Source organism: Pituophis catenifer, unplaced genomic scaffold (assembly GCF_029215685.1).
Source record: "Pituophis catenifer annectens isolate HBS135680 unplaced genomic scaffold, rPitCat1.0.hap2 SCAF_3, whole genome shotgun sequence".
Classification (NCBI taxonomy): domain Eukaryota; kingdom Metazoa; phylum Chordata; class Lepidosauria; order Squamata; family Colubridae; genus Pituophis; species Pituophis catenifer.
This window is the reverse complement of record NW_027256883.1, coordinates 146,134,433-146,256,328: the sequence shown is the minus strand read 5'-3', so window position 1 is coordinate 146,256,328 and position 121,896 is coordinate 146,134,433. Positions and strand designations below refer to the sequence as shown.

The window sequence follows — 121,896 nt, the reverse complement described above, 5'->3', positions numbered from 1 at the left end:
TTGAGTCGCTGTTTTGTACAAGGTGCTCATTTTTTTTAATAATAATAATAAAAAAAAAAATTGGGCGGCCCCGCGTTACGTTGTGGAGACTCGTCGTCCGCCCAGAGAAGTCGGGACCTCGGCCCTGGGTGTGGACTGCGCGTGCGTAGTTCGTTTAAAACACCTTCCCCCCCCCTTCCAAACGGCCCCAGTCCCCGAAGAGACCGTTTCTCTTCTCGTGTTCGGGGGGGGGGAAGGAAGGGGCGGGGGGGGGGGCGTGAATGCGCCTTCCGCGAGCGCGACGCCGGGAAACGGACGCCGCCGTCTCGTGACTGAAGCGCTCGCGCTGGCAGAGAAAGAGAAGGGCAGGCAAAGCGAGGAAGCGGGCGGGGGGAGCGGAGAGGCGGTGTCGCGGGCGCGCCCACCTCCTTTGCGCGGTGACGTTGGGCCTCTTCCTCCCCCTGGTGGCTTCCCGCTCCCTCCTCCCTGCATCCACTGCTGCCGCTTCCCAGAGCCTGTGACCCATCGCCGCCGCTGCTCCCGCAACCTTTCCGTGCCATTTCCTCCTCTCCGCCGCGGCGGCGATGTGATTCCCCTTCTCCAGGCTCGGCCCGCCTCAGCTGAGCGGCGAACATGGCGGAGGTAAGTGAGGGAGAGTCGCGAGTGGCGGCGAGGGGATGGAAGGGAAAGGAGGGGAAGGAAGGAAGGAGGGAGGGAAACGAGGAAGAGGAGAGGAGGAGGAAGAAGAAGAAGAGGAAGAAGAAGCGGCGGCCGGTGAGGGAAAAGACATAGGAGTCGAGTCTCTAGGGCCAACCGGGAACTTGTTGCGCGGCCGCTGCCCTCCTTTTCCTTTCGCTTCCCCCACAAGTTAGTTACGGAGATGGGAGGAAGGTCCCGAGATGGGCCTGGGTGGCGTCTTGCGCCTAGAACTCGCGGGGCCCCCGAGTCGGGGAGAACGACCCGGCCCTGCGAGACCCCGGCGTGGCGGGAATGTTTTTGGGCGAAGGGGACGAGAAACGTTGACATGACCCTTTCGTTTCCTTCTGGGATATGAGAGGAGCCTTCCTGTGAATAGGAGAAGAGAAAAAGGCTGCTGCTTTTCTTCCTGTTCGGAACAGTCTGGATTCACCCAAGTTGTCCCTTTATTTGTTTCCCTCCCTCTCCCCCCCCCACACCTTCAGCAGAAGAATGGGAGATGTGGGGAGACCCAAAAGCTTCGTAGGGCGAGTTGGGGAGTCAAGAGAGGCTTATTTTGCTGAAACGCCTTCTCTCTCTCTCCCCCCCCCCCACCCGCTTCCGATGGTTGGGTGTTTTAGCACAGTCTTTGAAAGTCTTTGAAGTGGGGAGAGCTCTGTGCTGCTCCCGCATTTGGCAGGATACTTTCTAACAGGTTAAGTTCTTGGCTTGTGGACACTGGAAAAGGGCATTCTCGGGTTGGGCTGGGCTGGGCTAGGCTGGGGTTTGTAATTTGCCAAAACTGTTAACATTTGTCGCTCCCCCCCCACCCCCACCCCCGAAATTCAGAAGCTCAAAATGGTGTTTTAGACTCTCACGGTAAGGTTGAGCAACTTATAAGACTTGCTTAAGGTGGTTGGGTGCTGGAGGTGGCAGCACCTGTCCAGCTTTTGGTGGGCATGTAAGCTAGGCAGGGACTGGCCTTGTGAAGAGTCGGATGGAAGGCCACCAAGGGATACCAAATCTACAGGGTAGAAAGGAAAGTTAAACAAACAAAAAAAAAAAAATCCAGGAAAAAAAGCAATAGCAAACCATTTCTGTTTTGTTGCCAAGAGAAAAACATATGGATGTAGTTGAGCTTGTATAGGAAAACTTACTTTAATCCTTTACACTACCATATTAGCCTTTGATTCCCACAAGTAATGGGTATTTTCAAAATTGATAGTAGTATAGTTTATTGACATTTAAATATTTTTTAAAACATTGATGTGTTTGGGGATTTTTTGGTACAAGGAAAACCTCTTAAAATCTCTTAACCCAGCTTGGATGAATTACTTATCTCAAAAATTGATAACCTGTTTTAGCACATGTCTTTCACCACTCTTCTGCTTAAAAAGTGTTATAATTATTCCGTGTGGAGCCAAACAACTACAGTGCTTTGATGCCTGTGCTGCCCTCACCTTTGCTCACTTAAATAAGATTGTGTCGGTATGACATTTTTGTTTAAAATGATACCAAAAATGAAAAGATGTAAAAAAATTGGTCTATATTTGCAATTATATTAATATGTGAAAAAAATAGGGAAGCTCATCTCAGGACAGGCGAGATAGCAGTTTTCAGATATCCATCGAAATGATAGAAAACAAGGAGAAAATCAGAGAATATTAGTTGAATATCATTTTAGTTGAGATTCAGAAAATGAAACTGATTAGTTCCATGAACATGTGGCTCATGTTCAAACTTGCCTCTTCGCAGTTTCCTTTTTGAAAACTTAATGGTTTTTACATCTGTTTGATACAATTGAGTTAAAATGGGTATACTTAATTTTTCTTTGTTTCATTACAATGTTGAAAGTTGCTTCTGTTTTAGTAGTAGCTTTTGCTTGCTTTTCTTTTCTAAATACATAAAACAGTACTACCTTAAAGTTTATCATTATAATTCAATTTTTAATAGTAGGGCTGACAACTTACAGTGAATATGCCCTATTGTTTTCTGGAGTTTTGTATCTACTTGTATATCTGTGTTAGTTTTATACTTATTTAGTCAGTTTTATGCTGACTAAATAAAGTTTCTATTTTATTCTAACAGAATGGTGAAAGTAAATTCAATCCAAAATTGGAGCTCTTAATTATATGCTAGAGGAAGAAATATATGCATACACATGGACCATATTCTACATTGCTTCTGAAGCAAGACTGCATTTTGTAGTAATGATTACTGCTAGATGATCAGGCTATCTAATGATTTTTCTTTTCCTCAGTTTACTCTCTTGTTATCAGAGGGATTCCTAAAGTAATTTACAAAGGAGTATATTTTTAAACAAAATCTTTATAATCAAAACCCAAAAAATAGTATATTAAAAATAGAAACAAATTGTAATGATTTCATTAAAACAAGATAAAATATTGAAGCTTTTTTTCCTTTAGGGACACACATGTTTACTGAACTCATCAAAAATTCTCCAAATCATTACCTGATCCAAATAAAGAGGCACTAAATAAGGCAAGCATTTCTGGGGAAAATATTTTTGAGCAGTATTACCATAACAAAAAAAATCCTCAAATATGCATGAATGAGAGTATTAATAATATTGCTAGCTATTAATTTTGTTTCAGTAGTTTTAAAATTATTCAAATAGCCTTTATCAAAATATTTTAAAGACCAAATAATCTGATCATGTAGTGGTTTTTATATATAAAATTAAACTATTGATTTTTAACTGAGAAAAGGTGTTGCATTGAATGCAAAGTCATACATTGTTTGGACCTTTCTTGTGGTACAAATTTTATACATTGTATTGGCTTTGCAAAGCTAGTTGCTTATGTTGTAAGAAAAAAAGCAGGCTTTTCTATTTTTCTATAGTTTTCATTTTCCCAGATTAATCAATAAACAATAAACTAAACTAATTTTTTCCCATTTGAGTAAACTAACAGGAAAACTACATTTGTAAAAGTTTTCAAATTTCTAAAAGCTAGTAAAAGTTTTTACATTTTGTAATAAGTTTAGATCAGGGGTGAAATGCTACTGGTTCACACTGGTTCGAGTGAACCGGTAGCGGCAGCGGCGCATGGTTTGGTGAACTGGTAGTGGCGGCAGCGCAAAGCTCTGCCCACCCCCCCAGACGTCATTACTTCCTGGTTTTAACAGGAAGTAAAAACAGGAAGTAACCTGTTTTTGACCTTCTGAAAAATTGCACGTGACGTACGCGCACAAGCACTTCCAAACCAGTAGGGAAGGTAAATAGATTTCACCCCTGGTTTAGATTAACTGCAGAGTTTTGATATGCATTCCTTATATGGTTGAATCAATAGTGTATGGGAAGTTAAAGCTGTAGAAAAAATGTTTATGGTAAATTAGTATCAGACTGATTGACAACTGCTTAAATAGAAAGTTCCTCTTAGAGGTATGAGTGTTACAGAATTCTTTTTAGCAAAATTAATTGAGATAGATGGGATGTGCTTACTTGAATTTCAGCAATTATTTATTTTCAATTTAGAATCAATATATAAATTAAAATTCTCAACAACATTGAGACAAATTGATAAGGAAGTGGATTTCTGACCTGATAACAAGGAAGCTTACATAGGTTTATATGTTTTTATCAGTTGGGGAACTAATTCTGACTACTTTTATCTGCTTATCATTATGCCAATGGTTATCATTGGTTCAAAGTTATGGCGGCCTCTGAAAAAGTGACTTATGATCATAATGCTTCTTGAAATTACAACTATTGCACCACCCTAAGGTCACATTATCATAATTTGGGTGCTTGGCAACTGGCTCACATTTATGATGGTTGTAGCATCTTGCAGTCATGGTCATGATTTGTTACATTCTGATCCGGTTTCCAACTAGGAAAGTCAAGGGAGGAAGCTGGATTCATTTAACGAATGCTGTTATTCACTTAACCACCACAGTAAAAATGGTAGTACACTCCAGTTCAGTCACCTGATGACTCACTTAGTGACCACATCACTTAATGACCAAAATTGCCATCCATTTGTGATCATAAGTTGAGGATTACTTGTTGCAATACAAATATCAATATTTACCATGCAATCAAGCAATACAATTCCAACTTTGAGAGAGGTGTTTAATTTAAATAATAACATAGCATCACAGAGTTAAAAGCAGGGGCATCCAAATAGCAAAGGCAAGACTTTTTCCCAGTTAAAAATTAATAGCTTAATTCTACAGAGCTCAGAAATACAGGATACACCAGATTCTCCTTTGCTCCATACCTTCAGTCTTTCAAAGAAATAAGCCTGGTCTCACAAGTGCTCCAACAAGAGAAGAATGGCATGTGAGGGTAGAGTTACTGCTACTTCATCATTCTCCACTGTTGTTCCCAAGTAAGCTGTTGCCTCAACAACAGTAGTAGTGCCATTACTGACAGTTACCTTCTAGTCGTCAGCCAGGAATGGGATGCTTTGTAATGACTAAGAGTGTAAGAGGAGATTGTTGTGAGGCTTAAGCATGTTGTAACAGCAGCAGAGAAGATAAAGTTATTATTATTATTATAGTACTATAGTAGCTCATGATGTCTCTCTTCTCTTTCTCAGAACCAATCTCAATTGGGAGAGAGTCAACAACTTAACTCTCAAATTGCACAGCTCCTTGTGAGAGTTTTGCTTTGAGGCCCAGAGAGCTCTACATACACTGTATGTTCTGAAAATGTAGAGTATTTATTCGTTGAAAGCAGAATGAGAAGGGAGGCAATTTTTTTCTTCTTTGGTAGTAAATTCTGTAATTATGCTACAGAATCTGGTTTCCAGTTATAATAATAAATTACCAACATTCATATTCTACCACAATTCAGATAGACTCTTGGCATTAACATTAATTTGGAAATAAATGATACTTTAAATTTCCTGGTCTCACATAGTTTAGAACTTTGTAGATCAACACGAGTACATTGAATTGGACTTGGAAGCACAATAAAAAGCAATGAAATGTTTGAAGAGCAAAGTAATGTGATGTGTGGAGCATATGCTTTGCAAAAGTCTCCCTGCTGTCTTTTACACTAGCTCCATTTCCTGATATACAGCTTGTTATATAAATCAGGTTTGCCTAGGATGGTAAAGTTAAAGAGATCTTGAAAATCACCTGGCCTAGCTCACTCTTCATTTTACTTTTTTTTTGTGTGTGTGTGAAAGGATGCTGTTTTAGTATGCTTTACAGAAGGCTGCCTACCTTCTGCTTCAATACCTCCAAAAAAGAAGAAACATATAACTACTTGAGGCAATCTGTTTGATTGCCAAACAGCCCTCAAATTTTGGAATATTTCCTTATTCTATTTATACATTTATAAACTATTTCAGTCAAAGTGACTCTAAATGATGATAAAGCAATTGCCAATGCATTGGCAATAAAATACAACAATAATAAAAGAAAAGAAAACATATCTTATTATGTTTTAAAATTATAACATAGCATTCCTATACTAGGTACTCTATAGTAGTCAGAAACAATAGGTGTTCCAGAAAGCCGGGTTTTTTAAATCTTTTGGAGCATCATAACAGTGGGAGCTACTCTTGCCTTGGAGGGCGGACGACAAACTTTTCCACAGGAGAGAAGCCCACTTCAGGGCACTCTTCCTTTGTACCTCTTGATTGGCTGAGCCTACAACTTTCCCCCCATATTTTTTATCTCTTGGTGTAGGAAACTGGTTACCTTTGAGGGTAACATGCTTCAAACTGCCATTTGCTGGGTGACTGATATGAAGAGATGAAACTCCACCTTCTATTTGCCAATGCCAAACTAACATAGATTTTATCCTAATCCAGCTGGGTATTCTTTTTTGAAATTATATTGTTTATATTTCTGTAAAATTTAGTGTCAGCCCTGGCATGCCTGGCGGGGCTGACATTAAATTTTAGTGTCAGCGGGGATAGGCAACACCCAGGACGTTGCACCGGGGCATTCCAGCACAACGGACCAACTGGGTGGCCAAGCTACGCCCACCACGCCCTATACCTGTGGGCCTCGGATCCGTTGCTGCTTCCATTCGGATTCCGGCCGGGCCCGGTGCTGCTTTCGTGGATGTTGGGCAGCATGTTCAGCTGAGAGCTGGGAGCCGGAAACAGCTCTCAGTTGGAACAGGCGCCTGTGCACTGGGTAGGCTTCGGCATCTGGCCAGCATCTAACAAGGAATCAGTTGAGGGGAGTGGAATGCACATGTGGCTGGGGGTGGGGCTGTGGGAATGTTTAAATGGTGATGGGGAGCACTGGGCGGCTAGCCCCGATTTCATCTCACTGTATAGCACTTGGTGATGGTCAGATTGTGCCGGAGCAAGGAAGATAAAAGTACTACAAACCAGGAACTGAGTTTCAGATTATTCTAAAAATGGTGAAATCTCTCTCTCTCATATCTTAGTATAGGTCTGTGTGAGCAGGGGGTTGGACTAGATGACCTCCAAGATCCCTTCCAACTCTGTTACTGTTACTGGTTAGGCTTCAAGCCTTTCTAAGTTCACATTTTAAGTTTGTTCTCTGACATCATGCTGGTTGGAAATTCTTAAAACTTTCATCTTAAAATATGCAAAGGGCACTAGGATCATGAAGAATATTACAGGGATGAGGTCACACTCAACGCAACCCACTTCATAGGGGGATTGTTGTGGAGAAAATAGACCTTTATATACACTTATCTTGATTGTACAAAATAAAGATAGAATATACAACTGATAGTAAATAAATAAATACCGTTGTCTTTGGAAAAGCTTTTTCTGTTATAAACAAAGCAGTAGAAATTCCTAATTATAGCGCATGAACTTTGTAGTTTGAATAATTACAGGTAAGGATCAACTTGTTACCTAGATTTTTCCATACAGTTGATGCTATTTATCCTTGGCCAGTCTAGTAGTCTAGTAGTGTCTGGCTGGGGCTGATCTTGAGCCTTAGAAAAAAGGTGGACTATCAATATAATAATCCTAAAAGTATGCTACTATAAATCATTGGAGACCTAGGTAATAACTTCCTTTCATGACTTACTGTGAACTCAGTATTCTTTTTCAATCAGTTAAAATAATAGTCTGATTTTCAATTTTATATCATTATTTTAAAAATGTAATCGTCAAAAGCTATATCCAATACTTTTTGTTGTGTTTATTGGACATATATTTGAAAGATAGTAGGAAATCATGGCATTTCAAAAACTTATGGTTATTTTTGTATATTAGGCTTTTAAAAACCATAGTTGCTTTCTTCTAGATAACAGGAACAGCATAATATTGACTTTGAATAGTTTATTGATAGCTGTACAAGTGGTATTCTTTTTATTTGTAATTTCTAGGGCTTCTGACTTTGTGGTACACTGGAGTTATGGAACTGACAACTGGACCATACTCAGCTATTTCTTACTCTGTTGTGATAAAAGAGACTTGGGACTCTGTCCATCAGCATATAATACTGAACAGGATGAGACAAAACTTGTTGTTAGGATAGAAGCTGTCAAAAGAAAGATCAAGTTTGAAAATAGGCTGAATAGGCCGGGGTTGCAGAGGAAAAAAAAAACCAAGAAAATTTTACCACTATTCCCCTCTGGAGTACCATGTAATGTGAGCTTTCCTTTTTTTAAAAAAAACCTTTGAACTCCATTCTTCCTCTCTGGCAGTCATATGACTTAAAGTGGAGCTATTATTAGAGGGTTGGAATGAATTCTGAATGCCATGCTCTGCATCCCTAGCTTTTAAAAATATGTTTTTGGTAAATTTGTATCCAACTCATTGTCTCTCATACCATAATCAGAACTGATTCTTATCTGATCTGATTTGGAACTTTTGGGATATGAGCAAGATGAAATGGAAAATATCTATTTATGCAATAGTGGCAAATATGTAGTATTAGAAATACTTCATATATTTTACAAGTTCTTCATCTATTTTGCTTGATTTTTTTCCCCTTCATTAAGGACCAAATATTCTATTGTTTGAATAAAAACTAAACCTGGGAATAAAGAAAAAGTAAAGTAAAAACTAAGCCTCTAAAGGTTATGATTCCTAATTTTGCAAAACTATTGAGAACATGCTTTTCATTTGTTAAAAAAATTTGTGCTTCCTGAAAGGTAGAGGTGGAAACAGATATATTTTAAAGTGACTGACTAACTGTTGAAGCAGCTCTCTATTATTGTACATGGCAGCTTCGGTGGGTAGAACATCAACATTTATGTGTAGTTGATGAGCAGTGTCTAAGTACCGATATTAAGATAATATCTTAATGTCTTTAGTATAGCTTCCTAGGCACTTTAGTCTTTGAGGAAGATCCCACTTCAATAACAAAACATTTAAATTCTGTTTTGATATTACATGTACCATATAGTATTATAAATTACTATATCTACTGTTGCTGAATGCCAGATCCATCTGTAATAATACTACCTTTATTCATAAGTTGGTGGTAAATGAACGAATAGATCAGGTATATATTATTGAGCAGATTAGGGCTGTGGTCCTCCTGAAGATTTCTCCTCCCGAGTTTTGTGTCTGATATCAACTGCAGTGCCAGGGTTCAAGAAATGCTCTTAAGAAATAATTTATCTGTGACCAGGCGTCCTACTTTTGAGATGGTGTGGTGTAAGTGTCTGTGCATTCAGCTGAACTATAAGAACAAGATAAGGATCCCACGTGGCTGCCCCAACAAGATACATCCCTCTTGGATTTCCTCACTGGTCTGATACTGGTATTTCTAAAACTATTTGTCTTATAAGCTTTCAGTCTCCATGCCTTGGAAGAGTGTCTAGGAAGGCTCAGTAACTCACAAATACCTGTAGAGTAAGTCAAGTGAACTTGATAGAGATCTGCAGCTTTGTGGCTACAAGTATATGGGATTAAAATACATTGTCCACAACATCCAGGTAACATTTGCAAATAGCTCAGACAAACACCTCCCTAATTCATTGGACAGAAAGGAGGAGGTATCACATAATCAGATGTGCCAGATTTTGTTATAGCCAATTTCAATAAAAGTAGTTTTAGCCGCTTTGTGGAGTTGATTTCTTCGCTTGATTATCTGCCTTGGTTGATATTATCATAACTTGTCTCAATATAATTTCAGGCTCAAAATATATATGCAGGCATATACCGGATCTCTCTTTTTTTTCAGATAAATTGTGTGAGGATATAGGATACAAATATAGTCCTTTGCCATTTTAAATAACTTTCTGGTCAGATGAGTTTAATCACTCTGCATAATTTCTGTAGGGTGGCATGACTGACTATCTGCCTCAGGCACCTTATGTATCTGGAGGAATTCCACTAAGCACTTAGGGATTTTCCTAGCAACTCGAGAAACAGTTTTATTGATGTTGGTTGGAATTTGGAGGTGACCAGAGGGTTGAATTGTCCCTGTGCAGCAGCTTCCTGTCTGCTAATCCCATGTGCTGCTAAACTTTCTCAGGTGGTACAGGAGTTAAAATAGCAGAAGCTAATAGAGTGCCATAGAATAAGACAAAAGTGGACTTGGCCAAATAAGAGCTCATGTTCAAGCCTACATGGTAATTAAGGAGGCAAAGCTTCAAGACCTCTCTCCTATTGCATTTGTGGGATATTGTCCCATGGCATTGTTTAAGGTCAGTTGCTCTCTATTGGAAAAGAAGAGGCCTGAAGATTTGCCTGTATCTTCCTCTCCAAAGGCAGGATCTAAAGCAGTATCGGGGGAAATACCTATGATGTGAACTAGGATCTGTCAATAATTTTGGAGGAAGGTTTTTGAGAATATTGTGGGGACTACACGAAACTGGTGGAAAAGTTTATTGATAAGTTTGTGATAAACTATAGTTAGTATCCTAATGATACTCCTTTGTGTATCTCCCAGTTACTATTGGATTCTGGAAGAGAATTCACTGAAACAGAGAGAGAAACATACGTATTGTATTTCAAAACATTTATGAGGAGCATGTAGATGTTTCAATATCTTTCTTATCTGAAAGGGTGGTTCTTCAGTTTTGCAATCTGGGAAAAGTGGCTGAAACTCTACCTCAGTGGAGGATGCTAGGATGCAGAAACCTGGAAGCAAAATAAATGAGGGTGAGATTTTGCTTATTTTGCTTTTAGGTTTCTGATTCATGGCCCCTTATTTTTTATATAGTAATATAGTAATGTTATTGAAAATTATGTTATACAGATAAAATGAATACAATTTATTGTGTGTGTGTGTGTATCTAATGCAGATAAGAAAAAGAGAAAAGAGAAAAAGGAACCTCCCTCTTCATCCCCTGCAAATATGATCAACATCTTCACTGTCTCTTAAAATAGCACCAAGCAACTCTTCATCCCATACCTCACCCCATTCTCTATAAACAGTTCTAAAAACTCATCTCTCCATATTAATCAGCAAAAGTCCATTAAGAGTTATCAAAAATAACAGCCCTATCGCAGACTATATCTGCTTAAACTCAGTTTGAATTGTTCCTTTTATATTTAAATTTCCATCTCTATTTAAACATATTCCCCCATTTCCTCTCTTCAAACAAACAAAACTTTTAAAACATCATAATCCAGTCTGTCAACAAACCATTTAAACATTACCAAAAATAGTAACCCATTTATTTTAATGTCAATCAAATAAACCGATTTTATATTCTTCTTTCTCCCAACAATCTTTAGATCTCTCAAAGTTCTAACATCCCCTTTTGATACTTTGTCTCTTCTCTCAGAATCCCTCATATCCTTTCAAGTCCCTTTGTAATTCTAGTAGAAAGATGTTATTCACCACTGTTCATATTCTTACTGTCTCTTTTTAGAAAATCCTTGGCAACTTCAACAAGTCCCTTTTGTAAATCCAATGTAGAGGAATAATCCATAGCATTCTTCTGATTTAATATGTGTATGTCTTTTTCACTTATTAAATCATAATTTAGTTTCATTTGTAAATTTACTATTTCCATCTCTTTCTTATAGGCTATCATTTTTAATCCACCTTCAAATCAATTACAATTTTATTAAGTGGCCTTGTTCCTCTTCAATACCATCTTCTAATTCTTCAGTAATAGTAAATAACTTCCTGAAAACCATTCATTGTAGATCTCCCTTAAAGTGTCCACTAGTGTTCAACCTTCAAAGTTATCAGTTTTATCCAAATACCATATTTTTTCAGAATATAAAATGCACTTTTTCCCCCCAAAAAAGAGAGTGAAAATCTGGGTGCGTCTTATATTCCAAATGTAGCCCTGCCCAGGTTCTCAAACGGAGGTTTCAGAGGCTGAAAAAAGCATCAGAAACGAAGCTTCAGAAAAGAACCCCCCAAACAGAGCTTCAGAGGCTTTTTTTCTGAAGCTCTGTTTCAGGGGCTTTCAGAGGCAGGAAAAACGTTTTTTCTGAAATGGAGTTTCAGAAGTTTCAGAGGCAGGAAAAAAAGCAAGGCACAGAGCTCACAACCAAGGAACCTGTTGCTAAACTTCATCTCTGGGAACAGCTGATTGGGGGTATTCCGGGAGGCCAATCCACCTGCCAATCAGCCTTTTTCTTATTTTCCTGCCCAAAAACTAAGGTGCGTCTTATACTCTGGTGCGTCTTATACTCCGAAAAATACATTATATAGACATTTTCCCATGGGAAAGATCCTTTTAATTAACTTCAAAGTCTTAAGTCCATTTGTATTTTGTTTGTATGTTTGCTAAAAACTTTCTAAAGTCAATACTAAACATCCTTTTGCTGTAGTCTCCCTCCAATTTTTTTTTTTTACAAATCTTTGAACTTGTAGTTAAAACTTATTTTTTGAAGGATTGAACAAAACTCACTCAGTGATTTTACTAAGACCTGCCTATCTAAAGGTTCTCAATCTTTAAGCAAACAATAAAATAAATTTAAAATTATTAAGAGTGAACCTCAATTGAACCTAAAGTAGTTATATATAGACTGCATTAGCAGCTATAAGTTCTATGAACTCCTTAGTCAGTCATACGTTGATCACAAAAACGCAGTTCCTGCCATCTGCTCACCAAAAATGAGCTGTGGGGAGTAAATATGGGTAATCTTGAGATCTCTACTTTCTCCAGAGAGATTTTGGCAACTTACATCCAGCAGCATTTCACCATGGTGCTCACCAGAAGAGTCTCCTTGTTTTCTAACAGTAGGTCTAATTAAAGAAACTTAGTGTGATTCATGCTTTCTGATTGTGCTCTGCTGTTAAGGATTTGATATTAATTACTGATCTTGGAAACTATAAACTCCTTAATATATACTTACTCAAGGACAGGTTGCTTAGGGTTGTCCACATATAAGAGAGAAAGGGAATTTGGGAGGGGGGCAGAAAAAACTTTTCTTTGGCAGTCTCCAATTATGGAATATTCTTGTACCTATGTTCTAGTCAGCATACAATCCAATCTTTCATAGATCTGTGAAGACAGCTTTTCTGGAGGGCCTCTGAAGTCTATTTTTTTGCACTTATTAAGTGGTGTTGGTATCAAGTGTATCTTTGTGTCATTTTATTGCTATATTACACTGATATATTTGTTACAATTTTATTTCTAGGTTTTCCAGAACGCTGCTACTACACTCCAGCATTGGGAAAATCCTCATATCTGACAGCAACTGAGAGAACTTTTTTATTATTAAACTCCTCCTCTGTGCTCTCTCCATGCCCCTTTTGCACACCAAACCCCAGTCTTTCTCTCAGTTGCTGACGGACTGAGAGGGTTTTCTCTGTGCTCTGTAGTGTGGCGTTAGGCCTTTGGTTATTTTTGATTAGCCCCTTTTTTTCTTCTGTTTTTGATTTCGGTTAGGATTAAGTTTTCAAAAAAAAAAATTTTTTTCTTTTTGTTTCTGTGAGCCTGTCAGCTGTTAGCCGGTTTCGTGCCCGGGGATCCGGGTCGTGCCGGCTTTCGCGCCTTCTGCCGCCGGCTTCTGTCCCTGCGGGGTGGATCCGGCCGGTTCCTTTACTGCTGGTGGGATCGGGGCTGACTGATTTGTGCCCCGACCGCCGTGCCTTCGAACAGAGATAAGCGGCGGCGCCTCAAAGGAGCAGGTAACGGCGCTCGCCCCACCGCTTCGCGGCTATTCCAGCGGCCATCCCGTCAGGTTTCTGTGGGCCCGCCGTGTGGCAACCGGCCTGACTACCTCCCCTGAGTGGCGACCCCGAAAACGGCGCCAAGGGAAGCGCCTAGTCATCTCGTTGAGCGCGGGCGGGCCGCCATTTTGTCCCTATGCCACCACTGTGCGGCTGCCAATTCGAGCATTGGGGCGGCCGCCATTTTGGATCCCTTTGTGAAGCGCGGGCCCTGATATAAAGGGCCACGGCTCATTTCCCAGGAGGCCTCCTTTACAGTGCCTTGGTCCCAGTCTGGGCCCAGACACCGTAGGTCGAGAAAGGGGGGGCGTTCACAATCTAGCGCTTAACCCCTTATCACCCCATAGGGCAAAGCCTGCCCACACACCAGGGCTGAGCACTGGGCTCCATCATGTTAGGCGTGGAAGGATTGCCATCTCTGTTCGCTGGGTACAGAACGCTGCCCAGGGCTGTATCAAATAAATAAATTATTTATTTAAAAAAAAAAACCGCCTAATTAGCCGCCTGGGGGCGTTCTCAACATGGCAGACTGTTCATTCTCCTCAGATAGTGAGCGGGAGGTTAGCCCGGTCAGATCCACTAAGTCCCGCAAGAAACAGTCGGGCAAACGCTCTGCCTCTGGCGGTCACAAGTCCCGCCACTCTAAAGCCTCCACTTCGGCCGATAAAGACGCCCTCAGGCGTCATAAAGCGTTGGAGAAACAATGTGAGAAAGCCAGGCAAGCGACGGCTTCATCATCCAGCCGGGATACGGGATCCACCCCGCAGTCTGTTTCTGTTCCCGACGGTTCAGGGAGGAGAGAGGCCCGACCTGTCCCCTTGGCTTGGCAAAAGGGTGTGTCCCAGTCGATGCCTGATGTTTCTTTGGCGGGTCTGGAAGGTTTTCCACCTCGGCGCCAACCTTCGGCCACTTTCACACCCACAGCAGCGGGCCTCCGAGCAGTGGACAATCCTACGCCTCCTTCACAATTCGACTTCCAGACGATGCTGTCTACAGTGTTAGCTTCTATTATGGCGGCTGGAGCACAAACTGCAGCTCAGACATCCACAGCGGGGACTTCTTCAGGCGTGTTGGCTGCTTCAGGATCACGCAGGGCTCGTTCCCCCTCTCCTCGAGAGTCTGTTTCGTCTGAGGGTTCGGTCCAGGATGAAGAGGGCCTGGATGACCTTGAATTCTCCGAGGATGAAGGACTGGTTCCTGATTCTCCGGCCTTTACGGGCCTGTTTCGCCCTGCGCTATTCAAGTCTCTCCTTCACAAGGCTCGTCTGACAACTAATTTGGGGTCTGTGGGGGCTCAACCTCCGGCAACCCCATCTGAGACCGGTCCTCACGATGCCTTATTTAAACAAGTCAAGCAGGAGAAGGACTTTATTCCATGCCCTCAACTGTTCACGGATGTTCTACAGGCTCCTTGGGCCCAACCAGGGTCGTCTACTACGCTGAGCAATCTAGACAAGAAACTGTTCTGTGCGGCGCCTGAGCTGGAGGCAATGTTGGACTTGCCCGTAGTGGATGCACCAGTGGCGTCCCTCACTTCTCAGTCGATGGTTTCGTCTGACCCGCTTGAGGGCCTAAAATCTGAAGACAGACGCACTGAATTGGCCTTTCGTCGGTCACATCAGGCCGTGGCCTGGACTGTTCGAACTGCCACGGCCACTTCATTCTTCAATAGGGCCTCCTTGATCTGGCTGTGTCAGCTTCAGGAACGGCTCCCTCCGGAAGATACCCGTTTACGGCACGACATTAATAAGATTATTGCAGCCACAGAATACTCGGTGGACGCGTCGCTGAACTCTGTCAAGTTCGCATCTCGGGCGCTAGTGACTTCTGTCACATCGCGACGCCTTTTCTGGCTGCGGCCGTGGAAGGCTGATGTTAAAGCCAAATGGAAGTTGGCGGCGGCCCCGTATAAAGCCCCGAACCTCTTCGGTGCTGCTTTGGAGCCGGTCCTTGTCGAGGACAAAGACAAACGTAAAATTATGCTATCGTCCTTCCGCAGACAGGATAGGCGTTATGCTCCATACACGCAGCGTCAGCCCTTTCGTCCGTATTCGGGGCAGGGAGGCCCCTCTTCTTACCGGCAGTCGTTCCAACCTCCTGACCGCTTCACAGACAGACACCGTTTCAGGGAACGTGGCAGACCTCAGACCGCTTCAAAGCGCCCCTATTGCGGGTCCAATTCTAGGTCTTTTAGAAGAGGCAAATGACTCACCGACTCCGGGACCCGTAGGTGGACGTCTCCAAGCCTTTCGTCATCAGTGGTCCCGGTCAACTCCGGACGAGTGGGTGCGTCGCACGATTTCGGAGGGCCTCGCGATCAAGTTCACAGATCGGCCTCCACGACGTTTCATCCGATGCCCAGTTCCCATGTCGATAGAATCTCGCAGATTGATGGAGGAGGAGATATCACACCTACTGGAGATCAAAACGATCGAACCGGTTCCGTTGGACCAGTTGGGGACCGTTTTTTACTCGATCCTGTTTTTGGTGCCCAAGAACTCTGGCGGGCTCAGGGGTATTCTCAACCTCAAGTATTTGAACCGAGCGGTACGTTACCGTTGTTTCAAGATGCACTCTCTTCGGTCCATTCTGGCATCAATTCGCCAGGGGGACCTGATGCAGTCGGTGGACTTGCGAGAGGCCTACCTACATGTTCCAGTGCTTCCTTCGCATCGGCATTTTCTTCGATTCGAGTATGCGGGCATGCATTACCAGTATTGTGCAATGCCGTTCCTTGGCTCCCTTGGCTCCCAGGACTTTCACCAAGCTGGTAGCAGTAGTGGCCGCGTCCCTCAGTGCCGTTCCGGTGAGACTTTTATCTTACTTGGACAACATTTTAGTCCTTTCCTCGTCCAGGGTACAAGCGGCGCGAGACATGGACAGAGTGCTCTTGGCCTTCCGGGAACATGGCTTCACCGTCAACTTGGACAAGAGCCAGCTCGTCCCCTCGACTGCAATATTACACCTTGGGACCCTCATAGATTCCGAGAAAGGTCAAGTTTTCCTCTCTACGGAAAGGATGAAGAGCATCAGGTCGCTTCTAAACCAAGTCCTGTCCCGGAGGAAGGTACCTCTATTGACACTATCGTGATTGTTGGGAAAGATGGTCTCGTGTTTCCGCATTGTACTGTGGGCTCGCAAACACTCCCGCACGCTACAATGGCTTCTTCTCCCGTTTCAGAGGAAAGGCAGTTCCAGCTCGGCGAAAAAGGTGCTCATGCCTCCACAAGTCAGACTGTTGCTGCGTTGGTGGAGATCGCCGGCCATTCTGAAGGACTGCAACTTTCTGGAACTGGACCGGGTCGTGATCACCACCAATGCCAGTCTCCATGGTTGGGGAGCCCACCTGGGTACTCAGGTGGCCCAGGGACGATGGTCTCAAGAGGAACGTGTCCAGAGTATCAACCTGCTAGAGCTTCGAGCCATTCGTCTTGCCCTTCTCCGCTTCCTGCCGACTGTTCGAGGTCGTCATGTCCTGATCCTCACGGACAATATGTCCGCCAAGGCACACGTAAACCGGGAAGGGGGGACGAGATCACAGGCTTTAATGTTCGAGTCGGTAAGAGACATCTAGAGTCAATTCTCGCAGACCACATTTCTGGGAAGGCCAACACCCAGGCGGATTGGCTCAGCAGGGAAGTGATAGACCAGGCAGAGTGGCAACTACTTCCCAGTCTGTTTCGGGAGGCGTCTCTTCACTTCGGGCGGCCGGTGGTGGACCTGTTTGCCAGTCCTGCCAACGCCCAACTTCCCCGGTTCATCACTCGGTATCCGGCTCCATCGGCGGAGAACACAAATGCTCTGCGGTGTCGTTGGCCAACCGGTCTACTATACGCCTTCCCTCCCGTCACGTTGATTCAGCAGGTGGTCCGGAAGATGATAGCGGAGAGGGCGGAGATGTTACTGGTGGTGCCACATTGGCCTCGCAGACCGTGGTTCGCGGATCTTGTGGAGTTATTGGTAACAGACCCGTGGGTGATCCCTCCACATCGGATCGTGTTGTGTCAAGGGGCCATTCGCCATCCCGAGCCCCAGTGGCTACAGTTGGCCGTTTGGCATTTGAGCGCGTCATCCTGAAGAAAGGCCGCTTGCCGGACACGGTGATTGGGATGATTCAATCGGCCCGTAGGCCATCCACGACGAGGATCTACGAAGCCTTTTGGAGAGCATTTTGCCGTTGGTGTGCGACTGCCAATGTGGATCCAACGACTGCGATGATACAGGATGTACTCATCTTTCTGCAAGCGGGATTGGACAAAGGACTGTTTCCTGCCACTCTCCGTCGTCAGGTGGCGGCTCTGGCCACTGTGCTGTCCTTTCCTCCGTACACTTCATTGTCTCATCAGCCATGGGTGAAGGGGTTCCTGCATGGAGCTACGAACCTGAGACCGCCTACTGTTCATCGTTATCCTTCTTGGGATTTACTTTTGGTTTTACAGGCCCTCACGGTGTCACCGTTTGAACCACTTGGTTCTGTTTCTCTTAAGTTCCTGTCGTTCAGAGTTGCTTTCCTGCTGGCGATCACATCGGCAAGGCGCATTTCGGAGCTCGCAGCATTATCTGTCAGGAAGGACTTGTGCATTTTTCATGCTAATACCGTGGTCTTGCGGCTGGATCCTGCGTTTATGCCCAAAGTTAATTCATGGTTTCACCGTGCGCAGGAATTAGTTCTTCCAGACTTCTGTCCATCTCCGAGACATCACCGTGAGGTTCTTTGGCACACTCTGGATGTGCGCAGGGCGTTGAGGCGTTACATGCATAGGACGGAGTCGTTTCGGAAGACAGAGGCTCTTTTTGTCTCGTTCCATCCTGCTTCGATGGGTCAGAAAGTGTCGTCGGCCACGATCGGTCGTTGGATTAAGGCCTGTATTGCGTCTGCATATGAGAAACAGCGCCATCCTGTTCCAGGGAATATTTTGCCTCATTTGACTCGGAGTGCTGCTACTTCGGCCGCCTGGGCTACCCAGGCTTCGGTGTTGGACATCTGTAGGGCGGCTACTTGGACTTCTTTGTCACCGTTTATAAGACATTACCGAATTGATGCTTACGCCTCGGCTGAGGCGTCCTTTGGGAGGAGAGTTTTGCAGGCAGTTGTTTCTGGTTCTGCTGGAGGGACTAGTGTTGTGCCCGACCCTGGGAGTTAGGCTTGGGTATGTCCCAATGCTGGAGTGTAGTAGCAGCGTTCTGGAAAATGGACGTTGACTTACCTGAACGTCCGTTTTCGGAACGCTGCGTATACACTCCATTTCCCTCCTTTTGTTGTGTTGTTTGTGGTTGAGTGTTTTTTTTAATAAAGTTTTTTTGTGGTTCACCTATTGTGTCTTCGTTCAAGACTGGGGTTTGGTGTGCAAAAGGGGCGTGGAGAGAGCACAGAGGAGGAGTTTAATAATAAAAAAAGTTCTCTCAGTTGCTGTCAGATATGAGGATTTTCCCAATGCTGGAGTGTATACGCAGCGTTCCGAAAACGGACGTTCAGGTAAGTCAACATCCATTTTATTATATGTTTATAGTTAATAGTTTGTACACTGGGAATCACTTAAATTATATGGTTTAAAATACAGTAAATAAATATTGATAATTATCAGAAAACAAATTAAAATCATCCATGGATATATCATATATTCTAAATTAAACCATAGGAAATTACCAGGCTGAGCCCAAAGCAGGAATCAAATGCGTCATCAGGCTCTAGTCCCTTCGCACCCACAAGAGTCCAGCCCACTTTGAATTCCATTGACTGTTATCTACCACCAATTTGCTTTGACTGTTAGTAACTCAGATTCTTGAAGAGAGCTTAAGCTTTCAATAAACCTTTATTTTGAACTGCCTGGGCCCCTGTTTTCCCATTCTTGATGTAAACAATATTATTCAGAAACTTTGAAATATTATATACATATATTCTATCTATCTATCTATCTACCCACCCACCTAATATATGCATATGTGTGTGTGTATTATTTCTATCTATCTATCTATCTATCTATCTATCTATCTATCTATCTATCTATCTATCTATCTATCTAATCTATCTATTTATCTATATTTATTTTCGTAGATTTTCACGGGTAGAGGTATGCAAGTATTGGTGTATTCGGGTCCTTTCCCATGTAAGATTGAGAGTACCTTGGCGACATTTCGACGAGGTGTCACTCGTCATCTTCAGGCTGGTGTCCTTGGCTTCATGCCTGTGCGAGGAAAGCGTGATCGGAGCTGCCGTCTCTCTATAAATACTGGTGGGGAGGTGTGGGGTGCTGGCTCTGTTGCCGTGAGTGGGTTGGCTGCCAGTGCTGTTACATCTTGATTAGTTGATGTTTGCAGTTTAGTCAGATGTTTTGTAACATCCTGTGTGGATGAGGCCCTTGATGTGTGCCCATTAGTCTTTTGTGTTTTAACGACCTGGGTAATGGGCTATGTGTTAATATCCTGAGTTCTAGTATTGTGATATCCTGAGTTTTTTGATGTAATGTCCTGAGCAGATGGCTGTGATGCCACATCCTGGGCTTTGGTTTGGCTCCGAGTTTGAGGTCTTGCCATGTGTTCATGACGTGTGTCAGTTTGCTTTGTGTGGGGATCGGAGGGGGGGTGCAGCAGCTGGTGATGCCACCGTGGTCTGGCTTCTGGATGGTGGTTGTATTTCGTCTATGGGATGGGTTTGGGTTTGAATCTGGTGAGGATGATTGGTGGTGGTGTCATGTGTTATCTTGGGTCTGGTGTTAATCTTCGTGGCTGGGACTCTTCTGTTGACTAGGGCTAGTTTCCAGATGTCCAGTAGGCGGGACAATGTCATTTGATAGGTGAATTTTTGTGTTTGTGACAGATATAGGTTTGTTAGATTCAGAGCTGTGGAGTCGGGAGATAAATGTTCCGACTCCGACTCCGACTCCTCAGTTTTTTGTACTTCCGACTCCGACTCCGACTCCCCGACTCCGACTCCTCTGTATTAATATGCGAATGTATTTTATACATTCCTTGAAGGAAAGAAAGGCAACATACATGTCATTACCACAGGACTACTGGCTGGGAAGCCAACAGTCTACTGTATTGAACAGTTTAAGCAAAAGACAAACACAATGAAAACAACAAAGTTTTATTAATTTTTTTTTATTAATTTAATTAATCAAGTTGCTGGATAGTAGCAGCAGGCATAAACATCAGGAACAGGAACTTTACCAGTTCAAAAATACAAACCACATTATTTGGTTGTTTTAGAACAAAAACAAAGCTTATCTATATGAACCAAAAACAAAATCTGTAAAACCTAGAAATGGTTTATATTAATCTTGAAATGTAGTTATAGGCTTAGCAAATGCAAATCAATTCAATGTAGAGTTCTAAGGAAGAGAATTGCCTCTGCCAGATCCTCTTTCATAGAGGCTCTTAAGTCAGACTTTATTATTTTTAGGGCTGAAAATAATCTTTCGACACTGACTTGGGTGGGTGGCATTGCAGTAACTATTCTGGCCACATCACTAACGATCTCTGGATAAACAAGGATGGCTTCTTCAACAGTAAGTTTTGATGAGCGATCATACTTTTCAACTTCTTTTAGTGCTTTATAAAACTCCTGTTGGAATTTTTTTATTTGGACATTTACTGGTTCTGTAACGCTTATGCGACGTCGCTTTCCTTTAGCAACTTCCATTTTGTCTAAGAAGGAATCAAAGTCTAATTCTTCGTTTGAAGAAGATGATTCTGAGTTACCACTATTGCTTAAAAGAACTCCATCCTCCTGTGGAGGTATTTCAGGTCGTAATCCCTTCATGCGAACTGCTACATCATAGAGGGCCTTTTTCCCAGTAGCAATCTGTTTACTGTTCAATAAAAGTCGGCTCATTGGGTCGACATAAATAGCCGCTAACAAGATTTCATTTTCCAGCAAAAGACTCTCTCTTTTCATCATTGAAGATGCAATGCCCTCAGCTATTAACCCTCCATTTTTGTTCAGGCAATATAACAGGCTCTTCCATTCCAAGAGGAATTTACCCGGGGTTAGATCATCACATTGCAACCTCTTGGTGACAGTGAAGGGGTGAGAAAGAAGGTTCTCCAGCTCTTTTGTTTGTGTCCACTGGCTTGCAGTTAATGCAAGATTTTCATTGTCCATTTCTTCTATGAAGTCTTTAAGTTCAAGCAAACGCTTCACCATTAAATAAGTGCTTCCCCAGCGAGTTGTTTGATCCAAAATGGCTCCTTTTCCTGCACGTCTTTTCAAAATTGCATCTGTTTTTGGGGCCCTGGCTGCAACAGTTACTTGCCGTAATTTGCCAATTAATGTAGCTGCATGGCGATCTTTTAATCCATCTCTTATGGCAAGTTGCAGTGTATGAACAGCACATCGCATATGATGAATAGTAGCAAGCTTCAATGCTTCTTCAACAAAGTTGTCTAAAAAAATGTCAGCATTCTCTTCAGTTTCTAAACTTTCTCTAATACTTGCAGAGCTGTCTTCCTCTAAGTCTAATATCTGTTTGATACCTTCTTCATCTGCCTTCATCTTCTCAATTGTGCTCAACATGTTAGAAGCGTTATCTGTCACAACACATAAAATCTGTTCCTTTTTAATTTCAAAATCTTCTAGAACACCCTCCACTAACTTCTGAAGGTAATCACTGGTGTGATGTGCCTGAGTGTCCTTTACTCCGAGGGTCCGTGTTATTGTTTTGTTATTTTCATCCACAAATCTAACATTAATAGCGAAATAATTGACTCTGTGACGTGTGCATGCATCCATTTTAAGGAAGACGTCCTTTCATAACTTTCTGTAGTTCTTCCTTTTTACATTTGGCCTCCTCAATTATAAGTTTCCTTATACTTTCTCTTTCCAGAGAAACACCAAGTTTTTTTGCCATTTCTCCATTTAGGCCTAAAAAGGCTGTCTGTGAAAAGAAGGATAGTGGTACACTATTCTTTACTACCATTTCAATAATGTGGTGTTTGAATTTTTCTGGTGTCATCCTTATGGTAACTTTGTCAGATATATAGAATTTTCTTATTTGTGATTGTTCTCCAGTAGATTTCTGAACGTTTTTTGTCACAGAAGTAGATGCAATGTTTTCATTGCTATCTTTCTCATTCACGGCTTCTAACACTTTGGGATGAAAACGCTGTAAGTGTCTTTTCAAATTTGATGCTCTTGTAGGTGCATTTTTATCAGGCCCACTGAAACTGCTAATTTTTGCATCACATTGTTTTTCACCATCATCATCTTTTCTAATACATTGGCACACGTAATGTTTTCCATCACTTGATAATGCAAAGTGCTCATAAACAGTAGACTTTGTTGTGTTTGTTGTTAGCAGTCTTTTTGCCATTGTTTAGGATGCCTCTTTCCCTAAAATATAAAATATGTTATACTAACTGGCATATAATTAGATTTTTAATATCAACATACACAGTCTTGTAAGTTGTACGTACATGGCTTTATACAAACAAATAAGCTATATATCCCAGCACTAAACCTAGACATGATTTGTCCTATACAATATAAACACTTACAGTTGAATCCAAGAAGCTGTTCCACCAAGTTCTTCTAAGCCAGTGGTTCTCAACCTTCCTAATGCCGCGACCCTTTAATACAGTTCCTCATGTTGTGGTGACCCCCAACCAGGGGTGGGTTCTAAATTTTTTTACTACCGGTTCTGTGGGCGTGGCTTATTTTGTGGGCATGGCTTGGAGGTTATGTGACTGGGTGGGTGTGGCTAGCTGGTCATGTGACCGGGTGGCCATGGCTATGTGTATAGAGGGCTGAAAAAAGTCATTTCTGACAGGTCCTCGCACTTTTGACTGGTCCTCACACTTATGACCATCCTCACATTTATGCCCGTGCAGCATTTTTAACAACCATGTCACTCATTTCACAACTGCTTCTCTTCACCATGGTGACAAGATAGGGCAAAAACGTAAAATGTGAGGACAGTCGTAAGTTCGAGGACTGGTCAAAAGGGAGAGGACCAGTCAGAAATAACTTTTTCAGCCCTCTGAGTAGTCCATATACATAAAAGGATACAGCAATAGAGAGGGATGAAGGAAGGGAAGGGAAATTAGAGTAGGAGTGAGGGTAAGAGAGGGAGGAAGAGAGGAGGAGAAGGAGAAAGGAAGAGGAAGTAGGGAGCAGAAGAAGAGGGTGAGGAAGAGAAAGTAAGAAGGAAAGAAAAGAGAGAGGTGGTAGGTTTGAGGAGAAAGATTGCTGTACAATAAAAAAGATGAAAGGGAAGAAAGCCAACCCCAAACAAATATAAAGATATTAAGATAAAGAATGAATTGTTAAACTTTAAAGAATAAAAGAGAACAAATATGAATAAATAACAATAATTAGAAACACACATACAAACATACAATGTATTTTCTTTGAACAGAGTATTTGGCCGGTTCATAAATTTAAACAGTGTTTAGTCATGTTTAAAGTTTAAGCTAACAATCAGAGTTACAAGTTTTTATAGCCTTAGCTGAATGACAGCAGTTTTTCCAATGGTTTACAGCTTCAGTCTTGAACTATTGACCCTCCATTCCCTTCACTTATGCAAGTGTCTCTAGTCCTGCAAAAAACATATTTACTTAATCCCTTATCAGTGAGAGGCTAGGTTACCCATGGGCGCTGCGTTCCCTGTAACAGCAGAACACAACACTATGGAAAGTATAAGTATTGCCACTCCTAATTGTGCGTTGCGTGCCTTATAGTGAAGCACATGAAAAGCATGCTTCTTCACGGTCACTTAACGTGTTCATTTTGCGGTTACGTGAGGCACTGCATGCATTGGGTCTTTATTCTTACAGTAGAGAAGTCATTAATTATAACTTTTTGTGAATTGGGACATTTAAACTTGCTTTTTTTAAAATTCCAATCTAAATTTAGTAGGAGTCGGAGTCGGAGTCGGTGCATTGTTTGCCGACTCCGACTCCGACTCCAGGTACCCAAAATTTCCTCCGACTCCTCGACTCCGACTCCGACTCCGACTCCACAGCACTGGTTAGATTTTTCATCATGAAAAATGGATAAGGTAAAGGATATCTTCACGAGTAATACCGAAATAAAATATGGCAGACCAGACATAAACACAATATTAAATATCATTAACATGCCAAGTGATAATGTTTCAGTTAGACAAGTTTGAGTTACCGATGAGTACTCGAGTATTAGAAACCTGAAATATCCGTTAGTTTTCTTTAGGCTAATAATATTTTAAGAGCTTTGCTGCTAGTTTTCCTGTAAGATTTTTTTTCCCCTTTAATTATATGTAGTCCTTGACTTATGACCATAACGGAGCCTGCCCATTAAATTATAAATTGTGAAAGTTGTAAAGCAAGTCATCACATGCCCAACTCAAATTTATGACCTTTTGCAGCAGTTATTAAGCGAATCACCATGGTCATTAAGTGAATTTTTGGTTGTTAAGCAAATGTATTCACTATGAGGCATTTTGCCAAAACCGAAAGTAACATTGGTTTTCAGCAAAACCATCATAAATTGCGGTCACATAATGGTTGTAAATGTGGGTGAGTTAGTGGTGCCCAGAATGCAACCATTTGACCATGTGGGGGAGGGGAACAAGTATCTTTTTGGGGGGGGAGTCCTAAAACAACTACCTGTATTTTACCTATGGCTAAAAATAATGATTGCAAATATTTCCATGATGTATTTATTTTTCTCTTTGTAACAAATCAGACATTTTCTAGACAATTATATGCTTGATTTAAATACAAAGTTTAACATTATAATTGGTGTTTTTACTAATAATATTTTCTTTTTCTCTTTTGGACAGCCATCAGTTGAATCAGCAAGCCCAGGTAATGTTTTATTTTAATATTTACTAAACTGGAGAAGATATAAGTTCTTTATTCAAGTTCATTTTGATTATATTAATATTTATATTAATATTCTTTGATTAGAGAATGCACAATTGTTGCTATAATTAACTACACTGAACTTTATTTAAAAGAGTGTGTTCCATGCTAAAAGGCAGTTTGATCTCAAGGGACCACTGCTAATGATCATTACATGCTCGGCAAATATTAGGGCTGTGCAAAGCTTTTGAATGAAGTGCTTCACAATGTGCTTTCTCTTCAGCAAAGCAGCTAGCTGTGCCTGCAGATAGCTACAAACAGCTTCGGCATCAGCTATACTACATTTGTAGAAGATTGTTGCTTTAATAATTTTAGGAGAGATGTTTCATTTGAATGTTTTGCATAGCCCTAACAAATATGCCTGTGTCAGGTTGCTCTTATATATTTCTAAAAATGTGCCTTTGAACTATCACAAGAATTTGGAAAATATGCATGTAACTATGACATTATCTAACAAATTTCAGATTAATGCAAGAAAGCAACTTTTAAAAAATGAAGATTTATTATACCATAACTAAGGTCAAATGCCAGCATGAATAATGTTATCCACTTGTAATAGAATTGTATTGCAGATTTATTTATTCTTCTTGGGTAATACACACATTTTTGGTAGAAGGTTAACCCTTTCAAGACCTGGTTAATTAGCAAAAGAAATCTCACTTGTATTTTGTATCTTTGTATATAAATTAGGAGTCTTAAACAGAGGCAGCAACTAGCCTACTCTGACTGAACTCAAAAAGCTAAACAGGTTGAGATCTGGTTAATATTTGGATGGGAGACTACTAGGAAATCATTATGTCGGGAAGTTAAAATAAGTCAGGAAATATTTTCTCATAACTTTCTGTATTTAATAAACACAAATCACAAGATTCTGTGTTACAATCAGAAATGTAACTTTCATAAATAAGTATCCAGTAGAAGAGAATATATGTAGCTCAAGGTTGAACTGTGGGGTACTTAATGATGTCCACAATGAAATGAAATGTCTTCAAGCAAACAACTGACCTCAGAGAGCACCAAGGACACTATAAAGAAGGATATATTTAAATTCTGTCCATAGCAATAATGTATTTGAAAACTGATGTGTTAAGGAATCATAAATTAACAATTTGGTGAAATCATAATAAAATATTTTTGTTGTAATGTAACTTAATTATAAGATCTTGATTAGGTTATTTTTTCTGATATTTGGGGATTAGTTGAGTTGATACTGAAAGCAAAGCCATTAACCTGAAATGATTTTAAGTCTTATAAAGAATGATTTTAAGTCACTTGGATTGTATAGCTTTAATAAAACTGGGGTTGATAGGATTGGATGGGGTAACATTCTTCAAATATGTAAAAAGAAGTGACACAGACACCCAAAATACATTCTGTATTATTCTCAGGTTCAGAACAAAAATAATGGATTCAGAATAAAATAAGACAAATTCTGTTTCACTATTAGAGAAATTCTAATTATCCAAACTTTGTTGGGATCACCTTTGCTGGTTGTGTTTAAAGAAGACTCAACAATCAAGACTTAGCCACTATAATCTGACATTTAGTACAGAATTTAAATGCTCCTTTCAACTCATAATTAATACTTCTTACATTTCTTCTACATAATCTGAGAAACCTTGAAATAAGGCTGTTAGTCAGTTCTTACGTTAATATCATAGATTATGATATGGAATATGAGGTTAATTAGAATAAGTAATTGCGGCAAATTTTTCATGTAATTGTCATTATTGTCTACTTTGTGTAATGTCACATAAGAGTTTAGGAAGCTGCTATGCTAGCCAAAATAATACCACATTTACTCTCCATACGCATATTGGAGGCTTTTGACTTTCTACTGAGCTTTTTTAGATGATCAAAATGAGAATATTAGTACATAGTTTTGATAAAAGAAAAGAGCATAATACAAATGTATTGATACAGTTGCAGAAATGTTAAAACTTTGATATGGTATTTTTATGGAGTAACTATATACGGTAGTTATTGTGTGCAAAGATTTTTATTAATTCTTAATAATTGAAATATTTTTATTTTTCCCCTATTCAATGGAAACGTTAGTTTGTTATATGTGTCTGGAAAGGGGCTTGCAGAACTCTGGTAAAAGGGTATGAGAGATGACAGCAAAATTTTGGAAATGAAATTTCAGCTTTATGCCAGGTATGGGTTGTGCAGCCCAGATTTTTGCACTTCAGATAATACAGAAATCTGTAATGAGCAGGTTTTTTATATGACTTGATGCAGAGAAAATGTAGAATAAAGTGGATAGGTTTTAAATTTCAAAATGATTTGAGGAAATGAGGAATTAAAGGTTGTTTTCTGAATGTGTAGTGTAGAATGAAAGCAAAGCAAGCATGAGAATAAAGAGAATGTAAATGTAAAATTAAAATTTTAAGGTAAGATTAGAAAATGTGAAATCCTATTCGTTATTTAATGTATTGGTGGAGATATAAGAAACACTTATGATAATAGAGGTGTTTTGGCTACAGCAGTAAATGTTAAGTGCTGCTTGTATGTGGATGATGCCATGTTTTTCAAGTACGCTGCTCCTCCAATCCATTGATTGGGAAGCTCTCCTCCAGTTGCTGTGGAACTGAGTGTAGATTTTCTTGGCTGACCACGCCCCCTCTGTGTCATTCCCGCCAGTCTTTCTCACTCAGTGACTGAGGGAACTCGTGTTTTCGCTTAGCTGTAATTGGATTCCTAAAAGTTCTTGGCTGATTCTTTAATTAGTTTTTATTTTAGTTTGTTATTTTTTTCTGCCTTCTCTGTGTGAGTGGAGCTGCAACGTGGGATTAGTGAGGCTGCGGGGGGAGCGATAACGTGCCTGGGGCTCCAGGGCGTTCCGTTCCTCCGTGTTTTCAAGCAGCTATTCGGATCCGACCCGGCTGGGCGGATCCGTAATCACCTTTAGCCGCCGGCGCTTCGTGGGTCTCCTGGTGAGCTGGGACGACCACCTGCGCCTCAGCTCCGAAATTTTTGGGCGGCTCCGGAGCGCTGTCTATGCTCTTGACAGGCTCTGAAGTCCAGGCTTCCCCAAGCCGTTAATTGCATTCGGCAACGGATCGAACTGCCGCCCGCCATTTTGGACGCCGATCAACGGGCAGTTTCAGCGCCATCCGCCTCGTTTTTTCGTCGGACGCTTTCAGGGGCAATCCTACGTGGCCGGAGCCTCCGACAACAGCAGGAGTAGGCGCCCACCCCCTCTTCAAGCCGGGAAGGCCAAGATCAGGCCCCTTCTCGTTACGGCCGCCATTTTGGACGGGCGCGCCTTCACGACCGCCATTTTGAAGCTGTCAAACGGGCGTGAGTAACGGTTTTTTGGGAGACAGACTGTTCTGGCCTTACAGAGCCAAACTGTTAAGACCTGGAATTGCAGGGACGTAGGGCTTGAGGATATTTCCCACTTAGTGGAATTTTCTGCTGGCTGGCCCGAGGGTCCCTTTGCGGCAGTTTATTCTATCTGCCTGACCACCACTGAGGAACAATTCCTTCAGCTGGTTTTTTTGATAATGGCGGATTTGGAGCTGTCATCTGACGGGGAGCAGGATGTGGCTCCGCCTCCTGTAACAAACCAGAAAACAGGGGGGAAGAAACGCTCCAAAACTAAACATATTTTATCATCCAAAACATCTCAGGCCTCACAGCTTGAAAGTCGGCACAAATCTGAGTTGCAGCGTCACAAGGCGCTTGAGAAGCAGTTCGCCAGAGCAAAGAAAGCTAGGGATCAGGCCTCCGGTCTCTCGGCTTCACCAAAGTCAGCTGTGTATCGAGACCATTCCAGTGCCTCGTCAGTTTGCTCTGAGGCTTCTGGGGCCACTGACCATCCCCCCACTGCTTCTTCCAATTTGGACACTCTACGTGGGGTTTCGATGTCTTTGCCTAACGTATCCTTGCTGGATCAGTCAGCTCAACCGGATGTTTCCAGACCAGGTCCGTCGGCTGCCCTTACCTCGGCTGCTGCTGGATTGAGACCAGAGGAACAATCTGGCCAGGTGGATTTACAGTCAGTGTTGTCGGACGCATTGGCCAAAATCTTAGCGGCCGGATTACAACAGGGCATGAGCGTTCTTCAAACAGCTTCCAGTTCATCGAAACCACCGACTCATTCTAAAGTGAAGGGCTTGTCCCAAGTTGTAGATGTCTCTTCGGAGGCGTCTGACCAGGAGGAGGAGTGCCCAGAGGACGTGGAATTCTCTGAAGACGAAGGGCTACCGCCGGAGAAACCGGCGTTTACGGGACTATTTCGTCCTTCTGTTTTCAAATCACTTTTGCACAAAGCTAAAGTGACCACTCAATTCGGACTGTTGACTGCTCCTCCTTCTGACACAGCTGCCAAGTCTTCATCCACACATGAGGCCTTGTTCCAGGTGGCTAAGCAGGAGAAAGATGCTATCCCTTGTCCACCACTTTTTGCGGATGTCATTCAAGGTGCCTTCGGTCAGCCAGGTTCTTTGACGGCTCCTAGTAACCTGGACAAACGACTATATTGCGCAGCGACGGAGTTAGAGGACATTTTGGCGTTACCAACGGTGGATACGCCAGTGGCCAACCTTTCTTCGTCCTCAGTGGTGTCAGCGGATGCTATGGACGGTTTAAAGACTGACGAGAGAAGAACTGAGATGGGATTTCGTAAAGCCCATCAGGCGGCCGCTTGGGCGATAAAGGCTGCTACAGCGACATCTTTTTTCAATAGAGTGACATTGATTTGGCTCAAGCAGCTTCAGGAGCGTCTTCCTACCGCCGAGAAACGCATACATCAGGATATTAACAAGATAGTCGCTGCTACGGAATACTCGGCTGATGCATCCTTAAACGCCGCTAAATTCGCAGCCCGTTCTCTTGCTTCCACTGTGTCCAATAGACGTATGTTTTGGCTCCGCAATTGGAAAGCCGATTCGAAGTCAAAGTGGAGGCTAGTGTCGTCAACCTTTAAAGCCCCAGCCTTGTTTGGCGCCGCATTAGATCCTCTTTTGGTGGAAGATAAAGAAAAACGTAAAATTCTTCCTTCTTCCTTTCGCAGACCAGAACGCAGGTATACACCTTACACGAATCGGCAGACATTTCGGTCCTATTCCGGATCAGGTGGCGCCTATGCTCAACGACCACTTACTCACGGAAGTGACCGTTTCCAAGAGCGTCAGCCCTTTCGAGATAGGCAACGCTCGCATTCATCATCCAAGCGTCCCTTCCGGGGTGGCGGGCCCCGTCCCGCCAAACGTGGCAAATGACTCGCAACATCCAGATGCCATTGGTGGTCGTCTCCAGCAGTTTCATCATCAGTGGCAACTTTCGACGACCGAAGAGTGGATTCGGCGCACCATTCGTCATGGGCTTTGTCTCGAATTCGTCGGGATCCTGCCCAGCCGTTTTCTTCGCTGTCCGGTGTCTCCTATCTTACTCCAAAGACAACTTATGGAGGCGGAAATTGCTCATCTCTTATCCATCAGAGCCATAGAGCCGGTACCCGAGCCCCAAAAGACGAAAGGGTTCTATTCCATCTTGTTCCTGGTCCCCAAGTCCTCGGGAGGCTACAGAGGTGTTTTGAACCTGAAGCACTTGAACAATTACATTCTGTATCGCAGGTTCAAGATGCAGACCCTTTCGTTGATTCTGACAAGTATCCGAGCAAACGACCTGCTGCAGTCGGTGGATTTGCGAGAGGCCTATTTACACGTTCCGATCCATCAGTCGCATCGGAGGTTCCTGCGATTCGAATACAATTCTCACAATTATCAATACTGTGCGATGCCCTTCGGTCTCTCTTCCGCTCCCAGGACCTTTACGAAACTTGTCTCCGTGGTAGCCGCATCCCTGAGATCTCTATCAATTCGTCTTCTATGTTATCTGGACGACATACTTGTCCTGTCATCTTCTCCGCGTCAAGCGTCGAGCGACATAAAGACAGTGCTAAGAGTTTTTCAGAGTCATGGCTTCACCATAAACCAACAGAAAAGTCATCTGGTTCCTACGACAAGGATTCTACACCTGGGGGCGGTGATAGATACAACCAAAGGCCAAGTGTTTCTGTCTCCGGATCGCATCAAGGACATCAAATCATCGATCTCTCAAATTCACGCAAGCAGGAAGATTCCACTTATTCGCCTGTCCCAAGTCTTAGGGAAAATGGTGTCCTGCATCAAGATCGTCCCCTGGGCACGCAGGCATACGAGACCGTTGCAGTGGTTCCTGCTCCCATTTCAAAAAACCAATCGCAGCAATTCCAAGTCGTCGGTTCGGATTCCACCTCAACTGCGGTCATCACTAAGGTGGTGGACCTCTCCCGCACTTCTCAAGGGCTGTGTCTTCCTCGAGGTCGACCGACTGATCCTGACATCGGATGCCAGTCTGGCGGGCTGGGGGGCTCACCTTCTAGAACACGTAGTCCAAGGTCGTTGGTCCCCGTCGGAGAGGGCGAACAGCATCAATTGGCTGGAGTTGAGAGCTGTTCGCCTTGCTCTCCGACATTTCCGTCCCATCTTGGAGGGCCGTCACGTGTTAATCCGGACGGACAACATGACAACCAAGGCTCATATAAACCGGGAAGGGGGCACTCGATCCCGGAGGCTCATGATGGAATCGGAATTACTGTTGACTTGGGCAGAACGTCACACAGCTTCTCTAAGAGCAGACCATATTTCCGGTATTTCCAACATACAAGCGGACTGGCTAAGCCGGGAACGCATCGATCCGGCCGAGTGGCAGCTCCATCCGGACGTGTTTCGAGACATAGTTCGTCGTTTTGGAAAGCCGCTCGTAGATTTGTTCGCCACTCCCAGCAACGCACAACTACCAAGATATTTCACCCGCTATCAGTGCCAGGGGGCGGAGGGTTGCAACGCGTTAAGGTGCCAGTGGCCAGAAGGGCTTCTATACGCGTTTCCTCCGCTTCCCTTGATCCCTCATGTGATCCGGAAACTGTTGGCAGAACGGGCGGAAATTTTGTTGGTGGCTCCTTGTTGGCCGCGCAGGCCGTGGTACGCGGACCTGTTGAACCTTTCAGTGTCACCTCCATGGACAATACCTCAGCATGTCGTCTCTCTCCGCCAGGGGGTTGTCGCCCATCCAGAGCCTCAGTGGCTCCGATTGACCGTCTGGCACTTGAGAGGCGGCTGCTGAGGAAGGACCATCTCTCTGACTCGGCCATTGAAATTATCCAATCTGCCAGAAGACCTTCGACGTCTCGTATATACCAAGCTTCTTGGAAAGCCTTTGCGACTTGGTGTTCGGGACACCATGTGGACCCGACTTCGGCCGACATTCCAGACGTGTTGGACTTCCTCGTAGATGGTCTGAACAAAGGGTTGAAGCCTGCCACACTGAGACGCCAGGTGGCGGCACTTGCGACTGTGCTAGTATGTGAACCTCATCGTTCATTAACGCAGAATCCTCGTATCAGGAGTTTTTTGCAAGGTGCCTCTAATATTTCACCGCCGGTGGTCCATCGTTTCCCGACTTGGGACTTACCCATAGTTCTCCAAGCGCTCACCTTGCCTCCCTTTGAGCCGCTGGCTTCTGTTCATCTGAAATTTCTAACCTTCAAACTAACGTTTCTGATTGCTATAACTTCAGCAAGGAGGATTTCCGAACTGACCGCATTGTCAGTTCGAAGCGACCTTTGCCGGTTTTTTCCGGATAGAGTAGTGTTGAGGTTGGACCCTTCCTTCTCACCGAAAGTGAACACCTGGTTCCACCGGGCCCAGGAGCTCATTCTGCCCAATTTTTGCCCGGATCCTCGGAACCCTAGGGAGAAAAACTGGCATACTCTAGATGTGCGAAGGGTCCTTCGCAGATACATCAGGAGAACGGAGTCCTTTCGTCGAACTGAGGCCTTACTAGTTTCGTTTCACCCTTCCACTATGGGAAAGAAAGTGACACCAACCACTGTAGGTCGCTGGGTCAAAGCCTGCATCTCGACAGCATATACCAGCACCGGCAGGACCGTTCCAAGAGGCATTTATGCACATTCCACCCGAAGTGCAGCGACCTCAGCGGCCTGGGCTACTCAGGCATCAGTTCTCGACATTTGTCGAGCTGCATCTTGGACTTCCGTTTCCACATTTATTCGACATTTCAGAATTGATTCGTTTGCTGCGGCGGAGGCATCATTTGGCCGTAGGGTTTTGCAACAAGTAGCAGAACCTAGGGGTTCAGGGAACAGTCAGCCTCCCGCCCAGGTTTCATAAGCTTGGGTATATCCCAATCAATGGATTGGAGGAGCAGCGTACTTGAAAACGGACGTTGACTTACCTCTGAACGTCCCTTTTGAGTACGCTGCGACTCCAATCCATACCCGCCCGTGGTTTGGGCTTACTGTTCCGAAATTACCTTTCCTGTTTTTTTGTGTTGGTCGAGTTATAGTTGACATTGGAGATCCTGTATCTTCGTGAGAAAAGACTGACGGGAATGACACAGAGGGGGCGTGGTCAGCCAAGAAAATCTACACTCAGTTCCACAGCAACTGGAGGAGAGCTTCCCAATCAATGGATTGGAGTCGCAGCGTACTCAAAAGGGACGTTCAGAGGTAAGTCAACGTCCGTTTTGGCTGAGAATAGGAATGACTTTCAGTGAATGTTAAATAGACTGTTTAATGCAGATTTGAAAATTATATGAGACTGAAATAATGGTGTCTAAGAAGTAAAATTGTGTGCATGCTTGAAAATTATAAATAAATGACAAAAATTAGAGCAAATACAGTTTGTGAACTATTTAGAACTCTTTGTAATCCTGCAGTACTGTGAGGAGTACATTGTGCTCAGAGCATCATCTAAATTCTGTTAATATACTCTGGTTAAACAAACAAAGCATAAAACAGTACATTGTGTCATGTCTTTATCAAACACATTGAGTCAATAATCATTACCTTTTTAAAAAAACAAACTATGTGACTCCCTGGGTCTGTGACCATACACTGTTAAATTTAACCCTAGGATAATCAGATGTCAGATGTTTCAAGTCTTGAAAAGTCAATTATGTGTGAGTTTGAGGGGAACTTTCATGTGAAAAAAACACATTGATTACCACCACTGGAGTTCACTTACCATGTAACAGAGCTGCGGAAATGAATCACACTTTGATCAAAAAAGCTCTCTGTGGCCTCAAGAAAGAGTTAATGGCAATAAGGCAAGGAGTGATGACTATTGGAACAATGTTCGGTGGATAGCTATAACAAAAAAAGAACTTTGAATAATTTCCCTATTAGTGAGAAAAGAAATGTTTCAACAGAAAAACTGAATCATGATTTTGAAACATGGCACATAGTTCAGAGTTGGTTTGCAGTCTCACAACTCACATTGAGTCTCACAACTCACACAGTTGCAATTACTGAACAATGGATTCTGGGTTGTACTAGAAAATTCTACTGCAGATTGTCAGGGTATCCATCCATGAACTGAAGCTTAAACAAATATGGGTCATACAGCACAACAATAACCCTAAACACACAAATAAAGCTACAACAGAATGGCTGAAGCAGAAGAAATTTTGCAATTTGGAATTGCTAAGTCAAAACTCTGAACTTGACTCAATTGAAATGTTGCAGCAGGACACGAAATGAACAGTTCAAGCAAGACAACCATAAATATCACTGTTAAAGCAGGAATGATCTGTAATAATTTAAGCTGATAAAACAGGAAGGATCAACATGTGCAGGAAATGTTTAGTTGATGTCATTGCTAACGAGGTACTACCAGCTATTACATTTAAAGGCCAAAAAAGAGTTTACTTTCTAAAGAAAAATCAGTTATATTTCTACCGAAAGTTACTAAGTGTTAAAATTCACATGCTTTTTCCAATAAAGACCATGAAGATTGGTGTACTGTATTCAGCAAAAACATGACAGAGTACTTTATTTTGGGGCATTGTTCTATCAAAATCACTTTCTTATTAGGAGTTAGATGAAGTTCTGATCACAATTTAAGTCACAGAATCATAGGATTACAAATACTTTTAGAGGACTCACAATATTTTGCTCACTATTGTAGTTGAATTTATATAAATACTTAACAATGAAAAAAATAGAGAAATGTTAGTATGTGCAAATACTGATGAAAAAGTGTCGTACTGTGTTTGTTGAGAGGAATGAGTGTTAAAAGAAGTTGTTTAACTGTTTGTCTATAAGAACATATTTTGGACAATATGGAAATTAAAACTGAGGAAAAACCTAAAAGCAAGTTAGTACAGTAAGAATGGTTATTTAAACATTATGCAGAATAAAAAAGGGATGGGGTCAGGAATGAAATGATGTGGAGATGACTAATCAGTAGAACAGTAATATTTTAAGCTGGTTTAATCATATATACAGAGTGAATGCAGATTGAAGTATGTTCTACCTAGTCAGTTCTTTAAGACCACACTTGGACTGTTGTATCCAGTTTTGGTCAACTACAATATTAAAAAGATGTTGAGACTCTGGGAAGAATGCAGAGAAGAACAACAAGGATTATTAGGGGTCTGGAGGCTAAAACATGAAGAATGGTTGCAGGATTTGGATATGTCTTGTCTAGTGAAAAGAAGGACTAGGGGTGACATGATAGCAGTGTTCCAATATTTGAGGGGCTGCTACAAAGAAGAGAGCGTCAATCTATTTTTCAAAGCATCAGAAGGCAGGACAAGTAGCAGTGGATGGAAACTAATGAAGGAGATAACCAACCTAGAACTAAGGAGAAATTTCTTGACCGTGAGAATAATTAACCAGAACAGCTTGCCTTCAGAAGTTGTGGGTACTCCATCACTGGAGGTTTTAAAGAAGAGATTGGACCACCATTAATTCCAGAATGGTATAGGGTCTCCTGTTTGTGAGAAGGGTTTAACTAGAAAACCTCCAAGGTACCTCCCAACTCTATTATTCTGTTAATTAATCCATTATAGGTTGGTTAATGTTTAAATGAAGGGGTTTGTTTTTTTATAATTCTTTCCCAGTTTAGTCCCAAAGGTGCTTTTTTTCCCAAAAGGCAACTGGATTTTTTGTTTGTTTTGTTTTTTAGTTCCTGAAGAACTGAAGAAGCTTCTTGGATGAGAAGCGAAAGGTTTTCAAAGGAAAAAATATCTAAGAAAGTTCAGTTGCCTTTTGAAAAAAACACCTTTGGGACAATCATGACCTAGATGATTGAAAATCTCCATAGATTTTCCCAGTTTAGAAAAAATCTATTAATACAGAATTCAGAGTAAACTTAGAATTTCCAGACTGAACAGCAGGATTTTGTGATCTAACCATATATGGGGACCACTGAATGTCAGGAAATAGACACATGAAATCTGACTCTGATATCATTTTGTAGTTGCTGGGAGAAATGAGTCGGGTTGTTCATCATTCACCCAAGCAATCAGAGGGAAGCAGAGCTGATGTCGCGGCAATACAGTGTACTTTCCATAGGGCTCTATGGAAGTTCGCCAAATTCCTCCTGCTAGCAGTTAGAGGGTCTCTTGGGGCCTAAGCCACCCTGGAGGGGTGGTGAAGAAGAGAGGGCACTCCGTAGATCACAAGGAGGCCGCAGATTCCTTGTTTCATCCAGACAAAAGCTCTCAAAGTGGCAGGAAGCAAAAGATGGCCATTGTGTGCCTGACTGAGGCTGTGACAGCCCGATCAGAGAAGAATGAAGATTGAGAAGGAACAGTGTGGCTGAACTGGGTGAGAATTTTCCAACTTCTGTTGAGAAATTTGCCCGTTTAAAAATTGGCTTGAGTGACAGTGGAACTGTAAAAAAAAGGGTGGGTGGATTTGTTTACTTTCCACCCCCTGAAAATAGCGGTGAATATGCACAAAAGCTGAAATAGATCCAGACAAGAAAGTGAACTATTTGAGTGAAATAAATTTTAAAAGAGGAAAATTGGACTGACTATCTTAATGATAATATTAATTGATTTTATTGAACTACCATGTTTCTCCAAAAAGAAGTCCGGGTCTTATTTTCTTTTGACCCCCGAAAAAACGGCTAGGCCTTCTTTTTGGAGGGTTCTTATTGACTCACCTTGTGGCGGTGACGCCGACAGCCCCACCCAGCAGGAGCCCACTGCTGGCCCACTTATTCTTTGGCCGCTTGCTGCCACTCGCACACATCGCCCCAGCCTCTGTTTTGCCTTCAGATGCCTGCCGGAAGGCATCTGCAGCCGCTAACAGAGCTCCAGATTGATCCGGAGCTCTGTTATCAGCTGCAGATGCCTTCTGGAAAGCCCTCTGCAGCCGATAATAGAGCTCCGGATTGATTGATAATAGAGCTACAGCAGGCATCTGAAGGTGAGATGGAGGCCAGGGCGATGCATGTGAGTGGCGGCAAGTGGCTGCAGAAGAAGGCGAGGCAGGTGTTGGGGTGTGTGAGGCCTGGTACGTAGGGTAGCTCCACCCCACCATCCTCACCCTAGCTTATTATTTTTATCTGTGTGCCTCACCCCACCCCCTGCACCCCGGGGTGGGCAGGATCTTAATTAGGGTTAATTTTGTGGGTGGGGCTTAATTTGATCGCATGCACTCAAAAACATAATAGGGCTTCTTTTCAAGGTGGGTCGTCTTTTTGGAGAAACACAGTACTAACTTTTTGGAATACTAAATTTGGAACCTGGAACCCCTAAAAGAAAAAGATTTGGTTTATGTTTAACTTTGTTTAACATAAACCAAATCTTTTTCTTTTAGGGGCTCCAAGGAGAGGAGTAGAAGAGAAATAGAGCAACAGTGACACCTACTGGCAGGAAAAACTCTTAGAGTGAAAGTAAAAGAAGAAAGTGAGCTAAACAATTGACCTTGGTGGTTTATTGAAAGAACATTGTTACAAGATTCAGATAAACTGTCTATACCTGGGAAATGTTTATAGAGGGAACTGCAAAGAAAGAGTGAAAACTGTGAGTTTTAAACATTGTAGCTCTCTGAATGGATATGGATTTTATAAACTGAGCAACTGAAACTGGAAAATAGCAGAAGTTGTTTATAAAGAAAGTGAAGACTTCCTTCTTTTAGCTCTCCTATTTGGTGATTTATAATCTGTTTGACACAATTTTGGAGTTTGGCGGGCTTTTGTGGATTACAATATATCAAGAAGAAAACAACCTTTTGGAAGAGAACTTTGGACTATGGATATTTTGGCTTTGTGAAATATAACAGCTAAAATGGTTAAAGTTGACCTAAGGTCTGAAAATAAGAACTGGGAATAAGAAAGGAAATTGTTGGACTTTTTCAGGTGTATTTTTTAAATTGGGTATTATGGAGTATTGTTTGATTTATTATTGATTGTTTGATTATTGATTTATTGTCTCTGTTAAATAATCATTACTTAAAATATTTTATTATTTAAAATATTTTATTTATTATTTAAAATGACAAGCAATACAAATTTAAGTAAAATAGGGAGAAAAAAATGCATCTGCATCACCACCACCAGCAGCAGCAGCACATCAAGCCCAGCGTGCCAATGCTCTATAGATAGTATGCTGCAGAATGAACGATTGAACACCTTTCAGATGGAAATGAAAATGATGTTTCAACTATTACAAGAAGCCATGGCTAAGAACCATGATGACCTGGCAGATAGGATACAAAAGATGGAGGATAAAATAGATAACATCCAGCAAATAATCACTTAAAATGAACAACGAATTCAGAAAATAGAATAGAAGATAGAACAAACAGATAAAGTAGAAGAGATGGATTACAGATTAACTAAAGTGGATAATGAACTGGAGCAATCCATAATTATGCTGGAGATGGACAGAACAGAATATTTCCTGAGATTTCAGAATATTGAGACAAAAATGGCAGAATTGTTGGCGGATGTGTTGGAGGAGAGCAAGCAGGAAGTCCTCTCTGGGATATATGATATATTTAGAATACACACAAACTCCCCAGAGAGGTGCATGTGAGATTTTCAAAGACAATAAGAGCGGAAATACTTCAAAGAGGAAGAGATGCCCCATTGAAATATAAAGGGAGAGAAATAGCAGTCTTGAAACAAATACCCAGAAGAGTAAGAGATACAAGGAAACAGTATCAATTCTTGAAAAGACAACTAATAAAGCATGAAGTAAACTTTAGATGGCTGATACCTGAGGGAATATTGATGACTTGGATGGAAAAAAGATATAGATTAGATACAATAGATCAACAAAACCTATCTATAAGTAAACAATGGAAGAAGAAACAAAACTACTACCCTATTTCCCCCCAAATAAGACATCCCCTGATAATAAGCCCAATCGGGCTTTTGAGCGCATCGCAATAAGGCCAAGCACTTATTTCAGGGTTCAAAAAAATATAAAACAGGGTCTTATTTTTGGGGAAACACAGTATAAGTGGATTGAACTCACCTACGAAAAGAAAAAGGATTTTTAATAAATTAGAAAAAAATAGATTTGATTTGTCTTCAAGAGGTTCACATCAAAAAACAATATAGTAAATTATTAGAGTCTCCCAGAATTGGGAAACTCTTATTCTTTGTTAGCGCAGCAAAAGAAAAGGGGGTGGTTCTATATATTAAAGAAACAATAAAGGCTAGACAAATTTTTGCAGATGAAGATGGGAAAATATTGATGGTGGAGGTAACAATGAATCATAAATAGATGAATCATAAATAGCGATATATGCACCTAATAATAATAAATAAATAATAATAAACAAAGTTCTATGGAAAACTACATAAGAAAATTATAGAATTGGAATATGCAAATATCTGTGAGGTAGGAGATTTCAATGCAATTGTAGATACAGAACTTGATTATAAGAGTAGTAAAACAGGTAAAAAAGCTAGAAAACCACTCCCTAAAATCTTTTTAAAAATGATGGAAGAATCAGGAACCCTAGATGTATGGAGAGAAACACACCACAAGAAAAATCAGTACACATTCTATTCCAATAGACATAAATATTGGTCTAGAATATATATAGTATGGATGTCATCAGAATTGAAAATATGTACAAGAGATAGAAATAGAACCCAATGTCTGGGCAGATCATAATCCTGTAAAAGTTGTATGGAAAGGACAAAAAAGAAAATTGAGATGGACTTTGAACTGCATGATAAGGAATTAATACAAAGTATGGGGAAAGAACTGGAGTTTTTTAAAAAGAGACCTGGAAAGAAGATACTTCCTTGCAAATACTGCTAAAGCGTATACTCAGGAATTAGTCATAACTTACATGGGGAAGAAAAACAAGAAACAACAAAATAAGAAAACATTAGAAGAAGAACATAAAAGATTAGAATCAGAACTGCAGAAAGAACTGCAAAAAAAGAAATTGAAAAATCAAATAGACCTAATAAAGCACAAAATGAATCTATTGGAAAAAGATGAACTGACACAAAAAATCAAAAGTGTAAAACAAAACTTTTTTGAAAATGTGAATAAACCAGGAAATGGTTGGCATATAAACTGAAAAAAGAGGGGGGGGGAATTGATACATCGACTAATAGATGAGAAAGGGACCCCTTATTATCAGTATGAGGATAAAAAAAATAATACAAGAGCATTATGGAAAATTATATGATCAGAAGAAAATTCCTGAAAATAGAATACAACAATATTTGGAACAATCTGAACTTCCTAAAGTACCTGAAACAGTTAAAGCCATGTTGAATGGACGAAGCGATTAAGAGATAAAAGAATAATGAAATGCCAGGGCCCGATGAGCTACCAGCAGAATTTTATAAACAATTACAAGATATATTAGTCCCAGTTATATTGGAAGTTTATAATGAAGTTCTGCTAGAAGCAAAAGTACCAAATTCATGGTTGGAAGCAAATATTACTCTTATACCGAAAGATGATTCAGATTTAACACAGATAAAGAATTATAGGCCAATCAATACCTTTATTGAATGCAGATTATAAAATATATGCTTTGATAATAGTAGAGAGATTTAAAAGGGTTTTGAATGAATTTATACATGTAGATCAGAATGGATTTTTGCCAAAGGGGCAGGTTAAAAATATTTATTTATTTATTTATTTATTTATTTATTTATTTATTTATTTATTTATTTATTTATTTATTTATTTATTTATTGAATTTCTATAGCGCCCTTCTCCCGAAGGACTCAGGGCGGTGAACAGATTAAGATTTCATATACATGTAATTTTTTTTTTTTAATAAACAGTAAATAATAAATTGAGTCAACTTGGTGTATCTGCTAAGACCTTGGCATAGAATTTAGATGTTTATGCTAGCCCTGCTTGTTGAAACAGAAAGGTCTTCAGGGCACATCGGAAAGTGTGAAGATCTGGGATTATTCGTATTCCAGGGGGTATTTTGTTCCAAAGAGTAGATGCCCCCACAGAGAAGGCTCTCTCCCTTGGCACTACTAGACAACATTGTTTTAATGATGGTACTATGAGTAAGCCTACTCTGTGAGAGCGTATTGGTTGGTGGGAGGTTACCGGTTGCAGCAGGTGGTCTCGTAAGTACTCAGGTACTAAGCCATGGAGCACTTTAAAGGTAAGAACCAACACCTTGAAGCGCACTCGGAAGGCCACCGGAAGCCAGTGCAGCTCGCGTAGAAGAGGTGTTACATGTGAGCACCATGTTGCTCCCATAATTACTCGTGCGGCCGCATTCTGGACCAGTTGGAGCTTCCAGATGCACTTCAAGGGGAGCCCCATGTAGAGAGCATTGCAGTAGTCAAGTCGGGAAATGACGAGGGCTTGAGTGACTGTGCGTAATGAGTCCCGGTCTAGAAAGTGACGCAATTGGTGAATCAGGCGAACCTGATAGAAAGCTCCTCTGGCCACGGCTGTTATATGATCTTCTAAAGACAGTCGTGCATCCAGGAGGATGCCTAAATTGCGAGCTTTCTCTGCGGGGGTCAATGACTCGTCCCCAATAGTTAGTGATGGGACTAACTGGCTGTACCGGGACGCCGGCAGCCACAGCCACTCAGTCTTGGAAGGGTTGAGTCGAAGCCTGTTTCTCCCCATCCAGACCCGTACGGCCTCAAGGGACCGGGACATCACTTCAAGGGCATCATTGGGGTGGTTTGTGGTGGAGATGTACAGCTGAGTGTCATCAGTGTACAGATGACATCGCACCCCAAAACCATGGATGATCTCCCCCAACGGCTTCACATAAATGTTGAACAGGAGAGGCGAGAGGACCGACCCCTGTGGCACCCCGCAAGTAAGGGGCCTCGAGGTCGATCTCTGTCCACCTGTCAACACTGACTGCAACCTGTCAGAGAGGTAGGACGAGAACCACCGTAATACAGTGCCTCCCACTCCCAGCCCCTCCAACCGGTGCAGCATGATACCATGATCAATGGTATCAAAAGCCGCTGAGAGATCTAATAGGACCAGGATAGAGGAACATCCCCTATCCCGAGCCCTCCAGAGATCATTAACCAACGCGACCAATGCTGTTTCTGTGCTGTATCCAGGCCTGAAGCTGGACTGGAACGAGTCTAGATAGACAGCTTCATCCAGGTACTGTGGGAGCTGTTGTGCCACCACACTTTCGACAACCTTCGCTAAAAAGCGAAGATTGGAGACTGGACGGTAGTTTGCTAAAACAGCCGGATGCAGAGAGGGCTTCTTAAGGAGGGGTCTCACCACCGCCTCTTTCAAGGCGGGAGGTAAGAATCCCTCGCTCAAAGATGCGTTAATAATTCTCTGGAACCAGCTACGTGTAACCTCCCGGGTAGCCAGCACTAGCCAGGAAGGGCACAGGTCCAATAAACATGTGGTCGCATTCAGCTTCCCCAGTAACCTGTCCATGTCCTCAGGAGTCACAGTATCAAACTCATCCCAGATAATGTCCTCAAGATCTGCCCTCGTCATTTCATCCGAATTAACCCAGTTAGAGTCTAAGCCTTCCCGAATCTGAGCGATTTTATTGTGCAGCTATTGTGCAAAATCCTCAGCTCGTCCTTGCAGAGGGTCTTCCCGGGCTCTCAGCTGGAGTAGAAAGCGGGTAACCCTAAACAAGGCAGCTGGGCGATTATCTGCTGATGCAATAAGAGCGGAAAAATAGTTATATTTTGCCGCTTTTATCGCCACTAAGTAGGTCTTAATATAAGATCTCACTAGTGTTTGGTCGGATTCAGAACGGCTGGTCCTCCAACTGCTCTCTAGGCGTCTTTTCCGGCATTTCATCCCCCTCAGCTCATTAGAGAACCAAAGAGGTGGGTAGGTTCGACGCCGGGTCAGAGGCCGCAAAGGCACGACCCGGTCTAAAGCACTAGCGGCCATCCTATCCCAGGATGCCACTAGGTCTTCAGCTGAGTCATGAGCCAAGGTCTCAGGAAATGGCCCAAGCTCCATCCGGAACCTATCAGGATCCATCAGGCGCCTGGGGCAGAACCATTTAATTGATTCCGCCTCCCTGCGGTGGGTTGTAGTGGTCAGAAGGTCAAATTTAAGGAGAGAATGGTCTGACCATGACAAGGGTTCGATGACTATATCCCCTATATCTAGACCATTCAGCCACTGGTCAGAGATAAAGATCAAATCCAGAGTGTGTCCCCCCGTGTGAGTAGGGCCATGAACTAATTGGGTCAGGTCCATGGCCGTCATGGAAGCCATAAACTCCCGAGCCCCTTCAGACGTTTCACCAATGGATGGCAGGTTGAAATCTCCCATAACCAGTAGTTTAGGAGTCTCAACTGCCAACTCGGCTATTACGTTGAGGAGCTCAGGCAGGGCTGCTGATACGTGGCAGGGAGCCAGGTATGTAATCAACAGGCCCATCTGTAATCCATAATTCCACTTCACGAGAAGGGACTCACATCCGGTTGTCTGAGGAACAGTGACTTCCCTAGGGTCAAGACCTTCTTTTATAATGACTGTCACACCTCCACCCCTGCCCCGAGTCCTTGGCTGATGGAATGCGCGGAAACCTGGTGGGCACATTTCTATGAGGGGGACCCCCCCTTCATTGCCCAATCAGGTCTCTGTAATACCTGCCAGGTCCGCTTTCCCCTCCTGAATTAGGTCACAAATGAGGGGGGCTTTGTTAATATGAGAATGATTTTAAACACATTGGAGTATTATGAAACACATCCTGGAAAACAAATGACGTTAATTTTCTTAGATGCACAGAAAGCTTTTGACAATGTTAATTGGCAATTTATGTTATTACAATTAAAATACGTGGACTTTCGGGAGAGATTTATTAATATGATTAAGGCAATATACCACAAACAATCAGCTAACGTGATCGTAAATGGGGATTTGACAGAGAACTTTGATATAAAAAAAGGCAGTAGACAGGGATGTCCACTATCCCCTTTGCTATTTATACTGACTTTGGAAGTGTTAGCCAGAAATATTAGAAAAGATGAAAAAATAAAAGGAATGCAAATAAAAAAGAGAAATACAAGCTACAGGTATTTGCAGATACTTGGTCTTTATACTAGAAGACCACTAGAAACTGGACCAAAGTTAATTAGAAAGATAGAAGAATACGGGAAAGTTGCAGGATTGAAAACAAAGATAAGACAAAAAAATTAATTCAAAACCTCATAGATACACAAAAAAAATGTTGATGGAAAGAATTGATATACAGATAGTCAAAAAAGTGAAGTACTTAGGAATACAACTAACAGCAAAATGTGCAACGATCAAAGAGGATAATTATATGAAACTGATGCAACAAATTAAACTAGATTTGGAGAAATGGAAAGATCTGCAATTGTCATTAAGAGGAAGAATAGCTACTATAAAAATGAACATTTTTCCAAGATTACTTTATTTATTCCAAACAATTCCAATAAAATTGGGGGAAAATATTTTGAAGAACTAAATAAAATAGTATTAAGATATATTTGATTAGGGAAAAAAGCAAGAATAGGTTTGAAAATGTTGCAAGACTCCAAAAAAGAGGGGGCTTTGGGTTGCCAGATTGGGAATTGTATCATCAGTCCTCGGTACTTACCTGGGTGAAAGAATGGATTAACTTGAGGTACAAAAAACTATTAACTTTAGAAGGACAAAATTTTCAATTAGGTTGGCACGCTTTTTTATGGTATGGGAAGAATAAAATACATAGCTACTTTCAAAGACATATTAGAAATGCATTGCTATCAGTATAGGTTAAAATTAAAGAACAACTAACTTCTCCAATTGCTTAATTTGAATTTGAATTTTAAAAGGCGTATTTTAATTGTTGGGCCAAAATTGTTTAATATGTTTTTTAAACTGTTCTTAAATTTTTGTATTCGGTGTGTTTACCTTTGGCTGTTCACCGCCCTGAGTCCTTGGGAGAAGGGCGGTATATAAATTTAAATAAATAATAATAAAAAAATAAAAATAAAATAACAACATTACTTGAAAATACCAGTCTGGTTTTCCACAATGAAAGCATTGATTCATCCTAATGTTATTAATATGGAAAAATTGTAAGATATATAGATATTTTGAATGAAAAAAGGGAATTAAAAACCAAGCAGGAACTTAGTAGTCAAGGGATGGACTGTCATGGTGGCCACAAATGCAGATACAATCTCTATATGAGAAAAATGCTAAAATGTATGGTTTTAATAAAGAATTAACAGAACTGGACCAGATATTAACTCGAATGGATGAAAAACTGATAAAGAAAATAAATTGTTATTAAATTCAAAGATATGGGACCTATTTTTTATATAGGACCTATTTTACCAATGGTTAGACAATAGAAACAGAAGTTAGAAATGTGGGGCTATAAAAAGGATAAATGCTAAAACAGATATTTGTTAAAATAGATAAATTAAATATTATTGTTATTATAGTACTAATATTATTATTGGAAACATTTTGATTATGATTGCCTAAAAACCCAGACAACACACTGTTTGATGGGGATTGAATTTTTTATATGTTATATGAATAAAATAAATAAAACATGAAAATAAAAAATCATTTACCCAAGCAGTCAAAGATATTCCTTCCCCATAAACAAGCTGGCCATTTGGGGGGTGGGGTGGGCGTTTGGAGGGGTGGATAAATGTTTTAGACTAAAAAGGGAGCTATTTTAAAAAAAATAAGGCAATGGATATGAGAATCTCTTTTGAGCTAACAAATCATCACACTATACTGAATTAAATTGAAACTTTAAAAAATTAAAATAGGACTACAGCTGAGGAGGCAGTCAGCCAGGTACTTTACCAGTATTATCACCAGCAGAAGCAACAATTCTGCACTGAATGAGTGTGGATTATAGTGATCTCTCAATATATCTTGCTATCTAGGTTGTCTTCTCCAATAGCAGATAGATCCACAATGTGCTACATGTTCTTTATAGGACTACATATTCCTCCTATAATACTCATTCTGACCGGAGAATTCAAAAGATCAAGATGATAAACATTCCAATAGCAAAACAAAATAGGGCATTCAATCAGACAAACATATAAGGAATGGCAGACACAAACATATATGTATACATATTTCCATCTAAAGCATTTGAAGCAGATTGTCCCAGATTCCAGATAGAGCAAACTGTAAGATGCTCATATATTTCTCTCCATAGATTGTCCAAATTCTTTGTTCTTTGCATGGATCAGTTTGTACATCCCTAACTTGGAATATCTAACTGTTGTAATTCAAGTAATTAAAAACCATTAATGATTAAGCAGGGCTTCCTGTGTAACAACTTTGACTTTAAAACTCCTATGTTTTAATTTATGTTTTATTAATTATAATTTATTAAATTATATTTTATAATATAAATAGAATGTTGCCTCTTTATGTTGCAGGTCATTGTTTATCTTCACTTCAGATTGAGGGGAACTTTTCAAATAATTTCATTCAGATAGATAGATAGATAGATAGATAGATAGATAGATAGATAGATAGATAGATAGATAGATAGTTTTTAGTGGAACAGTGAAAATTGGAATTATTCTTATGCTGTAAATAAAAATGAAAGTATTTCTTCTTACATAAAGGACTTTTCAACTGCAGCTAGAACTTTGGCTAGTACAAAGCATAACTAAATATTATAAATAACCTCCCAAGATTATAAAGATTTGAAATCTGTTTGTACACAATGTCTTTATTATCCTCCCAATCTGGAAATTTACATTGTTCTAAGAGAAAGTAACATTTTATGAGCATGGGCACTAGAATGTTTATAATTAGTTTTGCCCATTAATTAGTTTTGTCTCTCCTATATATTATTTTTCTATAGAAAATAAAAGTCCTTAGGATTTACACCAGAATTTTGAATCCATGTATATGTGGGTAAAATTAAAATATTATCCTCATCTAAAACGTGTTTCTGAGATTGTCCACCACAAAACTACACTTGCAGCATTTCTTCTGTGAATATCCCCATGATATTTCCTTCATCTCATCCTTAGCCGAAGTGAGACATAAGTGATCTTTAGCTATGTTGTTCTGGCACTGTCCAGGAACAGCCTCACAATGTGTAAAATCCATTAGTTTCACAACCTGTTATCTTGAAGGGAGGTTAAATCCTTGCAGTGAATCAACTTGCAGTGAATAGAAGCAATAAAGACAAGATAGTGATTGACAAGGGAGAAAGCAAATTTCATGTCCAGTTGTCCATATAGTTTCCTGCTAGATCAAGGTGGAGTGCATGGTACTATAGCGGAGAAAAGCCTGAGTAGAATTACTATATGAATGAAGACAAATATATATGTCCCAGGATAATGTTGCAGGATCCAATCTGGATCAGTCACCGGGACCAGAGGTTTGTCTTCTGAACCTTTAGACTTGTGCTGGAACTCATCTTCAGGGAACTTTTTTCTAGAATGAAGTTCCCTGAAGATGGGCTCTAGCACAAGTCCGAAAGCTTGGAAGACAAAAGCTCTGATCCCAGTGACCGACCCAGATTGGATCCTGCAGAATTACTATCATTGTTCTATGATTTCCTCAAGTACTATATTATCTTGCCTTAATTGTTAAACTATTCTTGATTTTTGCTGTCATGTAGTAATACTAATACTTAAATCTATGAGATGATCAATTTTGTGTTTATTAATTAAATTCTAGGTGGGTCTGCAACATCAGATGACCATGAATTTGACCCAACAGCAGACATGCTGGTACATGATTTTGATGATGAACGAACACTAGAAGAGGAAGAAATGATGGAAGGTGAAACAAATTTCAGTTCTGAAATAGAAGATCTTACAAGGGTAAATATTTTTTTAAAAAACTGCAACTATTATATGTATTCTTCTCACTAATGCCTGAAAGCACATAGACATTTTTCAAAATTTCAGTGAAATAGTGACTTCAGAATTCTTACCCTATATATTACATTTTTTGCACATTGCCCCACTTATGGTATAATCTGTTTATATTTAGTAATGGGTTGTATCATGACTGTCCTTGTGCACTATTATGTTAATGTTCCTGAGATGAATATTATCCAAGTAAAAATAGAATCATGTAAGTATTATATATCTGAAATATCCCTGCAGTTATTTTAAATGGCACACTTAAAACGGTGTTTGAAAAATAATGGAAACAAAAATTTTATATCCCAGTAGGACATATAAAATATTATACAGCCATTGTAGCATGTTTTCCATACTCCTAACTCTTACAGTTTTTCATAGATATTAAACATTATGGAAACTTTAGTCATCTCTTTCGAATACTGCATAAAGTTTATACAGGCTTTATTTAGTATAAAGTATTTCCACCTAAACTATTGATAAAGGTGTTTTAGGTGTATTTATTTTCTAGAACCACAGTTGGAAACAAAAATTTCAATTTTAGGAAGATAAACTTTTAGACCAAAATGCAAAATCTTCAGATTACTTTATAAAATAAATCTGAAAGTAAAAAGAAAAAAAAAGGCAATCATAAAAACAGTAAACACTGGCATGCTTATGATTAAATTATATCCTAAGCAGTTCCTGGGACTGTTAGGATGAAAAAGCAAGTAAACAATTATTTACCTATTGTGGATTATAAAAATCAAGCTGCATTTAAAAATTTCTCTGTTTAAGCAAGCACAAATGTTCTTTAGTAAGTGGAATATGACATCAAAAAGAAATTGACAGTGCTTACATTACTGTTACTAATGTACATTCTATCTGCTGGCTAAGTTTTTTAAAAAGTCAATCTACATGGAAAAAGGTTCTCTCTGAAAACAGTACAGCTTATTTTAGACTTGTTCTTTATGTAAGGATGAAAGTAGTTTTATTATTGACTAATTATATCAGCAGATATGGGATTAAAATTACATTGATGGCTATGAATTCTTGGTACATGCACATTTTTGAAAATATACAATATTTTAGTTACATTACACTGAAATGAAAAATATTTAGGTTGTTTTCAGGTCAATGATTTCTGAGATAATTACTTTGTCTTCTTGAAATCAAAGAAATAGTGAATGAACATGCCTGGAGAATAGGAGTGATTGTGAAATTATGAGAACATTGCAAATTCCATGTCAGCGTTCCTAATCATTTATGTAACAAGTGTCACATGAAAATGTGTGTCCCATCAAACTGGTGCAACTTCTTAATGGAACATTGAGTCTCCACTCCAGTCAGATGTTAGTTGCTTATAAAATATCAGTGAAGGTCAGAATATTGACTTCCAGTGAAAGCCTAGTACAGATAAAGTGCTAGTACATATTAAAAATATTGCACGTATTCAGTTCTATGGATTGTTTGATCAATATTGAAAATTGCTCAGGGAGATATATTACGGCCAGTTACATCAAATTTTTGTATGATTGGATGACACACACACACATATATATCTTTAATTTATATGCCGCCCTTCTCTGGAGACTCAGGGTGGCTTACAATGCGTTAAGCAATAGCCTTCATACTTTTGTATATTTATACAAAGTCATCTTATTGCCCCCACAATCTGGGTCCTCATTTCACCTACCTTTGAAAGGATGGAAGGCTGAGTCAACCTTGAGCCTGGTGAGATTCGAACTTGCAGTAATTGCAAGCAGCAGATGTTAATAACAGTGCTTCAGTCCACTGTACTACAGGCTCTTCTATATTTAGCTTGCATATTATTTTACAGAATACAGATAACAGATTACTAGTTGGTGAAATCATAATCTAAAAGGTGTTTTTAAAAATCTTTGAGCCATATCAATATCTTTGAGTTAGAATTTCAGAGACTTGGAATTCACGAGGCTTGGAAAATGCAGTTATGTTTTGAATTCTCTTTATTTCATTTATTCAATTTTTATTACTTTATAGCTAACTCAAGATTGTGAATATACATATTATCCCTTCCAACAGCAATTCTGGGAAGTGGGTTGGGTTGGGTTGAGAGACAATGACTGGCCCAAAGTCACCCAGCCGGTTTTCATGCCTAAGGCGGGACTAGAACTCACAATCTCCTGGTTTCTTGCCTGATGCCTTAATTGTTACACCAAACTGACTTTTCTTTTTGTTTGATTTATTTGCTTTATTCCAGTTGCTCTTTCTTTAATATTTTATTTTTTTATCTCTACAGTCGTGTATGTGTGCATATGTGTGTTGTATATAATACCCATGCAAATATTTATATATAATCTATATACATAGTATATTTATGTACACATGTATTATGTGTACAACTCATTAACAATTGCTGGCCTACATAAATATTTTTCAGGATGAAAAATTACCTATTAGAATGAATACATTCTTATAGTACATTTCTGACACTATAGAACAATTTTGGCACTAATTATATGGCACTAATCAGCCATGTAATTAATGTGTAAAAAAAGAGATAAACCTAGCTTTCTGCAAAACACTTATAACTGTAGATGTAAATTTATATGAACACATTTGTTACTCCATTCAAAAGACATTTTCATTTGTGATAATTCGACATCTGTTGCCATGCCTAGCATTAATTTGTTCAAAATCAATATAACATAAACAAATCGCTTGTAGCTTTTTCTTCCTTGTTACTATTATCAAATTGAGTAGTGTGTGTATGTGCGCGCGCACTTGTGCCTGTGTGTGTTTTACTGTTTCCTGTTCACACAGAGTAGAAATTGCTCCATCCTGCTTTTACTATCCCTGATTGTTGTGTGGCTATCCTATCAGACTGCATCAGTATCTCACCCTGCCTTCTGCTATTAACAAGCACATATACACTTGAAGTCTGTCACTATAGACACATAAAGTTCAGCATATGCTCAGCAAGGAGCAATTGTTGCCATTGTTGATTAGTCATCCCATAATGGTTTATAATTGGTTAAATTCTCATGTCCTGTTTTAATTCTTTTTAGGAAGGTGATATGCCAATTCATGAGCTTCTTAGCCTTTATGGTTATGATGGTTCTGTACCACTACCAGAAGAGGAAGAAGAGGAGGAGGAGGAGGAGGAGGAGGGTGAGGGTGAAGATAATGATAACAACAGTGGGTGCAGTGGAGAAAATAAAGTGAGTTAGATTTATTAATTTAAAAACTTGGTTTATGTTTTACGTTCATGTGCCTTTGGTAAGCAAGAATTTAATTATTTGAAATCTGCAATATGTAGAGAAGCTCTTGTAGATAAAAGAATGTAAACCTGGTATGTAGTTTTGATTTTCAGATTTAATCTGGTATGCAGAGTCTTAAAGATTGGAAGGCAAGCTGGGATTGACTATTTCTATAGGATTATTTTGAAGAAGCAAAGTGTTATAATAGCTATGTACATGTTAGTGTCTTCTCTGTTTTTTGTTTAAGCAATTCCGAAGAGTTGAGACAAGGTGCATTTTGAAGGCTTTATGAGATTGAATCTGGGCTGTGAAGAAAACTGGAGCTTGTTGTTCCATTCACTTAGTTAACAGTTGAATAGGAAAGAATTTATATTTGTTTAATTAAAGGGGATTGTTCACGGTTATAATTATTAGTGACTATTAGTGACTTTCCCAGTTCAGCCTCTGTCATTATCATTACTTGTAAATAAAATAAATGAGCAAGCATGCAAACTCAAGGCCCCTGCCCACTTTAATTTCAAATACAGTCTGAGATCCAAGAAATAAGTAACTAACTTTATAGAAAATTGGAGTAGTGCTATTGAGATTGCTCATCATACTTTTAATCTTGGAGTAGACGTTTTGGGTTATATTAGAACGGTTCATCTTTTCACCCTCTTATCTAGGAGTATTTATTGTTCACTTTTGACCTGCAAATATATGGCATATTTTATAACTATTGTAGTGTATTACAATAAAGGAAATATTAATTAATTTTAGAGTAGTACCAGAAATGTTGCCATGTTGCATGATTAATCAAGAGAATAATATGGAACAGTCCAGAGCACAAAAGACATAGCAAGAAATCTAAGAGGCACCAATAAATAATAGAAAACTTACATCAAATGAAATACTACGGTATTTGTTCCTAAGAATCTTATTAATCTTTGGTCAATGCATTTAATCTACTAAAAATATTTCCTTGTTTACATTGCTCCATTTCCCATAATAAAAATGTTTTTTGCTGTATGTTATTAGAATAAAAATTGGATAAAAATCCTATTTGGTTTCTGAAAGTGCTATAATAGAGCATCTGGTAAATATATAGTGTCGTGCTAAGATTATACAACATCTGCTATTGTTCCAGGCTTTTTCTTTTGTTCTTGCTTTTGTTTTTTAAATGAAACAAAATTTCCCCAATGCAAACTATGTAAAGAATAACCATAAAACATTTAGAAATTAGTTTTAGAATTGCAATTAGTTTGAAAGCACTGCAGAAATTTGGGATCCTTCACATCCTTATTTTTTTCTCCCAAAAGTTTTCCTTTTTTCCTACCTCGGACTTTGTCCTTTTTGGAAACAACAAGCTATGGAAGCTGATGGGGAAATACAAAAAGGGAAATGGAGTTGAATTTTTCTCTTTAAAGCCACGTCCTTTCTCCAGATTTCAAGCTAAAATATGAAAATGTCAAGCCAATTTGTTAAAAATTGCCTTTGTAATATTTATTTAGGATATTTAATTTCAGGAGTTTTTTTCTTAAATTGCATTGAAAGGGCTATGTTTGCCCTCATTAATAACTTAATTTAACAGAGTCACAGGAGATGTGCAACTTTGATGCTTCTTATTGGTTTCTTGGCACCTTAAAGGTACTTGACAAAACTAGGGCCTGACAGCATGTGCATGCCTGCGCACACACAGACATAGAGAAACTTTTTTTGCTTTCCATTTGCAATGGTATATAATGAAACAGAACAATATAGGTTCAGTGGTGGGTTCCGCCTGAGCCGGTAGTGGTGACGATAAGACGTCACCAAACTGGTTCTGGGCCCCACCCCCTACCCCCCGCATTATTCTTACCTTTTATTTGGCCCCACCCCCAATCTATTGCTGCCTCCTGAGTCCCAGCTGATGGCTAGAGGGGAAAAAAACTGTTTAAACTCTTGCCGCGGGGCTTCAAAGGGCCGCCCTACAGCTGATCAGTGTTAAAAGAAAACAAATGAGTAGACCGGTGCCTGCAAAAATGCATGAGTAGACCGGTGCCTGCAAAAATACATGAGTAGGTCAGTGCCTGCAAAAATACATGAGTAGATCAGTGCCTGCAAAAATACATGAGTAGATCAGTGCCTGCAAAAATAAATGGGTAGATCGGTACAGCCTGGTAGACCAGTACCTCTGCTAAATCCTAAATATCACATGACCATCAAGCCATGCCCACAAAATAAGCCACGCCCACAGAACCGGTAGTAAAAAAATTTAGAACCCACCCCGGGAATATAGGTGCATGACCAGAACTTAATGATAATAATTGTGTGGAATGTTTACACACACATAAACACACACACTCTAAAGAAAGGTAGCTTGCCCACAATAATCATACTCTGATGACTTCTCAGATAGACTTATCATGTGCTCCAGCTTGGTTTCTCCTTGAAAAGGGTTCAGAGATAGTTGCTTGTACAAAATGCAGTCAGGATTTGGTGACATAGATAAATATTTCTCATCTTAGAAACTGTTAAGATGCGTGGACTTTAACTTCGAGAATTCCTCAGACAGCATGCTTAAAGTTATGAAGATTCAGAAATACTGACATAGGTAAAATCTTTAGGCGAACTCATCTTTTGGTAATTTTCTGGACATATGGTTATCTTTCATAACTATGAAAGTGCTCTTTCCACTTCCTTTTTCTGAAATGTTTTTGTTTCTACTTCCCTATCTAGTATTCCCTGTCCTTTTTTTGGTGGTCTCTACCTAACCAGATCTGGATTATTTTGAAATCAGTCAATGTTGGTTAGCTGCTGCCAATATTTGGGCTTACATTACATAGTAGCGATAGCACTTAGACTTGTATACCGCTTCATAGTGCTTTACAGCCCTCTTAAAGCAGTTTACAGAGTCAGCATATTGCCCCCAACTATCTGAGTCCTTATTTTACTGACCTCAGAAGGATGAAAGACTGAGACAATCTTGAGCCGGTGAGAATCGAACTGCTGGCAGTTGACAGAATTAGCCTGCAATACTGCATTCTAACCACTGAACGCAATTCTGTTTGATCACTTGATCACTAATAAATATCTAAATTCCCTAGATTGGAATTACCTGAAGAAGTATATTTCCTTACATTATTCTGCCATGGTTAGATATTTGCCAGGAAACCTTTTGGAACACACCCTGAATAAAAGATGGAGTTTCAATACTGAATTCAGTGGAATTGTCAGATGTTGAATATGTTCTCCTGAGAGAAAATGGATGTTTGTTAGTCTCCTGTGCCAATGGTAGTAAATTTTATTCATCAAGTTTTGATTGGTAGTTGGACCGATGTTTTAGAAATGGATAATTGAAAGGCAACTTTCTAATATATGAACACTTTGTATATTAAAGTGTTTGCATATGCAGTGGCTACTTTGGCATCGTTATATTTTGAACAGTATGTATGTGTGTTTGTGTATACATACATATGCGCACAAACACACACACACACACACACACAAAATGATAAATAATTATTTCTTTATATCCAGTATGAACTGAAATTTCTAGAAAATTTATTTTTATGACTGTTGCATATGCCATTTTCTTTGTCCAAGAAGGTCTTCAGATTAAAATGCTCTTCCTGTGAATTTTCTTTTTGCACTGATTAAAGAGTTGCAGAATTTTTTGACAAATTGATATATCAGTACTTCCAATTGGAAAGATGAATTAAATAAATCTTTGTTTCCAGCTGTGCTGCTAAGAACTTTATTTTTCCTATTTTGAGAGACCTCAGTTATTTTTTTATAGGTAGATAGGAAATAGCCTACATTGGCTCCACTGAAAGAGATCACACAGCAATTTTATAATTAACTTTTATTTATTCAATCAATCAATCAATCAATCAATCACAAAGGCACCTTAAGTTGCATGCATACTAAAGTTTCTTATTAATTGTGACAAAGTCATACTGTAATTAATGTGAAACAATGTCTGTGAGGCAATGGGAGTTCTGTATTTCTCTGTATTTTTAAAAATGTTTAACTCATAACACAAGATTATGGGAGTAGAGGACTTTAGAGTCATATTTTGAATGCTGTAGCTGCATTTGCAAAGTAGCTGTCATAATTGGTATTCCCAGTCACATAACACAAGTTTTCAGAAGGCAAATTAGACTCTTACAGTGCTCTTTTTGTGGAGACCAAAGGCATTTCTGCAATGAAATATATTTATTATAATTTATTACCTGCATTTGTATATTGCCTTTTTCTTCTTATTTGATGATAAAGGATGGCCTTTTGTTTTATAGCACACCAACAACATATTTTATTATTAGATCTGTTTCAGAATCTCAGGTTGGGAGGAATATTGAACACCTATAATGTTTATAAGGAGAGCTTATAAGCAATAAGTTGTTTATCTCCAGTTCATAAATTGTTAGGAAATAAAAACATTAAAATAGATGGGCCACTGGCCTTTCTTTTCCTCCACAGATTGTGGAAGATTTGAGATATATCCATTAAGCTAGAATCAAAGTTAGAAAGGAAATGGTGGTGGTGCATCTGCATAGGGAGTTGATGGAAGCAGCCCATCTGGGCACTGAGGAATTGAATAGGAATATCTGGCCTGTGGTTCAGAAATTAGTACATATATAATATCTACATTTGAGGTTGTTCTTGCTTGATGCCACAGACAGGATACAAACCAGTTTGTGGGCTACCAATTGCATGTTTCATGTTTTGTCATAGAATCTTATTAGAATACTTCAGTCAGTTATTTTTAAAACTGCAGAGTTAAGAGTACATTTTGTGATAATGAGAACGTCTTGAAAAAAATGAAACCTCCACTTGGAAACATTGAAAAGCACCCTTATCAAATCTGGACAAAGCCTGCCTGCCTGCCTGCCTGCCTGCCTTCCTTCCTTCCTTCCTTCCTTCCTTCCTTCCTTCCTTCCTTCCTTCCTTCCTTCCTTCCTTCCTTGTGAAGTTTCTTCATTGAAACTGGGATACATTACTAAAGGTATTGTCCAAAATAGATAAAGGTTTGAAAACTTTTGTTTCTAAAATCAGTTCCCAACGAGGCAGATGAAATCATATTTATATCTACATATTTTAAAATATAGTATTAGAAGGAATGTATGAATGAATGAAACTATCCCATATATAAACTGGGAGCATTAAAAAAAAACCTGATACAGATAAAAAAAATTCCTGTAGGGAGTGTTTATTGCTTTTCTTTGTTTCATGCCTTTTTTAGAAGTTTGATGGTGGCTGTGGCTAAGAGTGCTTCTGACAAGCGTCAGCTCTTTAATCATCTGCACTCTTTTAATGAAAAAGGCATATCAGACTCAGTTATCCATATAGTTATTCTAGCTTGTAATATGTTGTTAACATTTGTGTATTTTCATTTTCCTCTACATATCCTATAAAGAACTACCAGTACTCACAGTTAATCTATAAGTAGATGAAATTTCCCCCCGCCCCCACATTAAATAATTATTTGTGGATGGGGATCATACATTCCCTGTAATTCTTAAAAGATTAAAAAATGATGCTGAAAGTAAAAGTGGACAGGAAATACAAGCAATTGCAGAGTTCGCTGTTGAAAAGCATTGGTACCTTTGAAGATAAGCCATTTGGGGGAGATTGTTTTCATGCTGAAATTGAAATATATCTGAGGAAAGCTATCTTTCATTTCTTTTCCTTTTCTTTGATCTCTTTCCCTGCCTACATTTACATCTAGTTTTGTTTCCCTCTTTCTTTTTACTTCCCAGAGCTGCTACCATTGACCCAATCTCCATCCTGTGATTATTTTATCTTCTTTTCTTCTGGCATTACTTATAAAAGCTAATGCAGAATAGTGGGCTCCTGTGTTGGTCTTCTCTTCACATACATTGATTGCTCTGTCCAGTTGCTCGGAGACTACTATTATTCTATTACAGTGCCAATCTTTTAAAAAAGAAAAGAAAATCCTATTATTCTCCAGCGCGCTGCTTGGAGAATCCAAATCCATATCTTGGGGAGTTCCTCAGTTTGCTTGCCAGACTGGGTGAATATTTCTTTAAGAGATCCCCTTGGCCACTCTTCCCTTGCTTGGCTGAGCTCCAGTTCATTCACTCAGTCAAGCAAGAGACTGGGTTATCCCTTGGCTCTGGCTAATTTGGCTGAAGAACTCTTCCCATTTGGATTTTCCAAGCGAAATTTTCTTAAATTTCTTGACTTCTGAGCGGTGTGGATTTGTCGATAGGCTTCTCAGCTATTTGTCGGTCTTCCAAGCTCCGTAATTGCCGCGATGGGTGAGTTAGCCCTGGGGCTCTTCCAGGGGGCTCCCCTCTGTTTGCTTCTGCCTCGTTTTCCTCGGAGCGATACCTGTTTAGGCATCTCTGAGACGTGGAGCTCGCTGCCGGCGGTTGCGTTGGCTCCGGATCGCCGGAAAGCCACCGCCGCCTTCCACACCGCTCCAACTTCAATTGGCGGCCAGGGGTCTATGCATTCTACCTGCAAACCCCATTTGACTGAGCTCGCTGTGCCGATTCATCAGCTTTGTTCCACACGCTGTGTTTTCGGTTCCTTCCTTTGACTGCGGCGCTGGGCGGCTAATTTCGAGCCGCGTGCCATTTTTAACCACCATCTGTCATTTCCCTCACTCCGCAATGGCGCTGGGCGGCTAGATTCGAGCCGCGCGCCATTTTGAAGTGCCTTCGAGCCGCGTGCCATTTTCTTCAAGTCAGAACATCACAGGATTCTTAAATTACGGCTGGAGAGGAATATTTGAACAGTTTATATTGCGGTTGTGAGTGGTGGCAAAGCTGCTGTTGGGTGTGTTCTGACACCTTTATTGGCCATATCTGAGTTTATCACTTCTCTGTTCGATTTTGTTCCTGTTAAAAAAACAAAAACAAACAAAAAAAACAATTATTTCATTGATCAACTTTCATCAATCAATTTTGTTATTCCTCTTCGTTGACTTACCTGGATTGGCGGTCCTCATGGCTGAGTCTGATGTTTCCTCTGAAATTGATCAGGCCTATAGTCCTCCAGAGGCCAAGACACGTTCAAAGACCACTTCCAAGGTTTCTAAACAACGTGATGTCCGGGCAAGATCTGCTAGCCCTCATCCTACCATTCGTTCATCTGCTGCTGATAGGGCTGAAGAGAGGAAGCGCAAGGCCTTTGAGAGACAATACCTTCTCGCTCAGCAGAGGGCTCAATCTTCTAATCGACAGTTGTCACCTGATCGGTCTACTCAGGTGACTCAAGATCATTCTGTGGCTGCTCAGTATGCTTCTGACGTTCAACACCTTAGAGAAGCAGCTTTTCCATTTGTTGCACCCGGACCCAGCGTTCTCCCTCCCCATCCTTCTGGTAGACCAGCACCTGAGCCAACATTCACACCTACGGCCGCTGGACTCCACCCTTCGGAGGGCCTTCAACCTGCTCTGTCTAGGGACATTCAGGATCTTGTGTCTCAGACCATCTCTCGCATCCTGACTTCAGCTCCTTCTCAGGGGCCTCAACCCCCCTCCATGGTATCTTCCCATCCACCAACGGCTCAACTGTATGGTGACCCGTATCGTGGCTACTTCCATCATCCTGAATCCCTTCTGGCGGAAGACTCACTCTGGGACGAGGAGGAGCCTGATGAGATGGAGTTGTCGGAAGACGAGGACCTCGCTCCTGAACATCTCGCTTTCACGGGTCTCTTCCGTCCTTCCATGTTTAAGTCCTTGCTCCACAAGGCCAAAGTTACCACAAATATGGGACTATCTTCCGCTCAAACATCACAACAGTCAACTCTTAATCCACATGACGACTTGTTCCACTTACAAAGCCTGACCAAGACTTTATTCCATGTCCGGAGTTATTCACAGACGTAGTCCAATGATCCTGGTCCCAACCGGCCTACATTTCTGCGCCTACCGGACTGGACAAGAAATTGTATTGCTCGGATCCTTCTTTGCAGGATCTCATCCAATTGCCTTCCGTGGACACCCCCGTGGCCCAGCTGACTTCTTCTGCCGTTATTTCCAACAATGTGCTCAACGGTCTCAGGACCGAGGACAGGAAGGCTGAGCTGTCTCTTCATAAGACGCATCAATTGACTGCCTGGGCCATCAGGTCAGCTACGTCAACCTCATTCTTTGCTCGCGCATCCCTTATTTGGTTGCACCAATTGCAGGAGCGGTTACCACCAGATGACAGCAGGCTCCACCATGACATAAATAAAATTGTGGCAGCCACGGAGTACTGCGCAGATGCATCTTTGACTGCAGCCAAGTTCTCGGGCTCTTGTTTCCAACGTTACTTCTCGGTGCCTCCTCTGGCTCCGCCACTGGAGGGCCAATCTTAAGTCAAAATGGAAGCTGGCATCTGCTCCCTACAAGAGTTCCCTTCTCTTTGGGGAAGCATTAGACCCTATACTGGTGGAGGATAAGGATAAACGAAAAGTTATGCCTTCCTCTTTCAGACGTCATGATAGAAGGTTTACTCTGTATACCCAGAGGCAGCCCTTTCGGGCGGAGTCAGGGCCCAGTGGCTCCTATTTTTCCAGACATTATTCCCAGGGTGCCGATCGTACCGCTGAACATTCTGCCTTTCGAGACCGGGGCAGAGGGCAATCTAGCTCCAAGCGGCAATTCCGAGGGGCCACTTCCAGGCCATTCAGGAGGGGCAAGTGACTATCCCTCAGAGCTCCCCATTGGCGGTCGTCTTCTTCATTTCTTGCCCCAGTGGGTCTCTTCCACAACAGACGCTTGGGTTCTCCAGACTGTGAGGCTCGGCCTCACATTGGACTTCCTCTCCAGCCCTCCGAACCGCTTCCTCCGATGTACTGTACCTGGAAATCCAGAGAAGAGAGCTTTGATGGATGCAGAGATACATCATCTGCTCGACATCTGTGCCATCGAACCGTGCCGGTGGAACAACGGGGATCCAGTTTCTACTCACGCCTATTCCTCGTCCCGAAGTCTTCCGGGGACTGGAGAGGGATTTTAGACTTGAAAGCGCTGAACAAGTTCGTCAGATATCACCATTTCAAAATGCAGTCGCTCAAGTCGATTTTGCAGGGCATCCGACGGGGCAACTTTATGACTTCAATCGACCTCAAGGAGGCTTATCTGCATGTCCTGATCCGTCCTTCACATCGACATTTTCTTCGATTTGCCTACTCCAACCGGCACTTCCAATATCGGGCCATGCCGTTTGGCCTCTCGTCCGCCCCTCGGACCTTCATGAAGCTGCTAGCAGCCTTGGCGGCTTCTCTGCGACAGGTCCCGATCAGAGTTATGTGCTACCTGGACGACATCATTATCCTCTCTGCCACTCGGGATCAAGCTGTGGACGACCTCAGGACAGTCTCTCATCTTTTACAGCAGCATGGGTTCTCTCTGAAGCTCGTCAAAAGTCAGTTTCTACCCACCACTCACATTCTCCATCTCGGAGCTGTCATAGATTCGGTCAGCTGTCATGTCTTTCTGTCTCCTGACAGGGTTCGCAGCATTCGATCCTTGGTGATGCAGGTTTTGTCGCTCAGATTCGTTCGTCTGATCACCTTGTCCCAGCTACTCGGCAAATTAATTTCGTGCATCACGATTGTCCCGTGGGCTCGGCTTCACAGTTGTCCTCTTCAGTGGTTCCTCCTGCCCTATCAAAGGTTTCTCCGAGCAAGCTCCAACCTCACAGTCGTTCTCCCGACAGTGGTCCGTCTGTCTCTCAAGTGGTGGATATCCCCGTCCATAAGGAAGGGGTGTTATTTCCAGGACCCAATCGGATAACAATAACCACGGACGCGAGTCAGTTCGGCTGGGGCGCTCATCTGCAGTCATCGATCGCCCAGGGCCGTTGGTCCACTTGGGATTTACAACATGACATAAATTGGTTAGAGCTGCGAGCAGTCCACCTCGCTCTACTTCATTTCCGGACATCTGTGAAAAGGTGACATGTGCTTGTCCTCACGGACAATAAAACAACAAAAGCTCACATGAACAGGGAGGGAGGAATCCATTCCAGACAGCTAATGGAGGAGTCATCAAGGATGCTACATTGGGCGGAGAAGAACGTTCTGTCCCTGACAGCCAAGCACATCTCCGGCTTAGACAACGTAGAAGCGGATTGGCTCAGCCGCACTCAAGTAGATCAGGCGGAGTGGCACCTAGATCCGTCATTGTTCAAGGATCTGTCGAGGAGTTTCGGGATCCCAACAGTGGATCTTTTTGTGAACCAGCTGAATGCCCAGCTCCCCTGATTCTTCTCTTGGTTCCCCTGTCCCGGAGCAGAAGGTTGCGACGCACTTCGAAGCGTGTGGCCTCGGGGCCTACTCTACGCTTTTCCTCCTCTTCCGCTCATACCTCGGGTGATTCGCAAGCTGTTGGAGGAGAAGGCAGATCTCATCCTGGTCGCCCCCAATTGGCCGCGTCGCCCCTGGTACGTGGACCTCCTGAGCCTTTCGGTGGAAAGCCCCTGGCACATCCCCGATGACAGGATATCTCTCAGCGAGGGGGTCATTCTGCACCCAGATCCACAATGGTTGCAGTTGACCGTCTGGCATTTGAGAGGATCCGCCTGAGGAAGGACAACATCCCAGCTAGCGTGATCCACACTATGCAATCCGCCAGACGGGCCTCAACAAACCGTATCTACGACGCCACCTGGCGCTCATTTTGCACCTGGTGCTCTAAGACCCATCGGGACCCTATGACAGCGTCTCTCTCTGATGTTCTCGTGTTTTTGCAGGACGGGTTGGACCGTGGCCTCGCTCCTAATACATTGAGGCGTCAAGTGGCGGCTCTAAGCACAGTTTTGTCTTCTGTCGACGATCGACCCTTGACACAGCATCCACGTATAAGGACCTTTTTGAGGGGTGCTTCCAATCTCCGGCCTCCTACTCTCCATTGATATCCAACTTGGGATTTACCCTTGGTTCTTACTGCTCTTATGTCACCTCCATTCGAGCCCCTGGCATCGGTCTCCCTTCGATGTCTGACGCTCAGAGTTGCTTTTCTGGTGGCTATCACCTCGGCTAGACGAGTTTCAGAGCTGGCAGCGCTTTCAGTGCGATCCGACCTGTGTGTTTTCCATCCTAATAAAGTGGTGCTCCGTACGGATCCTTCCTTTCTGCCCAAGGTAAATTCTTTATACCACCGAGCCCAAGAATTGATTCTTCCAATGGCACACCTTGGACGTGAAGAGGGCTCTCCGTCGGTACATTAAGCGGATGGCTTCGTTCCGTAAATCTGAGGCCTTGTTCATATCTTTCCATCCTTCTACATTGGGCATGAAGGTCTCTTCATCCACGATTGGTCGGTGGCTTAAGGCCTGCATTGTGATGGCGTATCGCACCAGACGGACTCCTTTGCCGGGAAGGATCCTCCCTCACTCTACCCGTAGCACAGCTACCTCAGCGCTTGGGCTACCCAGGCTTCCATCCTGGATATCTGTCGGGCCGCAACATGGACTACCTTAACTCCCTTTATTCGACGTTATAAAATTGACTCCTTTGCATCGGCTGAGGTTTCGTTTGGTCGACGTGTGCTACAGTCTGTTCTGGCTGGTCCCTCCCGGGATGCCGCAGCCGCCCTCCCGAATTCTGACTAGCTTGGGTATATCCCAAGATTTGGATTCTCCAAGCAACGCGCTGGAGAACGGACGTTGTACTTACCTGAACGTCCTTTCTCGGCGCGCTGATGGAGAATCAAACCCACCCCTCCGGCTGCTTCTGGCCAGAACTGTTGTTTTTTTCTTATTGTTTTGTTTCATGACAGCACCGTTTCTGTTTGCCTTTGTGAATGAACTGGAGCTCAGCCAAGCAAGGGAGGAGTGGCCAAGAGGATCTCTTAAAGAAATATTCACCCAGTCTGGCAAGCAAGCTGAGGAACTCCCCAAGATTTGGATTTGGATTCTCCATCAGCGCGCCAAGAAAGGACGTTCAGGTAAGTACAACGTCCGATTTCTGTCTAAACAGTCTCTTAAGTGTTCTTAATATAGCAAACATATGTGGGGACCACATTGCTTGGATAGAAGAAAAGCAGGTCTTGGCTGGTAAAGATTCAGGACACAATAGTTCCAAACAATCAATTGTAGATTAATCAATTATCCTAAACCATGTAACAGAAAATTTAGATCTCTAAAAATTATAATAGAAATAATCAAACACTGTATGGATTCCAAATTTACTAGATTAATTATTATGCTCTGTAAAAGTATATATAAACAAATCAAATGTACAGTGAATAGAAGCATTTCAGCCCAAATTCCCAATTGTAAAATGGTTTAAACAAGTCTCTTTTCTCTAGTGCGCTGCTTGGAGAATCCAAGAGCGTGGGTAGTTTCCCTCAGCTAGGCTGATACTGAGTGCATATGACTTTAAGACAAACAGTTGACTCCGCCTCCAGGGCCTGGCTGAGGCTCAGTTCCTTTCACTCAGTCGGGTTTGAATGAGTGCTTTTGGATTTCTCCTTCACTTAGAACTCTAACTGCTGCTTTCTGACCAAATTTAGCTAGAAACCTTATTTCCTTACCATCTATAATGCAGTGAGTCTATTGATATCTCCTGGAACACCGGGGCGGTGTTGGTCTTGGGGCTCCAGGCCTCCCGCCTCCGCTTCCTCACATTGGAACATCGCCACAGAGCTCTGCCTTACCACCGGCATCTCTGTGGGCGTGTTTAATCATGCCGCCGGTGATTGTGTCGGTTGTCCAGCTTGCTGGCAAAACCGCCATCACTATTTGTCTCTCCTGATTGTCGAGCAGCTTCTGACCCCTGCCCGGTTGCTCCACGGCATACTCGGCGACTTGTTTCCTGTCATTTGAGGTGTTTGGAGCACTCTTTAATGCTCGCACGCAGGATCTCGGCCCTTTTCATCGTGACGGCGCTTCAGTGAACTGACCTGGTCTCGCGCCTGCAATCACTGCCTTCGAGGGCACAGCCGCGGCGATGTTTCGAGCGGACATTTCCCGCACGGCCACCATTTCGTCTCCCGTCGCCATCGTCTTCCAGGGGCTCTGTAACGGACATTCCTGAAGGCCTGGGTCTTGCCTACCGACGAGCCTCCACAGCACGTCTGAGCCGGCTGGCTCTGGTGCCTTCCATTGAAGCTCGTTACCAGCGCAGTCGTGGGGAGCTTCTCCAGCACTTCTGACAGGTGGCCATTTTGTTTTGAGCCTTCTCCAGTCTCTATCTGAGCCTTTCCACAGGATAATTTGGACGGGGCTTCTGAGCTGAACTTTCTGTTGGGGGAAGTTCTCCAGGGGTGATTGACACTCTACACCCCACCCCACCCCCCAAAATTTTTTTTTTACATATCTTCATATATCCATTTTCATTAAGGGCTGGGTTCACTTTCTACCATGGGCGATTCGGAGCTATCTTCGGACCTGGAACAGACCCATAGCCCTTCCAAGACCCAATCTTCCGAGCTCCCTTTGCGGAAGGAGCCTAAGAAGCGGCCCAAACACTCCTCGGACTCTGCCAAGGCCTCACCATCTAAGGCCCACAAATCATCCTTTGCTGAGAATAAGGCCGCTAAAAGGAGAAATGATGCCTTAGAACATCGCTTTGACCAGGCACAGCACAAGGCCCAGCCGCCACCTCAACCAGTGGTGCTTCTGGCAGTGGCACCCGCATCTCCTCATCAATTGGGCCAACAACCCGCTCCTGCCAATACTCCAGGAGATTCGGCCGGGGTCATCCTGGTACCCCAGATGGACGTTTTTGGCCAGCAGACCGACTTGGTTGCACTGCCTTCGACCACTGTGCCGGTTCATCTGCCTCAGCCTCCTCTACCTCGTAGGGCACCAAAGGCCACTTTTACCCCTACGGCGGCGGGGCTGTTTACTACGATCTTCAGGCTATGATTTCGGCTACCCTCTCCAGGATGATGGCGGCTGGCTTCCCTCAACGAACTCAATCTCAGGGACTTCAAGCCCAAATACCCCCCCCCGGTGTGTCATTCTGAGGCTCCCAGACCGGTCGTCTCTCATGCTGAGGTCGAACCCAGCGAGTATTCCTTACAGGAGTTGATTCACAGTGATGACTCCCAATTTGACTACGATGACAATAGGGATATGGAGTTTTTGGATGATGAAGACGCATTGCCGGATAAACCAGCCTTTACGGGTCTATTCAGGCCCTCTCTGTTCAAGACCTTGCTCCACAAAGCCATTGCTACCACGCAGCTACCCTCCCCTCAGGCTCGCCCTGAGCATCAGGGAGACCCCAGTCCTCATGAGGCCCTCTTTGCAGTACCAAAACCAGACCAGGAGTTCATTCCCTGTCTGCAGCTGTTCTCTGAAGTCGTTCAGAGGCCCTGGTCCCAGCCCGGATCTCTCACGGCTCTGACTGGCATCGACAAGAAACTGTTCTGCTCGGTGCCCTGTCTCCAGGATCTATTTGTGCTACCATCTGTCAATGCTCCTATTGCTGCCTTGACTTCCTCTGCAGTCCTTTCCAACGATATTATGGATGGTCTGCGATCGGAAGATAGGAGAGCCGAACTCGTTTTCCGCAAGTCCCATCAGGCGGCAGCCTGGGCCATACGAGCTGCCACGTCTGCATCCTTTTTCAACTGGGTTTCGCTGATCTGGCTTTGCCAGCTACAGGAGCGACTTCCACCCGACGATCGCCGTCTCCACCAGGACATTAACAAATTGGTACCAGCCACGGAATACTCCGCCGATGCAGGCCTGGCGGCGGCCAATTTCACCTCACACTCCCTGGTCTCCACTGTAATGTCCCGTCACCTCCTGTGGCTCCAGCATTGGAGGGCAGACGCAAAATCCAAATGGAGGCTTGCCTCTGCCCCATATAAGGGTTCTCAGCTTTTTGGGGAGGCGCTGGACCCTATCCTCATAGAGGTTAAGACAAACGGAAGATCATGCCATCTTTGTATCGTAGAGCTGATCGCCGCTCTTCCCCGTACGGCCAACGCCAGCCCTTTCGGGTTGAGCCTGGGACTAGCAGTTCCACCATTTACCATTCTTCATCCTTCTCTTATGACCGTCCCTCCGACCAGACTCACTTTCGAGACCGCGCTAGACAACAGCAGACCACCAAGCATCCCTTTCGAGGAACGGGCTCACGATCCTTCAGACGGGGCAAATGACTGCACCGAGTCCCACCCCATCGGTGGGCGTCTTGGTTTCTTCTTCCACCAGTGGAACCTTTCAACAATGGACGCATGGATACTCCAAACTATTCGCCTCGGTCTGACCCTGGAATTCTCCTCCTGTCCTCCCAATCGCTTCGTGCCAATGTCCCGTCTCCGCCAACCCCGAGAAGAGGCACCTGATGTCCATGGAAATCCAGCACCTTCTGGACATCTGCGCTCTAGAGCCGGTTCCCACAGAACATCGTGGAACTGGTTTCTACTCAATATTTTTCCTCGTTCCAAAGAGCTCCGGGGGCTGGACGGGGATATTGGATCTAAAGGAGTTAAACAAACTGATCACTTACCATCAATTCAGGATGCAGTCCCTCCGCTCGATCTTGGGCTGCATCAGGAGATCGGACATGATGACCTCCATCGATCTCAAGGAGGCCTACCTCCACATTCCGGTCAGGCCATCCCACCGCCGTTTCCTCCGGTTTTCTTATGCCAACCAGGATTTTCAGTACAAGGCCATGCCATTCGGCCTCTCGTCCGCGCCCCGAACCTTTACGAAGATCCTTGCTGCAGTTGCCACCTCTCTCAGACTCATTCCCATCAGAGTCTTCTGCTACTTGGACGATATCCTCGTCCTATCCTCGTCCCACCAAGGGGCCCTCCAGGACCTGCAGATAGTGCGCGACACCTTGCAACGACATGGGTTTTCTCTGAATCTCGAGAAAAGCCACCTACAACCTACAACTCGTATCTTGCATCTTTGTACAATCATTGACTCAGCTACGGGACACATTTTCCTGGCCCCAGATCGTCGTCTGAGCATTGCAGCCTTGATTTCGCAGGTACAATCATCCCCATCTGTTTCCATCCTGCAGCTGTCCCAACTGCTCGGGAAACTCATCTCATGCATCCACATCGTTCCCTGGGCCCGCCTCCATTCCCGACCCCTTCAATGGTACCTCCTCCCATACCAGAAGTCTCTTGGCAGCAATTCCAGGTCAAAGGTCCGATTCCCCTGTTCCATCTAACGGTCCCCCCATTGGTGGACCTCCCCCGCTATAGCGAGGGGATGCTTCTTTCAGGAACCTCCCAGGGTGACAGTAACAACGGATGCGAGCCTGATGGGTTGGGGCGCCCATCTTTCCACCAAGATGGCCCAAGGTCATTGGTCACCAAACGACCTCCAAAACGACATAAATTGGAGCTGAGGGCAGTCCACTTGGCCCTCTGCCACTTTCAGTCCGAGATAGAGGGGTGCCATGTGCTGGTCTTAACGGACAACATTATGGCCAAAGCACATGTCAATCGGGAGGGCGGCGCTCACTCCAAGCCTCTGTTGGACGAGGCTCTGTCTCTTCTTTCCTGGGCAGAGGACCACATATTCTCCATCTCGGTTCAACACATCTCCGGGTCGGACAACACCCATGCAGACTGGCTGAGCCGCTCCCACATCGACCATGCAGAATGGCGCTTGGACCCTGCATTCTTCCGAGAGCTGTCGACCAGGTTCGGGGTTCCCCTCGTGGACTTGTTTGCGAGCCCTTGCAACGCACAACATCCTTGCTTTTTCTCCCGATTCCCCAGCCCAACGTCCGAGGGAACAGATACCCTCCGCTGCTCCTGGCCTCACGGTCTGTTGTATGCCTTCCCGCCCCTTCCGCTCCTCCCGAGGGTGGTGCGCAAGATCTTATCAGAGGGCGCGGAGGTTCTTCTGATTGCCCCGCACTGGCCCTGTCAGCCGTGGTATGTGTACCTGCTGGACCTGTCGATCTCCCTCCCCTGGAGGATCCCCCAGGATCGGATCTCTCTCAGCCAGGGGGTCATCCAACACCTGGAGCCGCAATGGCTCCAGTTGACCGTCTGGCATTTGAGAGGGTCCTCCTGAGAAGGGACAACCTGTCAGGATGGGTAATCACCACAATGCGAGCTTCTACCAGACGGATCTACAACGTTACCTGGCAGGTGTTTCGTCAATGGTACTCCCTGAATAACACTGACCCGGCCGGGGCTTCTGCGGCCGTTCTCCTCAAATTTCTTCAGGACAGATTTGACAAGGGCCTTGCGTCAAATATTCTCCGACGCCAGGTGGCTGCCTTGAACTCGGTCTTACTGTGCGCGTCAGATCGTCCACTGTCGCAGGATCCGAGGATTCGGAAATTTCTTAAAGGGGCCACTAATCTCCGTCCCCCGGTAGTCCATCGATACCCGACGTGGGACCTTGCCCTGGTTCTCCAGGTGCTGATGTCTCTGCCCTTCGAGCCCTTGTCCTCTGTCAGTCTCCAATTTCTGATCCTGAAAGTCGCCTTCCTTGTGCGATTACCTCTGCTAGGAGGGTCTCTGAACTAGCGGCTCTGTCCTTCCGTCCCGACCTCTGCATTTTCCACACAAACAGAGTGGTGCTTCGGATGGATCCTTCTTTCATACTGAAAATCAATTCGATCTACCATCGTTCGCAAGAACTGATCCTCCTGGACTTTTGCCTGGTTCCTCACCATCGCCTGGAGGCTCAGTGGCATACCCTAGACGTCCGGCGTGCGCTATGATATTACATCAAAAGTGCGGCGCCATTTCAGAAATCGGAAGCGCTCTTCATTTCCTTCTTACCAGAGTCAATGGGGCACAAAGTTTCTTCCGCCACGATTGGTCGCTGGCTCAAGGCATGTATTGCCAAAGCTTACGCCCTTAGGAACAGGACACCTCCCGGACGTATTCTGCCGCACTCGAGGAGCGCCTCCACGATGACGGCTTGGGCCACACAGGCATCCATCTTGGACATTTGTCGAGCTGCAACCTGGACATCTCTTACGCCTTTTATATGCCACTACAAGGTTGACTCCTTCGCCTTGGCTGAGGCGTCCTTTGGACGGCATGTTTTACAGGCTGTCATCTCTCCTTCTGACACCCGGGAGCATTCAGCCTCCCCCCCTTCCCTCCCCCCCCCCGTCTAGCACTTGCTTGGGTATGTCCCACGCTCTTGGATTCTCCAAGCAGCGCGCTAGAGAATGGACGTTGCTTGCCTGAATGTCCTTTCTGGGCACGCTGCTGGAGAATCCAACCCACCCTGGCCGGCTTCTGCTCCGAGGTTCCGGATGGCTCTTGGACTTTCGTATGTGCCTTTCTTTGTGAAAGAAACTGAGCCTCAGCCAGGCCCTGGAGGCGGAGTCAACTGTTTGTCTTAAAGTCATATGCACTCAGTATCAGCCTAGCTGAGGGAAACTACCCACGCTCTTGGATTCTCCAGCAGCGCGCCCAGAAAGGACGTTCAGGCAAGCAACGTCTATTTAATTTACTATGCATATCAAGTCCTTAACAAGTATCTAACTTCTGACAAAATGTTCGTTTCATCCCCCAGAGCTAGGAAACCATTATCTGTTTTTCTTTATGCAGATAATATGATCATCCTCTTCCTGATATGTGCTGGCTTCAAAGTTAATCTTTACAACTAATTCTTGACTTACAACCATTTGTTAGTGACAGCTCTAAGTTACAGTGGCAGTGGAAAAAGTGACTTATGACTCTTTTTCACATTTATGACTGTTGCAGCATTCCCATGGCCATGTGATCAAAGTCAGATGCCTGCAACAGGTTCATATTTATGATGGAGTCATGTGATCACCTTTTGCGACTATTGACAAGCAAAGTCAATGGGGAAGCAGATTCATTTAACAACCATTTTACTAATTGATTCACTTAACAGTTGAGGCAAGAAAGGTCATAAAATAGGACAAAACTCACTTAACTGTCTCAATAAGGCAAATTTTGGGCTCAATTGTAGTTGTACTTTGAGTACTCTATTCTAAGAAAGAAAAAATAGAAAATAATTGTAGTAAAACAAAAGTAGTCACATTCACAAAACAATACATACAAATCTGTCATAAATAGAAAATCATATGCAATGAGTTTGAACAGATATTATTTTTGTTTCATTCATCTGCTAGAAAGAGCAAGGATAAACTATTTCATCTTGTGCACAAAAACCTAACCATTAAATTTGTCAAACATTATGAAAATAATCACATTCCTTTTGGAATCACAGTTTTCAGGGCCAAAGAGCTGAGTTCAATGCTTTATAGACACAAATTTGGCACACAAATTTGTGTCTATAAAGATGAGAACAAATTGAAGGTAATTCAGTACAAGTTCTTAAGAGCAATTCTTCACTCATGGCATTTCAGTGCAGGCTGAGGCCAGAGCTAGGTTGCATTACAGTGAAAGCCCACATGAGGATTTACTGATTGAAATACTAGTTAAAATTAATTTTGAGGGAGAAAGGTATCTATCCCAATTACTATACATTGAATCTAAGCTTGACTACTCATTTTTTTTTAAAAAGCAAATAAGCTGTGGAATCTCACTTCACTGGAATCTGGAAGGCCCTTATAAGAAATCATGCTATGTGTTCTGGATCTAGGGTTTACACTAGAAGCCAAATTTCCTATAACACTGGCCTGGGGAACAAGATTTATTTACTCTTTTAAATATTTATATATTTTCTCTGTCCCTCACAGAAGAACATATACTCTTGCCAGCTTTTGGTCTTTCCATCAAGGTTGTAGATAGGAGGTAGAAATGGCACTTCGAATTAATGTCACTCCTCTTTATTAATTGCTTCAACTGTGCCATGGAAGAAACACTTTTTTTCTGTTAGCTGACAAATCTTTAGAAATCTTTTAAAAAGTAAAAAAGCACTCTTCCATCATGATTACTGTAATGAAACTCTGTAGAATTACTTTCCCTATAGATTGTTCCGTGTCAAAAGATAATTAGCTGTGTTTTTCTCTTATTTTAATTTATGACATGTAGGGTGTACTATATATATAGAATGTTAGTTTATGGTCACGAATAAACTTTGATACTTGGTGCTATTCATATTTTGTCTGGAAATTGCAGAGAAGTTTTTCATCCCCATACTTTTCTCACATGAGACAGGATTGTATATGAGATTATGCAGATAGGAATCAATTACTTTCACTGAAAATTTTACCCAATAGTGATTTATGCTTTTGTTTTGCTTTATTTTTGTCTTCATCCCCTTTTTTGGAGTGTAACTTTTAGCAGGTATATAATGACTGTGCAAATCTGTCACATTTTGGCAAATATGTTACATATATACAGGGATATTTTTCAGCTAGACTTAGCAACTCTAAATTAACAAGGGAGGAAGCTTTCAACAGTGTATTTGTCTACATACAAACACACATGTGTGGGCATGAATGTGCATATAAATCTGTGCATGTACATTCAATCTGTTGTCTCTTCATTTGGGGAAATCATAATTTTAGGGAAATTATTTCTGTCCTTTAATTATTGGTTAAAGTTTTTTAATATTTTGGGAGCAGGTAACCTCAAGAACTGTTCACGTTTATAAATAATAATAAAGCTATCCAATTAAATGTGAACATAAAATCATTATCCTTTTCTTGGTCTCACCCTTTATGATATAAAAGGATGAGCAGATGAAACAAAAAATTTCCAGTGATAATATTGAAACTAAAATATTTCCTGTGAATATTTACTAGGCTCCTATTTTTAGTTTTAAGATGCTTCTTAAGATATACTGATTTTTGTGTTTAATGTGTAGCTTTGGTCTGCTTTATTTGCTGTACTCATTGGACCTTTGCTTCAAGATCACTGTTGTATTTATTGTGCTGCATTATGTTGTTAGAAGTCGAGTTAATAAAAATAATTGCTTTTATCTTTGTTAAATTGTTTCTAAGGAGGAGACTATCAAGGATTCATCAGGTCAAGAGGATGAGACACAGTCATCAAATGGTGATCCAGTTTCATCTGTAGTACCAGAAATAATTCGCCCACGTCGTTGTAAATACTTTGATACAAGTATGTATTTTTAAAATCAGTTTTTAAGCATTTTTAAAATGCATGGAAGTTGTATAAATATTTGGGCATTCTCATGTGCAGGAAATGAATATCAGGAGAGTTAGAACCATTGCAACAATGAAATCTGGAATTTTGAATTCAAGTGATTGCAGCACTTATTTTTGTGTATAGAAATTTGCACAAATTTAATAAGACAAAGGCAGTAGGTTTTTTTCTCTATAGTTGAAATCTGGATGTATGGAAAGAGTCTCTCTTCTCGGTTCTCTAATATTTTAAAAGCATCTGCAAGGAGAAAATGTGGAAAGAGAATGTTTATGAACTTCAGAGCTCTTATCAACTGCTGGTTGGAGACAGTAAGAACTTTCTGTACAAATAAAAGATGGCCTTTTCCTTTCTCATAGAGAAAGATAGTAGTTGTTGTTTGTCTTTACAATGAAGGTACTTATCAAGAATAAACTGTGTGGGGAGTGGGAGAATGATCTTCTCTAAAGTCTTGTCACTTGATAGCATTGGATCTACTGAGAAGCATGTTAGAAGGTATTTTCTCCGTAAAGATAATGCTGGTTGGTGTTAAAACTTCTGAATTCTGTATTTGAATCTCAAGATCTACTGCCCTACTTTCTAATACATTTCTGAGAAGAGTATAACCTGCACAGTTATGTGTAAAAACATAATCCAGGTATATATAGCACTTATGCTGCTATTACTGCATTCAAGTGAGAAAATCCTCTGTGTGTTCTGGAAGAGAGCATTTCTAACTGCTGGATATATTTTTCTTGTTTGATAGTGAGATAATAAGCTCTGAGCTCTGTCACACTGAATATTGAAGGGTGGGAAAAGAGGAAGGGGGTCTTGAAGAGAGGTAAAAGTGGCTGGCTGATTTGTTAAATCAGAGATTTTCCATTTCTGATGTTCACAGTTAACATTTGGAAAACTGGCTAGAGAAATAGAAGCTTAGCTGATGTTATCGCTGACCCAATCATTGCTCTAATATTTATATTTATATGAATGCTAAGAATTTTAACTAACTTTTCTTCCATTACGGTCTGGTTTTTGCTTAGCTTATTTCTAATTACATATACATGTGTATGAGCAGAAATGTTCTTAACATAAAGTTAGTCCAAAAAATGTAGCAAAATAATTTTGTATGCTTTCAAAACTAATATATAGCATGATAATTTTTAATCCATGAATCTCTGCTTTAAAATGTCATTTATATTTGTCCTTCGTGTATGGAATTTGTGGGATGATTAAATTATTTTACAATGAATTGCTTAGCTAATATATTCTGAAACATTTGTATATATCCTTCTAATGTATATCCCTGAAAGAATATAGTTAACTTTTAGCTGTGTGAACCTTTCTCCCGATTCTTTATATGAAGAACATTTCTATTTTTTTTAAGTATTGCATGCTAAGTCTTGCCTCTGACAAAAACTTGTTTTATATTTTAATACTATGTTTTTGGGACTTTCAAGATACAGATGCTCCTAAGCAACATCTTGTCTAATGTATCAGCTCTTTAGCAGTGCTATTTACCTAAAATAAATATATTTGAATGTACATTTGTCAATATTTTTCAAAATCGGAAACCTCCTAGCTTACTGTAGTTCAGAGTATTATGAGTCAGGACACATATCAACCACAATTAGTCACACAGAGTTGGTTGTGACATCACAGTTCAATATTTAATTAACCAACCAGATATGGGACTTGAAAAATCTGTCTGTAGAAAATAGTTTGTTTGAAAAAATGTAAATTCAGGATAGCTATCCCTATATAAGTGAAAGTTGTTAATTTTTTTAAATATAGATAGTGAAATAGAAGAGGAATCTGAAGAAGACGAAGACTATATTCCTTCAGAAGACTGGAAAAAAGTAAATATGAGCTTTATGATAAACTGTAGCAACATAATATGATCATTGTACAAATTAATTTGTGGGGAAAGTCATTCCTAACATTATGAGTATTCAAAGTTCCTTCTTACGAAGCTAGTCCCAGCTAGTTGGGACTCAAGGAGCCGTTACAGTTAAGCTATTTGAAGATTAAATTTGAATGATCTCACAGACTGAGTACTTTGCCAGAAGATATGAAGCATGCAGCTTATATTTATTTTAAAAGTTCTAAATCTGACTTAAATAAAATCATTGTTGAAATCTTGTTAATTAAAATGTATTGAGAATTTCAGAGGCAAGGTTTTGGAAGGGGGGGTGGAAAAAATGTTTTTTTGTTAGTTATATCTGCAATTTTATTATGTTTCATTGGAATTTCTTCCCCTCCTCCCTTCTTTATCCAAATGATCGTCACTGGAAAAAAAACATTTCACTGTTGTGTCTGCCTGATAACTAGGGGTCAGGTTGAAAATCTTGTTCCGACTGCAGATTTTTGTTTTTAATCTGACATTCAAGGTTAACAGTTTGATTTTGCACATAAATTGGATCATTTATTACTTAAGTGTACTTGCTTCATTCTCATACAAAAAGTCAGTATTCTAGAATCTTTTCTTATTCATGAACAATGACAGCAAAGGAAACCTTAAATTTATATGCAAGTAATCAGCTTTGCCAATTTCCTAACCAGACACAATCTGGAGTTGTGGTTTATAGTTGCTGCAAACTCTTTGCATTTGGCAGTACCAAGTCCAGAATTTGGGTCGAAAGTTAACTTGTTCTTTGTTCCTGAGTTATTTAGCCACTCAAGTTAGGAGGTACTTGGCAGTTTTTGAAAAAATGCAGTGGAATCTGGCATTTTTATTGGCAAATTTGGCTACTATTAAGCCCATGCAATTGTTTACATTACATAAGTCAATATATGAACAAATATACTTATTTCATACTCTTAAAATGTTTTTGTTGCAATGGTATTTGACTGTCTTTCTAGTTATTGAACAGTACAGAATAGGATAACAGAGTTGGAAGGGATCTTGGAGGTCTTCTAGTCCAACCCCCTGCTTAGGCAGGAAATCCTACACCACTTCAGACAAATGGTTATCTAATCTTAAAAACTTCCAGTATTAGAGCATTTACAACTTCTGGAGGCAAGTTGTTCCACTGATTAATTGTTCTAACTGTCAGGAAATTTCTCCTTAGTTCTAAGTTACTTCTCTCCTTGATTAGTTTCTACCCATTGCTTCTTGTTCTACCCTCAGGTGCTTTGGAGAATAGTTTGACTCCCTCTTCTTTATGGGGTTTATCTGTGATTACAGATGATTTATACTTTTTTCCAAACAGGAAATTATGGTGGGCTCCATGTATCAAGCTGAAATTCCAGTTGGTATATCTAAATATAAAGAGAATGAGAAAGGTAAAGTAATTGGCATTTCATTTTAATTAAGGTTGCAATTAAGAATAAGGTATAAGATACAAAGAATACATAGGGAAGCTTTACATTTATTCATACTGAGGAAATAATACAAAGGAAATAGAAGCTGGCTTTGAGCACCATTTTAAAGAAATTGGTTTGCCTTGGTGTGTTTCTAATGCTTTTAAATTAGTGTTATATGTGAACTGAAATCACTTTGATTTATTTAAAAATATGATTAAATAAACTGGCTTAGAGATATAGATACACACATGCACACACAAGAGCAAGGGATGATACAAACCTCTGTACACCGTTTCCTTACCACTTATAACACTGGATTTCCCATTACCAGGTGCAGGACTTTCTATTGCATCTCCCATGTATGTAACTTTAAAATTCCTAACAACCTATGAATTACTGATCAATAAGAATATTTCAAGCTGCCTGAATTACAGAAGCTATAATAGTGAAAGCATTTTTCAGAAATTGTAGCTGTGGTGCTTTGGAGATTGCAGAAACTCTAAGAACAATTTATTGGTTGAGCAACTCCGACACTTCTGGCAGTTGGAAATTTGGTACTGTATATATTACAATGAGATAAATATAATTCCAATTAATTCAAAACATTGGTTCTGCCTGGTTCAATGCTTAATGATTAATTAGCTGGGTAACTAATACCTTGATTCTGTTATTGGCTATATTTATGGAGGACTTTGAATTATGAACTGTACTATTTCATGTCGGTAAAATGATGTGTTCAGAAACTAGTCTGAAATATTTCCTATAGTTGAGAGCCAATTTGGTCTAATAGTTAAGGCACCAGCTAGAAAACAGGAAACCATGAGTTCAAGTCCCAATTTAGCTAGAAAGCCAATCTGGGTGATTTTAGGCTAATCACTCTCTTTTAGCTTAATCTACTTCACAGGGTTGTTGGGTATGGAAAATAAGAAAAGGAAGGAGTATTTGCCACTTTATTTGTAAAAATAATAAAGGCAGAATATAAATAAATACAGAAAATATATAATTAATCTGTTTCTCTTTTGCTTTGTGTGCTTTTTTTCTCTTTTCCTTTTGTATGTTAAAGAGAAAAATTATAAAATTAAAAGACACTTCAGTTTTCATCATTGTGGTTTTGAGGCTAGCAGCATTCATAGATGTCAGATTTGGTAATATCTTCTATAGCTGGCAGGATATAATATAATTTTAGAACCGTTTCTGCAAGGGATGTTAGGAAGCAAGGAACAGAATATTTTTGCTATTATATTCTCCAAAAGATTTTTAACATTCAAGTATCAATTTTTCCTTATATATAAATATTTAACAATAATTACTATGTACAGTAGTGGCCAAAATTGTGGAAACTTTTTGGGAAAAGTGTACTTTTGAGGTTTGATGGTTAATAACGCCACTTTTGCGGGGGGAGTTTCAAGATAATCATATTCCACTGCTGTAATGGCCTGGGAATAGCCCAGACCTTAACCCAATTGAAAATCTATGGAGCCGACTAAAGAAACTTGTTAGTCAGAAGCCACCCAGCAATAAAACCCAGTTAATAGAAGCAATCATTCAATCTTGGTTTCACATTATAACAGCTGCAGAACTAAAAGTCTTGGTTCACTCCATGGGAAGATGTTGTAAGGCCGTAATTCATGCTAAAGGTTACCCAACTAAGTATTAACTGATGTGATAATTTTTGTATATCTCGTTTTCTCTATGGTGATAATTTTATTATATCTCATTTTTTCTACATGTTTTACTTTTTTTCTTTATACTGTAACTGCTATTCTAATAGCAAATCCTTCATAAAAGTTATTCCATTATTTAATTAAATTATTAAATTATATTTCCATTGATATATAATTTTATGGTAGTACTCCAAAAAAATGTGGTGTTATTAGCTAGTTTTAGAAAATACACTTTTTCCAAAAAGGTTTCCACAATTTTGGCCACTACTTTAATGTAATGTTGTTAGAAATCTAGTTTGCGCTTACTTGGAACTGGGTGAAATAAGTAAAAAGGTAAACAGTAAAGTAAACAAATGAGGCACTTTCCAGAAGCTCTTTGCTTTTCCCTTTCATTCAGATCTCCTGTTTTTCATTAATATTTTAAAAAATGATAAATTTATTAGTCATCTGCAAAGAATGCAAATAATTATATGATCTTTAAGTATTGTTAGGAAACATGTAATTATCTGTCTCTAATTTTAGTGTATGAAAATGATGATCAATTGCTATGGAATCCAGATTACTTGACTGAAGATAAAGTGATTGAATTCCTTAATGAAGCCTCCAGACGTACAGGCGATGAAAGAGGAATTGATGCAATTCCTGAAGGATCGCATATTAAAGATAATGAACAGGTAAAATTTTCATTAAAATTTTCCCTGGAGGTGTATGAGCTGTCCAGAGCAGTGGAAGAAGATTGTGTAGATGATGAAGAGACAGAAAATCAGGGAAAATTGGTTCATTTTTTCCATCAGCAGAGGCATTTTAAGCAGGCCGCTCCTTCAGGATTTTACTGTCAAAGAAATATTATCCTATATCCAATCCATAACAATATCTTGAAGAGATTATTCAGAATTTTTATAGTAGCTATAGAAAAATCTGGAGATCATAGTTCATATATGGTTGAGCTATGTCATTTTTAAAATTAGAATTTTAAAATTGAAACCTGAGATGACAATTTGGAGTTCTTCTTTTGCAGGCTTTGTATGAATTAGTGAAATGTAATTTTGATACAGATGAAGCATTAAGAAGATTGAGATTTAATGTAAAAGCAGCTCGGGGTATGTATGATTTTTTAAAATGTGTTTTACTATTGTGAATTTCTACATCATTTTTCAAATTTGTTTCTTACATTTACATACACACACACACAGCCACAGTGATTTTCATACTTATTTCAGTTGAATATTTTATTCTCTTAAACTTCAGCTCTGATATACATATATATTACAGTAACCATATTTTCCTTCTGGTAGATATGGAGAAAGAGAGTTCATCTGAAGATGGGGTGGTGGAGGAGGTGGGACGGGAAGAGGACAGGGAGGACCTAATTCATAGCACATCTTTTGCTGTGGAGGTATTTCCATACTACCTTGGTTATCTTGAAAACTAGTACAGCATAAAAAAAAAGATAATGATGGCAACTCATGGCATTGTATTTTCACAGTGCAACGATTTCTGTAAAAGTGTATGAATGTGAAGAACTTCTATGCAGAAAAGATTTTGTCTGCTCTGAAAATGAAAAGGGACAGGAAGAAAGGAATGGTCCCTTGCTAAATTCTGCTTTCTAAACCAATTAACCCCCAACCCTATCCTAGGAAATAAATTAGGCAGGAAGAAGATGCTTACAATATGAAGCATTTGCTCACCTTCCCCATGTACTCTTTTAAATACATTATAAGGAGCTTCCCTGTTTCCAGATACCTTTATCTAAATAAAATGGTCCTGTATCAAACATGAGATATGCTATCATTTTTAATACTTAAGAATTCATACATAACTTCCTTCTTTGACTTGTAGTTCCTTATTAATTTCTGTATTGTGTATTATTTTAATTCAGAGGAGCTGTCTGTTTGGACAGAAGAAGAATGTAGAAATTTTGAACAAGGTTTGAAGGCTTATGGAAAGGATTTTCACTTAATCCAAGCAAACAAGGTTAGTAACTTGTATAATGATGAAAGCATTAAGTGCAAAAATGTAATGTGGGAGATTTCAATTTGCTTTCTCTCAACATAGAGTTAGAAGAGACTCAGTAGTTCATGGCCACCATGGTAACAATAGAGATGATCCATGTTACTGAAGGGTGGGGAGCTTGACTATAGAATACTTATTTTATCTCTGACCTGTAAGCCTAAAATTGCCCTTCCAGCTGTCTCAGTTTGGAAAGTTAATTTGAATGAAGTCACATTTTTATTGTAATGAAGGCAATGCAGGTAGACCTCGATCTACAACCATTCATTTAGTAAATTCAAAGTTACAACAGCACTGAAAAAAGTGACTTCTGATAGTTTTTCACAACAACGTTGCAGCATTCCTATGGTTATATGATCAGAATTTGGACAGTTGGCAAATGGTTCATATTTATGATGGTTACAGTGTTCAGGGTCATGTGATCACCTTTTGCGACCTTCTGACAAGCAAGTCAATGGGAAAGCCAGATTCACTTAACATCTGTGGCAAGAAAGGTTGTAAAATGAGGCAAAATTCACTTAACAACTGTCTCGCTTAGCAATGGAAATTTTGGGCTCAATTGTGGTCGTAAGTCAAGGACTTGTGTTATTGCGTAGTTTTACTCTAATGTGGCACTTAAAGAGTACTTTTAGCTTTGACCTCTGAGACCTCAGTATGACAAATGCAGTTATTCTCGGTTATAGAATGTTACGATCCTTTCACAGACTGAATTTTCCTTGCGCATATTAATAGTGATTATCACTGAACACCAGTGGCTATCACTTAACCGTCATTAACATTGAGGCTGACCAAGTTTCCACATAATCACTTTCTATCCTTCTTAAGCATAGAATCTTGTTAACTTTAACCATGCTTAAGTTTAGGGCTAAGTTAGAGCTCTGGCATTACCATGTGACAACCTTGGAGAAGCTGTTAAATCCCATTTCACTCATAAGATCCTGCACTGCTGATACATGTCCTGCTCCCCTTATGTTACCCAATTGGATCTTCAAGCTGTCATTATGTAATGTTTAGCAGTACCTTGAAATAGTATTACGTAAAGCAGACAGAGGCATTACGTAGAAATTACAATGGCTCCTTACCTTTGAAGTATTGCTGTCAAATCACTGGCTCTAATATGGTCAATGTATCAGGATATTTAATATTGATTCCATCTCTCAAAACCCTTTTGTTTATATTCTGCAAAAGATGTTACACTATTTGATTGCAGTTCTAGTGTCTCCTGCAATTATGGCACTAATTCTATACAGTAGTTTATTGAGATAATGTTCCTTTGATGGTACAGAATTCTGTTAGTCTCTTTATATGCATCCCAGAAAGACATTCAGTGTTTTCTAAGGCTGTTACCACTTTTGATAAGCCTCCTGCTTACAGTCCATTGTTGTTGTCAATTAGCTAAAATGTTGAGTTCTTCTTTTTCCCATATCTTTCTTAGCAAGAGTTCAGTTACTAAAAAAATTCACGATTTTCTGTAATGTGTTGTTTCAAATAATTCTTCACCACATCTATTCCATGATAGTGGGATTCTTCTCCAGCAAACTCAACAGGATTTTATTCTTTAACAGAAGCAGTAGTTTTTTGTTCACTTGTTAAAAAACTGATTTGCCTGAGACTTGACTTACAGAGGTCTATTTTTTATTATTGTTTGTATTATAGTCCTACTACCGTATTCTAGAGTTATTTAAGCAAATGAATATGTAGGCAAGATTAGAGTACCAGCACAATCATGATGATGACGGTGGTGAGGATGATATGCCAAGCGTTACAAAGTCAAAAAGGGGTGTTGCATGATGTTTGAGTTGAAAAAAAGAGCAATTTACTGTCTGCTGGCTTTCTATAGGCAACACTTTGACCAAAATGTTCCATATTGAATATTCCCTTTCTTAAAGATATGTCCTTTTATATGAATTTTATATTAAAGTGGATTATATTCTTGGTGTGTAATAAACACAGGTACGAACAAGATCTGTTGGAGAGTGTGTAGCATTTTACTACATGTGGAAAAAATCAGAACGATATGACTTTTTTGCTCAGCAGACAAGATTTGGTAAAAAGAAGTACAATCTCCATCCTGGTGTAACGTAAGTCTTTTTGATTACATATTAGTTTCCTCATCTTGCACTGGACTGAAAATTTTTTTAAAAAAAAAACGATAGCTGTTTTAATTAATTAGAAATGAAAGTATTTCTTTATAGTCATCAATCTGAATACCACGTTTGTATTACATTAGAATATTATGTTGTTTTCTCAAAAGTACAGATGCTATTATTGAAACTACAACTTTATTTTTTATTCCCAAAGTCCAGATTATATGTCTCATTTTCCCACGAATATGACCAATAGTATAACTGATAGGAATATCAGTTTAGAAAAGTATAGGAAAAGCAGTTGAATTGGAATTTTAACTGAGATTCCTCTGATCTGAATCTAGGATTACACTCACCCTCTCTCTTTTGTAAAAGCATTATGTAAAGGGAGGAGCTTGCTAAGTATGCCAGTTACCTCAAAAATTTCTGTACACATTTCAACGATAAATAGCCCCAAGTCACCTAGGAATAAAACAGAAAAAAACTTATACAATAGACAACAAATAAAAATATAAAAATAGTTTAAAAACTTTAGCAACTTGGCATAGAAAAGTTACTTTAGGCAAGCCTTTGTTGTACTGTTTACTGATAATAAATCTCCATTCAAAATTTAAAATGGATTATTCTCTGAATGACTTAAATGGACATTTTCTACTAAGGTATATCATATTCAGTGGTGGGCTGCTGCCATTTCGGACCGGTTTGGGTGAACCGGTAGTTCTGATGATCAGCTGGCCCCGCCCACCCGCCCTATCCTGTCCTATATTTCCTTCTTTCTGGCTCAGCTGCTTCACACAGCACAGCTGATTTCCACCACTCCACTATTCTACTTACCCGGGCTGCCTTAGGAGGTAAGCAGCTGAGCTTCAAATTGCTGTATTTTGAACGCTGCGCGCAAGCACTTTAGGCGCAAAGCGCACGCTCAAAGAACCGGTTGTTAAACCGGTTGCAGCCCACCACTGATCATATTAGAATGATGCCTTAGGACTACTGGTCATTTAACAACCATAGTGGGAGTTGGAACTGGCAACTTCATCACTAAATGATGTGGTTGTTAAGTAAGATATCATATGATTGCAATAGGCTTACGATGTCTACAGTTATTAAGTGAATCACTCATGTTGTTAGGCAAGACATCACATGACCACAGCTTGCAATTTTACTGCTGGCTTCTCTATTGACTTTATTGGTCAGAAGTCAACTGTGAGGCATGCAGATATGGAGATCATGTGACTGCAAGACACTGCAACAATCGTAAATATGAAGACTAATTATAAAGTTATTTTTTTAGCATACCCATAACTTTGAAAAATGACTAAATAGGGTAGTCATTAAGTGAGGGCTACCTCTATTCTCATAAGGGATGTGGTAATTATTGAATTTCTACGGTTTTACTCTATTATTTTTTATCTTACTACATATTCATTGAATTTGAGCTTTTTATCTTAAGTACGATAATAGAACTTGCCTTTAGATCATATATAACACCATGCCACTTTTTCTGGTTTTGCTTTAGCATAATATGATTTAATATATGTGCAAAGCAGGCAAATATGTCTTCTTTAATAATATCTATGGTTTTAAAATCTTGGCTTAGCATTAGGTGAACGCAGATTGTTCAGTGTAGGACTGTATCACATGGGAACATTAAAATGAAGCTTATTTGAAGAGCAAATTTCTTGATCAATTTTTTTAAAGGGACTACATGGATCGTCTTTTAGATGAAAGTGAAAGTGCAGCATCCAGCAGAGCTCCTAGCCCTCCTCCTACAACTTCCAATAGTAGCACCAGCCATTCGGAAAGAGAGGACAGCACAACCAGCAATAGTAATCAAAACGGTAGGTAAAATATCTTCTTCCATCTAAATTCCCTAATGGTGCATTCTTTAAGCCAACAAAGTACATTTTTGCAAGTAATTTTCATCTAATTTAAATTATTCTCCTGTACATTTCCCAATTTTTGTCATTTTTTTAAGGATGCAAGCTACAATATTCAATTTTGCAAAAATGTGTTTGGCTCATGTACAGTCTGCAGCCTCTTAATCACAAGGCTATTAGATTTGTCTATTAGATTAGTATCCTATCTTTCTCAAAAAAAACCTCAGTATGGTGCTCCTTCTACCTCTTCTTTTCACCTGAACTCCCCTGCTGTGGAGTAGCTTGGACTGAGAGAGAAAGATTGGCCATAACTACCCTTGAAATTTCCATCACTAAGGATACATTTAAAACTGTCCTTTCCCAGCCCTAGTGTAATATGTCACTGCAGTTCTAGAGACATCTGAAATAATAATATTGAGTAAATAGAAGCGGGAAAATACCAGATGGTAAGCATTATTTAAATGCAAAGAAAATGAAATCAAATTTAGTTTGTGACGTGATGTCATCAACCACTTTTATAGTGTGTCACTCAAGCTGTTTAAAAGCTAAATACTTACAAATTGGCCAAGTTTGTATTCTGTATATTTGATGACATCATATCCATGCTATTTGGTTCATTTTTGTGACTTGTTTTTTAAAGGTGATAGTTCTTTCGTTTCTGTTTTATATTATCTTTTCTTTCTAGGTGTATCTACTAATGGGCCAAGTGAGTTATCAAGTAAAGATGATGTGAAAATTGAAGGACTGCATATAAATGGACCAACAACTGGCAAAAAAACGCATCTTGTAGATTTCGATACAAATGGTTATGAGCCTGAAAATCTTTCCAATCATTCTAAACTTCCTCATTCAAATGCAAGGCATGATCTTGAAGATGCGAATGAAAGGCCTATGAAAAGGAGAAGAATCAACAGCAGTGACAAAGAATGCACAGCTTCCTCTGAAATTTTCCAAGAAACAGTAGCCCATGGAAATTTTGAAGACCAGGACAGTGTGGGTGACTGAATGTTTCATTCAAATAATATTATGGGATGTCTGCATTTTCAGGGTTAATAGGTTCTCTTTAAAGATTCAAATCCCATAAAATAATTTATGGAGATTTTGAAATATATTTTAATTGCTTCCTAATCCTAGCTAAGGTTACCTTTTAAAATCCTGAAATGCAGATGCAGCATGTGAGAGAATTTTCTATCGGAGAGCCGGTTACTATAGAATCGGTTGAGAGGTTGTTGGGGGTTTTTTTAGGCAAATTTCTTTAGATGACTTCAGGGCACTAACCTGTTATGTAAATTATACTTTGAAAAATAACTTAAAATTCCCAAGCAGAATTGATAAAATGGACGTGAAGAAAGAAGCAATATTGAACAGTTTAAGAAATGCCTGTAAATCCTGAAAGTTGCATGAGAATTCATTGGTGTGTGTATATGTATATGTGTGTCTATGTGTGGACATATGTATATATATGTGTGTGTGTTTATCTGTGTGTATATTATGTATATATACATATACATATATATATACACATATATATGAATGAATTATATTTTAAAAATAAACCAAGAGGTTTGTATGTAAAATTATTGACATCAGTGATGTCTTTCCATATTCTTATCTGGAAATAAGAAATACTTTCTGTATTTTTCCAGATTTTGTAGCCTTTGAAAGATTTTTACAATACTAAAAAGAAGTATGTAATTTTCATAACTTATACAGTATGGTAAACTTCGATCTTCTGAGAGTTGATCTTCTGAGGATTTGTCAGCTTCACTTTATTTTGCTAAAGCTTTTTTATTAATAAAGTCATGTTTCAGAAAGCAGTAGAAATTTTAAATATTTAAATTGCTTACCCAAATTACAAATATCAGAATTTTCAAACTTTTATCTTGGGACAAATGGTGACTTAAAAGTTTTTAGATTAGCATGATGCTACGATTGCACAAGTGTTCTTGCTTTTATAATTGTTTTTCAGATTTCTTTTTATGAGATAGTCTAAAAAAATCAGCTAAAGTCTTTAATGTTTAACTCTTGTTAGTCAAGGTCATCCATTACCTTATTTTATCAGTTTATATGTACATTTTGGGTGAGCACAGTAGAATTAGGAATTGAATCAATTAAATCTGGCTACCTTGATGAGGAACAAATGCTTAGCCTGCGTGTGCCGTAGGGCCTTATGCTACATCCAACAAATCCATGGATTTGTTTCTACTTCTGAGGAAGTAGAAAAGTGTGGGTAGTAGTTGTTATGGCGTGTATGTGTACTAATATGCATGGATTTGAGGTACTGTAAGGGTTGTTAACCTTTTTTACATTTGAAACAAGTCCTTGTCGGTCTGGGGATAGTTTCAGTAGTGACAGTTCCCATATATAAAAGGATTTGGATTATGGCCATAATGAAGGTTTACAGAATCAATCACGCAATGACATATAAAGTCTTTTATTTTTTTGTTGCCACATTGGCTATATAAAATAAAGTTTTATTTTGTGCTTGTTTTGGGGCTTACTTGAAATGTTACAACTATAACTTCAAGTTGATCTGCTCATTTAATGATTTGGCAAAATATAGTGTTTCATTTTAATTATGAAGTCCACTAGACTTTTAGATTGTCCCAACACAATTTTGTTGTAGTTTCTGGAGATACCTTTTTTTTTTTAGCTTTCTGCTTTCTCATGAAACATTTTTGATGAATTCCATGCTTTAACATTATAGGACTAGTATTTATTGTCTATTGCTTACAAGCAGTATACATGTATAAATAAAATATTTAATCTTTTAAATTTTACTGCTTTAGGGAAAGTGCCATGGCTGACCAAACCCAGTTTTGTTAATATGAAAATCCAAAGTTTTTGTAGCCTCGTATCAAAGATTATGTTTTAAAAAGTATATCAAAGCAAGGCAGTGCAATGCTTTTAGAAATCTTATTGCAACTTTGAAGGCCTATTTTCTGTTCCTTGTCTGTATTTTTGCAGGTTGGAAATGCTTGCAAGACTGTTCATAGGAAAGTTTATAAATATATTGTTCTCAGGCTTGTAAGTAAAATATAGCACTGTGTACATTTTTCAGAAACTTTACTTTGGTCTTTAATCTTACCTTTGATGGTATGCCTAAGAAAATCCTGACATTCCATACTCAATATGTAATGCTCAGCTGTTTTTAAGTATTTAATTGTAATGTGCATCTCATTTATGCAGGTGTTTATACAATATTTTATTCATGTTCTTTAAAATGCAGCCACTATAACTTGATAAAGACATTGCACTATTAGTACTATTTAAAAATCTTGTAATTTAGCAACCAGTTCAAACAGCTTTTAGTGCAGTTTGGAAAAGATGAAACCCATTGCTTCCAAATTGGTTTGAAAAGTCAGTACAGCTTTGTATAGTGATTGTAATGTATATTTTAAGCACTATTGTGTCCTGATCCATAAAGTGCATTGTGTGCAGTCTGAATCAAACCTTCAACTCAACAGGCCTGACTGTTGGCTTTATAAAGGGTTTAAAGTGATATTTTGAAAGAAATCAAAAAAAAATTGCAAAGTAGTTTTTATAAATTTTTCACATAGTAATTTTGCACTGTTGGTAATACCTGTGTCTCTTACCTAGCTCCCTGTCTGCAATTCTGGAAAAGCTTATTAAAGTATTTTTTTAAAACATATTGCTTATATAAATACAAATATTGAGTACTTAAGAGTGGAATTTGTTTCTTTTAAGAGAATGTGAAAATGCTGCTTAATATGGGAGAGAATACTTGAATTGTTCAATAATAGTTTTAGCAAACCTTTGCACTTGGAAAAATTCTGTGCTTCACGCTAGTTTCAAACTAAACTTCAGATATTTAATGACAATAGGGTTTAAAAAAAAACAATTAGGAATAAACTGAGATGCTGTGAAATTAGACCTGTAATATCTAAGTCTGAATATTTTTGTTGAGGGTGTTTACCAATAAAATATAATCATTTCCTGATGTACGACAGAATATAGAGCTCAATTAATTGCTGTAATAAAAAATGGAGATCGCTATTAGAAGTATTGAGAAATTACTAGCCCAGATAGAATTTGTTTTATAGATTTTTTTAGATTCATTCAAATCTTCAGCAAAGAAAAATGAAAACTTGTAATTATGATTTAATAAACAAGGAAGAATTTGGTAAAGCCAGGATCTTATAAGGCTATATTCATATAAGTACAAATTTTAAAATTATAGTGCCTGGAATTAATAAGATTTAGACAATTACAAAAGAAAATCAAACAATTTCTATTTTATGACAATTTGCATGGGAAATCAGTAAAATGCTAAACTATGTCATGTTTCTATTTTATATAATTGTGTGTGTGTGTGTTTATATAAAATAGAAACAGGAAATAAAACGATTCTAAAGAATGACCTGTAATCTTCCTAGTTTGATGTCCTCCAACTATTTGAATATGATTATTGTGATTAAGATACACGCAGATATAACTTTTTCAGATAGTCATATAATATAAATGAGTCAAAATTACGTACCCTGTGATGGCTAATAGTTAAAAATATTAGTACCAAACATCAGAATGGGAGAACCAGTACAGTAATTTTAACCAGAGACACTTCATCTTGGTTAAGAGAGGAAATAATACTCAGATATAAGGAGAGGTAGGAATTATCTTTTTTCCTTTTTTTCATTTGATTATAATCAGATGATGCAACCAAGACTCCTCCATTGTTCAAGCTTGTCTTGAGATAAAATATGAATTAGCTAAATGTTTTTGCTGTTGTATATAGAAACTTAATAATATAAACCTGGAAAAGTTTAAATCATCTAAACATTTCCACATTATACATACTGAAATAGGGACATTTTTAAAATAAGAATTATATAAGAACATTGTATCAATCTTGAGTTCATGAACACTTCTATAGTTTTCTTGGCCAACAGTACAGAAATAATTTGGCCTTTTAAAATAGATTTTACTCATTTGTTAAACATATAGCCTATTTTTTTTCCAAAAGTTTAAGGTAGGAAACTTATACTGAGTGATGTTTTATTGAAAGAGCAATCTTGTGAGGTTGACTGAAAGATGGATTAATAACCCGCTGAAGGTCAGCCTGAACACAGGTTTCTCTGGGCCAGGTCAACCACTTCATGTGATGAAGAGATGCTTTTATTCACATATCCTAGAATATTTTCTCAATATTTAAAACCACATCTTTTTTGGAAGAGTAGAGAGATAACAAAGTCCTTGAAGTGGCACATACCAACTTAGTGTGGGGGATGTATATGTATCTGGAAGACAACTCCAAGCTTTCTCACATATTGTTCATCATACTTCAGAGGATCCAACTTACCTCTCTCAGCCCAACTCACCTCACAGGGTTGTTGTGGGGAAAATAGGAGGAAGGTGTGTTGAATATGTTTGCCGCCTTGAGTTATTAGTAAAAAAAAAGACTAGATGACTGGTTTTACAATAGGCAACTACTATTAAATTTGTTACACAGTTAAGAGTTCACTAAAAAGTGGTGCCAAAGCCTAAGATAATTAACAGTATAATACCTATAGTATTCTTAAATCTATTGTCACTAAAATATTGGAAGTCTTATAAAAGCCAGAACAAAAAATGTAAATGGAGACAATCTTGATTTATTTAAGCCAGTACAAAAATACATAGCACAAAAAAGTTATACATTAAAAATGTTTATTCCTAATGCTGGATTGTTCTATATAGGAAAAATAGTAACAGGAAGTTTAACAGTGTAGAAAATAAAACTATAAGACTTGCTTACCTAGGCAGTATATATATTTTCTAAAACTTGGCACTAAAAATGTGTATATTACAAAAAAGCAAATGAACTGAGAACTATTTAATATGGCAGTAAATCTATCCAGTAGATTAACATTTTATCTAACAAGTACCTGAGAGCAACTGCCTCAGTAGAGCAGGTTAACAAAAATACAATAATTTGACTGAATTATGAGAATTCCAGTCTAACAGCATCCCTTATTCTACGTTTATTTGCATAAATCGTCCAAGCATTTTATGAGAATTTTGGTGTACAGTATAATTAAGGTAACAGTAGACCAAGGCAGCTGTGTGCTAAGTAATCCATTTTTTAGCCTGCATCACCTAAATGCTACCATTATCTACTTAACAAGCCAGCATAAGTAGACAAGAAAATAAAATTCTAGTATAATAGATCCCTTTAATCTACCTTCAAAGTCAAGATAGTTCATTCTTCTAAATAGCTGGCAGGTATAAAATCTAGAGATAAATCATTTTGATTAAAATATTGGTTCTGATAATTGATTTATAGACTTGGACAAACTACACATCTTTTTTTGTCGAACTGACTCTTGTGATCTGCAGAACTACCTACAATCATAGTGTTTAAATTCAGCAGCAAAGCAGTAATAAAGGAAGGAATAAACTTCCATGGTTTAGAATTGAAAACAGAAAAAAAAACGTAAACACGGCAAAGGATGACTTAACACATCTTAGGCAAAGAAAAAAAAATCGGCACACCCAAATTTCACTATTCCACCCTCCTCCAAAATTGCTGCTGGCTAAGACAGCATTTATCCAAAAGAAAAACATGGAGCCCATAACATTTAAAAAGTTGCTTCTTGCTTGAATGGACAATGTTCTATTGACCAAAGGTTACAATGCGCCTATTACTAATGGTTGGGAGCGGGTATCTTATGGGGAGAACAGGGCTTGTTTTTCAAATCGCAGTAAACCTATTGAAAGACTTGCACATGTACTTCATACCTCAAAACAGCAATAAATTTGCAACATTATGGATAAGAGTATTTCCGAGGCTGCAAAAAGGCTCAAGACCATCATGTTGCTGTGAAGCTCCAGGATTCTCTTTTCTGCTTTACATTATTCCAGAACAACTGTTAGTTACCCACTCTGCATATTGCAAGTATGCACTCTGAAGTTCTGTGTTTACTTTCAACAGTTTAAAGCTAAGAGAATGTATTTTAAAGTGCGCCAAACAATCTGCGATCTCAGACAGCAACTTACTGTTGGAGTAGAATTTCTTCTTAGTGTTGTTGCAATGTCCAGCATAGTTCTTTGCCCCCCTCCTCTAACAAAGTCATAAATATGCAAAACAATAATAATTACATGCTAAATAATGTCTCCAGTATACATAATTCGGCTTTTGGTGCCAGATCGGGAATGACTGCATATTTATATTTAACACAATATTTAAGATTTACCTGTTTCACAGTCTTCAATTTAGAGTTAAATTTAACCCACAAAGCCATTAAGGACATAACTGTACCTTACATACAAAATCATGGGGATACGGAAAAACAGACAAGACAATCTTGAGGCCCACTGAGAGGGACAGATTAAAATTACTTCATTTTTGTTAGTGTGGCAATTTTGTTAGTGTGTGAATTTTGGCACCACTTCCACAGGCTTGACAATCCTGAACCAGAATTTGTCCAGACAATAGAACAACAGGGTAGAAATGTCTCCTTAGCAAGAAATTCACTTACAATCTCAGCTTCTTGGATGAGAAATCTTTTAAGTTCTGATCATTTTAGTATTTAACTTTTTTCTTTTTGAAATTTAGAAAAACTGTAATGCCTTAGAATGTTTAATAATTAAAAGGTTCTTAACAAGTTTTATTAAAAGGCAGAAGCTTTTATGAGTTGTACTCACTTTATTGGATGCATGAAGTGGATAAACAGGAGAGGATTTGAAAAAAAAATGCAGCAAGTGGAAGAGAAAAGAGTAGTTCTGCATATGCAGGTTACATGTGGGACAAATTATAAGTACCTCATGAATTAATAATAGCAATGTATTAAAACCATTTGTGTTTGTTAAACCTTAGATATTGACAGCCTGAAGATATTTTATGTGAGTTTATTCTGGTGTAGTTTTGTTTTAAAATTGCAAATATGAGCTACAATTCATGAAAGCTTGTGCCTTTTAATAAGATCCTGCTAGTAAAAAAAAAAAGTCCTACCATCTACCATAGATGATAGCTGCCAATCTCACAGAGTTCTCCTTTACAATGTCTTTAATGTTTAAAAGGGATTATTTATTATATTTTTCAATCTCTACGTACAAGGCCAGGAATTTGTGGTTCACTGAGTCAAATAAACTGAAGCTAGGTTTTCTTTAGTGAAAAGCAAACTGGAATTCGTTCAGCAGAATATTTTGCTTTGAGCCATTTTTCAAACATGGTCTGAATTTGACAGATAGCTCCTTAAAATTCAGAATTTTCTGGATAAACACTATCCAGATACTATCCAGTTTTCCTCATGTTTCAGTGTAAGTGGGTAAGAGGTCTATGATAGGGCAACTGATAGTAGAATATACTATCATTTCTTTTAAAGACTTGTGTTGGAGACATTGTAAATCTGATTTTCTTTGCAACAATATGAAAACCTCAAACAGATACAAAAGCTTCATTTGCAAGGCTGGTGAGGCTCCTTTGAAAACAGCTTCTTCCACATCAATGTGAACACCCAGGACTTCACTTTCTTCAAAATGGGACCTGTTTAATGATTTAGCATGATATGTGAACCTATTTCAAAAAGGAAGCTAGAGTTGATAGACTGGGGGTATAACTTCCAACAGCATGCTTTTCTATGTCCAAAAAGCTTCAATAAACGTTTGCAAAACTACTTTTTTCCAGAAAAAAATTGTGCATTTCTAAACACTTAAATCACCGAAGGGCAAACTCTCGTTTATAACAGTCTTTTAAAAAGCTATAACCTTTAAAAAACAAACAGTGATGAGATTTTTCTTTAAAAAAGGACACTGATTGCATAGAAAAAAACTAAGTAAATAAAAGAAAACCTTTTACTGGGGAAAAACACCCACATTTTAGCACTGTAGTTTGTTTTTCTCATTTCTTCAGGAGAAAACTGCATTTAAAACCTTACTCTTTAGAACATTTATCTGTAACAGGTACTGATAAGTCTATAAAAGTTTAAAAACAATTCTGACCAAGCTAACCCAATCAATGTGTAACACACACTTAAAAGTGCTTCACTAGGTTCAGAGAAAAAAATTAGATGGGACATTGACAAGTCCTTAATTTGTTTGGGTAACATTTCTGTTGATTGTGAATGTAGGTCTACCTTCCCCACAAACCGCAGTTCAGAGTATCTTCTTATTTATACACAGCTTCATGCAACAAGATATAGGAACTATCAGTACATTTCATTCATACAGATTGCATGACTTCAAGGAAAATGCAGTTAAAGTTGGAGGGTTCAACAAGCCAAAACCATGAGAGTCTGAACAATAGGCTTGCTTGATTTCATTGATGCATTTTCTTGCTGCACCCAATCCTGATCAACAACACTTTTGCTGCATTTGAGATTATTAATCCTGTTTCACTACATATATAATTCCTTGCAGCCTAAATGCAATCTATTCATCGTATGTGCAGTCCAGTATAAATAACTGATTCCAAATGTGGCAATCTTCAGATTGTGCAAATACGACTTAGCCGTCCAATTCCATTCAGAAACTGCATACTACAGTGATTTGTCAACATCTTTCTAAAAAGTGAGAGTTACTCTGGTAAGCATGCCTATTGTCATACAGCGCTTTTCCCTTTAATGTCCATCTTGATGCTAGCTTCAGACTGTTTACTTATTTGTTCTTCTGTAAAAGTGATGTAGGAATATACGAGGCTTCCAGCAATACTGCAAAACATTAGCATTTAGAATTAATAAACAAAAATATCTTCATGAAATATTAAATTTGTGTTCAGTACTGTAGCAGCCATGGACACCCACAAGGCCCTCAGTAAATTCTTTGTCCCCCAGTCAGATACCATGTCTCCTCACCCATACACCACCCACAGTCGAATTTGCATTTCTTCCTACACAGAAACTGCATATATTTACCACGTTTTATTTCAGCCATAGGAACAAAAGTGGAATTATTTTAATTCCTTCTATATGTTCTAGGCATGTTGGGAAGTTACCTGTTTACTCAAGGAGCTGCTGCCAGATACTTGATAGGTGAAAATAGCTGATACTTTAAACCCAAAGGTCTCTTCCTATATTTAAATACTAATTGAACTGTTAAGTCGAGGACAACCTGTATATATTTTGGCCAGATGCTATGATGCAAGTACATATTACATCGTTTGCTTAACAATGTCATAATATATGTAATATTTCTTTACCCCTTCATAGCTTGTTATGTATACTTATGGTTTAAATTTGCTTTATTCCCACCAGTATTCTTATAGAAGTTGTTCCCATTTAAGACTACAGTGAATACTAGAAGAAAATGTTAACAACTATCTATAAATAGCCAATGGAAAAAAAAAACTCCATATTTTAATACTTGCACTTGATTACATAGAAAATGAAATTTTATCAGAATTGTTGATTTAAAGCTAACCTCATATGAAGATCTTTCTAACTCCAGTCTTTCAATTTCTGTTGCAATACTTTTTTAATTTCTTAATCATACTTTGATTCAGAAATAATTTAGTAAATAGGTTGATCTTATAGGGCTTTCATTCTAACCAACATAAGGCCAGACTGAGTAATTTAAAAGTTAATTATAGTACCCAAATGAGATATGTCATTGTTTTTCACTATTTTTTGTGTTTATTAAATTTATTTGCCACCTATTGCACCACGAGAGAACTATATCCTTGAATTACATCATTTATACACTTCTTGAGATAAGAAAAAACCATAGCAGAAAAAACAGACTCCTATGTGAACAAACTTAAAACTCATATACCAATAAAAAACAATTAGTTAACTAGCGGTCATATGATTAAATAATCCTAGAAGCCAAGCAAAGCCTATGAGTATCATTCAGACAACATAGATCTCCAATATATTCAGTAGTATCATGCAGCACAGTAGTATATTAGAATACATTTCATATTTTTGTTATGTTTTTTTAAATTTTCCCTACCTTTCCATCTGCAGCTCCCAAACTGTCTACCAATATATGAAAAGTATATCATAATATTAATCTTAACAGTTCCTTAAATGTAATATATTTCCAAGTTCTATAGGATTTATTTCCAGGCTAGTTGCTGCAGCAAAGCTACTATAAGCATCTTTTCATAAAATCCATAATGAACTTGCATAATCAGTCCATTTACTTCTTTAAAAGGTAGATACTTTACTTACCTAATATTTAATCCTACAAAATTTGTCCATGTGAAAATATAATCTCCTCCAAAGAACATTCCTATGTAAGTTATTAGTATATTCTGAAAGTAAAGAAATAAACAGAATTTACGCTTTTAAACAGAGTGTTTAAGTAGACTTGTCAGATAGAAGATATTATGTTCATAAATTGCCATAATACTTTAAAATATTTATAAAACAATGAAGCAAAAGATCACAGATGCTGTCCCAGCATTAAAAGAAACAAATGCAATCTGATTACCTTAAAAATTAGATTTAAGTAGTTAGAATTTCTATAAGAAATTGCATGAAATCCCACAGCTCTACCACATCACCTCCATCTGTCAGCTTTTCCCACATATACTGCATTTGTTAAACAAAAATTACCATTTCTCTCACACATACATAAAGGCTAATTCAGGTTACAAGCTTTTCTATATCAAGCTAATACAATATTCTCTATGATTTTCTTTCCAATATGTAACCCCCCCCCAAAATAAAGTAGGGCTGAATTGTGTCTATTTTTCGAACAAAACTTGCAAAATGAGACAACTTTTAATTGGTTCTAAAAATTTTAAGAGCTTACCTTAATACAGCCAACTATTGTAGTTGTAAGGGCAGAGTTATACTGAGTGCAAAGTACTGTTGAATACATCAGAATAAACCTATATAAGATAGACAAGATTTTGACAATCAATTTAATATAATTCAAACATGGACCAAAGACAGATGAGTAGTCAGTTTCTGGGAAACCAGAAACTGACTATGTAATTCCTGAATTTTTGGCAAGAATGTTTAACAATACTGGGCTAGAGTCTCTTTTGAGGTGCTCCAGAGACCCCACAATCATTAGATGTGATTTGTTGCAGCAGCAAAATTCCCAATTGTGATTATCCATACTTTTATGATGAAATAAGATCCAAACAGAGTCTTTGAGTCCTAACACACCCATTTTCTTTTGAGTCTGTTCCTAAACTTTTAATCACTGCACCACCCTGCAACATATATAATTTCTGTCTCTCAGTGATATTCCCGAAGGAACAGTTGTATTCCTGAAGGCGCTATTTGAAAAGAGAGGGAAAAAAAGTTACCCACTTTTCAATTTGAAGAAGCAAGATATTTAGATTTGTAAAATAGCAAGCATACTTAGTTCATGTAACAAAAATTCAAAAAAAAACAAAAAACAAAAAAACAAGTTTATTACAGTCAGAAACCAGAGACCAGAACAAATAAAAACACTCAAGGAATATCCAGTTAAAAATTCTAGAATAAAACAATAAATAGCAGATAAAATCTATATTAAAATCACAATTTGGTATCCAATCTGTCAGTTACACACAGTCTAACTATACTATAATATCAATTCTTAAACTGTGAGGCCCATAGTCACTAAATACTAAAATGCAAAAGAGCAGTAATGCAAAAGGATTTGCTACATTAGTTGTGTAAATTAGCTATGGTGGGTTAATCACGTTTCGGACAAAACTACAGTGCTGCTGCGCAGAATCTAGCCACCTGTATTGTAATCACAGTCTGTTTGTCCTTAAGCAACCAATGGAGATAAGCAATGTCAAAATGGCCAGGATAAATATCGATTATTGGTAGGACAGGACACAAATTCATTGAGGAGGAGAAAGAATTTTCAGCTTTAAAATCTCACTCTAGATTTAGTCCAGAAGATCTATAATAAATAGAATCCAGAATATATTTCATGGGATATACTGGAACTGGGCATTGCCCCTTTTTGCTGCTATATAAGTGTGTTGGAGTTTAAAGCTACTGAAATGTGCCTGAGGTACTGTATATCAACAATAATTGTTTTCTGATGTAATACCTGCCTGCTGTGAATCCTATACACTAAAATAAAGTTGCTAGAAAGACTTTAATGCATTGGGGAAAAATTGGGGAAGCCAAAAGTAAAGTATTCTTACCCCATCACACAGGAGAGTGTAAATTGTGCAAGGAAAAGGGTATCTGCCCAACCTTTATATTCCATTGCCTGAAAACAAATTGTATGTATATTAATAGACAAATCAGAAATATTTTTCATAATATTTCATCCAAGTAAGCTGAAAAAATATAGTGTCCGAATTCATAGATCACAAACTACACGTAAATGCCTTTTGTATGAAATCTTACACAGTGGGAAATTGTTCATCTCAACAGAAACTAATATTTGAAAATAAAATCCCATCCTGTATTATTACTCTGTAAGTGATAAGAGAGACAATAGCAATTATAAATTATAGCAGATTTGTTTAACAATGTGTATCATAATGTGCATAAGGTCTGGCAAACATTTTGCCTAATATAATACAGTCTATCAATCCAATATATTTTTAATATTGTACCATTATTAAGCTTAAGGAAAAATATAAATTTATTTGTTAAATTTTTATGTCATCCATCTCCATATAAGGTGATTATGGGTGGTTAAAATGAAAACAAAAATCAAAATATATTTTATCATAGTCCTTTATAATAGTTTATCTAGTCATCTCTATTGCACAATATTCAAGCTTACTATTTTTTTCAGCTGCCTCTGTATTAGAGCTCCACAGTGAAGATACCAAATCACAGCAAAGATCAGAACAAATTATCCAAAGATCTGTGAATTTCAATGGTTTGTATGAAACTATGACAGGAGGGCCTACCCATAAATTAAAATGTTTTATGTCTTGACTGCAAAAGATTTCCTTAGATATTAGAAGTAATTTCTGGATAAGCTTTTGAGGAGTAGCTGGACTTTGAATAGTCTCTTTTATTAAAGCCACAGAACTACAAGCAGCGATGACTGAAAACTGATGATGGACTGATACAATCTGCAGCAGGAGCCAGTTCAGAGCACCTGGGATTTTACATAAAAGTGCAAAGGAAATGCATACCTTAGGATACACAAAAAAAGCTTTAATACAGAAAGCGGATTACATCTAAGGAATGCATGTCAATAAAATCCCACAGTTCTACTCAATACATCTTGGCAAATTTTATTCACAAAACAAGATTATCTCCTCCAACTCATGAAAGCAAGTTCTGAGTAGTAAGTAAACACCTTTTTATCGATGTATATCTCCACAATAGGGAAGAAACTTTACTGCTTCTTCTAACAAGGGTCTTATTTCAAGTGAACAATTACTTTGAGTTTCTGTGATGTCTTTTAAAATCTTCCCATTCACATACCATTGCAATACAGTCTAATACCTTCCTATTGAAAGATAATGGAACAGAGTCTGGCTGGCAGAGATTTGTTTATTAGAATTACAATTAGAATTTTTTTATTGGCCAAGTGTGATTGGGCACACAAGGAATTTGTCTTGGTGCATATGCTCTCAGTGTACATAAAATAAAAGATACGTTCATCAAGAATCATAAAGTACAACACTTAATGATAGTCATAGGGTACAAATAAGCAATCCGGAAACAATATCAATATAAATCGTAAGGATACAAGCAACAAAATTACAGTCATACAGTTATGTCAACAAATGTAGTATAATACAGTACTGATTTATTTATTTAAATTTATTTATGAATTAAATTTTATTGCCCATCTCACTGCAAGGCAAGGCAATGCTGCGCATATCTTGGGTCAGTCACTGTCTTTTAAGCTAACCCACCTGACAGGGTTGTTGTGAGGAAAATAGGAAGAAGAAGGTATGTTTGCCGCCTTGAGTTATTTGTAAAAAAAATAATAAAAGGCGGGATAGAAATGACAGCAGTTTGGATTTCCTCCCTAAAATCCCACCCCAAAAGACATTTTTCAAGTCACAATATAAACTGCTTCTCACAAGCTTCTTCCAAATTTAACCTAAATCTAAATGCATAACTTAAATGTCTTGCACATAAAAGCTTTATGGATATGCCGATAGTTTTATTTACAAATAAAACAGTTCAAAAATGGGATTATAAATTCCTACTTTTGCTATCTTTTTAAATTTGGGAGAGAGGGATGTTTTCTCCACTAGCTTTCTATGTGCAGCATTCATTCACATAGAGCAGGATGGAGAACCAAATCCCACCCTAATCCGTATTTAGGAAACTTCATGAAGTAACATGAAAAGCTCATTATAGGAGCAATTCTAACCCAAACGTTTGCTTGCGGTGTAGGTTTCCTCTTGCAGACATTATTGCACAAAAGGTGAACTTACAGTCTGAAAAGGCTCAGTTTGATTAGCATTTTGCTTTGCCACGTTTACCATCGTACAGAGGCAGACAGAAGAAAGATTCAAAGATTGCTTTAGAATGCAAAATTTATTCCACAAGTTCAACTTTATTACAGTCATTGATCCAATATTTTACACAAATCCAAAATTATAAAGTATCAAGAAAATTAGGACCCACAGGAAAAGATAAAATAGATTTGTGAAGTGTGTAAAGAGTTGAAGTGTAATTCCTAAAATAGTAGAAAGAGAATAAAATATTAAAGAGAAATAAGATACTAAAAAAACATATAATAAAATATATTTACTTTGGTATTAAGCACTACATTTATAAAAAAAACCACCAAATCTTAGACTGTTAAGAAAAATTTATTAGGCATAATTTCCCAATGAGCATTTATAAAATCAAAAGAAACACTTAATTTGGGGAGGAGATGTAAATGCTATAATGCTTTCACAATCTAAACATTGACACAGAAAAACATGGAACCTGGAGGTAAAAGTAAATATAAATAATACACCATAGTTAATTTGCAACGTGCATAGAAATGATGCATAGTGATGCATAGTTATGGAAGAGATTTTATTTTATTAATAAAATCTGTTGTTTTATTAGCATTTTTTTAACGTATGAAAAGTAATAAAAAATCAAGAGTATTAACTGCAGCATCAGCAAAAAGGTTCATCTAATGCAGGGGTGTCAAACACAAGAACCGTGAGCCGAATTCAGCCCGCGATGTGGTTGGATCCGATCAGAGGTGGGCTGCTACCAGTTTGCACTGGTTCTCCTGAACCAGATGTTAATTTTCTGAGTTCAGAGAACCTGTTGTTGGAAGAAATCTTTTCCCAGTTTACAGGGCTAATCCTGCAAGGGAGGCAGGAAGGAAACATTCTGGTATGCCTGTATTTCTAGCCTAATCCTTATCTTAATTGCCCCGTTGCTTTAAGTGTTTTCAGAAACTGTTCCTGGGTTTATTTATTTATTATTTTTTTAAAATTTCTATACCGCCCTTCTCCTTTCGGACTCAGGGCGGTGAACAGCCAAGTAAAACACTTTATATACAAAAGTTAAAATAGATTTAAAATAATTAAATAATTTGGCCCATAATTTAAAACATTTCAATTTAAAACCAATTTCAAATTTTAAAAACCCCATCATAAAATCAGGACAGCCCGGCTAACTGAAAGAGGTAGGTTTTAAGGGCCCGACGAAAAGTCCGGAGGTCTGGGATCACTTGTATCTCTGGGGGTAGATTGTTCCAGAGGGTAGGTGCCACCACAGAGAAGGCTCTCCCCCTGGGGGTCGCCAGCCGACATTGTCTGGCCGACGGCACCCTGAGGAGGCCCTCTCTGTGGGAGCGAACTGGCTGGTGGGAGGCAATTGGTGGCAGAAGATGGTCCCGTAAGTACCCCGGCCCTAAGCCATGGAGCGCTTTAAAGGTGATCACCAACACCTTGAAGCGCACCCGGAAGTCCACCGGAAGCCAATGCAGCTCGCGCAGGAGAGGAGTCACATGGGAGCGCCCCATCACTCCCATAATCCCCCGCGCGGCCGCATTCTGCACCAGTTGGAGCCTCCGGGTGCACCCCAAGGGGAGCCCCATGTAGAGAGCGTTACAATAGTCCAGACGAGAAGTAACGAGTGCTTGAGTGACTGTGCGTAGGGAGTCCCGATCCAGAAAAGGGCGCAACTGGCGTATCAGGCGAACCTGATAGAAAGCCCCCCTGACCACGGCCGTCATATGCTCTTCTAAAGACAGCCGTGCATCCAGGAGGACACCCAAGTTGCGGGCCCGTTCCGTGGGGACCAATGATTCGCCCCCAATAACCAGCGATGGCGCCAGCTGGCTATACCGGGACACCGGCAGCCACAGCCACTCGGTCTTGGAAGGGTTGAGTCGAAGCCTGTTTCTCCCCATCCAGACCCGCACGGCCTCCAGGCACTGGGACATCACTTCCAAGGCATCATTGGGATGGTCTGGGGTGGAGATGTACAGCTGGAGTTCCATCAGCGTACTGATGGAACTCCATCCCAAAACCACGGATGATCTCACCCTGCGGCTTCACATAAATGTTGAACAGAAGGGGCGAGAGGACCGACCCTTGTGGCACCCCACAAACAAGGCGCCTCGGGGTCGACCGCTGCCCCCGTCAACACAGATTGCGACCGGTCGGAGAGATAGGAGAACCACCGCAAAACGGTGCCCCCCACTCCCAATCCCTCCAGCCGGCACAACGATACCATGGTCCATGGTATCAAAAGCCGCTGAGAGATCTAACAGGACCAGGATAGAGGAATAACCCCTACCCCAAGCCCTCCAGAGATCATCCACCAACGCGACCAATGCCGTTTCCGTGCTGTACCCAGGTCTGAAACCGGACTGGAGCGGATCTAAATAGACAGCTTCATCCAGGTACTGGGGAAGCTGTCGCGCCACCACACTCTCAACAACCTTCGCAATAAAGCGAAGGTTGGAAACTGGACGATAGTTAGCCAAAACAGCCAGGTCCAGGGAGGGCTTCTTGAGGAGGGGCCTCACAACCGCCTCTTTTAAGGCGGCCAGCAAGACACCCTCACTCAAAGAAGCGTTAATAATCCCCTGGAGCCAGCCTCGTGTAACCTCCCAGAAAGCCAGCACCAACCAGGAGGGACATGGGTCCAATAAACATGTGGTCGCGTTCAGCCGTCCCAAGATCCTCTCCACGTCCTCAGGAGCCACAGGATCGAACTCCTCCCAGATAACACTCTCAAGGCCTGCCTCAGTCATCTCATCTGAGCTAATCCAGTCAGCGGCCAAGTCTTCCCGAATCTGAGTTATTTTATCATCCAGATACTGTACAAAATCCTCAGCTCAGCCCTGCAAGGGGTCATCCCGCACTCCCAGATGGAGAAGGGAGTGGGTCACCCTAAACAGGGCGGCTGGGCGGTTATCTGATGACGTGATAAGAGCGGCAAAATAGCTAGATTTCACCGCTTTTATCGCCACTAGGTAGGTCTTGATATGAGACCTTACCAGTGTCAAGTCAGATTCAGATCGGCTGGCCCTCCAACCGCTCTCTAGGCGTCTTTTCTGGCGCTTCATCTCCCTCAACTCCTCGGAGAACCAAGGAGCTAAGTGAGTTCAGTGCCGGGTCAGAGGCCGCAAAGGCACGACTTGATCCAAAGCCCCGGCGGCCGCACTATCCCAGTGCGGGTTAAGCTTGTTACATTGTAAGACTTACGCCTAGACTTTCTGTCTGTAGACTGAGTTTCTCCAGAGTCGTCCCCCACCCCCGAGTTTTTTGTGATACTTTTATTTCTGAGGCTTGACTTTCTTAAAGATTGTTAAAGGATTGTTTTAAGCTTTTTGGAGTATACTTCCAACACAACTGGAACAGCTATTTACAGAACATGCCAGCTGTTTAGGGAATGGTGTCAAGCTGGCCACGCTTACCCAGTCAGCCATGCCCAGTGAGTGGCATCAAACTGGCCATGCCCACCCAGTTGGCCACACCCACCCAGACGGCCATACACACACCCTGAGGTCAACCACAAGCCTGATGTGGCCCTCCATGATATTCAGTTTGACACTCCTGATCTAATGCACACCATTCATCCACTAGCTAAAATCTTGGAAAATTAAAAGGCATTTTTCTATGTATTTTAGGCATAGACATATTTGGCTGATCCTCAGGAGCCAGGTCCATGAAAGCCTGGTACCAAGAACCAGACCTATTTATTAATTTAAAAAATAAGTTTTCAGAAAATCAATCCTTGACCCACCAAAGTTTCTATTTTTAGAAAATCTTTTGAACATTTCAGAAATTGTAACCTTGGAGGTTGCAAAGACAAGCTGTGGTACTGCCTTTATTTCCAATAAAGAAGGAATTTCCAGTTTGAGATGCCAGTGCATCCCAAATACTGTAGACCTCAGCAGCTTTCTTAGAAAATGAAAATAGACTTCCGGTTGACGTCGCAGTGGAAACTGACTGGAAAATAGCGGGCTCTGATGAGCCATGTGAAATCCAGCCGGATGAACCGCTGCCGGGAAGCTTTCAAGCCATAGCCGTCTTGTAGGGACGGTGAAGAAAGGAGAGGCCTTTCGTGAACTGTGAGGAATTGGCAATTTCCTTGCTGGAACAGAAACAAGCGGTGGCGGGGGGGGCATCTTATGATGGCCACCTTGAAGCTGGGACAACCAAACCGAAGAATTGTGCAGGAGTGGCGATTGGATGGAGTGCCAGAACTGGGTGAGATAAATCCCAATTTATACTAAGAAAAATCAAAATTGAAGTTTTAAAAGAATTCCTGAGCTTGGACTAGCGGCTATCTGGCTTTTGGGGGGGGAAACATACATGCGGAACAAAGAGAAGGCATGGACTGTAATATATAGAATCTAAGAGAAAGTCTTGGATTTGGAAAATTGGGAAAAACAAAAGATTTTAAAAAGGAAAGAAAATGATTTTCGGAAGAAAACAATATAACAGAATTTTGAAAAATCATAGGACATTTTGACAAATAATTGGATAAAACAGCCTGCTTTGTAACAGAGTAGAAATGAAGAGTGCCATCTGCTGGAGGAAAGAAAAAGCACTGTAACATTTTATTCAAATAGACAAAACAGAAGAAATAGCAGCTGGAAATTTTGACCTTGGCCATATAGAAGATGATAATTTGGACACTGTGAGAATATTTAAGGAGTGACTATGTCTTACATCTGGGTAGTTGTTTTATTTCCCTTCTCTTCTGGAAGATAGTTTTATAATTGGATTTGACTGTTGCTGAATTTGGATAATAATTAATAATTGAGAAGAACATTTTAACTTTAAAGGGCAAAGGAATAATTGAAGAAGAAGATATAAGAAAATTATATAGACTTAAAATTTTGGCTAAGTGTATAGAGATATAATTGGGGAGGTATTAGTAACCTTTTAAATTGTCATAAAATGGAGTTGCAGATGTATGAAGAGTTACTTTTGATGTTTAAAAGCATCTGTGAATCTTTAATAGGCAAAAAAGAAACAGAAAATTCATTTAAATATACAGAAAAAGAAAATGAAGAGAAGTTGGAAGAGGGAAATTTAAATGAGAAACAAGAAATTAAGAATGTTGAAGAGAAAATATTAAAAAATAGAAATCAGATAGAGAGCATTACAGAAATGGTTGGGAATGCAAAAAGAGCATAGAGGAAAGGGGGAAAATTCCCCCTAAAAAAGAAACAGGCAAAAGGAAAGAAGGGGAAAACCTGGAAGAGACAAGGGAAAGCTTTGGTGAGGGATGTTCAAAGAACACAACAGAAAAAGGTAAAAGGAAGCCAGAAGATGAAATGTAACATATATAAAAAAAATAAAAAAGAGAATTGAGAAGTTAGAGTGAGATAAAGGGTCGTGCAAAAATTTATTAGAAAAAGGGATGCTAAAAAGATTTAGAGATGATGGTTAAAGATAAATCTCAATAGAGAGAGCCTGTAGTACAGTGGACTAAGCACCGTTATTAACATCTGCTGCTTGCAATTACTGCAAGTTCAAATCTCACCAGGCTCAAGATTGACTCAGCCTTCCATCCTTTCAAAGGTAGGTGAAATGAGGACCCAGATTGTGGGGGCAATAAGCTGACTTTGTATAAATATACAAAAGTATGAAGGCTATTGCTTAATGCATTGTAAGCCGCCCTGAGTCTCCGGAGAAGGGCGGCATATAAATTAAAGCAAAAAAAAAAAAAATAGATAGATAGAAGAGTAAAAATAAGCAATTTGACAATATTATTAATTTTGATATCAATGTACATTAAAATGAACATTTAAAATGTTAATTGTAAGGAGAATAACAATGTTGAAATTATGAGTGTGACTATTTTTGCAAAGAAGGAATAGAACATGTTTGTGATAAAACACAGCAGATGGAAAGGTGAAAATAAGTAATCTAAGAATATCACTAATTTTGATAACAATGTAAATTAAGATGAATATTTTATTGTTAATGAGGCATGGGGGTAGACACGTGAACCGGACACACTGCGCAGGCCACGGGAAAGCCAAGAGTCAGTGGGCCGGTACGGGCAGCCACAAGAGGCTCATCTTCACGTGATGGTACCGGCAGCAGATGCACCGGAGGGGGGGGAGGGAAGGCAGGAGATCTGGATGCACCATGTGGGCCCGCAGGCAAGCTGAGAACCACAAAGATGAGCCTCCCGTGGCCACCTGCCCACTCTATCCTAATGTCTCTCGGCTTGCCTACGGCCCGCACAGCACATCCAGATTGCCTGCCTTCCCCTCCACACCTCTGCCTCCGTCTGCTGCTTGGACAGGTAATCAACCCACTTGCACTGCGCAGGGTGTGTCTGGTGCCAAACACCATTGGCCCCTGTGCCCTCACCACCTTCGGTGCTGGCCATACCCACCCACACCCCACTTTGGCTGATGGCGATCTTAACGGGCTAATTTTTTGGGATACGGCTTATATTAGGAGCCACTAAAAATCAGGCTAGGGCTTATTTTCTGGTTAGGTCTTATTTTTGGGGTAACATGGTAGAGTTGTAAAGGCATGCATGCATATATATAATTTGAAAAAAAAAAGCCACCTTCAAAATAAAACCAATGCAATTGTATTGTGTGCATGACTTACACTTATTTACATTTGATTTCTAATTTTCAGTTGACCTCACGCAGGCCAGACAGGGACAGCCAAAGGACTGGATGTGACCCAAGGGACATAAAATGCCCAGATCTGTTATAGCCCATGCTGATCATATTCGTGAATGAACACAATCTTCTTGCAGCCATTTGGGGAGAATTATGATCACAAAATTTCATCAACCTAAAAAGAATGGTATTCCCAAAGAGTATATTGTGTACCTTCTCTCGTCTTCATCATACTTACTTAGTATCAAAAGAAAAAGCAATAGAAAAACCTTTTTTGACCCCTAACCACAGATGAGCTGGGAAATAGGATTTTAAAAAACGTAACAGGAACCTAGCTATCATCAGTTTTATAATCACAGCAATAATTAGGTTTTATGGCACAAAACATATTCAGTCAACTGGAACCACAGAGATAACTAATGTATGCCACAATTGTTCATGGCTGACACATAGCCTGTTAATTTCACTGACAAATATTTTCCTCTTGTTAAAACTTCACCAACAAAAAATACAACAATCCACTCTTTTCACAGGTCATAATTTGCACTTACATATCAGTGCATAATAAGCTAACACATACGGGGAGAGAGGCTCAGCCCTAAATATAAGTTTATTATGAACCACCCTGTGATTTCCCAGGCCTCTGAACATGTACTTGATGAAAACAAATTCTAGAATACAACACAATATTCACATTCTTCTCTTTTAATATACAAATTTCCTAACACCAACAGCAAGAATGTCAAAAAGTGGATCCTATGTGCAACATTTAAATCACTGAAAACAAATTCACTGTCTTGTACTGTATGAATGTTCACATTTTAAAAACTGCTTTTTTTTACTGAAAATACACATTCCAATGTTTCATAATATCTTTTTTACCACATCAAAGTATCATCAAATCTTAATTTCTATTCTCAGAGCAAGCTATTAACAATCAATGTTCCTTTAAATCCTAAAAGGTCTAGTCATGGAGTTGTTATTAGCACTTGTATGTCTGTTCTGAATCCCCTTCCTCAGTCTATGGCTTTTCCACTATCCTATCACTAGCCAAAGCCAATGACAGTAGCAGTGGCATGTTTGTGTGGAACACAGGATTGAATTATCCCTCCACTTAGGGTGAGAGATGAACCTGGAATTTAATACTTAGCCTTTGAAATCCCACATCTATGTAGGAAAGGCTATGACCCTGGGATTCTTTCTTGACAGTTGCCTGATTGCTGCTTTGTCCATCAGATTTTTTCCAGTAGCCTCAGGAAAATTCTAGGATTGGAAACTGGGCTGTTGAAAAAAAAAATCCCACAAATGCCATAGGAAACCATTTCCACAATGCTGACAAGAAAACTGGAGGAAGGCAGTCCCAGAGATCAAGTTCAACGTATATTTTACCTTTAGTTGTTGAATATTTATTTATTTATGATAATCCTCCTTTGAAGGGCGACTTCTGTCAGCCCCATAGGTAGATCAGACCATGAAATCAACCTTACAGAAAGGCTACAACTACTTTTAATGAGACTAGTTCCATCAGCAGAATCTTGCAAGTCTCACTGTATTGTATCTCCACCTCTTTCAATGAATTTGTCTGAAGTCATTTCCAAATGTTATCTGGCCATTCTAAAAGCGCTTCAACTCTTTCCCCCTCAGAAACGACTTCTGCATGTCTCAATCAAAGCCATCTCCCTTACTCTCTACAACTTCTGGCTGAACTTTTACATACACAAATGCCAGAAAATATACACACGAGATACACATTCATTTATTTGGGGAGGAGGAATCTCAAGGACTGGATTCTCTGCTAGAACTGAGAAGCTGATTCTCTGAGAGAATCATATGTGTATTTTTTTCTATCTACTACTCCTTTGTGAGTCTAAATTCAAGATTATCTTCATTTGGGTAAACACACTACCTGCAACACTTCCCTTAGATTTCTTCAGTGAAAAACAACTACAAACAATTAGGTATTGTCTGTAGTCTGGCTAACTGCCATTCAGAACGTGCTAGGCCTTGCTAGCTCTAAGTGTCTTGTTGCTTCCCTTCGAGCAGGAAAGATTCTTTAACTAGGATGACGAAAGCCAAATTATACATATTCATGTACAAAAGGCTGCTTTTGTTAAACTATGTAACACTACACTCTTTATTTTGTTGTTTGACAAGGTGAAGGAAAATCCAGTTGGAAAAACATGCCAGATTTTATACTTCATGTAAAGTTTTATTTTTAAAAAATAAACATAACTCAAAGCTACTAAACTGAAGAATAAAGTATTTGAATTATATTCTATGAGCACACTTTGTTAATAGCAGTATAGAGAGACAAAGTAAGCCCTGCAATTGGAGTAGTCACATACATGCAGTCATACTCTTGCTTTTTCTCCTAAAATGATGAAGACAAAGAAGCATTTGGGGAGGAATATAAATGCAGGGAGCTGGAGAGACGAATTGAAATACTAACAAAGGAAATATATTCCTGCAATACTAACAAATGGTACAGGTAATCCTACAAAATCCTAAGAAATGCAGGCAGGTAATAAAGTATTTGCTGTATGATGTGTGTCAACAAAATTAGAGAGACTACTTCATAATAACCTAAAAATAATTTACTTATTATACAGAGATTCATGTTTTGTATCTTTGTAGGACGTGTGAGATACCAAAAATAAATAGTGCTTTACCATAAGAACAAGCTTATTTATCATATTGACATAGGCAAAGCCACCATTCAATTATCATTGCATCAATATGCTCTATGTTAATTTCCCTAACCTGGTGTCCATCAGAGCTGTGCAATTATCAATCCCATCATTCTCAACCAGCATGGTCTCATAATTCTCCAACCACTAAGCTGGAGAAGCTGAACTGCAAGACCCAGTAGATAGCTATAAGCACTTTTTGGGTACAAGTACAATATCAGAAAAACAACACTTATTTTACTTCTGTCATCTGTATCTTAGCTGCAACTGATACTTAATGGATCAATTGCAGTTACTCCATTCATTTTTTATGTTATTTGTGTTTATTATTATTATTTATTCTTAATGTTATTAATGTTCGGCTACTTCCCAAGTTCAGATTTTTATATAATTTCTTTCATATGTGCCATATATATTGTGCCTCTTCAACTGCAACCATGTTAAATAGTTGGTAAATGCTTTCTTTCTTTCTATTTTGACATATTCATTTTTTAAATGTAAGCTGCTTTGGCAAGAGGCACATAAGTAAAAAAAAAAAAAAACCTAGGACCCCAAAGGAAGAGAATCAAAGTATGCCACATTTAGACATACTGGCAAACAATATTGAAAAGCAACATCTATGTCCTAAATTTCCAAGTGATATGTAGAAGTGCATTTCATAAAATGAAATTATTTATATCGTTTTGGTGTAAAATTTGCATTCTGGATTTTTTAAAAATATACTTACCTTTTGTGCATCTCCTGTGAAGTAGGCAATGCCCAAAGTAGGAAGAATCATGAATAGTGCATTGTAATAAAGGAGACCATATTTTCCCAGCTCCTGGGAATGGAGGAAAAAAAACAGAAACATATCTTAAATGAAAAATAAAATATTACATAGAAAGCTAAACAAACAAGACTGTAGGTATTCCATCCAAATAATATAATTTTTCCCCATATCCTTAGACACAAACCAGGTTCATACTCCAGAACAAATCAAGAGTATAACAGAAAATCTTGTGCAGCTACATATGTCTTCTGCAGACTGGTGCCTACCTTAAACATACATTAAATGGATATTTAAGTGAAATAAGGATCACAAATTTTATTCTTCATTCTGCCAATCTCTAACAGGAATAAATATTCAGAGGAAACTGTGCTTTTTACCCACAGAAATTCAGCCTGTAAACTGGGTAAGTTTTTGCTTAGTAGTTGTCCGCTAAATATGGAGAATAAACCTAAATCTGCCCTTAGACTACATGTTTGCCTGAAATAACTCAGCAAGAAATCTATCCCCAATAACCACAGCAAGTTAACACACTTAATCCACAATTTAAAACCGCATGATCTAATTGACTTTCATCCACTTTCACAGCTAGCAAGCTAGCTTTTGATCCATTATGCTTAAAAAAGGAACCAGTTACGCTGGTTACCTAGGGTGACAGTCATTAAACCATCTTATAATTACATAACAGTTCCTTTAAATATGTAAGTGTAACCAAGTAATCAATATAATAGCTAGGTAACACTAATATACCACTGCATTTTGGGAACCTCATCTTAGTTGCTTATCCTGTAAGTTAATGTTACCCAATACCATTTCAGCTAACTTTAAAAACAACATTTGCAGGTTTTCAAGATTTTCTGGAGCTAAATATGAAGTCTGCCACTTTAATCTAGGCATGAAATAACTTCACAGTAAAAATAGTTGGGTATTATTGTGCTGCGGAATGTGTTAATGCTTCTGGTGTTATGACTATGTTATTTAACCCAAGGACACCATCAGAATTGTGGTTGTCCTTTGGTTAAAAACAGAGTGCTGATTCAGAGCAGCAGTGAGGAAGATATTACTAGATATAGCTAAATTATATCTCCCTCAACAAGGAAACTAAATAGTACCTTGACAAATTATAAATGGAAGCTTTTAAAACGTTTCAAGCATCACATTTCACAAGATGCTCCATCTCAGGCCTGTGCAAGTACAAAAAAACTGTTTGAAGGTTGATAAAAAAATGTTTCAAGCTTGAGATGCTTCCAAAATATTGGAACAAAGTGTTTCAGTGTTGGGGTAAGATGTTTCATGAAATTTTGTGCTTGCAATATTTCAAAATGAAACATTTTGCATATCACTATGTACATAACAGATCAACCTGTGGAATATCTTATCCCACAGCAACAAAAAAAATACATTTTTATTTTTCTTTTACTGATCAGCCTAGCAACATGCAGCAATGAGGCAAACCCTACCTTTGAATCTAGCTTCTGTTTTACATAAGCACCATTTGCAGCTGTCAAGACATCATTGATCAAGATAAAAATATATCCTTCTAGATCAAATGCCAAATCAGAACTATGGAGAAAAAATAACATTCAAGTTACAGAAAATTTGTAACATTTACAAATATAGAACATAATTTACATGAATCCTGCAAGTGGGAAACATTTTGTAAACAGTATTGCAGAAGACGCTAGGCATCTGATAAACCCTGATATGTAATACTCTAACTCAGGGGTGTCAAACTCAAGGCCCGGGGGGCGGATCCTGCCCGCGGGGTGCTTATATCTAGCCCATGGGGCCGCCCTGGAAACAGTGAAGGACCGGCCCGTGGTGCCTCTGCCAACAAAAACTGAGCTTGGGAGGACCGCAGGCAGCCCTTGCGAGCTCTGTTTTTGCTGGCAGAGAGTTGCAGGAGGCTGTTGCAACCAAAAATGGAGCTCGGGAGCCCATTTTCGCTGGCAGAGCGCTTGGACCTCCACAGGTGCCCCTGACATGGGTGACATTGAGCTGGCCATGCCCACCCTGGCCACGCCCATCCAGCCCTCTGAGATCAATCACAACCCTGATAAGGCCCTCAATGAAATTGAGTTTGACGCCCCTGCTCTAACTGAATATAAATATGACCAATACTGCACTTTAATATATAACTGATCTCCTGTAAGAAACTGGGGGAAGGAAGGGTATAGCCACACTTTTTTCTGTGTACAGTCTGTTCTTTCTTAATAAGTGAGTCACCCCGCTCAACAAAAAATAAATATGCCTAACTGAGCACTGCTCTAAGTTTAAAATAATTCAAAGTGGATTTAAAGATTCCTATTAATTCCACCTGCCAGTTAAAGTAAATAGAATGAGACAATCACATATTTGTTATGGACCAGGAAAACTATACAGGTGGCTGAAAGCAGAAGAAGAAAATGCCAACTTCCTTAGCCTACATAAGTGGCCATTTACCCTTGAGATGTTAATGAACTACAACTTTCTGCTTGTCTTGCTAACTTATCTTGCTGATTGTGATATTCAACAAAATATAAAAAGCTACAAGAAATCCTACCACTAGACTGCACAGAATTTTTTAAAAAATATTTCAGACAAAACACTCGTTCAATACTTTCTAATTCTGTTGCTTAATCCTTTGCATGGGAATTTATATATTAGAGAAACAAACTATCCATTTTTGTTGTAATTCAGCAGTACAGCTGCTTTAATGGTCTATTCATGCCAATTCTACAATAACAGGAAATAACCTACATTTGCACTCCCTTTTCACCATTTGACGGAATCTAAAAGATAGCAAACTATTTAACTTTGTGGCATGAAAATGTGGCAAAAGCATTAGCAAAAAAACGAACCATACCTTGCAGCTACAAATGCACCAATTATCATTGCAAATACTGTCATCCGAATTCCCCAAGAAAATTTTTTCCTAAAAAGAAAACTTAGTCATTACTGCAGCAAATTTTCAGCCATTCTCAGTACTTTTCTAAATGAAAACAGTTAACTTTCAACAAATCAAGGTAATCTGATGAGCTTTCCACCAAGTCCTGTGCATGTTACTATAGCAATAAGAGGGAAGATTAGTATCTGTTTCACTGGGATCATTTAGCATAAAGGTGATCCAGAATTTGCAAGCAACCTGACCATGTTTACAAACTGCACAGTCAAGTCTTTAACCCCTGAACCTACACACAAAATAAGTATGGTTATCTACAAAGAACAAACAAAAGTACCTTATGCACTAAAATTCAATAAATTAAAGAATTTGCTGGAGTTTCCAATATGAAAAATACACTACACATCTATGCTGCTCTTTGAAAAGAAAATTCAGAAATAGATGGTTCCACAATGCTTTACAGTTCTCCTGCTTGCTATAGAATGACCACAAAGCATAATAAATTAGGCAGAACTGTGCCCACCAACACGGACACATGAAACAATATATATCGTATTTTTTTACTCACTTGAGTAAGATTCCTTCTGCAAACATTGTAAACAAAATGGAAAACCGTCTCAGGACTGTAAACATTGGCAGACTAAGAAAGAAAAGAAAAAAGAATGTTTTGAATAAGCTAATCATGTTGAGATGCCCCAAGTCAGTACTTTCATACCAAGCTAATCTAGATAAACCATTATAAATACTAAATAGTACAAAAGAAAAGTATAAGCAGGGAAGATTGACTTCAACACTGCCAGAAAGAGTAAGAAAAAAGACCAAGAATCTGCCAAGGCTGCATTAGTATCAATAACCCCAAAACTGGGGGGGGGAGGAAGGTTTTATAAATAAATATGAAACTCAAAAACAAAGTACCATATTTCTACTAAATTGTATATAGACAGATTGTTAAGGAATACATGTATTTGCTTCAAATCTTATTCCTTTGAAAGGAGATAAACTCACAAAGTTCTGAGTTTAAGATTATATTTAACAATATTCCATAACCACTTGATAAAGGTAACATGTTCCAGTATCTTGCTATACATAGCAATGTATTGTATTTCTTAGATAAGATAGCAGAACAGCAGTTTGTCAGTGGCTCAGCTGGGCATGGGGGGGGGGGGCAGGGATTTTTGCTACCGGTTCTCCGAACCACCCATCATTGCTACCGGATCGGGCAATCCGGTCCGAACGGGGAGCATTTCACCCCTGGTTTTAGGCCATGAATTACCGTTGTTAGAACATCCTGGTCAAGGTAGAGTCATAACCAGCATAAGAGCCAGATTTGGGCAAAATCCCCTTTGGCCACAGTTTCCATCAGCTATTTAATTAGAAGCCATAAATCCAGGGGGATCCAATTCACAAACCTACTTCTTCGGGTGGAGCACAGCTCCATTCAGGATGATCCACTGTTAATGGATCAACTTGATTTTTACAAATGCAACTTTGAAACTTATGTAACTGAATTTTAGTTTGTTCTGTTTCATTCAGATTAAATTTATTTATTTATTTATTTATTTATTTATTTATTTATTTATTTATTTATTTATTTATTTATTTATTAAATTTCTATACCGCCCTTCTCCAAATAGGACTCAGGGCGGTGCACAGCCAAAGTAAAAACAGAGCATACAAAATTTAAAAACAGTATTAAAATAATTAAATATTTTGGCTGTAAATTAAAACAACCCAATTTAAAATCAATTTAAAATTTAACTCAAGCCAGTTATGAACTCCAGTTATCAATTCAGGCAGTTTATAGCACCAGTAGTTCAACTTAGGGTACTAATGTAAAAATGAGCGTTATCAGCATACCGATGATATTTAATCCTGAAGTGACAGAACCTTGCCAATGGCTTTATAGAGATGTTGAACAACACAAAGGAGAGCACTGAGGCTTGTAACACTCCACAATGGAATGGCTGCACGCTTGAATGCTAGTCTTCTATTATTACTGACTTGGACAATCCACTGGATAAAATTAAACTCACCATAAAACTGTACTCCCAATATGAAACCCTTATAAGTGGTCATGGTCAGTGGACTCAATCCCCACTAAAGGATTTATCAAAGTCACAGATGGTCATCAACCACCATGATCAATATCTATGACTGGGCATCAAACCTGACTGATATTTATCCAGATAAAGTATTCTTCTAGGATCCTCTATAAACTGAACATCCACCACCTTCTTTTTGCCAAAAGTAGTCAGATTTATGGCAGGCCACATCAAGAAAGGGCACGGCATACCTCCCTCAAGTCAGGCATTCCTCTTCACTTCAGAAAGGCATTGGTGGTATCCCAGTTCCAGTCACTCACAACTGACCAGAACAGTTCAAATGAACCGGAAAAGAGACAGAACAAACATACAGATGGTAGGGCTCAAACCACACTTTTTATTTGTAATAATGCCTCAGCAGGTAACAGCGCCTAAACAGGATGACTTAGTCCACTACCTCAAGATTTAGGTAGGGGATTTTATAGCAAATTAAGGCCAACCGAGGGCCTAAACACAGCTTAACAATTGTGTTCTTCATGCCTTCCATTGCCTAACTGATAAGCTATGAGGACTCAGTAAGGGTTGATAACTAAAGTCAAGTGTAGCAGTGAAAAAATTAAAGGCACGCTAGGTTAAGGGGAAAACTCTGTGTTGCCCCCCTTCCCTTGGTGGCCTAAGCATATATTTATTTTCTTAATTGTCAATCTGGGGCTGGATTAAATCAGGATATTCCAGGATGACCAGCTAGGCATAGAAGTAAAAAATATGTAACTTGGAAGCAGCACTAGCAAACCACTTTCAGTAAAATTGCTAAGCTAACGGCATGGATGCAGTCACAGAAAACTAATTTGAGAAAATATTTATTACTTAAGAATATGCATTTTCTGTTGTAATTTTTCCACTTTTATGTTCCTGATTACACATGCAAGATTGCAGAGTAACATGTGTCTTGCCAGACAGAGACTCCTACACATTCTTACTTGAAAATCCTAGTAAACATTAGCAGGATTTATTCTGAGTGCAATAACTAGATGACTGAGATGCAAGATAATAATGTATATAGAAATCTAGTCGATATCACCCGTTTCATTATTCTTCAGGTTTATCCACTCTTCCATTTGTTAAGAACACCCTCCATCTTAGTATTCCAAGAGCAACTAGTATTCTGAAGTAATCAGAAGAAATATCTTTAGAGCTCCTGTTACACAGAAGTATAGTTTTAATAAAAGCATAATAAAATTATAACCTCACAAATGTATAAAAGTTATCCATACTTCAATTTCTTTGTGCTGAACAGTCCTGTGATTTGGTTCCCAAAATAGAGAAGAGGTAGTGGAAAAGTCTAGAAAATTATAAAAAGGGATAAAACAGCACTCTATGAACAGATAACGTCAGCTTGAGACCTAGCATTCTAAACAATGACAGTTTTATAATGAACAGCTTTCATCAGGCACACCACAAGCCCAATGCTGTTTAAGTGTGGTTTAACGGCTTCAGCACGTCAGATAAATATGATTTTGAAATCCAGTTTACAACACAAGCACATAATCCTTCTTTTCTTCAAAACTTTGTTCATTTGTGAAGCCATTAACAGAACATCTATTATTTCAAGTTATGTTGGGCATGTAAAGGCAAAGTATTCATAAACTGAGATCATGTTTAAATCAAGTCACTTGTTCATATGTGTACATTAGGAGCACACTAAGAATCTATGGCATGACATCGGTATAAATACAGAAAACAGCCACTCTTAATACTGTACCATGGTCTGCTAAACAAGTTCTTTGAATACGCAAGTTATGTAAATGGACTCAAAACTCATAACTGGGGAGTTCTGACACAAATAAACATTTCATTACATGAGACAAAACCTTATCAAAGTTTACTCAGAAATAAGATCATTAATTTATTTATTCCAGCATACAGAAGATTGTATTTTGAGGGAATATTAATCGGAAGTAAGTCCTTTTACATTTAAGTGATTGTATTTCTAAAGGGAAAATTTTACATCGCTTCAGGAAAAGGCAATAGGAGCCTGTGTGGAAACTTCCCTCAACCTCTTTTAAAAGGGAAAAAAAGAATTTAAAAACACACACGGGGACATAGGATACTGCAAAGCATTTCTTTTCAAAGAGTATTTCTACCCCTCCACAAGCTCCACAGGCTTTTTTAGAAGTATAAAAAATGGGTCACTGAGGCTTAGTCCTCTCTCTTAGGAAGATTGCCAATGCAAAGCAAATATACTTTTAGTATTTATTCCTCCATTAAGAGAATAATCCTATACAAAATAAAGGCTAGAATTCTGCATGTTTAACAGCACTTTTAATGCATTTTAAAGTGTGTTCTGCCAAATATACCGAACAATATTTATCTTAATGAAAGGATTATTCATTGCTTCCATCTCAATAATTATTAGTTTTAGGAGAGAGGAAGGAGAGAGACAAGAAACACGTCATACCTTTCGAGGTATATGTCTATCAAAATCTGGAAACTTGACCACCCTGAGTGCCTTTCCCACCCAAAGAACAACTACGGTAGCCAGCATCTGTAAGAGAAGGAAGAGAAATCACTAGGGTGCCTCCAATTCTCCCTGCCCACCCTATTTAGAAAATTTCTGAAATGCAGACTTCAACAAACCTGTCCCAGTCCCACACAGAGCGAGGAAGGAAATCTGTAACAGACCACAAACATGTTAAACCATACTAGACAGCCGAGAAACTTTGACAAATCATACATGACGGAGAATGCTAGCTGGTGGCAGAAAAAAACGGCCTGCCTTTTTCACCCTCGTTTAAAACTATTCTAAAATAAGGGATGCACTTCATATTCTTTGCCCTTGCAACCAACGCCCTTGCAAACGTAGTCCTAACATGTTCAGCACAGATGCACTTCTTATAGTACACCTATTCCAGAAGCATGTTAAGGTGCAAGGACACAGAATGATCAACAACAAGGAAAACTACAGGGCACCTAGGGGAGGCAAGTTAAAAACATGTAACGTCAAAGGAAGGAAGATTTCCAAGGAACCTTTAAAGCAAGGGGGAGAATGGCAAGGCAAGTGCAACCCCAACTACCCAAGTCAGTCGGTCGGTCAGTCAGTTAGTTCTCTGGAAATTTAGGGTGCTGCACATCACAAGCAGTCCCTCTGAATTCAACCCGCCGGAGTCAGCAGAGCCCATTCCAGCCCCTGAGGTCCAGATACAACTAGATAGTCCTCCACTTACAAGAGTTCACTTAGTGACTGCTCGAAGTTACAACGGCATTGAGAAAAGTTACTTATGATCATTTTTCACACTTATGACCATTACAGCATCTCCATGATCACATGATTTATATTTGGATGCTTGACAACTGATTCACATTTATGACTGTTGCAGTGTCCTGGGGTCATGTGATTTCTTTCTGCAACCTTCTGGCAAGCAAAGTCAATGGGGAAACCAGATTCACTTAACATCCTTGTTACTAATTTAACAACTGCAGCAATTCACTTAACAGTGGCAAGAAAAGTCATAAAATGGGGGAAAACTCACTTAACAAATGTCTCCCTTAAGAACATAAATTCTGGCCTCAATCATAGTCCTAAGTCGAGGACAACCTGTAGCCCTTGACTTATCACCACAATTGAGCCCAACATTTCTGTTGTTAAGGGAGACAATTACTAAGTGAGTTTTACCCTATTTGCCACAGGTTGAAAAGTGAATCACTGCAGTTGTTAACATAGCAACACTTTCGTTAAGTGATTGACTTTCCTTATCAGAAGGCTGCAAAACGTGATCACGCAACCTTGGGACACAGCAACGGTCATAGTGCCAAGCATCTGAATCACGGGGGTGCTGCTAAAGGTGGCAACTGTGAAAATGGGTCGCAAGTCACTTTTTTTCAGTGCCGCTGTAACTTTGAACGGTCATTAACGGAACAAGTCGAGGACTACCTGTAGGACAGGGGAGTCCTGTCATTTCCAGAGTCCTGGAGAAGAAAAGGCAACTGGGCAACTTCCCAGCACAGAGACCTCCTTACAAGGGGTTTCATCGGAGGAGATGCTAAAGGCGGACGGCAAAACCTTCCGCAGGGCATCCACACTGGAGAGGTGAGCAGGCGTCGGTCCCTTTTCTCCGTTAACATGGAGGCGGCTTTTTCTCCGAAGGCTAAGTCCGGGGACGGAGGGGCAAGAAGCCCCCGAGGCGGATGAAAGCACCCGCCCATCTCAGCGGTTCATGCAAAAAGGGGCCGACAACCGGGCTTCACCTCCCTCCCTTCCTCCCTCTCTCCCGGCTGCAGGACGCGTCGTTCTGCAAAAACACCCCCGCCTCCAGCTCCTAAAACTTCCACCGGGGCCAGCGCCAATGAACTTCGCCCCGGGCGGGCTCGCCTCCTTACCCACCCGTAGCTGGTGAGGACGCTCTTGTTCACCACCACGATGAGGAAAGAGCTGAAGCCGTAGAAGGCAGCCGCCAGCAGCTTGAGGCAGGCGGAGAGGCTGGGGGCCGCCGCCATGCCCGGCTCCTCATCTCCGCGAGCTGGGGCAGCTACTACGGCGACCGAGGGAGCTTCTGCTTTCACGCCAGCTGCTTGACGTCTGCGCACGCCCGCCGACATGGTTGCCAGAGGGACGTCAAAGAGGGGGCGGAGCCACGGAGGAGAAAGCCCGGGAGAGCGCGAGCTCTGGGGACACTTTGCAGCTGGAGCGGGAAAGGGCCTGAGTTCTCGGGGGAAGATGTGGGCGGGGGGGGGTGTGAGGGTGGAGAGAAACGGCTGACGGAGGGAGAACCTCCTTACTTGTAGGATGGCTTTCCTCCGTGTCGTATCTTCCAGAAAGGCTGGATGATGAGTCACGTCATCTTCATTCGTAGAGTAGAACATAACTTAAAGCTAACGGGCGAGGCAAATCAATGCAACAGTTCACTTAGGGACAAGGGTACTGGACAAAGTTACAAGGGCACTGGAGAAAAAGTGGCTTATGATTGTTTTTCACACTTACGACCTTTTGTAGTAGCATCCCCCAAAATCATATATATGTGGGTACGTGCATAATTTTGCATTTATTTATTTATTTATTTATTTATTTATTTATTTATTTATTTATTTATTTATTTATTTATCTTGTGTTTATGTTCATATTAGAGGTGGAGACCCTTTGAGAGCTGTGTGCAACGTAACTTCGTTTTAGTGTATGCCAATTAGTGTACATTCAAAGTGACAAAGTATTTATGTGATATCAAAATTAAGATGCTTGGCAACTGGTTCATACTTACGATCGTTGCAGTATCCCTGGGTCATTCGATCGTCTATTGCAACCTTCTGACAAGCAAAATCAGTGGGGAAGCGAGATTCACTTAACAACCATGTTACTAACTTAATCAACTGCAGTGGTTCCCTTAACTATGGCAAGAAAGGTTGTAAAATGGGGCAAATGCCTCACTTGGCAACATAAATTCTGGGCTCAGTTATGGTCGTAGGTGGAGGATTGCCTGTACCTTTTCCCCACCATCCTCTTGAGGTTCCTAAGAATATTTAAGCATTACATAATAGTAATCCAATCTTGAAACTCAAATACTTTGGCCACCTAATGAGAAGGAAGGACTCACTGGAGAAGAAAATTGAGGGCAAAAGAAGAAGGGGACGACAGAGAACGAGGTGGCTGGATGGAGTCAATGAAGCAGTAGGCATGAGCTTAAATGGACTCCAGATGGTGGTAGAGGACAGGAAGGCCTGGAGGAACGTCCATGGGGTCGCGATGGGAACTAGTGTCCGTATAAGCAAGATTTAGATTCACAGTAGCAGAAAAAGTTGGCTTGGAAGATGATGTATAAAAACAACCCTTCGACCCAGATTTTTTGTTTTAATCCAGTCAATTGAAGAACACAAATCACTTTACTACAAGGAAAAGTGAATTCAGGCAGGTGGCTGGATCAGAAGTGCAAAGAAAAAGGAAAATAACTTGCACACCTAAACTTTCTTGAGTTTGAAATTTCACTGATCCAGCTCAGAGCAGGCCCGACTCCCATTGTACAGAGGTGAGAACAATGGTGAATGCAAAGCACTATGCATTAAAATCCGGAATATATTTTTAATTGAATGAGCCATTCGAAAACCCCAGATGTGAAGAAAAAACATAGTCAAGTATTCATAAGTCCTGAAGCAAACAATCCACTGAATATCTCTGGAGATTCCCGGTCATCCAGGTCACAGTTGTCTTGAAGGTGCTTTTTTCTTCAAAAGGCAGCTGGACTGTTTTTTTCTTGAGGAAGAAGAAAAAAATGTTTCGCTTCTCAACCAAGAAGCCTCTTAGATGAGAAGTGAAATGTTTTTTTCTTCCTCAAGGAAAAAACAGTCTAGATGCCTTTTGAAGAAAAAAGCACTTTGGAAAGATCCCTCTGAATGGAAATTTTCTCTATCCCATTATCCTACTGCCAGAAAAGTTTTAAAAGGATGGAGGGAAGGGAAAGAAAGGAAAGGCAATGCAGAAGATACTAATCCTTTGGAACCACATTCTTTTGCAAATTGGAAAGTAATACCAGGGGGAAAAAAGCCTTTACATTCATATTTTTTTCTTGTTTGTTATTTTCAATATAGCTTCATTTTCTCTCTGAAAAGTGCTACATTCCAATGCCCCGCCTATATTTTAACTATTGCAGCAAATGACCTGATATAACATGGCAATAAATTAATCCACTGTGTGGTGTGTACATATTTATTGTCAGTCCAAAAAACTTCACACAACAAGAAGTAACTCAAGAGGTTGGAGCTATGTTGTTTTGTCACTGCAGCTGTTACTTGTTCCAGGCCTTGAGAGGCATGGAGATTCTGAAGTAACAGGTGATGCTGTTGGTATACTTATCACAGTAGAAGAGTCTCCACTGCTCTCATCTTTTGAATATGCGGCTGATTTCTCAGACTCCAGGTTTTCGTTTATTAAGTCTAGCAGGAAGGATGAACTTGTCATCTCACTAGATGTCTCTCCACTTTTTCTCTTCAATGAGTCCAGATCCTGGGCTCTGAGTTCCATGTCAGTTGTAGTTTCATTTAAGAAGGGATCCTGGTCAGAGCTGCTTCTATCAGCTGATAGTTTGTCACTGGGCTTTCTCAAGGGACAATCCACTAAACTGGGCACTTTACGGCCAATCAATCCATCTGGAGCCTCACAAACTGGAATTGGTTTTGGGAAGGGTATGTAATCAACAATTGCATTATTTTTTTTGAATCTTTCTTTACTTTTAGTCAGTGGTTTTTTCAAAAACCCTGCAAGTGAGGATTTTATTCTTGAGACAGTTGAGAGACTGGGTTCCATATTACCTATAGGTTTTTTTCCATCTGCCATAAGAATGTCTTTGTTACGCTGGGACATATTTTGAAGAATATTTTTCTCGGTTACAACATGCCTGGTAATTCTTTTGGTGAAATGCCCTTGGGTTTTCTGAACCAAAGATGTCCCTTTCTGAGAATTTACAGAAAGATTACTTAACTGCCTTTCCAAAGATAAAATCTGAATGGTAATGCGTTTTGGTTTCCTAGTAAAAGTGGGTTTTTTCTTCCTCTTTGCTGTCAGATTAGAATGAGGGCATGTTTTACTTTTGATTATTGCAATGGAATCATCATAATTATTTTGTAGAACTGGGTTTAGGTCCATACATGCTTCATTATCCTGATTCAAATAATCAAGTGTCTTCTTTCCATATAACAAAAGCCACTGATTCCAAGCAAACTTCCACCTGCTTCTTTCATGACAAAAAACGGGAAAGGATTCACTCATTTTCTACAAAAAGAAAGAGATAGTGAAACTTTTATACCAATTAGTAGCACACAACTGTTACACATACTTAGGGAGAGCTCCTACTGACACCTGTATCCCTTGAAATTATTTAAAACTATCTGTTGCCTATTTCTTAAATTCCCGAAACCACATTCATATAACTTTTCAAGAAGTTCAAATTTATATCCAGACTCGCATAAACCCTGCAAAGAAATTTAAGG

At 39.8% G+C, this 121,896-nt stretch overlaps 2 protein-coding genes across 3 annotated transcripts; one reads left to right on the top strand and one right to left on the bottom strand.

Annotated features, from left to right (window-relative positions):
• The first annotated feature begins 539 nt into the window (after positions 1-539).
• Positions 540-87,344, top strand: MIER1 (MIER1 transcriptional regulator). 2 transcript variants are annotated; one of them, XM_070941278.1, is made up of 14 exons: positions 540-621; positions 25,419-25,443; positions 48,406-48,551; positions 51,626-51,778; positions 72,579-72,699; positions 74,512-74,576; positions 75,930-76,002; positions 78,210-78,361; positions 78,706-78,787; positions 79,567-79,661; positions 81,651-81,778; positions 83,483-83,622; positions 84,347-84,654; positions 86,629-87,344. In XM_070941278.1, exons 1-14 carry the CDS (start codon positions 613-615, stop codon positions 86,701-86,703), a joined length of 1,572 nt encoding a protein of 523 aa, XP_070797379.1. In that variant the 5' UTR covers positions 540-612; the 3' UTR covers positions 86,704-87,344. The 2 variants fall into 2 exon arrangements, with proteins under 2 accessions (XP_070797379.1, XP_070797378.1); XM_070941277.1 differs by lacking the exon at positions 86,629-87,344 and having other exon boundaries at positions 84,347-85,060.
• Positions 87,345-92,992: 5,648 nt separating this feature from the next.
• Positions 92,993-118,521, bottom strand: SLC35D1 (solute carrier family 35 member D1). Its single transcript, XM_070941279.1, has 12 exons — positions 118,307-118,521; positions 116,563-116,596; positions 116,384-116,470; positions 115,200-115,267; positions 112,452-112,523; positions 111,848-111,916; positions 110,463-110,565; positions 108,964-109,056; positions 96,701-96,768; positions 95,356-95,434; positions 94,770-94,852; positions 92,993-93,308 (listed from the first exon to the last, which is right to left on the bottom strand). Exons 1-12 carry the CDS (start codon positions 118,519-118,521, stop codon positions 93,200-93,202), a joined length of 1,080 nt encoding a protein of 359 aa, XP_070797380.1. The 3' UTR covers positions 92,993-93,199.
• Positions 118,522-121,896: the final 3,375 nt, after the last annotated feature.

Bases quoted from the DNA above. Each gene is read 5' to 3' on its own strand.
- MIER1 (XM_070941278.1), top strand. The intron at 78,788-79,566 runs GTATGTATGATT...ATTTTAATTCAG, and splicing joins TAATGTAAAAGCAGCTCGGG to AGGAGCTGTCTGTTTGGACA. The intron at 84,655-86,628 runs GTGGGTGACTGA...GTATTTTTGCAG, and splicing joins ATTTTGAAGACCAGGACAGT to GTTGGAAATGCTTGCAAGAC.
- SLC35D1 (XM_070941279.1), bottom strand. From the start codon at position 118,521: ATGTCGGCGGGCGTGCGCAGACGTCAAGCAGCTGGCGTGAAAGCAGAA. The intron at 116,471-116,562 runs GTTTGTTGAAGT...CTTCTCTTACAG, and splicing joins TCTGTGTGGGACTGGGACAG to ATGCTGGCTACCGTAGTTGT. The intron at 111,917-112,451 runs GTGAGTAAAAAA...TTTTCTTTTTAG, and splicing joins GCAGAAGGAATCTTACTCAA to GAAAAAATTTTCTTGGGGAA.